General features: G+C 38.8%; 1 protein-coding gene across 2 annotated transcripts; it reads right to left on the bottom strand.

The window, feature by feature from the left end:
* Positions 1 to 34265: 34265 nt before the first annotated feature.
* Positions 34266 to 142371, bottom strand: syt11a (synaptotagmin XIa). 2 transcript variants are annotated; one of them, XM_039767748.1, is made up of 4 exons: positions 142088 to 142371; positions 110257 to 111161; positions 40897 to 41014; positions 34266 to 37804 (listed from the first exon to the last, which is right to left on the bottom strand). In XM_039767748.1, exons 1-4 carry the CDS (start codon positions 142119 to 142121, stop codon positions 37494 to 37496), a joined length of 1368 nt encoding a protein of 455 aa, XP_039623682.1. In that variant the 5' UTR covers positions 142122 to 142371; the 3' UTR covers positions 34266 to 37493. The 2 variants fall into 2 exon arrangements, with proteins under 2 accessions (XP_039623682.1, XP_039623675.1); XM_039767741.1 differs by having other exon boundaries at positions 40894 to 41014; positions 142088 to 142370.
* Between the last annotated feature and the right edge of the window lie 236 nt (positions 142372 to 142607).

Here is a 142607-nt window from a genome sequence, read left to right as displayed (position 1 = left end):
CTAATCAGAAGTGTTGGGCTTTCAGCACCAACATATTCACATATTTAAGATTGCCACTTAATATGTCTCTCTGGGCATTACAAAGACCATAAAAAATAAAAACTTAACATGTAGACATCTTTTGGAATCCTTCAGTATAAAGTTAACCTTGCTTCCTTACATTTGTGATGAATGATAAAACTGATAATAATAGCAATGCAGACTTTCCAGGCTGCATCTTTAGCTATTAAAATACAGGCTTTGATTGCTTTCCGTCCCCTGGGAACAATAATGCAAGCCTTTAACACTAAATGCGTTAAGGATTAAAACACAAGCAGCATCCGATGTATAGTGGATTCAAAAAACATTCAGACCCAATTAACAATCTGCATGCTTTATTGTGTTGTATAGATTTAATTTTAAATGGATAAATCTGATGTTTGTTCTATACTCAGTAACATATAATGGAAGAGTGATGCATGTTTTCAGAAAGGTTTACAATTTTATTAAAAATCAAAAACTGAAATCTCTCATTTATATAATTTCAGACACATGCACATGGGAGACAGTTTAATTCCTTGAATGATTATGTTTCTTCACCAGACCAGGGGCTGGCACTGTGCTCTAAATCTTTTTCCTCTTTCCCACTGTAGACTAACAGAAAAGCTTCCAGTCCCGGTGAACTCGCCACTTCCTGTCACCTGACTGTATGATGGCCACATTTTCATTATATACCTCTGTTCTGTTTTAGACTCCCCTCCCTAAAGATCTATTGTGATTTGATTGCTCAGTTTTGCCTGTACTGACAAGTATATGGGGTGGCTACCCCAAACCTTTTTCTGTTGTTACTCTGTTTATTTTACAATAAGTATTTGGTCCTTTTGCTGTGGTACTTCAGATTGTGGTCAGTCGCATCCTGTTTGATTAAATTATTTTTGAGATGTGTCTAGGACTTGAGTGGAGTCCACCTGTGGCAAATTGAATTGATTGGATGTCATTTAGAGAGGCACACACCTATGTATATAAGGTCCCACAATTCACACTGCATGTCAAAAACCATGCCATGAAATCCAAGAAAATCTTTGCAGACCTCCATGAAAAAAATGTGGTGAGGATTAGATCAGGGTAAGAGGATTAAATCATTTCTAAAGCTTTAGGGGTTCCCAGGAGCACATTGGTCTCGATAATTGTGAAATGGAAGACCTCTGGAACCACCAAGACTCTTCTTAGTGTTGGTTGTCTAGACAAACTAAATAACTGGGCAAGAAGGGCCTTAATCAGGGATGTTGCGGAGAACCCAATGATCACTCTAACAGTGCTTCAAAAGTCCTCAGCTAAGATGAGAGAACCCGTTGGAAGAACTACCATCTCAGCAGCACTCCTTCAATCAAGCTTGTATAGTGGAGTGGTTAACTCTCTCTTGGATTTTTCCAAACAACATTTAAATGACTCTGAGAGCAAGAGGAAAAAAGATTATCTGGTCTGATGAACCCAATTGTAAATATATTAAAAATCAAAAACTGATACCTCTCATTCATTTAAGTGTTCGGGACCCTTAATTCAGTACTTTGAAGAAGCCTCTTTGGCAATGATTACTGCTTCAAGTCTTCTTGGGTAAGTCTCTACAAGCTTTGCAGATTGGGCAGTTTATCCCAAACTTCCCCCTCAAGATCCCCCTCAAGCTCCATTAGATTGGGTGGGAAGTGCCTGTAAACTGCCATGTTCAGTTCTGACGACAGGTGTTCTACAGGGTTTAAGTCTGGGCTTTGGTTGGGCCACTCAAGGACAGTCAGAGACTTGTCTTGAAGCCACTGTAGTGTTGTCTTGTATTTATGCTTCGGATCATTTTCATGTTGAAAGCCCTAGTCTGAGGTAACATGCACTCTGGAGCAGTCTTTCTTCAAGGACCCCTCAGTATTTGGCTGCATTAATTCTCCCCTCAATTCTGACCAGTCTCCCTGTCCCTGCTTCTGAGTACATCCCTCATAGCATGATGTTGTCATCACTAGGTGTTAAGGAAGTGATAAGCAGTGCCTGGACTTTGCCAGACTTAGTGCTTGGAGCTCTGCTTACAGTGTTCAATTTTTGTCTTGTCAGACCAGAGACTCTTTTTCCTTATGCTTTCAAAGTCTTTTAAATGCTGTTAAGTAAATTCCAAGAGTACATTAGACACTTTCCCACAAAAACCTGAGTGATGGAGTGCTGCTGAGATGGCTGTCCTTCTGACAGGTTCCATCTCAGTAGAGGACTTTTGAAACTCTGTTAGAATGACCATTGCCTTCTTGGTCACCTCCCTGACTGAGATCTTTCTTGCCAGGTTACTCAATTTGACCAGATGGCCACCTCTAGAAAGAGTGCCCATGGTTCCAAACATCTTCCATTTCACAATTATTGAGGCTACTGTGCTCCTGGGATCATTTAAAGTTTTAGAAATTATCTATCTATCTATCTATCTATCTATCTATCTATCTATCTATCTATCTATCTATCTATCTATCTATCTATCTATCTATCTATCTATCGTCTTGCTCTGATCAAAGCCTCAATGCAGTTTTATCATTAAGATCTAAAAATTGTCTAAACGATTTCCAATCAATTCAGTTTGTCACATGTGAAATCCAATCAAGTTCTAATCACATCTCAAGGATAATTAAAGCAAACAAGATCACAATTTGGAGTCCTGCCTCAAAAGGTCTGAAAACTAATTTAAATGAGAGAGTTTAGTTTTTGATTTTTAATACATTTACAAACCTTTCGGAAAACATGTTTTGACTTTGTCATTATAGAATATTAAGTGTAGATTGATGGGAAAATAAGCAAAATTTTTCATTAAAAAAATCTAAGACTTAGTAAAGTGTGCGGAAAGTCTTAATACTTTATGAATCCACTGTAAGCCACCTTCTTGGAGCTTCTGCTAACATCTCATTCTATCTGCTCACGGATTTGCTCTGGATATTTTTTGGTAGGCTTTCTCTATGATATTTTCCTTCTTACATCCACTTGGAGGTTCACTGCCTCTACCTTGAGATTAAAATATGTTAGTATCTGTTTTGAAGATTATGTTTTAAATTGCAGGCATTGACTAAAACGTAATAATGAAATACTGTACCTACATTCCTGTGTGGAATACAATTTACTGTTAAGAAGCATAACGTAAAAATTGCTGTTAGTCTTTAAAGGAGTTTACAAGAGGGGGCATGTCTTTAAACCCACGTCCTCCCCAGAGATGTTAACTGTTGTCGTGTGATTTTCTGTGTCGCAAACCTAAAAGACAGTACCTTTTACCTGTGACATTCATTTTCTTTTCATGAAGAAAGATTACAGTTAAATGCTTATTTAATATAATGGTACATGATGCATATTTTATAGAAAACCTAATTATAACTGATAAAATGTAGCTATGTTACTGAATGCAGGGAATCAGTAAAGTAATATGCATTTTCAATATAAAGTGATGTCATGAAGGCCCTGCCTCTTGGGGTTCCAGCCATAAAACATAAGGAGTATATTTAGACAACTTATATATTCAACACATAATATTGAAAAAAAGAGTTCAAAAATTACAAAAATAATGATAAAATAAAAACTTTAAGCCAGGGAACCAACAATTTTACAATGACGTTCTGCAACTTTTCTCTTAGGTGACAGTGCAGTGCTTTGCAGTTGGGCAGCTTACTTGATTTGCATTAGATTCATGGCTGACGGTGTGATCTCAAGAATATAATTAAGCTAGCATAGCGAAACACCCATTTTTTAAAACAGACACAGTGGTACAATGGTAAATCTGTCTGCTTCGATCACGTAGGAATTCATGTTCACTGGATATGCTAGCCCTTATGTCCCTTTTTCTTTGTGCTTCTTGTTGCTTTTATTCATCAGACATTGCGGCCCTCTTGTGGACACTAGATGACATTTTGCCCAGGCATGGATGTCAGACATTTTGCCGTTTTATATAGGTAAATTTTCTACGACTGACCACTTTTCCTTATCTCTCCTTAGTTCATGAAGCATACTCCTTGATCTTGACTGGAATAATGCACACAAAATATTTACATTTTCTGCTTTAAAAGACTCTGCCTCTCCTAAACAATCTCCCTGTTTGTTATACACTTTGTTTCTAGACTCTGTATCTTATTAGGCATTCATTCTTTTCTTTCTGGTATAAAAGGTAACCTGCCTGAATTCAGTTATGTTTCAGTTGTTTTAGGTTTTAAATTAATTGTATTTTCAATTTTGGATATTTGTACCCTCACTTGTTTTTTTTTAACTCTGTTTTGCATATTATTTATTTAAATATATATTATTTGCAATTTGTTTATTTCCTAGTCACAACCTACTATTGAATCTCATTAAGATCATAATAAATTGCATTAATTTTTACTCGCCAATTGCCTGAATACACTTATTGTGTGGGCTGCTTCAGTTGTTATCTGTCAGTTTATGTTGTGCCTATACTAAATTTCTCAGAAATATACATTGCTTTGTTTTGACTTCACTTAGGCAGAGATTTACTGATCATTTATTCACGTTTCAATCATGCTGTCAAAACTTTAGAATTTTTAATAAAACATTGCTAGATTCATGCTTTATTAGAAAATGTAATGCAGGAATGGCACATTTACTTCAGTTCATGAGCACAAGAATAACCGGAGGTACGTTGCTATGGAAGCTAAGAAACTAGAACATGTTCAAATACAGACTGATACACAGTAGAATAACTAAGCAAATATGACTAGCATTAATGCCAGAGTGTTATAAAAATAACATGCAGCATGCTTTCTTTTTTGATTTTTTTTAATTCAGGTTTGTTTCCTAAACTAAAATCATATTGTTATACACATTCCTTACAAATCACAATGTTAAAAATTTTATACATTATATATGTAGAATTTTAAATAAGCGGGTTGCACAGTGGTAACGCTGCTACCGCACAGTAAGGGGACCAGGGTTCACGTCCCTGCATGGAATTTGAATGTTCTCCCCATGTCTGTGAGGGTTTATTTCCACTGTCCAAGGAAATGCAGGTTAAGTGAATTGTCAATGCTAAACTGGCCCTAGTGTGTATTTGGTGTGTGGGTGTGTGTGTTCACCCTGCGATGGACTAGCATTCTACCCAAGATTTGTTTCTGTCTTGTTCCCTTATGCTAGTTGGGATAGGCTCCATGTGGTCTGATCTGGATTAGCTGGTTAGAAAATGACTTCACATGTTAAATGTCTCATTTACACTACCACTCTGATGTGACCTGATTCAGTTTTTTCATATTAAACGAAGATAGAGCTATAAGAAAAAGATATTTGCACAGATATTTAAATGTTATTTGTCTAATTTGAAAGTTCTCTAAACACTGGGTGTCATCAAAGTAACTAAGAGTACAGTCCCACCACTCTGCACTCCTGTGTGTACCTGGATTCTTCAAAGAATGGAGGTGGAGGAAGTCCCAGTAGAAAAAGTAAAGACATGTAATGATTTAGACCTTCTGCATGATATTTAGACAATGAGTTCTTCTTTTAAAATGTAGAAAATTGAAGAGCCTCCGCAGAACAAAGCATACTGAGATCCATGTTTTCACCTTACCACAATCACTAGGTGACAGTACATACTTGATACATGCATTCTGCATAAGCTAAATATTTATGTAAATTCTCAGGCCACATCTAGACTCTGCAATATATACAGGACAGGAATTGAATCAGATTTCTTCACCATTTCTAATTCAGGCACCGAGACAGTGTAAAACACATCCTTGTTAAGTGCTTGGTGGTGATTGAATGTGTTCTGCTGTACTGTGATGTACTGTGATGGACCGTTAAGCTGGGCTGACATTCTAGCCAGAATAAATCCTGTACCTTTACCTGGCAGGGCGGTCAGTGTACTGGATGGATGAGGGGGGTAGGGCCTCCCAAGACTACATGCTCCCCAGACACAGTGGGTAGCAACAGTCATGGGCCAGTATGCCCATTCATATGCCTGCAAGGAATGCTGGAAGTTACAGTCCCTTGGAGTAGTCCTGCTGGGATCTGTGGGTGCTAGCAGGGGGTCTGCTGCGGAGAGCCGCTGTTCCTAGAATGCCTACTCCTTGACACAGGAAGTACTCCAGGGTCCATCAAAAAAGGGGCCGCCTCCGTCAGTATGGTCAGAATCGGGAGAGGAGTTAGACCAAGTTAACCTGGGAGAAGTGGAGGGAAAGTGACATTTGTTATAGTTGTGTACTGGAGAAAAACAGACCTGTGCAAGGTATTGTAAAATGAAATTGTTTGTTTGCACCAAAACTGTGTTTGTACGATTTTGTCAAGGCTTTGGAGGCTGTGGGACAATGAACTTGACATGACTTTAATGGTAGGATTGTCATTAATGGTTTACAGTTCAGTGGTTTGACCACTGTGCCTATTTCCATTATAAATATAACCAATAAATGTTTTAAACATTTGTAGCCAAAGTTGGTGAAGAATAATCAATAATTAATATGTTGCTGGGGTTACATAGGAAGTTGATGTAAGTACACACCATTTTTATTTGTCTTAATACTTCCAACATGAGCACTAGGGAAGTAGTTTTATTAGACCTTCAGTTTTTAAATAACACATTCTCCAGGAGCATACGCCCCTTGAGTTACAATGTGAAAAGCCTCTACTATAGCCATTGCTGTATGTCTGTCTGTCCATCTGTCTGCATGAAACAATTCAGCTCCCAGTGGACTCATTTTGTTGAAACCAGGCACACTTATTCTTCTAGAGAATGTGTCACATTAATTTGTGTTGACATAACTTCAATGCAGTGTGCTGTGCACATTTTTGAAATTTCAGAATCTCCATTTGAGAGGCATTGGTGAATTTGTGAACTTGTATATCTTAAATCAGAGAAACATTCTATGCAGCTTCAAATGTGAATTACTACAGTTTACAGTTTCAGTTTTACCTTGAGAGTGGTTACTTCAACTTGTATTTATTTTTTATATATTTTTTTATTTCTTTTTAATTTGTTTAACAGCTGTTCCTGATGGCAAACAGTGAAACAACTGCAATTGAAGCGAATACACCTGGGGCCAGGTGGGGTAAGATTTAAACAGGGTAGGATGGTCAAATATTACAATATAAGGAAGCTATGATCTGTATTTATTTAATCAATTTACTAATAATGATATTCTTTAATTATTCAGTATGGGAATAACGATATTGTTTATTAAAGAGCCTTAGAAGATGCAGTGGATGGTTGACAGTACATCACTGCAGGCCAGAGTTACCAACATATCATCTGTGTTTATCCTGCTAGATATCTCCTCTGCCTTTGGCAGGTTAACCACAAGATCCTCCTTGCCCCCTTGCTTTGCGTTCTACCAGATCCTACCATGTGTCCTGGTATGGAAAGATGTCAAGGGTGCATAAGGTGAGCACAGAGGGGCCCCAAGGATTGATGCTGAGCCCTCTCGTCTTCTCCCTATACACCTCTTCACTAGGCCCTATCATCCTGTCCCATGGTTTCTTTTATCAGTGCTATGCTGTTGAAACACCATTACACCTGCTGTTCCCATCAGATGACTACATAATCTTAGCTAGAATCTCTGCATGTCTCACTGGTATTTACAATCTGGATGAAGGAACTCCATCTAAAGCTCAACCTGTTAAGGCAGACCTTCTTGTTATCACAGATCATCCATCTATTCAGCACCCTATCTCTATTCAACTTGGTTCTTTACCACTAACACCTGCCATTTTGGTATGCTACCTTGGGGTGGTGATTAAAGACTAGATCTTCTTCAAGGACCATGTTGCTACTGTCTCTCAGTCTTGCAGATTAAGTCTATACAATATCCCCAAGATTATACCACATGTGACAGAGTATGCAACACAACCTCTGGTCCAGGCTCTGGTCTTGTCACCGCCGGACTACTGTAACTTTCTCTGCTGGCAGGAGCACCAGCATGTGTCTCTATGCAGATGGTTTAAAATGCAGCATCATGCCTGATGTTCAACCAGCCAAGGCAGGCACATGTCACTTCTCTCTTCAGATCACTACACTGGTCTCCTCTAACAGCACACATTAATTCAAATCCTTGGTGCTTACCTACAGAATAGTCAGTAGGTCTGAGCCTATATATATATATATATATATATATATATATATATATATATATATATATATATATATATATATATATATATATATATATGTATATATATATATATGACCCGCCGGGACACCGTGAGGGACCAGATGTGGGTCTGCCCGGCCGGGACCCTGGATCACATGGGGCCCACCCTGCCACATGGGGGCCCCCCTGGTTGTTTTGGGGGCCACAGGTTGAGGGTATGGAAGCCCCGCACTGCAGGGGCCGATGGTCACCACCAGGAGGCGCCCCAATGCCTTGAGGACCTGTTACCAAAGCACTTCCGCCGCACCTGGAAAATAAACGTGTGGTGGTGGAAATCAACATGTCTGCCTGTCTGTGTCCGGGCCGGGTTCACAATATATATCTATATATATCTATATAAATATATCTATATAAATATATATATATATATATATATATATATATATATATATATATATATATATATATATATATATATATATATATATATATATATATATATATATATATATATATATATATATATACTGTATATATATATATATATAGGCACTTCTGATGTCCTGTGCTCCTACTCGACCACTCAGGTCTGCTGTTGAACAGCGTCTGGTGATACCACCACTGCATAGTGTTAAACTTCAGTCCAGACTATTTTCCTGTGTAGCTCCTAGCTGATGGAATGAGCAGCCCACCTATATTTGAAATGATGACTCCCTAAATGTGTTTAAGACATGTTGGAATACTCTCTCATTTGGTGAGTTTCTGTCAACCTAATATTAGATGTTAGCTTTTGTAATCTAAGAATTGTAACTCACTTTTATTTTGTTTTGAGCTGTCAACTTGTGGAAATCAATTTTGTACCCTTGTTTCCCAAGCAGTCCCCAAACTGATGTCTACTCAATTTTGTTGACTTCCTATTTTTTTAAAAAAGTGTCTGCTAAACAAATAAATGTAAATGTTTCTGGCCTTGAGCACATTACTGCTGGGATGCTATGTCCACACAGTCTTATACTGGAAAAAAAATCGGACAGAGCTAAAGCAAAACAACATTTATGAGGTGGCTCAAATTGCTTTACAGTACTCAGTTTAAAAACAGCTCTTTAAATGTCAGAAAGATAACAATCAGGAAGTGCATTGTCCTAGAGCCATCCAATGATATTCCTCTATGGTGAATGATGACACTTGTTTATCGCAAATAAATGATTTAGGAAAGAAAACCAAGTGGCTGAAGAGAGAATTTTATAGAAAGTAAAGAAACAATTGCTGCAATTCTGTGCCTACACACGGGCAGATGTGATAGATGGTAGAGCATAAACTGGAAAGACCTGTTGCAGTTTTGCTTGCTCTTATTATTGACATTTTTCAGTTGTTATAATAATATTAGTGCATTTAATTTAAGAGCACCTTTCCCATGCTCAAAGCTGTTTACAATGTGTTTTTGAAACCTGGAGCATAGAAAGCTTAAATGACTTTCTCAGGGTCACATAGTGAGTCACGGATGGGGACTGATCCAGCAACATCGTGGTTCAAAGTCCAATGCCACGGTTGTGTTATATAGTAATGAAGTAGAAATACTTTGTTAATGTATATGAGTATGTGTTGAGAATATTTCTGCTTTACTGGAATATAAAGCTTTCTGTCTACTTTTACTTCACTGCATTCAAACAACATTTACTCCGGTATACTTTGCTGGACATTACCATATTTAACCAGAAAACCAAACCAAATGCATGTGCAAATGCACACAAAAGTTTTACTCAGCCAATTGCCTAAGATACGGGCTCCTTCTACTCTAAGGAAATTATGCAAAGAATCTGGGATGATTTTCAAATGTGTGCTGCTGGTATTAACACTCGGTCATCTCCAGAGTCAATCCAAATATACCTTGCCGCAGCCTGCAGTGCAGTTTGGAGCTAGATGTTGGTGATGCGCAGTCCCAGTCTCAGTCTCAGTCATTCTCGGATCTGATACCGTTGTGTTCGGTCACAGTCATCATTCCAAGATGTGCATTCACGTGCTGTAATTGACTCACCTTGTCAAATGTGCTGTTCACATGTCATCTCACAATATCCTGGGCATCATGGCTCTTAAACAAATTGTGAACTAGTTGGAAAAGTTCACAGAAAACTGAAAAGGGCATTCGTATGAATGCAAAAGTGGAAGTGATAAAGCACAGCAGAGTGTCATTGCAGACCGCAGTATCTACGAGTTCTTCACGTAATGCCCCAACATAATGAAACACTCTCAATATCAGTCACAAAAGGCCCATTGCATTACACTATGATTAAGATTTGAGCTGTGTGAGGATTTTCTGACTCAAAGGGTGTTTTATGACTGACGTGGTGGGCATTACCCGATCTATGTCATAGGTATTGCAGGCTGCAGTTAAACCCATCTCATAAAGCCTAGTAAAACACTTCATCAAACATTACTAGGGTTTGTTTTGATGACTAATATTGAAGTAATTCTGTCAATTTTAATGGGGCTATTTTTGGGACAACGGAACAGTTAAAAATACTTTCTGTTCAAATTAAGTGTAATAATTTTGCAATGCAATAGTTTGTGTTAACAAAAATTCACTCTACGAAGAGGTTCAAAGGAATTGATTGGCATTTTCTTATAGCGGGGAAGCTCGTTTGCCTCTCCTATTAGCACTCTGCCCAATGAATTTGTACACAATCATTAAAATGTCCACTTACGCTGAAAGTCACTGCTTCAAGTTATGGTTAGTTGGCTCATACATCAATGATTGCAATTTGACTCACATGTAAAAGGAAGGTAGTTTGAATAACTTTTTTTTTTTTACTATATGTATAACAGGGGGGCACCATTCTGGATGCTTCCTGTGTGAATTTTGCTTGTTCTCCTCATGTGCATGTGTGCAAAGACATGTGTGTCAGGTGGACTGCCCATGGTAAATTGGGCTGTCTGTTTGCTCACGTTGTCTGGGGACTTTTCATGCATTCCACCATGTACTTGCTGGGTTAGGCTTCCATGGCCCAGTTATGATTATTCAACTTTGGAAAATGTATGTATGCATGGACAGATATAAAACAAGTGGTGATCCTACATTCTCATGTACTTACTGTAAGTACAGTTAATATCAAATAACTGATATAAAACGTCTACTTCAGTAGTTTGCTCATGGGCAAATTTTGCATTTACTTGAATAACATGCCAGTGAGGTATCTTTGTTTTTATTCAACTATAGTTGTTGAGTGTTTGGTACAACACTGTGCCTTGACCACTTCATCCCAGTGCTTTCTACCCATATTTCAAGCTTTCACTTCTGTTTTGAATGAGTCTGCGTCGCTCTCACAAATGGAGCCTAAAAAATTTGGATCCCAGTGCCGCTGTTGATGAGTTCTTCCCAGACATAATTACCCTCTTCCTTATCCTGCTGGCTTTTCCTTTCCTCACTGATTGGTTGCCCTCAGGACTGCAACTCTGCCTTCTTTCCCTATTCACTGTTAATATCTCTTTTCAGTTTAGAATTTGCATTTCTGCCTCAAATTCAAAAATTAGATTAGTGTGAAGGCTGTACAGAAGGAAGCAACAATAATTGTAAAGCTGCAAAAAGAACTTTGCACAAGCTTAAAGTAGTCTGTTATTTAGTGTCATATTTTAATTATACATAAGAGTGAGTGTGAGTATGTGCTTGAGCGTGCCCTGCAATGGCCTGGCATCTTGTCCTGCCTTGCCCCTGATGCCACAGAGATAAGCTGTCATTCCCTAATCTGAATGGATATGGATGGTTTATATTTTAATCATATATAAATGAGTTTGGATGAGTTTTTTTCTTGTTTTTATTTTTTATGAGATTGGTTTGCTTTTTATTTCCTCCCAGCTATCTTACCTTATCATCAGACTTTTCTTTTAATGGCTTAGAATACGATTAAATATATTAGATGCTACATTTGTACTAATTATATATCTATGTTATGTAACCTTGTATTGACTTTTTATTTATTCATTATTATTATTGCCTAATTTAACTTGTTTTTTCTTTTCTTGTAACTATTTCTTTAACATTTTGAAAATCAAGCTACATTCTGTGTATGAAAATGTGTTTAGAAATTGATATTATTGTTGTGTGTGGATGGAGTGGCATCCTGGCCAGAGCTGGCTCCTGCCTTGTGCCTAATGCTACCAGATAGGCACCAACCCCCCAAAAGAATTAGACTGGTGCGAAGGCTGCATTGAAAGAATCACAGATAACTGAAAAGTAGCAAAAAAATTTAAACCATGTTAAAAAATTAAAGCTTTGTGTCAGATTTTCATTGCATAAATGAGTGGGGCTGCATGCCTGAATGTGTACTGCATTGGACTGGCAAGACTGTTCCCTGCCTTATGCCCAGTCCTGTCCAAATGTTTCTAACCTAACTAGATTAAGCATATTAAATACTGGGTGGATGAACAGATGGATACATTCTTCATTAGTGTATAGCGTGCTGGGTTTATACTTTAAGTGGATGTGCATGTCATAAAATTAACTGAATTTATTATAAATGATTCACCCTCAAGCAAAGCTGAATAACCACAGTCCTATGCAATAGTAAATGCATTTATAATAAATTGCATAACTATAATAATGTTATTTTTTGACTTTGTTTTTCTAGGTACTTATAATTTACACATTTTGAGATTAGCAGGGACATGGTGGCACAGTGGTCAGGAAATGCTGCCTCACAGTTTCAGGGACTCATGTGTGAATTCTGGTCTGGGTCAATGCCTATGAGGAGCAGGGTTACACAGCATACCAGTAGTGGAAAACCCAACTTTTAAAATTATACAGTGCAACATTTCAATATTTTAGTTTTCTATCTAAGTGTTCAATCCCACCTTCGATGTGCAGTATACTGTATAGATGAAAAACATGCTTTGATGCACTGCACCCTTACCACCCCCCTCCCCCGCCAGCTTCGATGAGCTGAAGACGTCAAGGTGGATTCTTCCTTGCCTTGACACGACGGAGATTTCACAGGAGACCCCTCATGCTCCTCATGTTGGTAGCTCCAAGTGGGAAGCTGGAGTTGTTTCGGCATTATCAGCTATTTGCTTCAGAACAATTTTAGTACTGCTACTGTAGTCTGAAAGCTGGTATCAATACTGAAGTCAAGATTTTGGTACCGGTCCAACACTAGTGCGGAGTTTGCGTGGCCTCCTCCATCTTGATGAGTGCTTTCTCTGTTTACTTCTATTTGATGCCATATCTCTAAAATGTGTGAATTAATCTACAACTCCTTCTGTCCAAATTGGTTTTTCCCTGGATGCTTAAGTTTTATCCCAAAGACTTGAATGTTAGTTGTTCTCATTACTCCAAGTTGGCTTAGCATGGCTCTGTGTGGGAATGTGACCTGTAAAGAACTGACATCCTGTCTCGAATCCAGCCTTGTAGTCAATGTCATTGAGATGGCATCAGTTTCCCTGAGACTTTGTAATGGAGGTGGAGTTGGAAAGTTATTATTGCTACAAATACCACAGTTACATCATTTTTTAGGTAAACAAAGTAAATGTGAAAAGCATGGCAATCTCACGGGTTACTGAATAAGAGCATGAAAGATGCCCACAGTTCTTTTATGACATACAGAATTAGACATACTGTATGCTTTTTTTGCTAATAAATTTAGTTTTCCTTTCATTGCTTTGTTTACATGGATCCATTCCTTTCTCTTGAGTGGCTGGGTTGCTCTGAGGCTCCACCAGAGGTGGTGCCCAGGGCCATTTCTGAATCATCACCTGAATAGTGTACTCTGCTCACTGGGTGTGGTGGTTATGTGACATAGAGGCACATGCTAGCTTTGCAGTCATTGTTTGGGTCATCAGTGAGAAGGGTGCACACCCTGGTGTGCTAGCCACCAACGGCTCTTAGCATCTGTGAGAAAATAAAAATGCTGTCATTCTTCTGTTTCAGTAGCACCTCCAAGGGTACCCCAACTCTTCCTAATAATATATGTTGATCAGCATGCTCGAGACCCCGATTCGAACTTTGAATATACAGTAATATACAAATAACAGCACATTCAAAACGCAGAGAGGGAACAATTAAGAATGACTAAGCCAACCGTTTTCCTGGGTACAGCAGATTTGATTGTTGGGCGACATTTTATATAATTGCATGGGGTCCCCATCACCCGTTTGCTGACTGGATTGAAATTATGCTCCCTATAATGTCATCCCTGGGCACAATTTTAAACAACATAGGAATTCTACTATAACTGATGAAATCATTTGATTCTAAAAGCTGCAGCATCAATAGATGCATAAATGTGTAGACCAAGCTTGAAAGGAGTCAGTCTAGGTCACAGGTTCCCAATAATACAGTATGTCCAGGGATTTATCTTATAGCCTGCAGTAATCTACAATTTTATATAAATCCAGATGTCTTTCAACAAGCTGCTACTGAAAGGGACCATTCATTCCCAAAGATCCAAAGGGGCCACTCTATCAAGCAGCTGAAAAATGGCTCAGCCACCAGGAAGTGCCAGCAAAGAGAATGAAGGCCTGTCATCTGTCTTATGATGAAGGCTGATCTCAAATAGTAGCACTCAAACTTGGATCTCCTTTTTTAACACTCAAACAACCTAAGGTGCTACCTTATAGTACTTATTAAACCAAATTAACAACTTCTTTATCAGGTTTGACCACCCTAACCCACTCTCACCTTGGAGTACTGCACCCTCCTCCCATCCTTCTACTGATACCAGCATAGGAGAGACTTCCCCATCCACAATTACAACAGCCCAGGTGAGCAGAGAGCTGAGGAGACTTCATGCCAGCAAAGCAGCGGGTCCAGATGGAGTATCACTGGGGAGTCCTCTACAGCGCATCTTAAACCTGAGCCTGGAACAGGGGAGAGTCCCAAGGCTTTGGAAAACATCTTGCAGCACCCCAGTCCCAAAGGTATCACGTCCTGGTGAGCTAAATGACTTCTGAGCCTGTTGCTCTGACGTCACATGTGATGAAGACCATGGAGCGTCTGCTGCTTCACCACCTTAGGCCACAGCTCCGCCAAGCCCTCAGCCCTTTGCAGTTTGCATACCAGGAGAAGGTGGGAGCGGAGGATGCCATCATCTATATGCTACACTGATCCCTCTCCTACTTGGACAGAGGCAGTGGTGCTGTAAGAATTATGTTTCTGGACTTCTCTAGCGCCTTCATCACCATCCAACCTCTGCTCCTTAGGGACAAGCTGACAGAGATGGGAGTAGATTCAAACCTGGTGGCATCTTACAGACAGACCTCAGTAGATGCGTCTTGGGAACTGCAGGTCTGACATTGTGGTCAGCAACACAGGAGCGCCGCATGGGTCTGTACTTTCTCTGGTCCTGTTCAGCTTATATACATCGGACTTCCAATACAATTTGGAGTCCTGCCATGTGCAACAGTTCGCTGACGACACTGCTATCATGGGCTGCATCAGGAGTGGGCAGGAGGAAGAGTATAGGAACTTAATCAAGGACTTTGTTAAATGGTGCGACTCAAACCACTTACACCTGAACACCAGCAAAACCAAGGAGCTGGTGGTGGATTTTAGGAGGCCCAGGCCCCTCATGGACCCTGTGATCATCAGAGGTGACTGTGTGCAGAGGGTGCAGACCTATAAATACCTGGGAGTGCAGCTGAATGATAAATTGGACTGGACTGCCAATACTGATGCTCTGTGCAAGAGAGGACAGAGCCGACTATACTTTCTTAGAAGACTGGCATCCTTCAACATCTGCAATAAGATGTTGCAGATGTTCTATCAGATGGTTGTGGCGAGTGCCCTCTTCTACGTGGTGGTGTGCTGGGGAGGCAGCATAAAGAAGAGGGACGCCTCATGCCTGGACAAACTGGTGAGGAAGGCAGGCTTTATTGTAGGCATGGAGCTGGACAGTTTGACATCCGTGCCAGAGCAACAGGCGCTGAGCAGGCTCCTGTCAATCATGGAGAATCCACTGCACAGTATCATCTCCAGACAGAGGAGCAGCTTCAGCGACAGACTGCTGTCACTGTCCTGCTCCACGGACAGACTGAGGAGATCGTCCCTACCCCCACACTATGCAACTCTTCAGTTCCACCCGGGGGGGTATGGGGGGGGGTAAATGTTAACATTATACAAAGTTATTGTCTGTTTTTATTTTTATCTGCATTTTTATCACTCTTTAATTTAATATTGTTTCTTTGTATCAGTATTCTGCTGCTGGAGTATGTGAATTTCCCCTTGGGATTAATAAAGTATCTATCTATCTATCTATCTATCTATCTATCTATCTATCTATCTATCTATCTATCTATCTTATTTATGGTCCATCCACTTTGCCCTGCTAAATCCAGTTGAAATTTGTCTCGAATAAGAGCCTATTTTGCACTTTGGTGGGGGGTTCACTCAACAGCACTTCCCACAACCTTAGCAATTGCAAGAGAACCTAAAAGTTTCCACAACAAAAAGGACTTTAGAAGCAAAACAATGGAGCAACTACAGGCAGGACAAAAGGTGTTCTTATAAGAAGACTATATCATCAGTGCCCAGCTGAACAAAGAAGGTCCCTGACTGCCCATTGGGATGACTGGTGCACTTACCCAATACCGTAACCTTCCTGCCATCTCACCTCTGAGTTGCCTTCCTGGCTTAACTGCTACTTCCAACTCCAACTTCACTGGACCAAAGAAAGGAAGGCCTTTTAATTTGTAGCCCATACTACACTACTTTCGGCGTCCCAGGCGATACCAGCCAAGGAGTCATATAGACAGAACTTGCCCCCTTGTGGCACCAAGTGTTCCTTCGGTTCTCTCAACCACAAAAATGTACTGGAAAAGACAGATTGTCTGCCCTCCCAGTATACTTGTGAGGCTAAAACATAATGCCATTTAGCAGCTTAGGGAACCTCAAACACACAAAAAGGATTTCTCCTATTGGAAGGGTCCTGTTGTGGAGGGGGTCACTCTGGACTCTGGTTTCAATTGAATAAATTCTCTTAGTGTGTTTGGCAGTGTGAAATAATGGTATCACTATCTAGATTAGCTTTGCACTATTACAAGCATCAATGGGCATAACACAGAAACCAACACTGGATGGAATCCCACAGAACACACTGACTCATAAAAACTAATTTAGAGTTGTAATACAGACATCTTTGGCAGGTGAGAGGAGCACCCATGAAGAAAAAGGCAACCTGATCACAGATATTAACCCACAGGTGCTGGTAGCCACCTGGTCTTTTATTCAGTGCCTGCACTGATCTAGTTGTCACTTTTCAGACAGACATGTCTGACGTGTCACTCAGCTTAGTCACAGGTTACACCCATATTCACACAGGAATTAAGACGTGCATGACTATGAAGTGTACAGACACACTCATTATCATTTTTGATTGCTATGGTGAGCATTCAGGTCTATCTAGACAAGAAAAGGTTATGGAAATGTACCTACCTCATTATTGTGTTGTCTGTCAAAAGTGTTGGACTTTTCAATATTGTTTAAATGTATTGTCTAGTTAGAATATTTGGCACTGCTACTTCACAGCTTCAGATGCATGGGGTCGAGAAGGAGTGGAGAGGTTGGCCCAATTCCAAAAGAGACACCAGTTTCTGAGACCACCTCGGTTTCATAGTTACCTGACTGGAAGGGATAGAGTCAGTTGCCCTCATTGGGTGACTTCTCTGTGCTGTGAATGGAGAAAGAGATGATACTGTTAGTGACAGTGCTCCTTTGTGTCCCAGAGTATTGGTCTATTAAATAGGGTGAGTTTAGATATCTAGATGTCTAGATAGATGGATAGATAAGTGCCTTTATTGTCATTGCATTATGGTGCATCCCTTGAAATGATTGTAAAGTGTGTCTGTGTGTTTGTGTGTAAAGTGTTCAAGTTTATCAGTTCCTTTCCTATAATTCTACTTATTTCTCAAGATTTTTTTGTATACTCAATGATGTTGCTTGAGATTTTTCTGTTGTTAAGGTTCTCCTTTTAGCTCTCTTTGTGCCTATGTATCCTCTGAGCGGCTCCCTTTTACATGCCACAGTGCCATTGGTTGACCTTTTTAATAATTCACATCTATCTTAATCTTTACTTGTGCCCCAAGGCCTCAGAGCTGCTGTTAACCACCTTCCCTGCTGCACCGGCTGACCATATCCTGGAATGCTGACATGCCTGATTGTTAGAGTGCCAAACGTTTTAGTCCCTGCCCACTGTAAAAGTGAACACATATGGATGATAATGTAAACAGTATAATCAGCAAATATTAATTGATGTCTGGTTGATGTGACACAGCACTTCAGAAGCAGGTCATCTTCTATCTTTAACTTGGAAAACAGAAGCAGCCCATGTGCCATGGATAAGAAATTGTAGGGAAAATGTAGGACCTAAAACAAGGGAAGAGATTTACATTTCTCAGATGTCAATGATGGTGGTACAGTGGTTTCGTGGTTCACAGCTCTGGAGACTTGGGTTCAATTTCTATTTCTATCACATTCACTTTCTTTTTCTCCATTTGTGAAAAATATGTAGAGAAACAACTATATTATATTTTGATCTTCTACACCCTTTTTGGGTGGTTTTCATTATAGAAAGACACTTCCTAAATTAAAACGGGTCTATATGTTTGTGTGTTCCATCTAGAGTTGGTTCCTTCCATGCTTCCAATACTATAAGGATAGGCTTCAACTCCCTAAAGTGTGGTCATAAATAAGTGTGTTCAGAACATGGCAAATAACTGGCCATATGGTAGCTAGCACTGCCACTTGACATGCATATGCAGCATGTGCGGACTGAGTGTTCTTTCCATATTTTTGTAGCTTGTCTTTTTTCACCTTAAAAACATTCACTCTGAATTCAAGATGTTGCCATTTTAGATTAGGTAGTTCTTACTCAATGTATTTTCTTGAGCAGTGGTTGGCAGCAGGTCTCTTGCTTAGCATTTATAGGCTGTATTTTGTCAGGTGATGACAATGTCCGAGGGGATCTCAGTGATCTGATACTAATTGACACAAACCAGGCACCAGTATCTCATTGTTTGGTTGATTTTTTTGTGACAAGAACAGTGCATGAACTTGTTAGTCATTAGCAAAAAAAGGAACAGATATTATTAATTAGGTAACTTCATATTCACATTAGAGAAGTCTACACACATAAAGGAAAATTGTGGTGTGGCCTCACTGGAATTTTCTTGCCATAAATACCACTGCTTCCTGTTGCTTATTTTTATATGGTTTTGGTAAATTCTGGGGTTTTGCTTTCCGGATACTTCAACTCTTTTATAAAATGTTACTTTTGGTTTCATTTTCACTGTTATTTTTTTCATGTGTTGTTTTCTGAGGTCATTTGTATATGTTTACTAGCCAGGTTGCTATTCTGAGACAAAGTATGCGGCACATGACATCGTCACCTTGACGGTATTAAAATGCTCTAAAGAACAGACAGTTTAATAAGGAAAGTTCAGGAGAAGACTGAAGATCTGGCACCAAATTCCAATCACTAGACAAACTTCCATCCATCCATCCATTATCCAATCCGCTATATCCTAACTACAGGGTTACGGGGGTCTGCTGGAGCCAATCCCAGCCAACACTGGGCGCAAGGCAGGAAACAAACCCTGGGCAGAGCGCCAGCCCACCGCAGACTAGACAAACTTGTAATTTGTTAACTGTTGCAAACATTGAAGTCCTAGTATATGTGACAATAATGACATTATCTATACTAATAAAAGGCAAAGCCCTCACTCACTCTCTCACTCACTCACTCACTGACTCATCACTAATTCTCCAACTTCCCGTGTAGGTAGAAGGCTGAAATTTGGCAGGCTCATTCCTTACAGCTTACTTACAAAAGTTGGACAGGTTTCATTTCGAAATTCTACGCCTAATGGTCATAACTGGAAGGTATTTTTCTCCATTAACTGTAATGGAGTTGAGCTGGAATGACGTGGGGGGGCGGAGTTTCGTGTGACATAATCACGTGAACTGACTGTCAACGCAGTGTGTAGAAAACCAGGAAGACCTCCAAAAAGCGCTTAAGAAAACATGCATTATATAATTGAGAAGGCAGAGAAACAATAAGAAGCGAGCGAGTGACATATACTACCATATTCATGAGTGCTTCTGCCTCGGAAAGAAAGCAAGGTGTAAACCTAAACTTTAAATTAAGTTCATAGACAGGCTACCGCTGGCGTTTCACATGCCCACAGGTAATGCGGGATACAAGTTTAATGAGAGGACGCAGGATATAAACGAGAGTTTTGATCACTTTGTAACTAAGTTAAAATTGTAGGTGAAGGGGTGTGCTTATGCAAATTCCGAGAGACTGTGTTTGTGGGGATTGACAGTTAAGGCGGTGGGGGAGTCACGCCATCATCTCCCTCCCACCTCATTTCGCTCTGAGCTGAGCTCCGCAGCTAACGCCGTCTTCCGAAGCAACTTCATCAGACTGCCACCAAATACTCACAGAAAAATCCACAAGTTAATACACACGCTGTCTCTAGAGTTTCTCCACACTGAATCCTCCAGGCACTACTTACAAAAGGTTACATTGACAATCGTGTTACGTTATTTTTAAAATCTTTCCTTTTCTTAGCACAAGCACAACTGAGAAGCTTCGATGCATGTGCTCCATAAAGCGTTAAAAAATAATGCATTTAATCACACTTTGCATTACAAGCAAAGGGGAGCTTTGTCAATGCATGATTTCCTGGTACACCGATTACATTGATCAGCGATCCCGATTCATTTTACCCTCGCACCACCTTAGTTTGAGAAGAAGTATGAAAAATATGAGGTTAACACAGAAAAACAGATCACCAATTCAAGCTTTATGAATAATCGATTTGCCATCAATAATTGTTTTGGTAAAGCCATCCTCCTTCCATTTTATAATTTTTCCGCCATTAGCCATGATTAAACGAACGGTAAATAAAGTAAGAGCAAAGCGAGGGTGACTTATTTAGGCAATGTCAATCATGTTACGTTATTATTAAAATGTTTCCTTTTCTTTTTCATTACTTCTTTAACACACTACTTCTCCGCTGCGAGGCGCGGGTATTTTGATATATATACTGTATATATCATATAATATATGAATGACCTCCAAAGAGCGCTGAGACTTTTGATATCATGAACGTGTCTGCAAAAACTGTGGTCTCCTGCCCTGCAAAAGTCGAGCAGCCAGCGTGCGTGCATAGCTGTGCCGGCCTTTGAGACGCTGACTGCGCTTCTGCCTTAAGTCAAAGTGAGCACTTTTAATTTTTTTCATCCTCCCACTGCGCTATAGCCCAGACAAGTACAAACACGGGACCCCTTTTCTACACCACGGCAAAATAATATTAAGGCGATTCACACTTTCTTTTGCACGTATACGATTATGAGGTCCTCACCTCGGATTATGAAGACACGCACACGAGTGGAGGACTGACAGTGCCATCACAGCCGATTAATGGCGGGGCCGTCTCACCAGTCTACACAAGACTCACCGCGACTGTCCCCAAAAGGCGATCATAACGTCGGCGAACACATCTCTCTATACTATATAAAAGAAAAAGGCAACTTTCCTTTCTTTACACCTTTTTTCCCAAACCAAAGCCTTTCTCTCTTAACACTGCAGAGGACACAAAACTAATTTTCTTTAAATGCCGGTAAGGCACATTACCAGAGGCACAAATTTGAACGTTCACATAGAAAATGTAATTTCTATACCACAGCCGTCGTGTAGCGCCTTTCAAAAGGGATCTACTACCGAGAGATGATCCATATACATTTTAGCTGCTATTAGTTCTACTTACCTGTTGTGTTACACAGTCTTTAAAATGTAGTTTACCCACAACCACTCCAGTAGTGCTCAATGTACCTGTAGTTCTTAAAACGTTAATGTTTTACTGTTTAATAACTTATAGACTATATTTTATTATTTTCCCCTTGCACTCAGTGACCAAAGCTATACACACACATATAGACACATACAAACATACACACAAGTATATGTATGTGTATATATATGTATGTATATATATATATATATATATATATATATACACACACACACCCCTATCTACATTATATATATAAATATATATACACACACACACATACATACATACATACATATAATTTGTGTGTGTGTATGTATGTGTGTGTATATATAATGTAGATAGGTATGTATACACATATATATGTGTATATGTAGATATGTATATAGATTATAGATATGTAGATATATATGTATGTATGTATGTATGTATGTATGTATGTGTGTGTGTGTGTGTGTGTGTATATATGACAGCAGCAATCCAAGCTGTGAGAAAACACTAAAAAGGAGGCGTGTCAGACGTTGTGGTACATTTTCTGATGCAGCTAGACGAAAAAAACTTTGTGACGCTGCCGCCAAATACACAAAACAATTACTTTGACAATCATGTTACATTATTTTTAAAATGTTTCCTTTTCTTTTCATAACTTCTTTAACACATGACATCGCTATGGCTGGTATTTTGCTATATATATATATATATATATATATATATATATCACAGCGACACTCATAACAGTGACAAAACAATTACATTGACAATCATGTTACGTTATTTTCAAAATGTTTCCTTTTCTTTCTCTTTCCTTCTTTAACACACTACTTCTCCGCTGCCAAGCGGTATATATATATATATATAGATATATATATATATATATATATATAGATAGATATGAGAACAACACTCATATCAATGACAAAACAATTACATTAACTATCATGTTACGTTATTTTTAAAATTTTTCCTTTTCTTTTTCGTACCTTCTTTAACACACTACTTCTCCGCTGCGAAGCGCGGGTATTCTGCTAGTAAACATATAAACCAATGATGACTCCTATATCTTTCACTAAACCATAATATGTAGGCCTAATCTTAAATTCAAGATCTGAAAAACCTTCCAGAATTTCAAGCCTTAAAAGTCCAAAACTAGAGAAAGCACATGCTGCTCCTTTTGGATTTTATCCACAATCTTGGACAATGTGAGGGTTGTGAACACTGACCTACAAGATACACTTGTGCTTGTGACATCAGTGAGACCATGCTCTGTAACAGCAGGTCACTACAATAACACAGCAAAATGGCAATATCTGTGAGGAACACAATGAAGTATTGGGTAAAGCAAAAATGTAACTCTATTAACCAGGCTGTTTTTTCTGAATTTTTTATTATTTCTCCTTAACCTCTGAAAATTATTTAGAACTATTTTTAGAGGCATTAGAGGTCAAATAATCTTGTGATCACATCTTTTATGGTTCTTGATACATTTTAAACAATTTTGAAAATAAGTAGCGTTCTCCCGCGATGTCATTGCTTTTTTCTTTTTTTTTTATGGGCACTGCCATTTTGAGCAATGTGTTTGTTAACAGTTGCTATGCTGTTGCTAGGCAAAGTCAATCAGAAGTGATCCGACACATAACCTATCCAGGTCAAGAGTAAAATGGTCACATCATGCACTTTTTTTTAATTGGATTCAACCCATACCTTAAAACTTAGATTCATTTGTTATTTTCTGGTTAACAAATTCTGGCTGTACTTTTTGACTGTGATTTAAGATTACAGTTTAAGATGGCTCTGGTCATGTTTTTGTATATTGCTTTTTTACTCCTCCCCACTGTGTTTGACTGTGATTTTTATCACATTCATTGAGCTTTCAGTATTTGTTTTTTGACTTCTCATTTATGAGCCACCTCTTGAAAGTAAAAAGAAATACATATTTAGATTCAGCATGTTTCAAAATTCACAGAAAAAGCCAAGAAAAATACAGAACTGTAAAATAAACCCCTTGTAAAATTGTAACAAAAGATATGTCTGGTGCACTTGGATACCAGTTATAACTTATTCCCATCAGTGCACTTCTTTCTAGTTTTTGGTGTAATAAAATGTTGTGGAGCCAGACATGATTCTCAAACACAAGAAGACACATCAGGGGACAACTCGTTTAAAAACATTTGTAGTAAATAGCAGCAAAATCTGCCACTGAAAAGGCTCCACCTACAGAGTTTCTTCCAAAAACCTGCCACCAGTCCCTCCAGTCCGTGCACCTTAAACGGTTAGGGTTTCAGGAACAGAGAAAAAGAAACACAACTAAGGATTTGAAAATAAAAAGCTAAAATTGTTAAGGAGCTCAATAGCACAAGGTAACGGGAACTTAATGATTAATTTGTACATTGTAAAGAGGGTGGTGACAAAAGACACAGACACCACTGCAGCTGCTTCTGCTTGCTGCAGTTTCTGTCATTTTGACTATTGCATCACTGTATGGCTCAAAAACAGAAAGTAGAGTTTAGATAAGAATTGTGATATGTACTGTACATACAGTAAATCCTCAGCATTGATGTGTTTAAATTTTGTGACTACAAGCTGTTCTATGGTTTTATTAGTAACCTTATTTTTACTTACACGTTGACAATGGCACACATTTGCTGGCTTCGTGACCATGCAAGTGTATTTTGAACAATCTTTAGCAAAAGCTTGATTTCCCAGAGGTTCAAAGTATTAATACGAGCCTCTTTGATTTTCACGCGCTGCGAAGGTTTAACAACGTGGCTATATTCTGTCATGGAATGTTTGAATTTCCAATTAGACAGCAATGTTAACTTAATTTAGTTATTTGTTTAGACGTGCTGTTAGAAAGTGATAGATGTCCATGGTTCTACTTGGGTGATTTCTGTAGCAAACCTGCATCTTTTGTGGCTGTTTATTATCTACTCTCTTAACAGTAGTCCTCTTCAACTCCTTTTGGCAGAGTGTAACACACAGTTTACTTCGAATACATATTTTGCAATCTTTCAACCTTACGTCAACTCCGACACTGTCATCATAACCGTAAAAAAGTGAGCAGACACATCGCCTGCAACTATGTATCATTCACGTATACCACAAATTAATTGATGTCTTTGAATGCCAATGTATAATCTGATTTTACAGCAAGGTTTTTCCCTTGTATTAGCGTATGTTTATTTTTAACACATGCAATGTACTCTCCACACATGTGACACATTTATATATATTTATAGGGGTCTTTTTCTGAGATTCGTTGGCTGCAGACTGTTTATCGTAATCAGAAGCTTGTTCTCTGTCCGACCAGATTAACAAGAGCACCGCTGCTCTTTCCATTTCAAAATCACCGCCTCTACTTTGAGCACCGCCTTCATGAGACATGGATTGGTTCAGAAATGTGATACTCAATAAACTGTCTAATTGTTACCATCCACTTTAAGCAAATGTGGAATAAAGTTCAAGCGAAGTAATAATCTTAAAATAATAAAACCAACATCTACAGTTTTTTTTAACAGTATAAAGCACATTTTCACACAAAAGTGTAGTTCAAAGTGATTTACAGATGATTACAGGAAAATATCAATAGAATAAAATCTCCTGTCAAACACGTGATTTAAGTTTGTGTGGTGCTGGTTTTTAAGGGGAAGGATGATTGGTTATAAATTTTTCTCTTTCAACCTTAGAAGTGAAGGGTGCAACCTGGCAACCTCAGTTCAAGCCCTGCATCATGTGGTGCTCTTCTTGAAATACTGCAAGAAATAGAAAGTCATTGTCATTTTCAAGACTGGCAGAGTATGATGTATGTCTTAATTGAACAACACTCTGACACTTTTATTTATTAGGTTTTTGTCTTTTCCATGTCTTTATTCACAGTTTGTTCTGCCTTGGAGGGACTTTAAAAGCAAAACCAGGACCTGGGAATGAAACCCAAAAATCAAATCTAAATGTGTAGGAGTCAAAAGCCAGAGATCACAATAAACCAAAATAACAAAACAAAATTATTAAGCAAAATTTGTAAGTCAATGCACAGGCATGAACTTCAAAGATTGTTTGTTATCCAGGAACATTAAGAATGCGTTATGATTTTCTTTTGCCCTGGTGTATACTAAATTTTAATTATTTTACTCAAACGAACCAGGATCAATTGAATTTAATTAAAGGCTCCTCTGTACTACTGAAACGTTGCCTAATCTGAAAGTGCTTCCTGGAGGCAATATTGTGGCACTGGAAGTACTTCCAGATCTGTGATCAAAAGTGTGACCGAGGTGAGAAATCAAGACAGGTGAGTCAGAGCTTGGGGAGAAGGAGGAGGACAAAGCTCATCTGCAAGGAGTGGAGGAGAAAGAAATTGTGCTGATACATAAAGGACAGAACCTGCTTATAAAAAAACAAAAGATAATCAAAACCAGTCGTTTGAACTCAGGATTGTTGTTTGCGTGGATGTGTCTGAGCACTGGGGCTCTGCCACCTTGTGCTCCTAATTCAGACATTATGATCATGTAATGTGAGAAAGCAGTTTTTATCAGCACTAATGCTGCAAGACTTAACAGTTACCTAGTACAAATATTAAGAGCTTTAAAATCAGACAGACTAACACAGATTGGCAAACTAGCAGCTTGAGAAGATTTTTCTTTGCAGTCTACATGTGTCAAACCCCAGCATGTACACTGACCCCTAGAATCAATCAAGCATCTCTCACTGTCCGAGTTGGTCGAAAAGTGCTGTCTGGAGTGGACGTGTTCGAGTAGTGGAGAGCCAGCTGGTGGAGTGGAAGTGACTTTGTAAGTTTGTTATTTTCTTTATTTACTTTTTAAAGTCTTTCTTTCTTATAGATTTGCTACATAGTTATTATTGTTCGTGTTTTATTAAGATGCGGCTTTGCCAGTTTCCACCATGACTGCGTAAAGGTGAGTTGCCTGTCTTGTTGCGTAAGGGGTTTGAAATCCGTCCGCACTGTCTAGGTGCCAAGGTCCTGGTAGACCCTCAGGTTCCAGCTGAAGCATGTGTAGTAACAGTAGGAAAAGTGATCAGTTACAAAAATGTCCTGCCTGCATCGAGAATGGACAAGTCAATGGTAGTTTTTGTAAATGGTGAATTTCTCATAAGTAAACATGTAGGCAAGAGGGGTTGTTGTTAATGGCACATTCGTTTCTGTACTGCCGTTATCAGCACATGCAAAGAAGGTAATAATTTAAAGTGTTTCAGCTTTTTTAAAGAATGATATTTTGCTGAAAGAATAGCAATGTTAAGGGCAGATTATGTCTGATTTAGTTATGATTCCAATCGACTGTAAAATGCAGGAATTAAACCGTGCTGTTTCATTTAGGATTTAAGTATTTATGATTTAAAATGATATGAACAAAGACATCATAGGCCTCAGATTTAAGGTAGATGGTGACGACTATATAGTATTTGTCACATCTGATTCTATGAACTGCTTTAGCTGTGGCAGAGCCGGACACAAAGTAGCACAGTGCAAAAATGAGTCCATATGGGTGGAGTGTGGCTCTGCTACACTCAAGGAGAACCCTGATGGGATTAACTGGTTTATGTGAATTTCCCCTTGGGATTAATAAAGTATCTATCTATCTATCTATCTATCTATCTATCTATCTATCTATCTATCTATCTATCTATCTATCTATCTATCTATCTATCTATCTATCTAATGATGGGAACAGTGAGACTGAGTATGAAAGCAAGGTGGACAATGTAGATGATGATAAATTCAAAGAGAGTTTGGATAGAGTGGGCGCTGTGCATGATCTGCCCTCTAGTGTGTTGTCTAAAATTGCTCCAGAGGAGAGCGAGATACTTGTTGATGAAGATGTGACCACTGAAGCCAATAATAGTAAGTCTGTAGAAAGTGCAACAAATAAAGCAAGCAGAGAGCCCAAGATCAGTAACTGTGAGTAGATGACATTGAATACCCATTCCGAGGAAGCTGCACCAGTCAATTCCACTGCAAATGAGTCTCAGTCGACCAATGAAACTGCAGGTTGTTGCAGATGCACTCCTAGAGGAACAGGTCTCAGCGCATGCTGTGCGCACAGATGGTGTGCGGTGTGAGGACTGGAAGTGCACTGGTCAGTGAGTGTGATGAGACTTTCCTAGTCATAAACAAAAGAGCAAATTAGAAAGTACAAAGTCAGCAAAGAAAAGCTTTGTCTCCACACAATGACTGTGGCGCAGGTGACAGGGACAATGAGGGCAGTGACACTGACACCTCAGTGAGAATTGAATCTTCATCACCGTATATACTCAGAAGTGGATACGGCACTGCTAGTATATGGAGTTATTTAGAACTTCTTGAGAGCAGGAGAGTGTCATAGCGGAGCAACATTTTCTAGATGTTAATTTTCATTTCTAATGTCAGCTCAAAGGATCATGTGCAAAGCCATGCAGCTGGGTATGGACCAAAACCGATTCTGTCAGGTTAAGAATCTTATCAGTAAGATTTGTAAATTTCTGAATCAATCACAATATGGATTTATTTTTTCCTTCCTTCATGTTAGGTAACTTATTGGTTGCTCCCTTGTGGTTTTTATTTAATGGAATCTTTACATATTGGAGATTAAATGGTTGTGGGGGGTAGTTAGGGTGCAAAGAGAGCTGCAGTTTTTGACTATTTAGAGCGAAAACCCTTCATATTGCAGTTCTTCCAGAGACGCACACTGCAGCAGCCGGAATGGCTATGAGAATGGAGTGGTCAAGTTGTGCTTAGTCATGGCTCACATTTTAGTGCTGGGGTAGCTGTACATTTTTTCTATAACTGTTAATTTACAAATCACAAATATTAGTGAGGTGGTGGCTGGGTGCCAACTGATTGTTAAGAATAAAGATGGAGATCAGGACCTTGTGATGAATAATGCTTATGCCTCTGCAAATGGCAGAGAGAGAATTTGTTTCTTTGATTACTTGAGGAAGGTGGTGGAATCTTTTATTAATGCTGGACATTCTGTTAGTGAGAGGTGATTTTAATTGTATGTGAAATGCCCTACTAGACTGCAATGGTGCTGAGCCACATCCAGCATCTGTCAGGGTGTTACATATTTTATTAAAACTGTCATATATAGTGGATAAGTGGCAAAATAATTTTCCAGATAAACAGTACATTTGGGTAAAAGGGAAGGTTGGGCATATTTAAATGGCACAGTTAGACCGTTTTTACTGTTCAAGTCATCATTTGAATATGATCATTACAACTTACATCTGTCCTTTTGGTCTCTCTGTACCCTCTGTTTGGTCCTTGTCTGGTGTGATTAAAGCTTACAATTCTTAAAAAACATTTCTGTATGTCTTTCTGACATTTCAGTATTTCCTCCACATTCCTTCAGTGCTTCAGGTTTTTCCAAATCCAAATTCACCTTACTCAAGCAATGGTGGGTTTCCAAGGTACAGATTAAAGCATTCTGCCGACAGTGCACCTAGCAAGTGTTGTGCAAGGGGAGGTGTGTGGATTGTAAGAAAAGTCTGGATGAGGCTATCGCTAAACTGCACAGTGCTTTATAAGATGGTTTTGATAAGGACACCTTTGAGATGTAAAAAAAAACATTCTTTTGTCAGCTCCTGAAGTTACAGGCTCAAGGGGCTTTATTGAGTTCTCGTTTCCAGAATTTAAATCACCTGGATGCACCCACAAGATTATTCTTTAGTCAAACAGATCAAGACGATCCATATGTTTCATGATGATGATGGTCGAGAACTGTGCACCATGAAGGAGATCAGAGACAGTTTCTTTTTATAAGTATTTATTTAAAGACAAGTGCATTGATGAGTCTGTAATGTCTGAGTTTCTGGATGGACTTCCAAAAATCTCAGAAAAATTGAAGCTACATCTGGAAACTGATATTAATCTGCAGGAAATTGTTGTCTGATTTAAATATTGGAGAGACTCCAGGAACTGATGGTATTCCAATAGAATTTCATAAGCAGTTCTGGCATCTGCTAGGGGCTGGAGGTGCTTACAGTATTTCTAGAGAGTATAAATAACAGGGAATTGTCAATGAGCTGTAGAGGAGCAGTCATTACTCTGCTGACTGAAAAAGGTTCATGTGTCAAATAAAGAACAGCCATTCTGTGTGCCTCCTGTGCACGGATTACAAGATCTTTTCAAGGGCTTTGGCAAACCACAGGAGGACTGTGAGAATTCTGTCCATAGACTAGGAAAAGACATTTGATTGAGTAGATTACAGATATTTGTTTACCACTCTGAAAGCTTTGGCTTTGGTGAACATAAATATGATCAGGCTCTTATACAGTATTTTAGTGTTTTAAATGTAACCGGCACTTTGAGCACCCTGACAGGGCTGTGCCGTGTCTGGCATGCTGTACACTTTTTCCATCGACCCTTTTCTATGATGGGTAAGTTGCAGATTGCAGGATGTGGGTTTTCCATTTTTTAAATGTCTGATCTATACTGATGACATTGTCTTTTTTGTTACATTTAATGCTGACACTGAAGTATAAGTCTTGTGTCAACGAGTATTTGTAAAAACTTCTTCAGCAAAAATCAACTGGGCCAAGAGTAATGTGTTCTTGAATCCTGGACAGCATGTCCACTGCTAGATCTGTCTGCTGAGCTTAAGTGGAACAGAAAGTGCCTCTGATATCTCGGGGTGGTGATGGGGGCTGAGGGGATGAATGAAACTAATTGGGAGGGAGTTTTAGATAAGGTAGCCACATAACTGAACAAATGGAAGTGGATTGTGACTAAACTGTAACTATCACTGTCAAGGGATCAATGATTGTGATTAACAATTTCAGAGCCTCAATGCTCTCACAGTTTCTTGTGAGTGGGGACCCTCCACCTGGGCTTTTACCTGAGATTCAGAAATTACTGGTGAGCTTCTTTTAGGATGACCTACACTGGATAAAGCAAAATGTGCTCTTCTTATATTTGGAAGAAGGTGGTCAGGGTCTCACTGATGTTGTTTCAAAAGTCTTGTAATTTAGGCTTCAGGTGTTGAAGAAACTGTTTTGTGTTTCTTATTGTCTGAGTTGGAGAGAGCTAACAGTGGGCTTCTTTCACTGTGTGGGAGGCTTTGATTTTGATGGGCAACTTCTAGTAATGAACACTGCACAAAATGGACCCATCCAGCTTACTGATGTTTTACGGTTCTTATTAACGTGGCATTTTATTTTAAAGAGAAGCTTTGTTATATCTGGTTGGTTAGTTAATGAGCGTTTAATTTTTTATTCAATTTTTTTCCATGTCTTTTTTTTTTGTTTTTCAGAGTTTTGTTAACATACTCATTAAATACCAAATACTAAAAGTGTTCCAAATTTATGATGACAGCAGAAAGTCTTTCATTGACCCTGCAGTGTTAGCTTCAGTTTTGGGGGTCAAGTCAATCAGCATGATTCATGGCTTTTTATCATTCTTGGCCAAAGACCACCATAGGCTGTTGACTCTCTCAGGGAAGCAAATGCAGAGATTGATGTTTGCCCTGCTGTTGATCTTTTCCTCACTCACAGAAAATACAAATAAGATACTGTATTTCATAAAGGGGCAGTGGTGAGCTTTAAGTCTCTGTAGAAGGTGGACCTTTATAAATATTGCGTAACAATTTTACACTTTTCTGCACTAAAACTGGTTATTGATACACCTTGGACAGAAAACCTTGGGGTGGGAGGTGAGAGGGCACCTGCTTGTTGGAAGCTAAATAAATCCCCAAATAAAAACAGAATGGCCGACCTGCAGTGAAGAAGTCTGTATGGAATCATCACTACCGATTCATTTTTAATTAAGCAGAAAGTTGAGGATAAATGTTTTTCTGTGGGCAAAAAGAAACAATATTCCATTTATTCTTGCAGTGTATTAGACTTGGATTTTTTTCACTATTTTTTGTGATTTATGTAGTAATTTAATAAACAAATTTAACAATGTCACATTCATCTATGGAACTAGCTATAATAAGAAAACTCAGTACTAAATTATTTAACTTTGTATCAGGTGAGGCATAATTATCCATCCATCCATTTTCCAACCCGCTATATCCTAACACAGGGTCACCGGGGTCTGCTGGAGCCAATCCCAGCCAACACAGAGTGCAAGGCAGGAACAAATCCTGGGCAGGGAGCCAGCCCACTGCAGGACACACACACACACGAAGCACACACTGGGGACAATTTAGGATCGCCAGAGCACCTAACCTGCATGTCTTTGGACTGTGGGAAGAAACCCACGCAGACATGGGGAGTACATGCAAACTCCACGCAGGGAGGACCGGGTAAGCGAACCCAGATCTCCTTACTGCAAGGCAGCAGCACTACCACTGCACCACCCCTGAGGCAAAATTAGCCATTCTAAAAAGTCAAAGTAATAAACAACATAAAACAGGGCCTCTGATGTTGTTTTAATTTTTAAGATGATTATATGATCCAGAATAATGATGAATGTTACTTATTATAAATTAATGAATACATTAGATGTTTTTAAAAACGTAATGAAGAACAATTGAAAATTAATGTAGGAGTCATTGTTAAAATTCTTTTTTTGAAATATTTTGGCTAAAAGAACAGTGAAAGCATCATAATGATTTTGTCAAAAGTTATGATTTGGGACATTCTTGTGTTTGTTTGATTAAGGGGTTCTGAATTGTTGAATAGAAGAATAGAGGGAGTGCAGGTGTCACTTAAAATTGATATAAATAATAGAAGTCATATACTGACTAACATGAAAACATCTTGTTTAATAAAAGTTTGTGAATATAGTACTTGTTTTACATGTTAAGTATTGCATATTATTTTTATGTATTGCTATTTGATTAATAAAAATCATTACTAAAATCTAACCTGTCTGTCTATCTATCTGTCTTTCCAGGCTATTAGGTTTTCATTCCTGTTTGTCAGGTTTATTCCCTTGCTTATGTAGATTTTTTATTTTTGTTTGGCTAATTTTGAGTTGTTATTTTTTGCATTTTTATGTTATTTCTGTTATGTTTATTATGTGGTATTTATGTCTTTTGGTTATATATGTTCCTTGTGTTCTCTGGGTACAACCCTAAGAGGTGGGGCCACCATGACATCACACCCCAAGGGGCCGCCCTCCACCATTCTATTCTGGTGAATGAATAAGCTTCACTTAGATTGTCATTTAAATGTTAAAGAGATTTTTCAAATTTTGCTTTCTTTTGATTTTTCTGTTTTTCTTTTATATTTTTACTTCCATTTTTTGGGATTGTAGATACTGGATTACATTTAGGGTCTCGTTCACCTTGGATGGCCTTTTTAGACAAATCCTAATTGCTCTTGTTCTGCCTTGGCAACTTTTTTCACTTTTATTTAAATAAATTCTTGATTTAGCATAATATTGATAAACCAAAAATTTAGCAATAAAAAAAATATGTAGACTAATTTTCTTTTTTCAGTAATGTCACCAGATTTCAATCATCCATCCATCCATCCATCCATCCATCTTCCAACCCGCTATATCCTAACTACAGGGTCACGGGGGTCTGCTGGAGCCAATCCCAGCCAACACAGGGCACAAGGCAGGAATTCAATCAAATCAGTCAAAATGTTTTTTGAGATTTTGGGGCTGTTTCATTTTTCTGTTGCAGTGGTAGCTTACCCCTAAACACTGATATATCAAAATGTTCTAGCAATTCCACCCCAAGTCAGTGGTGCTGCTGCTTCCTAATGCCTTTCCTCTCCTTCCCTCTGCTGATCTAGAGAATTACAGTACGCTGGTGCATGACATCACTTTTGGTTTTGTGAGCCTGAACCCACTCCTTCCACCTCATCAACCTCATACACAACACCACTGTCAACTTTCCCCAGTCTGGTTGTAGACACCCATCTGAAAAGACACATTTTTGTGAACTGCTTTGTTTTTTGCACAGCAATATACGGGGAGCGCCATTCAGAGCCCCAAACTTACAATATATGTATCTTTATAGAATTTTGCCTAATTTTGTCTTTAACACCATCTCTAAATGGTAGAACATTCTCTCAGCTAGTAAAGCACTACTTTTGGTTGCCTTCTCACACCTTTTCGATCAAGGACTGAGGAGCTCCACACTGGCAGTTAAACTCTTAGAAAAGTGAGGTAAGTAAGGCAAAACATGCTTACGTGTTAAGGAATGCCGTTAAATGTGGAGCTAGTCTGTACATATTGTGTGAATCATTTATGTTCTTTTCAGCATTGAATATTACAAGATTTGCAACTCCCAGAGATGTTTTTCAGCCCTGCATTACAGCTCTATGCACTCTGTTGTTGAGAAGAAAGGGAGCAGCTCAGGACCCTCTGGCCCTACTGGAGCAGGTGAAGCAGAGCCAGTGGCCCAGGACTCGAAATGGCAGCCTTCACTATAAGTGTCGACAAATTTGGAGAGGGCATTTAAACATTTTCAGTATTCTTCAGGCAATACACCTTAAAAAATGAATGTGTCAGAATAAGAAAGACCCCCAGTCATGTGTTGTGTACCAGTCTTTATTTGCACGTTCAATGTGTTTTAACAAATTCAACATACAACTTAGCATTAGTGTAATATGTTAGCATAGCGTGTAGGTCATTATGCGGTTCAAACACAGCTCAATTGTTTTTCCACATAAAGATTTTTTTTTTACTTATTATCTTTTATATGACTGTTATTATTATTCAGTATTATTATTCTTACATTATTAATAATACAACGTTCCCCTTATTCCTTTGTACAAGAGACCAGACAAGAAGGACGAGTGAAGACAGACTTCAAATGATCTGCTCTAACCCACTCTCCAACACTTACAAATTTACACAGCATTTCAGTTTGGTTGAAAAAAAAAAAATCAATAAAATCAAAACTTTACAAAATACATACTGTACACGTTTGATCTCAAGGGCTGGATTTCTAATGGGTCCTCCGAATGAAGTTTTTTTCTTTTTTTTTGCTTTTTATTTCAGCACAAACAGATGAACAGCTCCCATGCTGCCCTATTTTTTTGAATTACTGGACCTATCACTCTTGAATATGTCTGCTGTCTGTTTCGTACGGGACCCTAAACACCGGCACCTCAGTCAGTAGCAGGTGAGGATTCCATGTACCTGCGGGGCAAGAAGATGGTGTCGTTGAATTTGTACATTTTGGTTTTTGTCACTTGCTTTGATCTCCAGGTGGTTTTTATGCTGTTGCCCTCAAGATGGATGAATTGTTGGTCAATCGAAAGAATACTGATGTTAACATTGATTTTAGCTTTTACCTTAAAGAGAACATTTACAGAGTAATCCAGCCAGCTTGAATTCAATGAAAAATGGCCAATGGTTTTGTTTGTTTGTCAATTTGAAGAGGTTTCATCTCCTATCCTCATGCAGACCCCTGGCCAGTCCTTCTGTTTGTCCTGCTATATCAAGATATGTCTTAAAAGTGTGCAGCTATTTATTCTTTCCACATGGTTTCACTGCCTTGATGTGACTTCACATTCTCGCAAATTACAAAAAAAGACTTCTGTTAAGTTGACGGAGATGGGCCAAGCCTTTACCCAGGACAATCATTGTGTGACACTTGCTTTGAAATATTTCACCATCTTCTTTGTATTTGTGCACAATAATTCCCCTTTGATAGTATTTATATATTATGTCTGTTAACTCGGGGAACGATTCTGAAATTCAAAATAATTTTAAAAGGTGGTTGCAGATCATTCATGGTGGCATTGATGCTTTCATACATGCAAAATACTCACCAACTGCAGGAGGTATTAACAATAAAAACACACTAGTCAAATGGACACACATGGAGCAGCCAGAACCCTCGGCCAAAATTATTATTATCATTATTGTCTAACTAACAGATGTGAAAGATCAGGGTATATTACACTTGGTTACGTACACATCTTTCCCACAGATGGAGTCCAGATGGATTAGGGACTTGCCCGGGTTCATATGATGAGAAGGAAACTGAACCCACAAATGTGTTCTGAAGTATGTTACAATGTCTAATGTATGCCCCCTCAACACCCTCTTGAGACTGGATTATCTGAATGCAGAAGCACTCAATCTTGAGCTCTGCCCAACTAGGAGTGGGGATACAGTGTCGCTACCGTATCAGCATTTCCTTCAGTTGAGGGAAATTACAAAAGACTAGAGGGGTGATCTGAGAGTTCCCATTCAGTATAATACAAGTAAGATGGAGGTGGACAGCTGCAGGTATGACTGGATACAGTCAGCAAAGGAAAGCTCTTGGAATGACAGGCAGTCAAAGAACTTGATGGCAAAATCATCAAGTTCTGATCACCCAGTAATCCAAAGATCCGTAGAGTTTAAAAAGAGGTTTGCATTCGACAAAATAATCCAAATTTTGTAAATCACAATCTGTGTCTCATGGAAGTCCGCATTTTGTTTCATTTGAATTTGCATACTTTTTTAGATGTGGTGCTTCTGAGCTTGTGTGAACATTTAAAAAAAGGCAACTGGGAAAGTGGAGAGACAGTGAAAGGTTTAGCAAGTTACACTGAAATAATGCTCCTTATAGTGCTGAGGCTTGGGGCTTACAAACTGGACACTAGGAGTTACAGTCTTGAACTCCCGAGACAGTCAAGTAAATGTGGTTTAGGTGGTCAGAAGCTAGCAAAATGAAATCCCACGAGTTGCCGTGCACAGTTTGAATCCTCGCATGCACTGCGGGGTGCAAATTGACTGTTTGCAGCACCTCGATGGCAATGTACCTCAAGCTGGGGGTCAGTTAAGACCCTTGTACACTGTCCACTTGTCCAGTGCATTCTCATTTATCAGTCCACTTTGCGCAATTCCCTACTGTGTGCCTGTGAAAGGAGGGTTGAGTGGGTGGTGGGGTGGATCCTCAGGATATTTGAGAGTGGTCGATACTAACAGACATGGAGCTTCTGTACATCCAGTTTCATTGAAAGAATCTCTTGTTCTCATTTTAAAAGCAGCACAAGAAGTGTGGTTTGCCTGCCATTGCCTTGTGTGATTTGTATTTCGTTCTTCAGCTTGGGAAACAGTAAAAGAGAATGAGTACTAAACAGTTCTACAAGAGAGTTTAAATGCACTTTTTCTTTTGCCAAGCATGCAAGGAGCTGATTATTTTACCCAAAATACAGGGTGATCTACAAGCCAATAGGCTGTTTCACATGCGCGCATGGGGTTATTGCCCATGCTGTGGGCAGTGAAAAAAGGGCTGCTGGCCCCCATTAACCACAGGGCCCAAACATAACCTCCCATATGGGAGCTGCTTCACTGGGAAGCACCGTTCCACTGTGGAAGCAAATGAAACACCTACACATGAAAACAGGAGCAGTGCCCTAAAAGTGGACACCTAGTGGTCAGGATCTCAGCCCACATCCCTATATGGATTATCACCATTTAATGACCTCATCCTGATTTTTGTGAGCCAGCCAAGCACCATTTCAAAACAACCTGTAAGTCTGGGTCAGTCTTGTCATTAGTATTTAAATGTCTGCCTGTTTGGTTTTTGGTGCTCCATAAAATTACATTAATAAAGAGCTGATCTTATTTATAATATAAAGTCTTTTTTTGATTTTTTTTTTAGTTATGTCTTTTTCACTATCACTAAAACAAGTCCATTTTGCTTTTGCTCTGCAGTAATTAACAATTGTTCTGTACAAGGTTCTCCAGCTCACTCTCACACCTGGAGTTTGAAAAGCGGCCTGTCTTTCTGTCATTCCTTCTGTCCATCTGATGAGTTGCTAATATTCTCCCAGGCTGTGCCACTTGGCGATTTGCCGTCGAGGGTTTTCGCACACCTCGCGCCAGTGGGCAGCACCAGATGGGGTTGCACTGTGAGCTCCTAGCACCAGCCGCCCAATAACTTCATTTTTGGTAGTGCGGTCGAAATCAATGACAAGGAACTCCACGGAGATGTCAGGCAGCAGCTCAGCAGGAATGTCGTAAATAAAAGATTCGTTGAAAACAGGATTTAGGGTGCACTTCTTCACATGAGTCTTCTTCTTGGCAATGCGTTTGCGCCCATAGTAAACGTTCACTTTGACATAAGGATCTTTAAGGAAGAAGAAAGGAGACAAAAATAGTATTAATAAAAAAAATACATATATACTGTATAAATAAATAAATATATATATATATATATATATATATATATATATATATATATATATATATATATATATATATATATATATATATATATATACTGTTCACACATATGCGCATGGGAGGCAGTCTAAGGGCTTAAATTAGGGTAAAATGCAGAGTCAAGGGTTGATGAATGGTACTAATGCCTTTTCTCCTTCTTCCACAGACCACCAAAGGAAAGTCCAACTAGAACTCCACCAACTTCCGCTTCTAAGCCATGCCCTCCTGCAGACTTCACTTCTGTCGAAGAACCCACCTCTTCCTGGCCTGCACCTGTAAAACCCGAGCACTCCTCTCTCCAAATCAATCACTGTTTGACTCAGTCTTTGATGACTACTATATTTCGCTCAGTCAATTTATTGTTTTGTTGCAATATATGGGGTGGATTTCCCAAACCTTTATATTTGTTTCTGTCTTCTTCACAATATACAAAACTGAAATTGGATTAAGTGACTTTGAAAATGGTGGGAATGAATATAAATATGTACAGTATTTCTCACGGTTTCCCTTCTTCTTTTAAACGTGCACCATTTGAACCCAACAATGCCTTCTACCTTCTTTACCCTAACAAAGCCAGGCCTTGTGGCACAGGAGAGTCGTAACATGTTGCATGTTGATTAGCACATGCAAGTTCAACTTTCTGTGTACACATGACAATAATGATCCTATAAATCTATAATGTGTAGATTGAGATCTCTGAAAGACTACTATCTAAATGGATGAAGGCTTGTCTATGCATCTGTTTTCTTTATTCTGAGCAGGGTCTCTGGGAAGCTGAAATCCATCCCAGTAAGCAAACGGTGCAAGCAGGAACAATTTCTGAACAAGGCACCAGTCCAATAGAGTGTGAACACACACACGTACACGGGCTAATTTAGCAGTGTTTATCCACCTAACCTGCATGTTTTTGGATTGTGGAAAGAAACCAGGGCATGCAGAGGATAACCACATGACCAGGTTGATCCAGTTTTTTGAATCCATTTTCCTTTCTGGCATATTTCAATAGAGGCTTACCAGAAAGTGGAACTTTTTCTTGGGAGCAGCACTCCATCACAAGGCACACCTCCACATCATTCATTTTAAGAAGTGTAAAGTTGTCAGTCAGCATGAAATATGTCTATTATTTTACATGTTATTTATATTTCTTATTTGTATTATGTTTTTCATATTAACTTTGCCTATCAATTATTTGGTTTCTCTGTGGGTAATTTTGTTCTCTGATGCTCCTTGTGTTTTTTGGGTGGAACCCCAAGAGACAGGGACACTGATACCTCACTGCTAAGGATCCACCCCCATCCCAGGCTGGGAAGGTGGGCTCTTTGTGGGTCATTCAAATGTGCTTTGGTGAAGTTTTGTATGTGTTGCCCTTCTTTTGATGTCTTGGTTTTCTAGAATTTTGTCTTTGGATTTTGTTTTCGGGAGAATTATATTATGAATTTAGATTGCCTTTTGAGCAAATCTTTTTACCTTTTTGATATTTTTGATTATTTGTTACTTTTCTTCATTTTTTGTTAATAAAATACTTCTTAATTAAAATTCTTGTGGTTGCCCTTTATTGCAACAGCCAATGGCTGATAGTAGTCCCTTCATTTGTGGCGCATTTTGAATATTTTTTGCACCTTCCTATTATTTTTGCACTTTTGAAGCCATAGCCCCATGTTGTTATGTTTCTGATAATGTATGTCTTTGCTTTCTGTTCAAGTTCTTTTTTCATGTCTTTGTTGTTTAATTTCTAATAAGTTTTTTTTATATGTTTATTTATGTTTTATTTATGATATTTAATTGTTATACAGTTTAGTTTCTATGTATTGTCATGTGTTCTTTTATGTCCCTTGTACTTTGTGGGTGGTTCCCAAAGAGGCAGGACCACCTGTCTATCTCCTTGTGGAAGCACTTTCAGACCTATAAAGGCTGGGGAGAGCTACTGGTCAAATGCAGTTCATTTTGTTTCTACTTGGTATTGGTGAGTTCTCTTGTGTTTTTGGAATATTATTGTTGTTATTGAATTACTAGATTTCTGACCTCTGCACATGTTTTTAACTATGACTTCTGGATTTTGTTTTGGGACTTTACTTGCTATCAGATTGTTCTTTGGGGAAAATCCACTTCTGTTTTTTTTTTGTTTGTTTTTTTTTGCACCATGGTGTTACAGATACAGATCCTTTTGTAAATAAATCTTCTATTTTCATAAAGATTCTTTGACTACACTTTATTATACAGCCAGAGGTATACAGTAATCCTCTCCCCATCTGGGCATTTCCTAAACTACTTTGAGACATTTAGTTTTGACTCCAGTTTCCCATTTTGTGGTCCTGCTCCCCCTGAAGCAATCAGGTAAAATCTGGGACTTGACAGAGTCAAGTGTGCCTCTACTGGGTGCACCAGTGAGATTCTTGACTTGCTCCCCAGCCAGTGTGGAGGCCTTTGTAGATTTAGAGAAGAGGAATTCCCTGCGTCATAATGCATGTGGCCTGATGTATGCTGAAGCCAGCCAGCGATGTAGGCACTCAGGCTACTTTGCAGTGTACCTTATCTGGACAAGCTGGTTAGGATTCTGGTCTGCTTTGCAGCTCAGTTTTTGGAGGTCTCACACCTTTTCCATTTTTCTGTTCTGTAAATCACAACAAAATGTAGAAAACTAATGCATTCTGAATGCTGAGGCCTACATTTATCAGCTCCTTTTTATGTACTTTATTGACTTGACTATAAACAAGTATTTACCAAATAATAAATTGAACAATAAATGACTCTATTCTTGGACACCACTTCACTGAGGCTAGTTAGGAGTTCAGGTTTGAAAGCTGGAGGAGAGTACTGTATTCTCCTAGGATTATCTAAAATACAGTCATATTGACATTTCATTCCTTTATCACTTCAGACCTCTTGTACACCTTCTGATTTCTATACTGATGTTGTGACAAAGGCGACCCTTGACTTTCTGGGATGTGAAGCAAACAATAGGATCACACAATAAAAAACAGAATAAATACTCGCTACCTGAGAGTCCAGTGATGTCCATCTTAGGTAGGTGCTTGGCTTTCAGTACCACCACACTGAGTCTGTGTGTGGCAGGTTGGGAGGACAGAGATACAAGAAGCTCCCCTCGGCTCACGCACTGAAATAAAAAACAAATGAAAATATCTCACTGACAAATTCCTAAAACATACAGTACATGTAATAGTTTTCACTTGGAGCCACAAAGGGACATTAGTCAGTTAGGGCGCACACTCATAAACATACCCATGTTCCCTAATACCCCACCTATTCAGAGTTACATGCAGTGTAATGCAGTGGTAAAGACACTGGACTGGACCCCAAGTCTGCTGGTTTATTCCTATATGTGACTCACTGTGCGACTCTGAAGAAGTCATTTAATGTGCCTGTACTCCAACTGTAAAAAAAAATACACTGATCAAGGCCAACACCGCCTCTAGGTCCACCTTGTGCTACCAAAACAGCTCTGATCCATTGAGGCATGGGTTCCACAAAACCTCTGAAGGTATCCTGTGGTATTTGGCACCAAGATGTTAGCAGATCCTTTAAGTTCTCTAAGTTGCCAGGTGAGGTCTCCATAGATTGGACTTGTTTTTCCAGCATATCTCACGGATGCTTGATTGGATTGAGGTCTGGGGAATCTGGAGGCCAAACCAACACCTTGAACTCTTTGTCATGTTCCTCAAACCATTCCTGAACATTTTTTGCAGTGTGGCAGGGTGCATCATCCTGCTGAAAGAGGCCACTGCCATCTGAGGATACCATTGCCATGAAGGGGTGTATGTGGTCTGCAACAGTGTTCAAGTACATGGTATGTGCTACAGTAACATCCACGTGAGTACCACAACTAAATGTTTCTCAGGAAAACATTATTCAGAGCATCACACACTGCCTCTGTCGGCATGCCTGCTTCCCATAGTGCATCCAGCTGCCATCTCTTTCCTAGACAAATGATGCGCCATCCACTTGATCTAAAAAAATGTGATTCAACAGACTAGGCCACCTTCTTTAATTGCTTCATGGTCTAATTTTGCTGCTCCCGTGCCCAATATGCTATAGTTAAAATGTGATACTGAGCTCTTCAATTGACAACAACAATTTTACTTTTCTATTTTCTCTTAGTGTCAAGTCTTTTATTCAGTTTTTTTTCTCTCTCCATGTCTTTCCATAGTTATATTACATATTTGTTTAATATATGAGGAGAAATGGGATACTGCATTCCCAGCCATTTAAAGTGCATGGACCGGAGAAAACTGGGGGCAGGTTTTTAGAAACAAACCTATGTAGCCTTTTCTGTTATGGATTTCTCTACTATTCACTACAACATCTTCAGCAGCTTGCCCCCAGACATGTGTCACATCTGACCCTGCGAGAATAGCCAATATGCAATAAAAATGTCTTTATAGAGTGTGAGAAGAAGCCAAAGCACATGCACTACAAACACTATAAGAGCAAAAAACAACCAATAATTGAACCCAGGGCACTGAGGCATGAGCACTAACCTCAACACCACTCTGCCACCTGAAAAATATGTAAAATGTGTGAGAACTTTTAAATTCTTATGTTGTCACACAATTACATTCATTCATTTCTCTTCTCACACAGCAGTCTTCTGTGCTTAATACAATTCACGGAGTCACGGTGAGCCAGAGGCTAATTCTTCAAGCCCTGGGAGCAAAGCCCGATTCTGCCGTAGATGGGGAACTCAGTTTACTGCAGGAAAAACACACACTCATAGCCAATGTGACTTACTGCCATTAAGAAATGGTCTTGAGTGATCTGATGACATCATTTATGTACAACAGAAGACAAGCAATTAACCTAGAGGAGCTGAATTTGAACATCATCAATAATGCAAACAGAAGAGAATCTATTAGTGGATTTACATGAAAGGACACAAAATATAAAGAAATGAAGATGTGAGCCTATTAGTTGTATTATGTTAGTGATGCCTTCTGCAGCTTATTTGCATCACATCCTGGTGCAGCACCTGTTCAGCTCAAGATCACAAAGCTCTGCAGAGGGTGGTGAAAGGATGGCAGCACAGAAAACTACCAGCATGGAGCTGCCTTCTGTTCAGGATATGCATAACACACTCAAACAGTGTTATTAAACACCTCGGCCATGAGGTACAGCAACTTTCTCACTCCTACCCTCTGGTAAATGACCATTTGCACTTGTACTGGTATATTCAGAATGTAATTGTGTTTTTGTTCTTTAAATATGGAAGCCTAAATAGGAGTACATTGTGAGTTTTTAGAGTTCAATATATCTCTAGGTACTACCTCTGTATATTTTTACACTCAGTTTTGTAGATGGGGTGTGTATATGTTTGTATAGATCATCAAGTAATATCAGTATACCAGTAACGGCGAACTGCACTACAATTGACTTGAGCATTCATATTTCTCATCCTCTTTCTCTGTACGTTTAACATTCATTTGCTTAGAGGTTGATGTGCTTGCTGCTTCAAGAGCAGTTCTTCTTTTCTCCACCCTAGCAGCCCGCTTCTTCTCTTCTTTTGGCAGCATCTTTTCACGTTAAAACTGATTAAGTCAGTGTTTGTGTTGCAATTATTTAGTACATTTTCTTTAATTGTTCTTGAAGTCACCATCTTAAATAAGAAAAATGATTTCAAGTAGCAAAACAATAATGCATTTAAGAGCAGCTTTGCAAACATATCATTCGGTTAAGACACCTTAGAACCTTTTAATGTCTAAATTATTATGGTCTAATGTATAAAATATGATATGGTAAAAATAAAGTAAAGCAAGGCCTCTTATTGTGACCTGAGATCAGGGCTGTGTAGTCGTTGCACAAAACCTTCATCTCTGACTGCTCCATTTATGGTACCACCAACTCTGACTGCGACTCTCACTCCTCCATTTGTAATCATCCATCCATCCATAATCCAACCCACTATAACCTAACTACAGGGTCACAGAGGTCTGCTGGAGCCAATCCCAGCCAACACAGGGCGCAAGGCAGGAAACAAACCCTGGGCAGAGCGCCAGCCCACCGCAGGGCACACACACAGGCACACACACACACACCAAGGACAATTTAGGATTGCCAATGCACCTAACCTGCATGTGTTTGGACTATGGGAGGAAACCGGAGTACCCAGATGAAACCCACACAGACATGGGAAGAACATGCAAACTCCATGCAGGGAGGACCTGGGAAGCAAACCCAGGTCTACTTACTGCAAGGAAGCAGCGCCACCGTGCCACCCCTCCATTTGTAATCAGACTGTTATATTTAGCATGTTGACGGAAAGCACACAATATACAAGACGCAAGGCACTTCATCATCGTCAGTGTGAATTATCAGGCTACTCTTAGCACTCTAACCTGATAAAGTTTGGGGTTAAAGGCTGTAGCAATGTTGCTATCAAACACTGAGTAACATTAAACATAAGACTAAACTTACAAAATTAAAAAACAAGCTGGATTTTTATCAAAAGTATACAAGAAAAAAATATATTAATCAAATCACTATATGCGAAACTGCAACATTTAACACATTATATTACAATTTATATTTATTCTGACTCCAGTAACGCAATAATTGCTTCAGACTCCATGACTCGGGCTCTACAGCCCTGCCTGGGATACAAAGAAACATTACAGACTTCTGTATGTTACATTACACACACAACATTTGCCCATGAATGAATCTGCCATTGCACTCACAGCTCTGTATAAAGCAAAAATATTTTTTGCCTACAGAACTTTCCACTAACTGACCTCATGTGAGTACATTGTTAGTTTGACTGATGTATGCAGTATTAGTTCATAGCAGACTACATTATTATTGCGGAAACTTATACTTCCCTATGCTTGTTAATCTAGTGACTCTTTCAGACACATTCAGTTTTAAAATTAATAAATATATTGATAAAACACATGCCTGCAATCACACTAACTGCATTGCAATGCTCCCTCTCTCAAACACTAAATACATGAAATATGCTAATCATATTTAGCCAAGTGTTAACCAAGTGTTTAGATAGATAGATAGATAGATAGATAGATAGATAGATAGATAGATAGATAGATAGATAGATAGATAGATAGATAGATAGATAGATAGATAGTCTTTAAAGTCCAATTGGAAGACAGTTTACAAACTCAAATAAATGCATTTACCCATTAAAACCAGTGGTTGGCACTGCCCTCTAACTCTTTCTTCTCTTTCCCTGCAGAACAACTGACAAATCCACAACTTAATCAGCACTTCCAGTCCTTTAACAATAACATCACTTCTGGTTCCAGTCCTCAAGACCCTCCTCCTGCTGATGTCACTTCCTATTCCAGAATGTCATTCACCCTTGACATCATTTCCTTCTGCTGACAATTTTACAACCTCCATTTTTGTCACTGTCAGTTCGGTTTTGAACTCCAGTGTGTACATACGTCATTTCCTTTTTTTGACTGCTCTACAGTATATAGGGTGGATCCGCAAACCCTTGACGATGTTTGTGTACTTATTTTACAATAACTAAACACACTATGATCCAAACACACACCAGAATGACAAAGAGGGAAGAAAAATTTTGAAAGAAAGAAAAGAAAACTTACTTGGCACTCACAGTCACAGTGAGGCACTATGCAGGTGTATTGCTTTTGTATAAAGGAGCCCTGGTAGTGTTTCTTGACACAATTCTGCTGAATAATTTGTTGGCTGAAATTCCTCAGGATTAGTGTGTCAGAGAGAGGATGTGCAGCACTGTTCATATAGGACTCAGTTTTGCTTTAATTCTCTCCTTCGCTGTTACCTCCAGGAGGTCCAGAGTGCATCCCATGACTCATCTTTCCCTTTTAATTAGCCTGTTGATTTGGTGAGCCTCTCTTGAAGTGATGTTACCAGCTCTGCACACCACAGTGTGGAAAATTACACTGGCCATCACAAGAGTTATAGAGGATGTGAAGGATGTCACCAGCCACATTAAATACCACAGCCTCCTAAGGAAGAAGAGCCTGCTCTGCCCTTTCTAATACAGTTCCTCTGTGTTTCGAGACCAGTCCAACTGTCATTACTCTCGAGCCCTGAGTACTTGTAGGGGCTCAATATCAACATCCACTCCCTAAACAGTGACCGGACATTAACGCTTTTTGGTGCCGCAAAATTCAGTAACCAGTTCCTTGGTTTTGCTGATATTAAGGTGCATACAATTCTCTTTGCACCAAGAAACAAAGTTCTCCACCTGACTCCTATACTCTGTCTCACCTTCCCCTTATCAATACACCCCATAAAAGCAGAATCATCTGCGAATTTCTGAAAGTGACATGACCTGGTGTTATATTTATGGTCTTAAGTGTGGAGAATGAAGAGAAAAGGAGACATTACTATTTCTTGTGGTGCTCCAGTATTGTCCACATCGGTGTCGGAGACACAGTGCAATAAGAAATGTTACATATATGGCACCGCTACAATACAGAAGACTTGACAACACAAGAGAAAACACAGCCTTTCCCCTGTTCTTTTCTCCCCCATTTTCATTATTTTAATACTTTCAAAAGTGAGGTGACAATCTGAGCTCTTGGTGGCTTTTTATGACAGGTCTATATTTACTATCAGTCACTTGTGTTTTCTCATTCTGAAAGTTCTCCAAACAAAGTTACTATCACGGTGGAAGACTCGCCTTAGGTGTGCCTTTCCTATCCTATCATCTATTACACAGGCAGTTTCTTTTCTTCTCAGCCAGACAATGTGGCATAACCTTAATGACTTTATTGCATTCAAAAGTTCAGATGAATTCCTTGTGATGCCTGGTTTACCAGCCTTCCATCAAGGTAGGATGAATGTATTCTTTTGCCGATTATAACACATCACTGACTACTTTATGCTGTTCTGACACATTTCTTATTTCCCAAGGGTGTTTGTTAGCACATGGCTGACCTGACCTCACCAAGCTAGAAAGAAGCTTTTAAGGTGCCTGTCGTGCGGTTCCAACATAGGCCTCTGCATGTGACAAAGACTCTGTTGATCTTTAGTTCATATAACCGACAGCCCAAAGCTTATGCTCAGATGGACCAGGATAAAGAAACCATTGGGAAAAAGGCTAAATGCAGAGATGAATGCTTGGATTTTTTTCTGCTATGGACAGATGAGAGACTAGCTTGTAAGCTGAAAATCTGCACCTCTCCATGCATTTCGCTGGGTTAGAAGCATCAGGCCCAGATGCCATTCAGTGATGTACAAGCTGAAAGAGGAGTCAATATCATTGCACCAGACAGCGATGGAGACAGTGCTGCTAATCAAAAGCTCAAACTGCCCCTCTCCCCCAGGCCTTTGTACAACAGCAAACTCTAAGTAACTGCTTAGTTCTCCTATTCCTAGCACCAGTCTGGAGGGAGTGTTTTAAATGTGTGCATCTCAACCATGGAGAACTTGTTTAATGAAGTCATTGGAGGATAAATCATATGCACATCTTTGCTTTTTATCTCATTCTGAGGCTACTCTGTAAAAGCGTTCGACTCAGTTCTAGAGTGACTCCTCAACTCTAACTACTGCTAATAAAATGAGATCTAATTGGGATGGCAATAATCTGTGGCTTTCACACTGTATACATTAAATGGAATAAAAATGGCCTTGTGTCACAAAATATTAGGGGAATGTGAACCAGTGAGTCTGGATGCCAGTTGAAGTTTTTTTTTCTTCCGTCACTAAAAATGTGTCTGTGCTGTACTGTATGACAGTTTAAATTTAATGTATGGAATACATTCTGTCATCTGCTATTTTATATACGGCCTTGGTGTCCGTGTTGCACTTCCCCTTGGCCATTGCGTCTATCATCGAGAAAGCTTAGCCTTATTAAAGCTCGGCAAATACTCCGAAAAAATCATTAAAACCACAATGCATATTATTCCCTAAACCTAGATGGTGTTTGGTTGCTGAGTCCAAATCCAGTTTGGATTAAATTTATCTAAAGATGATGCCCTTCAAGTAAGCCTTTATAAATATGGGCACCTTTAACTTTATCTGCTGTAACAATTCTGGTTACTAACTGGAAGGGTGGATGGAACTGGGATGACTGTCTAAGAAGGTGCACTTTAAATGATGCCATGCAAGCAGTGACATGCCAACATGGGTCGGGTCTGTGAGTCACATGGCACAGCTGGCAGTAGGCCAAGCACAACAAGGTTGGATCCTTATTGTAACCTTTCTTCTCAACACAAAGTTTGCTTACTATCTGTTCACCTATCTTGATCAAACTTGCTTTTTATATTTATTTAAATTTTAGTATTGAATATTTTTTTCCAAAAAACACAGTATTCTGAAAAGCACACAAAGCAATGGTTTCACACATAAATCAACATAAACGTATGTTGCTTCGTGCTGTGGCTGCAAGCTTGCCAGGAATGCACAGCAGCTGCCAAGCTGTCTTCACATGGCAGTGGTGGTAGCGGTGGTCACAGTGCATCGTAATCTTGTTTGTACCTCTTGTCATTGTAAGTGGCAGTCCTGTTCAGCACTACAATCAGCTGATGCCGACACCTCACGTTCATTTCTGATCACTTATATCAAAATTGGAGTCTGACAAGTCAAGAGTTCAATTTGGTGATAATATACAAAACGTCGTCCACAGAGTATTTTGCTTTACGCATTTGTTTCAATCTGTCACCAAATGTCGATGGAATTTTTGTCATTGTTTTGCTCCAAGCTACTCACGCAAGTGCAGGGAATTTCAGTCAAACCAATGAAGCTAACTTTTCTTCTAGCAGAGAGTTCAACTAAAACATAATGACGGGTTTTGTCGCTGTTTACACTTGATTACCATTGTCAACCCCTCAAGTTGACAACCACCCTGAAAGAGTTAAATATAACAAATAAATGTGTCACCATCACTCATAACCTAATGCTTACTTCTCAAGATGTTTGCAGAAAGCCTGGATGTCTCCATCTTCACTCACCACTTTCCATGTGTACAGTGGAGTCTGCTTCTCCTGCTCATATGAGGACTGCAAAGAACTATTAGGGAGGCAGAGTCAGCACGGACTTTTACTGGCACGAAGCTTCCTTCTGCCCAGGACACCTTGAAAAAGCAAACATTAAGACCTCACTCATCCTGCACAGGAACTGCAGGGCTGTTTGAACTTGCATCACTACAGTCTCAACATTTTTAATCCTCAGATGGTATGAATACTCTGAAGATGCTTGCACTGTCTACCGAACAAGCTTCTTTCAGCTGTAGCTTTAATACATATTCAGTACTATGCAAAAGTCTTAGGACACCCAAGAAAATATTTTCAAGTGTATAATAGTTAACTGGGCATCACATTACAAAAAAAGAACAGACAGTGGCCAATATCAAAAAGAAGAGTTATGGGAAATTTTTAAAGAAGCTTGGAAAAGTACACCAGAGGACTACTTGGGGAAAAAAATATATATAGCATTTACCGAAGTGAATTGCTCCAGTTTAGATTCTGTGGGAGGCCACAAAAGCTGTTTAAAAACATAAGACATTCTAGTTTCCAGTGAGAGTTGGACTCTGCCAGGGCTGCCCTTTGTCACCGATTCTGTTCATAACTTTTATGGATAGAATTTCTAGGCGCAGCCAGGGTGTTGAAGGGGTCCGGTTTGGTGGACTCAGGATTGGGTCACTGCTTTTTGCAGATGATGTTGTCCTGTTTGCTTCATCAGGCCGTGATCTTCAGCTCTCTCTGGATCGGTTCGCAGCTGAGTGTGAAGCGGCTGAGATGAGAATCAGCACCTCCAAATCCGAGAGCTTGGTCCTCAGCCGGAAAAGGGTGGAGTGCCCTCTCAGGGTTGGGGGAGAGATCCTGCCCCAAGTGGAGGAGTTCAAGTATCTCGGGGTCTTGTTCACGAGTGAGGGAAGAATGGAGCGTGAGATCGACAGGCGGATCGGTGCGGCATCCGCAGTGATGCGGGCTCTGCATCGGTCTGTCGTGGTGAAAAAGGAGCTGAGCCGTAAGGCAAAGCTCTCAATTTACCAGTCGATCAACGTTCCTACCCTCACCTATGGTCATGAGCTATGGGTAGTGACCGAAAGAACGAGATCGCGAATACAAGCGGCTGAAATGAGTTTCCTCCGCAGGATGTGTGGGCTTTCCCTTAAAGATAGGGTGAGGAGCTCAGTCATCCGGGAGGGGCTCAGAGTAGAGCCGGTGCTCCTCCGCATCGAGAGGAGTCAGATGAGGGGGCTCGGGCATCTGATCAGGATGCCTCCTGGACGCCTCCCTGGTGAGGTGTTCCGGGCACGTCCAACCGGGAGGAGGCCCCGGGGAAGACCCAGGACACGCTGGAGGGACTATGTCTCCCGGCTGGCCTGGAAACGCTTGGGATTCTCCGGAAGAGCTGGAAGAAGTGGCGGGAGAGGGAAGTCTGGGCCTCTCTGCTTAAGCTGCTGCCCCCGCGACCCGACCTCGGATAAGCGGAAGAGGATGGATGGATGGATGGATGGACATTCTAGTTACTTTTTCTCATAGTAAAGTTTATTTGATGTAATCTTAATTGTGTTTTGATGAGCAAATAAACACTGCACGGGAAACTAGCTGTAAAATAATTCTCTAGGATTATTTAAGACTTTTGCTCATAACTGTTTATATCATCTGGTGTAGTATTTATGTCATTTTATTTGTATTAAGTAACTGTAACTAGGCTAACTGCGCTGTTTACATATGACAATAAACTTCAATGTGAACTTGTGAATGTGAAAGCTTACATCTGACATATGGACTATGTCTGCTGATTTTAGGGCTACATTTATGTACTTTCGGCAAATCAAACTGCTCTTAACTGCTCTATTGAGTCTGTTACTTGAGAAATGCTGTGCAATTATTTGTAAAAAAATGTTGAAATGGTTTGCATACTATGGCCATTAAAAGTGGGCACACCAGTCTAACGAACTGGGAATCATTATGCTCCATGCCTGTTTATTCTTCAGTCTCAGTCACTTGTTATATAGCCTTAATTAAATTGTTCTCTGCATGCAGGTCTACAAAAGCTATTAACAAAAAACCTGGATTGTGTACCAGCTATTGGTATCATTGCAGCTTTTACTTTTGCCACCTGCATTTTTAAAAACAATTTCAAGGCAATTTAAACCAGAATTTTGTATTTTTCCAATAAAAGCTATGCTATACTTGTGTATACAGATGTGTTCATAACAAATTTTCCCTAGGGTATTCAATCCATTATTTAAAATGAACCACTAAAAGGCTACTGTATATACTGTTTTAAGAATCCACCTTAATAAAAGGACAAGTGTCTTTGTATCTGTGCAAACATGTCCGTCTGCATGCTATGTATGTCTCTGCTATCCAAAAGATGGCACTTTTATGAATCCCATACCAAATGGCACATAACAGAGACATAGCAATAGGATGCACACACTGCACTGCAAATGTTAACGCTGAATAAATCTAATGGAGAGTAACTACCAGATAGCCAGAAATCAGCTTATTCACCTTAATTTTCGTCCATCTTGTTGCTATGTCCCTATTACGTGACATTTGGTATGAGATTCGTAAAATCAGTGCTAATGCTGGTGATGTGCCATCTGATCAATGAAAAATGTAATGCATTTTACTATCTTCTTCTACTGTATAATATGCTACTGTGGCTGTCTGTTTGTCTGTCCAGGATTTTAAATCACCTGTCGCTCATAAACCGTTTGACCTATTGACCTGAAATATGGTACACATATACTACGTGATCTCTACTGTCTGCTTTCAGGGTGATGATTTTTATTACTCTTTTTATTTTTGTTTTATTGTACAATCAATTCTAGGCAGCAGTGCCGCCACATGCATACGGGTGCCGTTCTCATCCCTACCACCTTCGCTGTCACTTCCCCTACTTCTTCATATCTTAAATCATTCTTGAGGCAGATTGAAGACTTAATCACCAACTCATGTGAAAAATTAAAGAAAACGTACTAAGTGCTAATCAGTTTTAACGTGAAAAGATGACGACAAAAGAAGAGAAGAAGCGGCCCGCTAGAGTGGAGAAAAGAAGAGCTGCTCATGAAACAGCAAGCGCATCAACCTCTGAGCAAGCAAACGCTAAACATACAGAGAAAGAGGATGAAAACTATAAGTCAAGTGGTAGCAAATATTTGGGATGCACCATCTGTTGGAATAACATATGCAATGCATTTTATTACTACAAATGTTTCTGATATGCCATCTGTTGGAATGACAATGTAATTAATTTTATTACTACAAGCATTACAAAATACATTCCAATAGATGGTGCAAACATAATTGGAGAATATGCTGAAGTCTACATTGTTTACTTAGATTTCAAACCATCTTAGATAGGTAGCACAGCTAGTAAATATATAAAAGTAAACTTGTCTGTTAAGTGCATCTTGTGTTTTTGATTTGTTTGCCTGCATCTCTTTTTCCCTAAAGCAGAGTAATTAGATTATTGTAATTCTAGCCTTTTGCCAGATCTTGCTGACCATGTATCGCTTCATATCTGCAGTATGTAGGTTCAAAGTTAGAACTGAACAAAACCTGACCATGCTTGTGGCTATTATTTTGTAGCAGAATTTTAAATCTGTAGTGAATCAGAAAACGGACATTCATTGATTATATATTTACATAAATATTATTTGCATAATGCACATGTCCTTATGCAGTAACTGTAACTGTAAGAGACTCTAACCGTCATGATGTGGCTACTACTGACCACAGAGTGGCAGGAGATATGCCTTGTTGTTTAAAAATCAAAACTCTAAATCACCTCAGTGTGAGGGAATGTGTACAAACTGGCATCTCGTCTGATCCCCATCTTGCATGTCATGCTGTTGGAATAGTGCATCCCAGCACCCAGCACCCAGCAATCAAATAAATGGAAAAACAGGATTAGAGATGGATGGGTGGATACTCATTAGCTTTATATAGTGTTACATGTTTCAGAATATCACTCAAACCAACTAGTGCAGTATGGTGGCACAGTGATTAGCACTATTGCCTCATAGTTCCCAGCCACTCACTGTCTATGTGGAGTTTGCACATTCTCATTTTGCTGTTGTGTCTCTACTTTTCATTCCAAAGATGTAGCAGTTTTATTGACTGGTGACTGTAAATTGGTCCTGTACAAATGATTGTAGCCATGTATTAAGCATATCCAAGGATGCACTATCGTCCCATTCAGGGCTGGTTCCTGCCTTGAACTCAGTGCTGCTAGGATAGGCTATGCCCCATTGTGACCACCCTGAATTGGATTAAACGGGTTTAAAAAATAAAGTAAAGGATGAAAAAATGGACTAATACCTAATACAATGGTGTGGCCGTCAGTCTGACTTATATTATATAGGTTTAGGTAATACGTCAATAATAAAAAAAAATCTACATTTTCAGAATTGTATCATTACATTAGACTGATGAGCTGAATTGCATTTAAAATAAATTATTGATATTTCTCAAACATCAACTCTGAGCAAATTTGCTTGTTCCTGTATAATTTATGAAGTAAGTGAATGAGTCCTTCAAGCCACTATATGGCACCCCAGTATGTTTGCTACTAAAGGATAATGGGGAAAACATTCTGCCCAGTTTATTTCAAAGCACCTCCAAATCGCCATTCAAATTAGGGTTGGGAAAAAAGTATTTGGCATTGGCTTAACTGACAAGAGGACAAGAGGTCAGGGGCCTGAGTGTGGAATAGGAACCTATTTATGGAAGGTGAGATGAGGTACTCTCCGCGAATTGCCCCTTTTAAGTATCTTGGGGTCTTGTTCACGAGTGAGAGAAGAAGGGAGATCAACAGGAGGTTTGGAGCAGCTTCAGAAGTCATTAAAGACTTTGTACTGGTCAAGTGTGGCAATGAGGGAACTGAGCTGATAGGCAAAGTTCTCGATTGACCTGTCGATCTTTGTTCCTACCCTTATCTATGGTCATGAATTATGAGTAGTGAATGAAATAACTAGAAACAAAAACGGGGAAATGATATGGCAGCCATATGGGGCCGATACTCAGAGACTTGGTCACTGCATCACAGAATATATAAATTTCTGTGTCCACACTATTGTAACCGCAAAATCAGTTCACAGCTTTCCAAACAACAGACCCTGGACTACTAAGGAGCTAAAAAGTCTCCCGATTGAGAGGAAGACAGCATTCAAATCTGGTGACAAAGAGGCTCTAAAGGATATACAGTAAGTACTGAAGAAAAACTCACTCAGAATAACATAAAAGACATTTAGAATGGACTGGGCTTAATAACTGGACCCGGGTAAATGAGGACTTGGGTAGCTAGAGGAGAATACGGACAAAGCTAATACCTTGAACCATTTTCGTCACTCCTCCCATCCCCAACTTCTTCCAATGACCAGTATTCCCCACGATCCCTACTACATCAACAACTCCCACCATTTCAGCTAGTAGTCCACCTCTGAAGATATGGGCTGCCCTTAACTGATGACCAATTGAGGAGACAACTGAGGAGACTACACATAAGAAAAGACACAGAACAGGAAGAAGCCAGTCCTTGATTTCTTAAGGCCTGTGCTGATCAACTTTGTGGTGTTTATTGTCACCTGTTCAGTCTGTCACTAAGGCTCCAGAAAGTGCAGCTGCTGTGGAAAACATCTTACATTGTTTCAGTTCCAAAGAAAGCAGGTGCTCCTTCACTTAATGACTACAGACCAGTGGCCCTTATGTCCCACATCGTGAAGACCTTCGAAAGGCTGGTCCTCGATTACACGAGTTCTCTTCTGAAATACCTTTTGGACTAATTTAGCTTGCCAAGTGAACAACTGCCTTATAACCATCTGGACAAAGCCAGCAGCACTGTGACGGTTATTACCAATGCCATCAGTACCTTCCATTAGTTTGGGGGTATGTAGGTGGATGAGCCTTTGGTGTCCTTGATAATGGTTTATCTAGGCAGTGTGTCTGATGTGACAGTGAGGAGCACTAGAGCACCACAAGGAACAGTCTTGTCTCTTCTTCTCTTTACTCTGTACGTCTTGGACTATAAATATAACACCAGGTCTTGTCACTTGCAGAAATTCTCAGATGATTCTGCACTAATTAGGTGTACCGATATAGGGGATGAGAAAGAGTATAGGAGTCAAGTGGAAAAATGTATTTATTGGTACACAGGTAACTTGTCAGCAATTTAATATTAGAGTAGACTCTTTCTTCTTAGGAGCTTGTGCTCCTTCAATGTGGGTAGTGATATCCTTCACATCTCCTACAACTCTTGTGATGGCCACTGGAATTTTCTAACAGTAACATCACTTCAAGAGAGGCCTAAAGAAAGCAGGATCAGTTATGGGATGCATTCTGGACCCCCGCGGAGTCAGTGGAGAAGGAGAGAATTAAAACAAAACTGACTGCCTTTAGGAACAATGCTGCATATCATCTCGCTGACACACTAGCACTGAGGACTTTCAGCTAAAAAAATTACACAACAGAATAATCAATATATTAAACTGTAAAAGCTCCTGAAGTCCATTTTAAGACAAAAAAGAAATCCCTTAATGCCATTACGTAAACTGATAAGGACAGCAAGAACCTGAGAAAGTATCCTCGTCTTGGACATGGCTAGGGTAGAAGACCATTGATGAATGAAGCAGGGCATTGTGCGAGTGACAGATGTTGTTTTGCCTGCTTTCATTAGACACTCGATCCAGATATAATCCTAGAGTAAACATTTTGCTGCAGATCAAAGGTTCCTTCATAATATTTGCTACGGATCTGACTCAGAAATGGCACCACTCATATTTGCATCAGATTCACGGAGACGTGAAATCATGAACAGGTGCAAGCAAGCAGACATGGAGGAAAGTCACAAGACATAATGGGAGATGTAAATGTCAAAATGCCACAGAACTTGGCGTCAATAAACTGTACGGTGCTTAAAAAGACATGGAAGCCACAAGAAGAGTCAAGCCCATAGGTTTATATGGTGGGGTGGGTAAGTGTACCTAGTGATGGACTTTGTCCAGGATTCTTTTCTGTCTTACCGTATGTTATAATAGGCTCCATCCTTCATTACTGTCAGTTGGATAAAAGAGTGAGCAAAACAGAAAAAAAGTAAAAAAAATCAAACATTTATTTTTTATGTTTTATCATACAGTAAACACCAACCACAGGGTGCTTTACAAGTACACAGATAAAGCTTGTAGTGCAGCGAGGTAAAGAAAGTCACTTTGGGTCAGACTGTGATTGAGTGGTGGAAATTGAACTTTAAACTTCTTGCCTAAAGCACCATTGCTTAATATACTAAACAGGCACGGAGCTGCTGCAATTGGTACTTACAGGGGAGAAACGCAATTAATCAGATTGGGATTTCTTACCTCATGAATGAAACAGTGGTTCTTCGGAATGTAATTCTTCTTGATTTCTGGTCAGCCGGATGACACTAATAAATTTTGTCTGTTTCTTTTTACTATTGTGGTCAGAGATGTTTATTTTAATCCGTCATTAATTTATTTTGTATAAAGAGTATGCAAAATTATCACAGTATGCCAATATATGTCTCATGTTACTCTGACAAAAGTTGACGGGGATATGAATGATTAACTTTTATTCCATTAATGTTCATTAAGAGTTCAAATCATACACTCACTTTGATTATATAACTATAAATTTGCATTGGGAAATTGAATTACTCTTCTGCACTGCAGCCCCTGACTAAGACTTTTTTGGGACGTGTTGTTCATTTAAATAGGCAGATAACAGTGCATATAAACTATATGTCAGATCATTTTACATCCAGAAGCAGAGAAGAAACATTAAATGTGCTAAAGATAGCTCGGATTTGGCTGCATTTTGAGTGAAAAGAGTGCCAGATTACATTGCAAACTGTGTCTGCGTGGGTTTCCTCCGGGTGCTTTGGTCTCCTCCCACAGTCCAAAGACATGCAGGTTAGGTGCATTGGCGATCCTAAATTATTCCTAGTGTGAGCTTGGTGTGTGGGTGTGTGTGACCTGTGGTGGGCTGGCACCCTGCCCGGGGTTTGTTCCTGCCTTGCGCCCTGTGTTGGCTGGGATTGGCTCCAGCAAACCCCCATGACCCTGTAGTTGGGATATAGTGGTTTGGATAATAGATGGATGGATGTATTGGAGATCCTAAATTGTCCCTAGTGTGTGTATGTGCGTGTGTGTGTGTGTATGCCCTGCGGTGGGCTGGCACCCTGCCCAGAGTTTGTTTCCTGCCTTGCGTCCTATGTTGGCTATGATTGGCTCCAGCAGACCCCCGTGACCCTGTGGAGAATGACTGACTGACTTGGAACAGAGGAGATCTAGTAATGGATTACTGAGTTGTATTTACAGTATTATAAGTATTGTTTTTCTTGTGGATTTGCTGTTTTTTTTTTAACTTTCTGCTCTTGTTTGACTGTGTTTTTTGGGACGTGTTCATTTAGGATTTTCTTTCAGGCAACTTTTTTGCTCTTTTGAGCATTTTTCTATATTTTTGATTTTGTTAAGTAAATATTAATTTTAAAAGATTGTGCAGATTTTTGTTTTATTTTGAGACTTTTCTAGTTCTTCTACCAACCATCCTTGCTTGGTACCTGCTAGGCTGGCAGCAAACAGTTAGCATGGACAAGTGCCTGGATTGGTGTGAGCCTCTTTTCACATAGACAGTGAAGGTCCTCCTCTGCTGTGTGACTATACTTTAAAGGCCTCACACCTACTGGATTTTGTTACATTTGAAACTTCACACCACAACACCTTTTAAATTCTACCTTGTATCAGAACAAAATGGCTGGAGGCAGTTCTGCCATAAAGGAAAGGGGAGAGAAAAAAATAACAGTGAAAGGATCAGAGGCCCCATGTAAAAAAGGGCTTAAACTTAGAAATTAGTGTAAACATTTTCTTATGCAAAAGTCAAGATTTATAAAACAAGATGTTGCTGTGGAAATTGGCTTAAAGTTATAGTAAGTTTAGACCATCCATAACAAACTTTTCCAGTGTTGCCATTTTGGTGATTCCAGGCAGCAGCACAATGAAGTGAACAGAAAATCTTGTTAAGTTACATTCTGATGTTCTTAAACTGATTTTACCATAGGTAATTGACATGTTCTCTCTGTACTGCTGTCTTCAGTGATGGATATAATGCCTAATCCATACACTTAATGTTAATTTCCATAGTGCGTAGCCTGTTTATTTTGTCTATAAAAAGGATGTGCTGTGTGTTGTATGACATGTAATGGCAGCATTAGCTCTTTTGGAGGATATTGCCAGTGACAGGCTTGAGCAAGTTTTTAGGGATCACAATGATTTTTTTGCTCATGATGGTGACTGGCTTATTAGATTTCCTAGTGCTGTCTTTTGAGTTATGTGCTTAATAGGAGCCTACATTACCGGGACCACCACACAGAAATCATGCAATCCCTTGTTAGATTTCTGGTTTTAACAGCTGTTGGGTATTCAGTGTGACTTGACTGACCAGTCAGGAATCTCTAAGTCATCCTTGAGTTGTGTCACACCATCTGCATGCGATAGTATACTTTAGATCACGGGTGTCGAACTCCGGTCCTCGAGGGCTGCAGTAGCTGCATGTTTTCATTAGTGAGCCATTTTTACTGCTAATTAACTTCTTTTGCCTTCATTTTAATTAACTTGACTCAGGCCCCTTAGTTGTCTCTTTTTCCTTAATTAGCACCCAAACAATAATGAGACATCAAACAAGCCACCATATGACCAGCTCACCTGTGCCCATCACACAATATCTGAAAATAAAGAAAGGTGAAGGTCTCAGTTAGGCTGATCTCTCAGGTCACCAAAACATTTTGACTTTGTTCTCAGAAAAAAACAGATTTGGAAATGTCTGCTGTGGCAGAATGAGAGCAGCAACAAGCCACTGAATTAAATAACAGGCTTAATTAACAGCAAGAATCAGCTTCTCATTAAGAAACTGGTTGGAGTTTGAAATCCCAGTTTAGCTGGTCATCTGTTGGCTCGTTTCACATCTCATTTCTGCTTGGCTGTCATTTAATGAAAAAATAAATCAATTCAGAGGACTGAATCCTTAAAAACAGGGCTATTGAAATGAAGGGAAAAGGAGTTAATTAGCAGTGAAAACTACTCACTGATTAGGAAAAGGGTCAGAATGAAAACCTATAGCCACTGCGGCCCTCCAGGCCTGGAGTTTGACACCCCTGCAGATGCAACCCAGATACATGCAGCATCCTTACTATTGGCGTGAGCAATTTGCAGGAACTGCTGATTTTCCTAATGTAATCAGCAAAATGGATTGTGACATTTTGCGATAAAGGCACCATCGCAGAATGAATCTGCTTTTGCACACTGAAAATACTTTCATTCAATTAATATATAACTAATACGTGATGCTCAAATGCATTTGATTAACACTGTTGCATGGCTCAACCAAAGATTCCTTATTTTATCAAGTTAAGAGTATGGAAAGTACACACATGGTGTGTGTGATGGCTGGCCTCTTCGTAAATGAGCCTAATTGACGGGATTGTAATTAAGTGTAGTACATCACTGACGACTTCTATAATGTTTCTTTCAGGTGACAGGGGGTACACCATAAGAGAGGAGATATAATGAAAGGCATTCCCACACACAATCAGTGATAGAACAAACTATTGGATCATTAAATGGTAGATGGCGGTGTTTGGACTGGTCAGGCAGCACTCAGCAGCTCTACAGTCCCAAGAAAGGTTTGCCATATTGTGATGGCTTGTGCAGTATCACACAGCATAGCTCAGAAACACGGACAGCCTCAGGACATCAATGCAATGACAATTCAAATATGTTTCGTTTTGTACAGTACGTTGAGTGTAAAGAGACTTGTATGTATTGCAACACTGACATTTACTTGCCAAAATTATTTTATTTTTCAGCAAGCTCAATCAGAATGTTCTTAATATCTTGCAGTTCTACACATACTGACTGCGTCAATTCACACTGTGTATTGGTGGCAGTCTGGGCACTGTATGATGGCACATTTCTACTGCTCTCTGCACTCAGCTGCATCCCACTCTTGTTGTTTTTATTTGTGATTCCCACAGAGAGACCTGCAAAAAGAATGTTTTTATGATTCTCCCCTTCAGTCAGTAATACCTCGAGTTCACATTCACTGTTTTCTGAATTTATTTCTTCTGTTCTTCTATGGTGGAGGTCACTCAGGAATGTGGGCAAATTTATATGGTGATTAGGTCATTTTTACACCATATATGGTTACTGACATGCAGTGAAAGAGAGTGTTTAAAAGCACATGCACACGTGCATAGTTTTAAGTTGATCTGAGATTTTCTGTGGCATATGGGGTATGTACGATTTTCTAAATCTGATTGTTTTTTTTGTGTGTGTACACCGTTTTTGGCTTTTGAGACTAAGTCAGATTTTAGCATGGAATATAAGCATTGTTTTATACATGAGGCCCTAGGAGAAACAAAAGTCATAAAAAGCCAGAAAGACAAAAAAGAACCTAAATGCCAATGTCTAATATGTAAACCCAGATCAATTTTAAAATAAACATGGGAAAAGTCCAGTCTCCCTAAAAGATGTTCAAATAAGTGAAACATGAGAATTTGTTTCTGATTATCTAGGAAATTGGAGATTAACAGTAGAATGCTGCCATTTTATATGCTATCCGAGTAGTGATGTCATACAACTTCTTGATGTCAGTCGGTAGCAACAACAACACTAACAACAAAATGGCCACTGCTGTTAAAATCTCTCAAAATGGAGGTGTCCATTATCAAAAGCTACAAATAAGATGGCAGCACAGTAAATTAGTAAACATAACAATACATATTAATGTAGTCAAAATGGACATATGAACACAACACAAGTGCAGAATTTCATGGAGGGTGCATAAAAGCCATAAACTGCAAGTCGTAGTCGATGACAGATGTAACAAGTATCTTAGCCGAGACGAGATGCTATCTGAACATAACCTGCACATTGGTTCCATTGGTGTGGGTGCTCCCAGTAATAGCTGTGCACATCGATTGACTCCTGAGAACGTGAATACTCTTATTATTCCTGAATAAAAATGCACAAAATGTTTTTCAGTAATGTAATCTTTTTCATACATTCATAATACTTAACTAAAACCTTTTTAAGAAGTCTCTCATTGTGTTATTTTCTGTGTTATTAAGGAGGATGGCTTTTTCCGTGATTAATGGTTATTATTCAATCAAAGAGGATGATTATCATTTATACAATGTGATCAAATTTTGCTTTGCTGGTTTGTTTGACTGAAAAGGCAAATCCTTGAAGAGTACTTATCTACAAAAATGTTGCCAGAAAATGTGGGCATGTTTTGAAAGCCATTATCTTTCCCTTGCTAATCAGCACAACAGAGGGCAAGAGTCATAGTGGCTGCTGCAATTTACCTGCACAAAAGTTGGAATATTAATGTTTGGATCCACTGCAGTGATAGTGTTCAGAGGATATGTCTGGAGGGGCTTAAAATCACAAAGCAGCAAGTTAAAATTTGACTTTCGTTGCATCCTGTCACCATGAGAAATTAATTGCATTCATCCTCACATTGAAAGTTCCCAGGAACAAATGTCCTTGTGGGAGGATGTAAACACAGACATCATCCATCAAAAATTGATTGTTTGTAAGCTAGGGAGTTATTAATATATATACAAAAAAGTCCTGATACTTAGTAACCAAAGTATGCTTAGTGAGGAGTGCATGGCTGGCATGAGCACCACCAATATGGCAAAAGGCAGGTGACAACTACAAACAGAACCTCTCAGACAGACAAAGATATTGGTCATAAGAGAGCACAGACTTCTGTGGCATGACAGGGGCACTAAATGGGAAAAACCCCATTCCAGGATTAATGTGGTCCCGAAAGCTAAACATTCAAAGAAACAGAAAGATGAGAAAGAATTCTGGGTGGCTGGGTATGAACTGTAAAGATTTCCCTAAAATAAGAGAACTACTGGCCCAGTTCACGATAAATCTGGCCAATCTGGTGCGACTCAAACCACCTACAACTGAACACCAGCAAAACCAAGGAGCTGGTGGTGGATTTTAGAAGGCCTCATGGACCCCGTGATCATCAGAGGTGACTGTGTGCAGAGGGTGCAGACCTATTAATACCTGGGAGTGGAGCTGGATGATAAACTGGACTGGACTGCCAATACTGATGCTCTGTGCAAGAGAGGACAGAGCTGACTATACTTCCTTAGAAGGCTGGCGTCCTTCAACATCTGCAATAAGATGCTGCAGATGTTCTATCAGATGGTTGTGGTGAGTGCCCTCTTCTACGTGGTGGTGTGCTGGGGAGGCAGCATAAAGAAGAGGGACGCCTCACGCCTGGAAAAACTGGTGAGAAAGGCAGGCTTTTTTGTAGGTATGGAGCTGGACAGTTTGACATCCATGGCAGAGCGACGGGTGCTGAGCAGGCTCCTGTCAATCATGGAGAATCCACTGCATCCACTGAACAGTATCATCTCCGGACAGAGGAGCAGCTTCAGCGACAGACTGTTGTGAGTGTCCTGCTCCACTGACAGACTCAGGAGATTGTTCCTCTCCCACACTATGCAACTCTTCAGTTCCACCCGGGGGTGTGGGGTAATCGTTAACATTATACAAAGTTCTATTGTCTGTTATACCTGCATTTTTATCACTCTTTAATTTAATATTGTTTTTTATCAGTATGCTGCTGCTGGAGTATGTGAAATTTCCCTTGGGATTAATAAAGTATCTATCTATCTATCTATCTATCTATCTATCTATCTATCTATCTATCTATCTATCTATCTGTCTATCTATCTATCTATCCATTATCCAACCCGCTATATCCTAACTACAGGGTCATGAGGGTCTGCTCGAGCCAATCACAGCCAATACAGGGCGCAAGGCAGGAAACAAACCCTGGGCAGGGCGCCAGCCCACCGCAGCTATCTATCTATCTATCTATCTATCTATCTATCTATCTATCTATCTATCTATCTATCTATCTATCTATCTATCTATCTATCTATCTATCTATCTATCTATCTATCTATCAAATCTCAGATGAGTGGTCTAGTGCTAAAGTCTACGTGCAAAAACCTCATCTCATCGAAATTAATTCAATAGAGCAAACCTGTTTCCGTAATATCTACATCCGTCATTCTTGACATGCCCATTCCAAGACGTTTATCACATTTACTGATAATATATATTGTGTATATATGTGTGTTTCCTCACTTCAAAAGATGGTGTATACAACAGAAACTATAATGTAATAAAGGAAATTTGAGATAGAAAAAAATAATAGGAAATAAAAAGACTGATTGAGAAAGTACCTGTACTAATCCCATTGGAGCCCACTGTGTGTCACAGAGGAAAGTAGCTGATGGTCTAACTGCAGAGGTCTCAAACACACATCCAGGGAGGCCAGCATGTCCTCTTTATAGCTATTTAATGGTGTTTGTTATTTATTTACATACTTTACTCCTGCTCTGATTTTGCTATATTAATTAAGGTAGAATACAAGAATATTCAATTTTCATGAATTGGATTAGTACTACCTTTATAATTCTTTATTCCTATATCTGGTCTATTTACTCTTTTTTTATTAAATTATAGTGTTAGTTTCACCTCAATTACATGGCATTTGGTATTGGATTCTCAGCAGCATTATAGAATATATTCCAACTGATGAAACATCACAACAACATTTATTTCTATAGCATTTCATGCAAATGATATAGCTCAAAGTGCTTTACAACATGTCAAAGAGGCAAAAGTTAACAAATGTTAACACTGAGAACATCCAGCAGTGTGTAGCTGCTTTGACAGACAGAAATTGGCTTATATTTTATTAATCAGTGGTTCCCAAACTCGGTCCTGGGGTCCCACTGTAGCTACAGGTTTTTGCTCCAACCAATGTTCGTTTTGCATTGGACTCGCAGCCTAATTAAGTGAATCATTAATTCCTTGTTTCTGTGTTTTGGAGTCAATGAAGAAATTACAAACTAAGTTTGGTAGATTTTTATTAAAATGTAATAAGTAGTTATATGGGGAATGTGTTGTTTTTTTTAATTGTTAACAGTATTTTCAACCTATTTTTCATTCTGCTTTTCTTGGTGTTTGGGTTATTTAATTGTTTATTTACTAATTAGCAGGTCTGAAGTCGTTGCAACTTTTATCATCCTGGGTGTCTGCTATGCTAGTTGTTAATTGTCACTATTAGGATTAAATAAAGGGAGCAAACTACACAGGAAAAGGGGAAAATAATAGGACAAAAACAAAAGAGAGTTAAGCATTTATAGCTTTGGAAAAAAATAGAAATATTTCTAAATGTCTTATAAATGTAAAAATCATATTGTTGTGTTTTTCAGAATGCAAAATAAAAGAAGAGTAAAAAAGACCAGCTAATTAAATTAGATCAGTTTTTGTTGATTATTATCACTGATTGTGAATCTCATTGGAACAAAAACCTGCAGCCACAGTGGATCCCAAGGACCGAGTTTGGGGACCACTGATATAAATGGTAAGGCAGCTTGGACAGGGCTGACAGTAGTGGCCTAGCATATAACTAAGGATTCATGACTCTGTAACCGTGAGAAAGATTGAGACCCCAGAAGAATGGAAGGAGGCCCACACTGCTTCTCCAGGATGGTAATCATCAGCAGGTTGCACACTCCTGGCTGTCCATCCAAGATGGAGTTTAAAAGCAGTCTTTAACCTCCTTGGCGTTTACCCTGAGTTTGAACTGGATTTAGAATTCTATGTCATTACTCAGGGTGACATGTAATGATCTGCTTTATAGTGTAAAGCAGGGGTTCTCAACGTCAGTCCTGGAGACCCCCTGTCACTACAGGTTTTTGTTCCAACCAGCTTCTGTTTTTAATTGAACTCCTGGGCTAATTAAGTGAACTGATATTTCCCAAGTTCTGTGTTTAAGGAACAATATATTAATTAGAAAACTAAGTTTGCTAAAATATATATATATACCTGTATATATATATGAAAATGTACCAAGCAGTTATATAGGAATAATGTATTTTTTTTCTTTTTAACAGTATTTTCATCTTGATTTTCATTCTACTTTTCTAGGTGTTCTAATTGTTTAATTAATCCAATATTTACTAATTAGTGGGTCTGACTCTAAAGTAGCTGCAGCCTTTGATTATTCAGTGTTGTTTGCCTGAGTGTCTGCTCTGCTCTTTTTAAGTTGTCATTATTAAGATACAATGAAGGGGGAAAAACTGCACAGAGAAAGGGTAAAGTAAAATGAAATCAACAAAAGAGAGTTAAACATTTAAATCTAGAACAAAAGCAGAAATATTTGTAAATGTCTTATAAATGTAAAAATCATGCTGCTATGCGTTTCTGAATCTCGAATAAAAGAAAAAAAAACAGCTGATTAAATGAGATCAGTGCTATCAGGTGTTGTCACTGATTAGGAATCTGGTTGGAACAAAAACCTGCAGCCACAGGGGGTCCCGACATTGAGAACCCCTGGTGTAAAGCCTTTTGGGAAAGTATTATTCTGCCATCTAGTGGATGAAATCACATGATGCTGCAAATAATCACAAAAATTTCGATGCGTTTTGCCATTCTAAGGAACCTCAATAGTAATGAGTGGGGTGGAACCTTCAAGCAAAACACAACAGTATGTAAACAAGAAGTTGTGAAGCCGGTTTTAGAACAAACTGAAATTGAACCATTAGTTGAATCAAACAATAGTGACGACAATGAGAATTAGTCATCAGACATTGACATGGATACTGAAAATGATTATTCAGCACTGTACAATTGAACCACCGTGATTTCCATGGTGAATTCAGTCCCGTAAAGCTTCACCATGGCACAAGTACCTTTATGGCATAAAAGGCAAAATGACTGCGATCAAGTGGAAGGACAATCAAGAGGTTAGCTCCCTAAGCACTGCTCACAATGCAGTAACTTAATTTCAGGAAAAATCTGGAAGTCACTAATACTAGCACTGTGATAGCCTACAATAACGCAAGGGACATGTTGATCGTGAAATTCAGGCACTGAAAGTTTACCTTCTCATGCATAAGCAACAGAAAAAATATTATAAGAAAACTGTACAAAGAAATACACTTCTGCTGTCCTGATTTTGACATTGGGCTGTGTGCTGGCTACTGTTTCAAAACTTGATCATACAAAGAATGTATATTAAACTTCTTAAACCCTGAGCAGCCCAGTACTGGGCCAAGCAATCATTTAAACATTTTTTGCTACATCATACAGGTGAACTATGCCATACACCAACGCAAACAATACCTCATTTGCAAGTGACGGGTGTCAACTTCACACTCCTAGTAATCAAATTGTTATATATATATATATATAATAAATATAGTAAATATATAGTATATTTAGAGCTGACTTTTAATCTGGTATTAAATCATACATGTTTTGTTTCATTAATTATCACAAAAATATATTTTTAAATTATTCTGTATAAGGAATACACAAGTGTTATGCATCAATCAAAAAGTTCCTGACCAATAGATTTCAACCAATGTGATGAACCCCTCCCATTGACAGAGCAAACACGAGCTATAGGCTGAAAACTGGAAACAGTGTTATACCACTCTTCTGATTTTTCATGTGTTCTCGCATATTACTTCACAAAACAATAGCAAATACTACGTAACATTTCTTTTTACATGAGATATACTGTATCAGACAATACAATTTTGAAAATATTACTGTGAGCTCCTGTTTTTGTTTTCTATTTTGGCAGTACTTTCTATCACACATTCTATCAGATTTAAGAAGTTATCTGTCAGGTTTTAGTGGTAAATTGACTGTCTTACCCCTAGTTTTTGAATAATAAGGCTTTATTTTGGGGTATCCCCCCACCTCAGATGGAGATTGCTGAAAAATGCTCTCAGATTGTAAGAACCTGCAATAGTACAGCAGTGGACACTAGACATAGCCTTCCAACTGTATTTATTAGATGTGATGATCTTTTAGTATTTATATTGTTTCCGTTACACATAATAACATTTACTTATTGAAAAATTAAACATTTTGGCTCATTTTTCCAGGGTTTAACATAATGCTAAAGAGGTAATGCAGAGAAAGACTGAAACTAGAGTCAGTTGAGAACTGCTGAGGTGAAGGGATACTGGAATGAAATCAAAGAGTCTGCTGAGTGAATTAGACAGATATGACAAGGAAATAATGGAGGACTATTTTGGAAACAGGCAAGTGAGTGACAGAATAGGATAATGCAGGATGAAAACATGTAAAGGAAGGCCAGCTGGGACAGTAGGCTTCTCTTTGTTTTTATTTTCCTTAGTAACTTGTGTTCTCCCTGTGTTTATTTGTTCCCTTTCTATTTCAGTATATTATCACTGTTTGTAAGCATTTGGACTCACTGCTCATCACTCATCACTATCCTGGGTATGGTCAGATGCCAGGAGGATGTTTTTCTTGTTAAAGTATATTAAGCAAAATGTGACAATCTAATGGATAACAAACAATTTTGAATGATGTACTTGTTGGTAGGTGAATAGCCAGCTAAAAAAAGTCTGGAACCCAAATGGTAAGGATTTAGATGATAATGAGAGAAAATGGAGGAACTCTAAAATTTTAGTCATTCTTTTGGTAGCAAGAGATTCTTGCCAATAGACACCAAAATGTTGGAAAAGGACACTGCTTCTGTTTTTTAATGAATTAACACGTCAAGGGTTCAAAGACTTTTGGTGCTTCAAATATAAAAGCCTACAATGACCACAAGACGTTAATAAAAGTCTCTTGGCAAAGAACTTATTACTATTTATTTCATGCATGATATACAGATGACCACCTTCTGCTTATATACTGGGAGACAACTGAAGACAGGCAGAGGACTTCTGGTAAGTGGAAGTGTCAATAAAACCTTGTGGCTCAATGGGGTGGCCAGGCAGAGAAGTGGCTATGATGTAATCTGACCCACAAATCAAGTGTTTAACACTGTATATTGTATATGTGTGATAATAATATGCCACGCTTCGCTATGTCTTGTGATGTCTGAGCTGGATGGAAAAGAAAGCCCAAGGGAAACAAATAAAGATGTTATGATGCCTAAGAGTCTGTCCTTTTCTTTTGCCTGGCTGGCAACAGTCAGTCACGCAGTAATGTCACTGGAAAGGGGGAACCCAAGAACAGCCAGCTCACCCAGGACATTGACATGGAAGATGGACCAGTCCACTTTTGGTGAAGTGAACCAACCAGGGTTGATAAAAAGGAAGACTAAAACCAAACAGGTTAGTTCATTTTCTTCTGTTAAAGAAGAAGTAATTCCAACCCGTGAAGTATGTACATTTTCTATTATAGAGGCTATAAGTCAGTGTCACTAAAGGATCTGACTGGACAAAAAAGCCCTGCTGTAGTCTCTCTAAACGGGCAGGACCAGTGGGTTTAGCAAAAGAGCTGAGCTAAGGTCACACTGAAGGACATACTGAGTATAATCTATTCTCACTAAAAGGCTTTGGTGTTCTGATAACTATTAAAATCAAAGCTTCTTTATAAAGCATGGAGTGGGTGAAATGTGAGTTCTCTCTTTCTGGGGTGGGGTTTGGGGTGGAAGGTATAGAAAACATGATCATGAAGTGTCTGAAGTTTAAATAGATGCAAGTGGCAATGCAATGAAAATGGAATATTTTTTGATTCTGAGCAGGACTCTTATTTGTATCTTTACAATAATTCATTAGCAAACCCATAATACTGAACACAATGTAATATCAATTCATTTGTTTGGTTATTCATTCTTTAACCCACTTACACCATGACAGAACATAACTAAGAGGTAACCTCTAAATATTAGGTGCAGGGCAGGAACCAACTCTAATTAAGATTTCAGATTATAGAAATACATAGTTGCCAGTTAACCTAAAACCTGCATCTTTGGGATGTGGGAGGAAACTTGTCCTGGGAGCAATGGGAGACTGCACACTGACCATGACTGGGCTAAAATTTGAAACAGGACTTCTTAACTGAAAGTCAGCTACACACCATTCCATCACAATTATCATATCCTACAATGAAAACCAAAGCTCCACAGCTGACACCTTTCCAGCATGACTATTCAATTGCTATTTCAGCCCAACCAGCTGCATTAATGTGGAATTCCAAATATTGTATCACCCTGGCATGCAGAATGAATGCCACCTAAAGTAGACTGATTGAAATTCAAGGTCTGCTCAGTGCCAGGTACTTTTAGCACTTCATGCCAGATGAGAAATGTTTATTGCCAGACCATGCTGCAATGTCTTTGCTTGTCCTGTGCTACCAGATGACAGTAAAAAGTTTTGAGAGCACAACTGGATACTGATATTGGCTTCAGATTGAACATGGCATTTTAATCAGCACTCCCATGAATATTTAAACTTTGTCTCTATTGGACATTCTGAGCAACAAGCCTTTACTGTTCATTTTGAGACTTGATGCCAGTTTCATTTCAGATTCAGCAGCGCCTGTTTCATCTAAACACAAGTCAGGCCTGAAGTGACTTGAACAAGTGACAGGGCATCCTCAAGTTGATCAAACTACACTGCCGCAGGGGAAGCACATCAAAAGCTGTATGGAGGTTATTTGAACATGCTTTTTGCACCATTGCAAGAGGCAAATTCTATGCCACCCCTATGTATGTGACATAGAACATCACATCATCAACTACACACATCCACACATTTATTTTAAATAGTTAAAGAGAATGATAGATAGCCCTTGAGGCAAAAGGAACCATATTATCAACAGATAGATAGATAGATAGATAGATAGATAGATAGATAGATAGATAGATAGATAGATAGATAGATAGATAGATAGATAGATAGATAGATAGATAGATAGATAGACAGATAGATAGATAGATAGATTTAAATTAAATTTTAAATAGACCTTTATTAACAATTAGAACAATTGCAGTCATATTAACAGACAACATTCAACAACATTTCAAAAAACGTTTTTTTTTCTACTTATACTTTAGTACCAGACATTAATTTTCTGTGGATCATAAAACATCACTTACAGCCCAGAGCTCTCTAAATATACCTAATTGATTGGTTTAAAATAAGCAAATTCAATCTTCAATCTCCTTTGAAGGAGGACCTTAAACATTAATAGGGCACTAGTGGTTTTCACATCTTTATCTCTGTTTCTTCTTGTTTTTAAAATTTTCATCTTGGCTTGCCCTAACAAAAAATTGCAAAGTAAACATTCCCTTTTACATATTCTTGACACAGACATTCCAAAAATATAAATGAGTTTGCTAAATATAATTTCCAATACCAAGAACAATAAAGCAAGGAAATGCAGCAGTAGTTGTAATCAGGTACAATACAGAAATAAGTGATAAATTGTTTCTTTCTAAAGACAAAATGGGCACTGATCCATTGTGCTAGCTATGGCTATTGCTACAGATAGATAGATAGATAGATAGATAGATAGATAGATAGATAGATAGATAGATAGATAGATAGATAGATAGATAGATAGATAGATAGATAGATAGTAATTTAAATAAACATTCAAACTGAATAAAAACCATACTCTAGGCATAGACTGTGCGGTAGAAAATGGCTCCCATTTACTCAAACCAAGCAATCATGTCATCTGACCCACTATCACTTTAAACTAGCAGGACACTAGCACTCCCATGGCTTGATTTTTTTCCAACTGTAATTCCCACAGTAAAACTCATGTCACAAATGTGAACCAGAGGAAATTTACAGGGCAGGTACAATAGCTGTCTATTGTAATATGTGTTTAAGGGGAAACATTTGAGAAAAACATTTTTGGACATACTGTGTTTTAGATGGCATGCTGGCACAGTGCTTAGCACCTCTAAAGCCATTACCTCAAATCCTAGCCTTAGTGACCATAGTTTTGGAGGCTACATGTTCCCCTCATGTTTATGTGGACCTTTCCAGGACTTCCAGTTTTCCTCCCACATCACTAAAATATATTTTAGGTTAACTACCAAATGTGAGTGTGTCCATAATAAACTGAAACTCCTTTCAAGGCTGCTTCCTGGCCTTTGCCCATTACTGCTGTCACCCATGACCTCAAACTGGATGTGACACAATGAATGGATAAATAATAAGTTCATAACATCTTTACTCCAGTATTTACTAGACAAATGTGTAAAGTGATTTGGATTTTGCTCCTATTCACCCACATCAGCAATATTTGAAAGTTAAGTTAGTTAGTGTCCTGTGTTGGCTCTTGTCTAGGACCCACTACTACTGGATTAGGTTTCAGTCCTCCATTGCCCAGTGGAATAATCTCCCTCCACATCCCAAAGACATTTGGTATAGATTATTCATTAATTGTAAATTGACTTGGTGTGGGCATTGTGGTAGCTGGCCTGGACACAGACAGGCAGACATGTTCATGTCACCCACAACACGTTTATTTACAGTAATATATACAAAGTGCACCACAAAACCCCAAAAGTCCTGGCCACGACAATGCCTTTCTTCCACTTCAGGCAGCCTCCTTGCCTCCTCCAGCAAGCTCAGTCCTCTCCGCTCCCGACTCTCGCCCTGAATGAACGGCCCCTTTTACTATCACCTGGATGTGTTCCAGGTGGGTTCCGGCAATCACCCGCTGACACGCCCCTATGTGGCGGAAGTGCCGGCTGCATCCCCGGAAGCACTCTGGGTGGCCCTGCTCTTCTTCCCCCCAGCACTTCCTGGTGTGGCAGAAGTGCAGAGGTCCAGGGCTCCCAAGGCACGGGAACGCCCCCTGGCGGTGACCACGGGCCCCTACAGGGTGGAGCTTCAAAGCTCTGTGCCTGTGGCCCCCGGGTCGTTGCCCCTGGCATCCCTGACAGCATATTCATAAATACACTCAGTGATGGACTAATATTCTATTCAATTGTGGTTTGTCTTTCACATAGTATTATTTGGATAAACTCTGATTCCCTATGACACTGAAATGAAAAAGGGGATACAGCAACTGTTCAAATTTCAACAAAAAATGTAGTCTGCCTTTATTAGTACATCATTCTCTCCATTTCCACTCTTAGAAGCCATAATGGGGCTGAAGAAGTATTTAACTTTAGTGTGTCAACTATCCACTTACTCTTAGACATAGAAGTGTGGACAAACATAGGGGCTGGACACACCTCAAAGGTAATGTGATCAGTGCAGGGCTGGTGAGCCACAAAGACCCTGTGACACACAGAGAAATCCTGGCAGCATGCCACACCCTTACCTTGGCAGCACCCAGTGTCCAGCCATGATAATTGAGGAAAAGAGCTGAGTCAGTCGCCTTCATGGAAATTAAGTTAGCATTGATTGGCACGGCTTTTTATTATGGCCTCAGAGTGCTATTAAGAGAACAGCCGAGCCTTGCAGTCCAGCACATCCACTTCATCAGCAGGCTTCTTTGTCTGCCGCTGCACCTCTGCATCTGGTATTCAGTGGCAACAGGATCTTGAATATGGTTCCCAAAATTGTAACATTCTTGACAGCATGTAGTCCAAAAGATTGCAAGCCTCTGAAGGGCAACAACAATTTCACAATTGTATATGTTGAAGTAAGCTATTTGTAAATATGGTTATTTCTTTGAACATCTGTTCATCAGGATATAAAAGTAACTTAACTTTCTTATTACCTCATGTGCTATTGCTTTATTTGTTTATATATTTTACAGCTCAGAGACATTTGCTGGGATCTGTGTAGATTTTCTCCAGGTATTTGGGTTTCCTTGCATGTCCCCAGAACATGACGATTAAGTTACCACATGTGAACTGATCTGTGGTGGGTATTTGAATGAGTGTTTTAGCCAATAGACTGGTCTGTGTTGGTTCCTGCCTCTTGGGTGTCGTACTGGGAGAGGTTCAGGTTCTCTGCAATGCTATAATGGAATAATTAGGCTCAGAAAATGGGTGGATGTATATAACAGGAATAATACAGTTTTATATAGGTTAGACTTTGCATTTATACTAAAAAGCATGTACAAAAAAGATAAACATAAAGATAATTAACTTTTTGCATTTCTCTTAATGGACCGTTATATACTAATGTGAAAAATGTGAAGAATTGTACTATACATCAACCACACTAGGAAGAAGCATGTTAAAAACAATTTTCTAGTTCTCTGCATGAAAAAGTAGTTTTAAACATTTGACTAAAATATACTCTTAACCAAAGTGCATCTGTCCTACGATGTTCAAGTTGAAGAATACATTTTAAATTACCACTTCTTGTAAATGATTTTTCTGCCATTAGGAATCACTTGTATCTAGATATGTTTACACATAATTTATAATTCTTTTTGTTATTATATTTAATAATTTCTTCTCTGACATCATCACAGTGCCATTTTGTTTGTGAAGAAAGACACCCGTTGCTGATAGCGTTTGCACACTGGTGCTATATTTGATATAAATATTAATTAAGATGGCAGGGCATCAAAACAGATGTCCAAGCTTTGAATTGTAAAATTTAAAAAAATTGCTTGTACATATATACAGTATATATGACATACTATATATGAAAAAAATAAAAAGGTAGCTAGGAAGTTTGCTCTCTTTTGCTCAAATTTTGTCCAGCATTTTGAACTGTGGTATCACTTATTTCCTGGTTTTGTCTCTCTAGACAATTCCTTTGCTTTTGCCTCCTAAGTTACACTTCACTTTTCAATCCACTCTCAAAAAGTTTTCCTTCTGGACAAAGAATTCTACCCTGCTCATAACACCTCATACTTTTAAACTCTTCTCCTATGTCTCCTATTTAATCTCCAGTTGTTTAAATTGAAAAGAGTCAACTCCTTTAGTCTTTTCGTTTAGCTCATTTTCAGCAGTTTAGGAATGAGGCTGGTAGTACTTCTCTGGATTATTTAATCTTTCTTGTAAAATGAGATCAAGATTATAGACAGTTTTTCAGATGCAGAGTCCCATGTGCACTGTACATATTTTAAATCACACCCTTTGGCTTGTACCTCTTACAGGAAGGATGCTATATAGCCCAGCATCCCGTTTGTATTTTAACCACATGTGCACAGTGGTCATATTTGTGGCTGAAGTGGTACCAAGACACACAGAAGATGCAGAAGAAAATAAAATGATAAGTTAGTAACTGGTAATAGATATGACAGCCACACCAACAGACTAGTCATGCTATAAAACTCCTATGGTATTATTTATTTGTCTCTCTATTATAAAACACAAAAATCTTGGAAGGAGACGAGACGTGATTGTCTCAGAGAGACACTTTCACGTCCCACATGATGAGTCTTCATGCCAAGTGGTGTAACCACATCTGGGGCTGGAAGTCCCGCGAGACAAGAGCTTATTCAAAGAGATTTGAAAAAGTCCAACCCACATAACCACATACACAGTTCAATCATTTCTCAGTTGTGTGAATGCTATTGTCAGACACATTTCTTGTAGAGAGAAAGAAAAAATATTCACTCACGGGCAGTTACACGTTGTGTTGTCACAATGTAATTCCAAACACGGAATCAAATTTCAATGCGATATTGATGAAAAGGTAAAAGCAAAAAGAGATCGAATATATGGACATGATGATATGACAGAAGCTGCAGTGGGTTGGCACCCTGCCCGGGATTGGTTCCTGCCTTGTGCCCTGTGTTGGCTGGGATTGGCTCCAGCAGACCCCCGTGACCCTGTGTTCGGATTCAGCGGGTTAGAAAATGGATGGATGGATGGATATGACAGAAGTGCGCTGTGCGAGATGCAGATCATGTGGCACGGCAGGAGCAGCAAGCCAGCAGCTGATTGAGGAAAGAGGAGGTAAAGAAGAAACTGTATGTGTTTCCCATTGTATGACCGTTTAAAAGGGGGTGTTGGAGGGGTAACCGCATCTCCTTGGGATGCGTTCAGCCCCCCTCTTTACAACGTGAGCGGCAGAGATATGAAGTGGCTGGCGTGTAGCACAGGCCGGGGTGGGGGGGGCCTTGGCGAGCAAAGCCCCCTAGTAGTATCTAAAATATAGACCCCTCAGGATAGATCCAGGCAGTCAAAATGTGTTGGACTTTCTAACTTTGACTTCAGTATTTCTAAGGGTCTCAAAGATTCCAGAAGTTTATTCATTCACGAATTGACTAAAGCGCCTTCTACCAGGTCAGACAGAGCTCCTTTCCAAGTATCTTGGAAAGTGTCTATGACTCCTCTGAAAAGCGTCCATGCTTGCAACTGAGCTGAGCTCCAGAATACACTTCAATTACATTCAGCATGACAGTGCTTTCAAGCTTAGGCCATTTACCTGAAAAAGCTCTCCCCATACAGCGAGGTAGAGACAATCCCAGCAGCATCATGTGCCAGTCATTCACTGAGTATACTTACAATCAAGCTCATTTATACTACTCCAAGGTGGAAACCAAAAATACACATCTCTGTAGTCTAAGAGGAAATTATAGTAGACGGAGAAAAGTAGGAGATTTCAAAAATTCACAGAGCAGGAGCTGGGAATTAACTAACCAACCACTCACAACGTTAATTGTGCCAAAAGTTTTTACTTTCCTTGCCACTAGTGCATTATTTTAGGTATTTGTAAACAGATGAGTCTTGGGTTATGAAAATTCCACAGACATGGACAAGGACATAAATCCCCAAAATTTATTTTTCATCTAAATTTATTTTGATCTAGCAACTTACATTCTTTTACTTAGTAAAGAAGCAAGCTAGTTTTGACATGCATACATATGTACTGTAGCAGCCATTACTAACAATAAGGAATAGCACGGCACATATTTTTAATAATTTTGCACACACATTTTGCCAAATGTAACTGGCAACAGGCAAAGCTGTATAGTAAGCTCTGTTGCAAGTAAGCAGCTTAATCGGTGGCTGTCTGTTTACCTGGAGCAGTAGACTCCCCAGTGCAGTTAATTCCCAGGATCTAAGTGTATATCCCAACTGTGCCGTCTCAGGGAGAGAGAGATGACACTCAGCAATACTTCAGCAACGACAGCACATGCAGCTGTGCAATAAGGTCTCACACGGCTTACGTTTTAGCCAAGGAGAGGTACAACCTGCTGTTGTAATTCCCAGTGTAGAACGAGACTTGCATCCCAACTGAGCCATCTTCACTAGTATAGCTGCAGGGAAAGGTAAGTGGCACTGAGGAATCAATAGTTAGTTAGGTGTGGGTTTTTGTGCTGTCATTATGAATTTTTCAACTCCATTAGGTGCTGCGCCATTATCCAAAACTTGAGGATATTTAAGCATAAAGTGAACATACTATACATACCTGTGGTTCATTTTAATTTAAACTGTGTTATTGGGCTTTGCCTTGGGAATTTCTAAGACAATGGGTCTTATGTTATAGTATCAAGAGTTAATCGGATGTACCAGAAGTAACTGAGTACTTTTCTTTATGCAGTATTTTTTTGACTCCAGAGGATGATATTATTAGTTTACTGGACTATCCTTACACTTTAACATGCTACATACAATTGCATATTGTGATAGACGGCTGGCAGCTATACCCAGTCAGGACACCCCGAGAATGACAGAATGGGGGAAGGCAACAACTTTTGGACAATGCCTCCCCCAAGATACTAGATGGCAGCTTCTCTGGAATATAGTAGTGCCCCGGATTCCCGTAGGGACTTGGAGTTCGGTTTCTTATCCCTGTTGGGTGCCATGGGTACCACCAGGGGTTGCTGTCGAAGGACCTGGGGAGTCATACTTTCCCTATAGTCTGGAAGTACTAATGGATCATGCAGACAGGAGCTCCGAAGTACTTCTGGGCTGACTAAAGAACTTGAGTTCTCCATCTGACCCAGAAGTGCTGGCAAGTCATGTGGGAGGAAGAACAGACGCAGAAGGTCAGACACTATTTAAAGGATGGCTGAAGACCAAGCATGCAAGCCGGAGTTGGGAGGAGGTGGACAATGCTTACTGGGAGGTATGGAGGAGAAGACAAAAGAGAGTATTTCTGTTTATTGTGTTCATTGCCTGTGATATTGTGACTGTGGTGCTTTGTGCACGATTAGTGATAAGAAAATAATTAAAACGCTTCTTATTGTTTTTACTTTGTGTTCTGAGTGTCAGTCTGTTGGGGTTAAAGGGGAAACAGCGACCATTATCATCATACAATAGGATTAAAATATTCCTGCTTTAGATCAATTCTTGCTTTTCCTTGTAACTTGGCTTTTGTTGATGACATTCATGAAACAAATTTTTACAGGAAACTGTATTCTTTTGAATTCAAACAATAGGAATAATGGGAATTTTCGGCATACATATAATTTCACCTTGTAGCAGATTCTGTAAAAATGGTAGATTTAGTCTGCTTTGAGCTATAATCTTTTACTGTTACAAAGTTTTGAAAGTTTTAGATCAAAATCAACTTTCTTTTTACTTACTTGTATTACATATAGAACTGACATTTATCAGCTGAACATTTAAATAGCACATTTAATGAACTCAACGTTTTAATCACTATACAGGAAAAAACTGGTGAAAAGAAATAATATTGTACAATATATGTACAATGTCCATCTCTTCTATATTCTGTTTGTGGGGGACCCCTTTAGTGAGCTGTGCAAAGTGACCAAGGTATGCCATCGCTCCTAGCTTGTGTAGTACCCTGGGCAAGAAGTGGGCTGGTATACTGTACTGGCAGTTCTCTGTTTCTGTCTGAGCATTGTGACACATCATAGGCCGACTTCCAAATGTTCCAACCTGGTGTATATAATAGTGCTCGACAATCTAAACCAGCCTGAATATGTATATATTTTATACCTTGTGAGGAATAAGAAGAAGCCGACGGAACAGGGAGATCTGCAGGCACCCAAAAGTCCACTTGCAAACCACCTTTTTTTTTGTCCATTTCACATCTCATTTTCTATGCAGCTCACCACCTTGTCTTTTTTTCCTGTGCCAGGCAGCTGCCCTTCGTCACTTGCTGACAGCTCCACTTCTCTACACAATTACAGCCTAAGCTTGTACAGTGGCACTGTTATGCTTTTGCCACACATTTGCTTGAAATGCATGCCCCATTTCTTCACGCATTTACAGCTTAGGCAAAAAAAAAAAGTGCTACCTAAGAATACTCCACTCGCTACTGCTTTATAACCAACAAATTTCGAGAAACATAAAGCACAATTCGACTAATTTCCTTTATGCTGTAACGTCACCAAATTTCAATCAAATCCGTCAAGGCATGTTTGAGATTTTGTGGTATTTCGTTTATCTATATTATGGGTTTTACCCCTAAATATTTATATATCGAAATGTCTTTTCTTAACAGATACCTACTGGCCTAGATGTACCATCCTGTCAAATTTCAGCTTGTTAACTAAACAGAAAATAGTGCTTTGGTTGATGAGTGAGTCAATCAGTGGACTTTGAATTATATATATATATATATACTAGCAAAATACCCGCGCTTCGCAGCGGCAAAGTACTGCCTTAAAATTTTTATTAAGAAAAAAATTAAACCTTTTTAAACTGAGGGAAAATATGCCAATAATTATTTGTTATGGATCTCTTTGTATACCACATTGTGAGTTCGGCCCTCTGGTTGTAATATGACCAAGCTGTGCGCTGAGCTTACTCTTGAGCATGCAACGTACAGTTGGCCATGTGAACCGTAATCTTGTTTCAAATCTCACAGGTTGGATTGCTGCTGTCATAATCGGCTTGAGTTTCATGGTTTGTTTCAATTACGACAGTATTTGTAGGACTTGTGTTGAAGAGACATTCGGCATCAGTCAAGCGTTGTAAGTATACAACTGGTTTCATTGATAACTTCACATCCAGCTTTTGAGAGTTTAAACATTCATAAACATCAAAGTGTCCACTACTGAAATCGTCACCTGTCAATCTAAGATGTTTAAGAGGCATAGGCGGTTGTCGAAAGGTGTAAAATACTTGGTCATTTCGGTACACTTGAAGCGACAACCGAACAATTCAGCGGCAGCCATCAACTCGCATGCAGATCCATAGGTGAAGGGCTTAAGCATTTCACTCTTATAGTGCTCCTGTGTAGTATAATTAGCTCCTGTGCCGTCATCAATCCACACCTTGAACCTGTCACAGTCATTCAACACATAAGACACAATGTTCCTCCGGATATCAAGAGTGAGCCTGATATGGCCGTGCAATATGTCACAAAGAGAATGGAAAAGGTAGGTGCCATCTCCGGGCATGGAAACCACTCGGTAAGTGACAGTTCTTTGATCGATGGTGATCACCTCGATAGACATGTTAATGGGGGTACGGTTGGAATGATAAAGGAAATGGGTACCTGAACAATGTAAAGTAAGTCTAAAATACCTACACAATAACTATAATCCTAATAAACAAACAATAAAACAGCGGAATAGCCATGGATTAAATAAAAAGGCTGTAGTTATCAGCAGGGAGACGTGAATCCCGTGGCAAAGCAAGGAAGGGAATGCAGAGACTGGAGCGACGGACGGCCTTATATAGGCAGGCAGCCAACAATGTGGGAGGCGTTGGGATGGGGGACCCAACGCCGCCTCACACGGTGACCGAGCTGCAGGCTATGGACGTATATATGTACGTAAGTAGGATTCAGTTAGCGTTGGGAACCCGCGTACCAAATTTCTTGAAGCTGGGCCCATAAGTAACAAAGACCGTTGAAAGGTTCAATAGTGCGACAGTGGCATCATACCACCGAAATAAGTACGTACATCGGTTTTGGTTAGAGCAGGGAAGCCACCTATCAAATTTTGTGAAGATGGGGCTATAAATAAGAAAGTTCAATATGGCAAACGTTGTCAACCGTTATGACCGTTACGCGTAGAATTTCGAAATGAAACCTGCTTAACTTTTGTAAGTAAGCTGTAAGGAATGAGCCTGCCAAATTTCAGCCTTCTACCTACACGGGAAGTTGGAGAAATAGTGACGTTGGAAAGTTCAATATGGTGGCTGACAGTGGCGTCATACCACCGAAATAAGTACGTACTTTGGTTTCGGTTAGCGCAGGAAAGCCGCCTACCAAATTTCGTGAAGATGGGGCCATAAATAAGAAAGTTCAACATGGCGGACATTGTTGACCGTTACGCGTACAATTTCGAAATGAAACCTGCTTAACTTTTGTAAGTAAGCTGTAAGGAATGGGCCTGCCAAATTTCAGCCTTCTACCTACACGGGAAGTTGGAGAATTAGTGACGTTTGGAAAATTCAATATGGCGGCCGACAGTAGCGTCATACCACCGAAATAAGTACGTAAATCGGTTTTGGTTAGCGCAGGGAAGCCACCTACCAAATTTAGTGAAGATGGGGCCATGAATAAGAAAGTTCAATATGGCGGACGTTGTTGACCGTTATGACCGTTATGACCGTTACATGTAGAATTTCGAAATGAAACCTGCTTAACTTTTGTAAGTAAGCTGTAAGGAATTTCAGCTTTCTACTACATGGGAAGTTGGAGAATTAGTGATGAGTCAGTGAGTGAGTGAGAGAGTCAGTGAGTCAGTCAGTCAGTCATTGAGGGCTTTGCCTTTTATTAGTATAGATATATATATATATATATAAATATTATATATATATATATAAATATTAGGGCAGTCAAATTAGCTAAAAAATAAGGCTTGAATATTCTAATTAAAAAAAGAAAATATTCAAATATATTCACACTTAGGTAAACAATTCTGGGTGTTACATGTATGGTAGTACTTGCTTTTTTAATGCTTATTATTATGGTAATAGGTGTATCAGTGTCCACAGTAAGAACATACACCAACAGCAAAAATTCAGTGGATGCTATTGTTGAGAGTGCGCCATTCAGAATGCAAAGCCAGTCGGCAGCCAGTAGACTCACCCTGAAAAGTGGCACTGTCACAGGATCAGGTCAAGGTCTGCAAAATCTTTATACTTTTTCACCTTTACAGAAACACAATATTTTTCCGAAGATGGCCTGGTTATTTTTTAACACCTTTTTGTTTTAGACATTATCTGCCAAACCAGCAGCTACGTAAGACAAAGATTTTGTGTGGGACACGGCGTGTTGGGCAATTAAAGTGGGGAATCTAAAGTGTCGCAATAAAAGGAAAATCATAAATGGATGGTTATTTTCCATTTGCTTTAATGAGAAGTTGTTAACATTAAACAACAGGGATCTCAGAGTTAAGATAGGGATAGAATCAGATGCAAAATGGTACTTTTATTGCACTGCAATTTAGAGAAACTGCTCCAAGTACACTTGTAGATCAAAGTGTAGAAAAGTGGGACATAAAAAAACACATTGTAAAGGAATCTGGCTGCAAGTTTTATTAATGAAGAGAACAAGCTAACCATTTAAAATGGCTGACCAAGAAAGTGTAGTGTAAAAACAGATCAGCAAAACACTGCAGCTTTGCATAGCACATCTGGAGTATCATAATGCCAAAGTTAGTGCGAGTAAAATTAATATTCTTTTACAATCGAATGTCAGCTTTTGTCTTTGCATAAGACATATTTAAAATAAATATATATAGATTTTTTGTGATTTAGGATGGCGGCACGGTGGTGCAGTGGTAGCGCTGCTGCCTTGCAGTTAGGAGACCTGAGTTTGCTTCCCGGGTCCTCCCTGTGTGGAGTTTGCATGTTCTCCCCGCGTCTGCGTGGGTTTCCTCCCACAGTCCAAAGACATGCAGGTTAGGTGCATTTGCGATTCTAAATTGTCCCTAGTATGCTCTTGGTGTGAGTATGTGTGCCCTGCCTGGGGTTTGTTTCCTGCCTTGCACCCTGTGTTGGCTGGGATTGGCTCCAGCAGACCCCCGTGACCCTGTGTTAGGATATAGCAGGTTGGATGATTTAAGGTCCAGTAATATTGTTTTATTGTCATTTTATTAACCCTTTGTTTTTTTCCTGTGAAATTAGTAATAAAGCATTATTAATTTTTGTCAATACAGTATTTCCATTAAAGAACATTTTCAGTGCTAGTTTGGAATTACATATAAAATCAGGGTGCAAAAACTGGCAGGAATGAAACTCATTTGATTGTCTTTAATTTGACATTAGGATATTCCACATTTCTTACCTTCCATTTTCTTCCCTACTATTATTTTTATTATTTTAATCTGTTCTTATCTCTTTATGCTTTATGTAATGTTCCTAATTTTTTCAGTTGACTACTATGTAGCACACTATACAAGAACATTAATTTCATTGACTTTATTTAAAAATCATTTACACCTGCTAATGTTACTCCTTTATTAAAACAGCCTGTGCTGGAATGGCATATCCCTATTGCTTTTGCCATGTTAAATGTACTCTCTTCCAATCTTAATTCTGTCAAAACGAAAGGAAAGAGAAGTTGGACAGTTTTCAAGAAACAAAATGTGATAGACTGTCATTTGTAATAACAATTTTCTTATATTTAACAGCAATCTCCAGATTATTTGATTATTGCAGGTCTACATTAAACACTCCACAGTTCCAGTGCTTGTCAGCATTCTTACCGGTAAGTGACATTTCCTTGAAGTGTAAACATTCATCGGACAAATAAGTACTGTATATATTCAAATTTATTCAGATTTAGGTTAAAATTCTAGGTGGTACACTTGTATATTACATGCTATTTTATATTTATACTAATATTATTAATATTTTTTCCTTTTCAGACTCTATGCATTTGTAAGCATGAACGGCTTATGACTCTTGCAGTGTTGCATAAAAGACACATGTGAATAATCAAACAAATGTGACACATAATAACACCAAAATGGGATTCAAAGGGAAAATGGAGTTACAAATACCTCACAACTGCCTTGAATACATGTAAGAAAAGCCAGACAGAATCCTTCAAACAAGTCAAATGAAGCTATTAGTATTTTTTGTCTAGCTATGCTTCTTTTGCTCCTTAAGGTCAGAAGACACAGCATGACTTCTCATCTTTCTTTTATATAAATTGAAGCACCGTGAGTCTATACATGTTTGAGAAATGAAATGATTGAAGTGTTGTGCTTTCAAAAATCTTTAAGCATTTCCTCTATGTTTAGTAAATGTTTTTATTCAAAGTAACTTACAAATCCTCTGTAAAAATGAGTTTTGAGTGTTTGTCAGGCAAATACTACATTCAAAAACAGAGATAAAAACTTTAAAACAAAGTATAAGGCGTGTAAGTTGTAGACTGGGCATGCAGCACCTGACCTCAAACCTTACAATATGAGATGGTATTTGAATGCTGTAAGGCACAAACAGTTTATTCACAAAACCCATACCAGACTAAACTAAACTGAGCATCTCCATTTTACGTTACAATTACACAGAAAATGTAAAATGGGTGACCTGAATATTTTTTTAATTACATCCTCACTGTTTTAGGCAATGGCCAGCAGACCACTTATATGCAGACTGCACGTGAAACTCTGTGATGGCTGAGATAGCTTAATGAGCATTATTGATGCTTAAAATCTATTCTATATACAGTATATAAAATCCTAAGCCTAAAAGTGCAACAGTTTTGTGCAACAATTTTATGTGGCATTTCTATGTCACTTTTTTGTTATGCTTTAAATAGGGCTTATTTTAAAACCTACATGTATAATATTTGGTATCGTTCTTTTCAGAATTTATCGAACTTTAATGTGATGTTGTTAGATTTTCAGATTCTTATTCCAGTTTTAAATACTAAACTAAAATATCAAGAACTCACATTCCCGCGAGACAAGTCTTTGTGACATGAGATTTAACCACACCTGGGACCGGAAATAAAAGACAAAGAGTAGGACAGTTGCTGTACAGGCTTTTAAATGTTTGAAGTGCCGCCCAAGATGCTGATCATGTGGCACGGCAGCAGCAAGCCAGCAGATGATCGAGCAAAGAGGAGGTAAAAAAAACTGTATTTGTTTCCCATTGTATCACCATTTAAGAGGGGGTTTTGGAGGAGCGACCCCATCTCCTTGGGGTGCGTTCAGCCCCCCTCTTCACAACGCGAGTGGCAGAGACATGAAGTGGCTGGCGTGTAGCGCAGGCCGGGGTGTGGGGGACCTTGGTGAGCAAAGCAAAAGGAAACCACATTTTGCTTGCTGCAGTGGGTGCTTAGCAGTAGGTCAGAAATCTCAGGTTCAAAAGTGAACAGGAATGGGGTGAGGAGCCAAACAGGTTCAGCGTGCTGGACAAATGTTTAAATATCTGTTCTTAGTACAACTGTAGATTCTAAGGGAAGGGAATAAAATCTGTCCTAAAATGTGTTGTGAAGAGGACTGTTTAAGAAATAGAAGGCTGTCTGCTTTACTGATGAAGATATGAGATAACCACTCAAAGATTATAAAAAGGCTGACCATGGAAGTAATATGCAAAAACCTATACTGCAGAGCATGTCTGGAGTAACTTGACACTGAAATTAGTATGAGTAAATCAACTGTTTTGTTACATTTGAATGACAGTTTTTGCCTTCAAGTAGGACTTTGTGAAACAAATTCGAATAACTATTCAGATAGAGACATTCAATCTGACAGCACTGCTTTTTGTCTTGTTGCTTTTTATGAAAGACGTTGCTGTGCAATATTGACTGAGACACAAAAACCTGCATGGTGAAACAAGCAGAAGTCGGAAACATTTGCCTAGAAAGGTTGCAGGAAAACTGCAAGACAGAAAAATGGTAGGTTATTAAAAATACATTATACTGTATATAACTATTACACCATATTAAATTATTTAACAAAAGTGTCTCTTCTCAGTCACTGTATAACAACCAATCAGGACATACTGTATGTATTGTAGATCACATAGCTTTTAGTAGGCACATTTTAGAGTTGTAGAGCATCTTGCTCCTTTTGAAAACCCACTTTGTGAGAAGTACTAATCAGACATGACATTTATAAAAGACAAATCAGTACTTCATGTTTTAGTTTTATCCAAGGCACACAGCAAGCAGTTGTATGCAGTTAGAGAGACGGCCAACAGCTCAGCCCAGAGGTGGAAGGATGGGGGAAGGCAGCTATTTTTGGACACTGCCCCCCTAAAACACTAGATGGCAGCTCCCCTGGAATGCAGCGGTGCCCCAGATTCCGGCAGGGCATCCTGGGTCTTGAAGTTCAGTTTCTCAGCCCTGTTGGGTGCCGTGGGTGCCGCCAGGGGGTGCTGAGAAAGGACCTGGGGAGTCATGCTTCCCTTGTAGCCCAGAAGTACTAATGGATTACGACAATAGAAGTCCCAAAGTACTTCCGGTCTGATTAAAACCTGAATTCTCCATCAGACCACCCGACTCTGGCTCCCTTGCTGGGTCTTCAGCCATCATTTATAAAGTCCTTGACCCAGAAGTGCTTCAGGGAACCAGAGTCGGGTGGAGGAGGATAAAGTTTGCTGGGAGGTGTGGAGGAGAGAATTGAGAGCATTGTGGTGACTAGTGAATTACTTGCCTGTGCTATTGTAGATGTAGTGCTTTAAGGACACTATTATTGAAAAGAAAATAATTAAAATCTTCTTAGTGCTTTTACTTTGTGTCCTGAGTATCTCTCTGTTGGGGCAACAGCGACCACTAGCGTCTTACAGCAGTTTACTGCTAATAGCCTTTTTGTATGTGTTGGTGAAAAGTAGATTGATCAACTAAGTTATCTTTATTAGAAACTAGCTATGTTGCCTTATTTTGCACACCATACATTTCATAAGACAATGGGCATCAATTATACTGCAGTCAGCTAATCAGGTGTAACAGAAATATACTGCTCAAAAGAATTAAAGGAACACTTTTTAATCAGAGTATAGCATAAAGTCAATGAAACTTATGGGATATTAATCTGGTCAGTTAAGTAGCAGAGGGGGTTGTTAATCAGTTTCAGCTGCTGTGGTGTTAATGAAATTAACAACAGATGCACTAGAGGGGCAACAATGAGATGACCCCCAAAACAGGAATGGTTTAACAGGTGGAGGCCACTGACATTTTTCCCTCCTCATCTTTTCTGACTGTTTCTTCACTAGTTTTGCATTTGGCTACAGTCAGTGTCACTACTGGTAGCATGAGGCGATACCTGGACCCTACAGAGGTTGCACAGGTAGTCCAACTTCTCCAGGATGGCACATCAATACGTGTCATTGCCAGAAGGTTTGCTGTGTCTCCCTGCACAGTCTCAAGGGCATGGAGGAGATTCTAGGAGACAAGCAGTTACTCTAGGAGAGCTGGAGAGGGCCATAGAAGGTCCATAACCCATCAGCAGGACCAGTATCTGCTCCTTTGGGCAAGGAGGAACAGGATGAGCACTGCCAGAGCCCTACAAAATGACCTCCAGCAGGCCACTGGTGTGAATGTCTCTGACCAAACAACCAGAAAGACTTCATGAGGGTGACCCAAGGGCCCCATGTCCTCTAATGGGCCCTGAGCTCACTGCCCAGCAGCATGCAGCTCGATTGGCATTCGCCATAGAATACCAGAATTGGCAGATGCACCACTGGTGCCCTGTGCTTTTACAGATGAGAGCAGGTTCACCCTGAGCACGTGACAGAAGTGAAAGGGTCTGGAGAAGCCATGGAGAACATTATGCTGCCTGTAACATCATTCAGCATGAGCAGTTTGGTGGTGGGTTAATGATTGTCTGGGGAGGAATATCCATGGAGGGTCACACAGACCGCTACAGGCTTGAAAAAGGCACCTTGGCTGCCATTAGGTATCAGGATGAAATCCTTGGACCCATTGTCAGACCCTATGCTGGTACAGTGGCTCCTGGTGCACGACAATTCCTGGCCTCATGTGGTGAGAGTATGCAGGCAGTTCCTGGAGGATGAAGGAATTGATACCATTGACTGGCCACCACACTTTCCTGACCTAAATCCAATAGAACACCTCTGGGACATTATGTTTTGCTCCATCCAATGCCACCAGGTTGCACCTCAGACTGTCCAGGAGCTCAGAGATGCCCTGGTCCAGATCTGGGAGGAGATCCCCCACAACACCATCTGTCATCTCATTAGAAGCATGCACCGATGTTGTCAGGCATGTATACAAGAACACAGGGGCCATACAAAGTGCTGCGTACAATTTTGAGTTGCTGCAATTACATTTTGGCAAAATGGACTAGCCTGCCACATAATTTTTTCACTCTGATTTTCGGGGCGTCTTTGAATTCAGGGCTCTGTAGGTTGATCATTTTCATTTCCATCAAACGATGTGGCATCCTTTCGTTCCTACCACATTACCCAGTCTATATCAGTATAGATATCCAGGAGGATTTCTTTTTCCCATTGAGATCTGATGTGTTTTCAAAGTGTTCCTTTAATTTTTTTGAGCAGTTTATTATGTAAATAAGTACTTTTTTCTATGCAATATGTGTACTTTTCTTTTTTTTTTTTTTACCAAAGGCTAATATTATTGGCAGGCAATATGGTATAGTGCTTACTATGGTTTTGGATTCAAACCTTGAGGTTGTGTGCTTAAATCCTACTAAAGAAACTGTGTATTTCTTCAGTCAGTCAGTCAGTCAGTCAGTCATTTTCCAACCTGCTCTATCCTAACACAGGGTCACAGGAGTCCGCTGGAGCCAATCCCAGCCAGCACAGTGCATAAGGCAGGAACAAATCCCTGGGCAGGGCACCAGCTCACTGCAGTATCCCTTCACTTCCTATACTCAAAACTGGAAAAGCAAAAGAAATGTAACCAATTGTATGTCAAATGTTTTAAGTCAGGTTGGACAAAAGTGTCAGTCAAATAATAAGTAATATTAATATTAGGCCACTGGCGCTTCTTACTCTTCAACAAGCTATACATACTGTAATTGCCAATGAGTAAAACATTCCTGCTGTAGATCAATTCTTGCTTTTTATATTGACTTGGCTTTTGTTGATGGTCATTAAAAAGCACAGTTTTACAATAAACTTTTTTATTTCAAACAGGTAAGTAGTAGGAAGAATGGTAATTTTCTGTATACAGTTAGGTCCATAAATATTTGGCTCAAAAGTAATTGGACAAATTAAATAACTGGAAATAAAATGTTCATTTCTAATACTTGGTTGAAAACCCTTTGCTAGCAATGACAGCCTGAAGTCTTGAACTCATGGACATCACCAGATGCTGGGTTTCCTCCTTGCTGAGGCGTTGCTGAGTTCACCAGTGCTTGCTTTCTTTCTCAGGATGTACCAAACTGTAGATTTTGCCACTCGTAATATTGTAGCAATTTCTTGGATGGGTTTTTTCTGTTTTCGCAGCTTAAGGATGGCTTCTTTCATCTGCATGGAGAGCTCCTTTGCCCGTATGTTGTCTGTTCACAGCAAAATCTTCCACATGCAAGCACCACACCTCAAATCAACTCCAGGCCTTTTATCTGCTTAATTAATAATGACATAATGACGGACTTGCCCACACCTGCCCATGAAATAGCCTTTGAGTCAATTGTCCAATTACTTTTGAGACCCTGAAATGAAGGGATTGTGTTAAAAAATGCTTTAGTTGCCTCACATTTTTATGCAATCTTTTTGTTCAACCCACTGAATTAAAGCTGAAAGTCTGCACTTCAACTGCATCTGAGTTGTTTCATTTAAAATTCATTGTGGTAATGTACAGAACCAAAATTAGAAAAAAGTTGTCTCTGTCCAAATATTTATGGACCTAACTGTGTATTATTGCCATTATTAGATATTTATGATAATAATTTTTTACGTCATTTACACAAGTTATTTCCTTTTGTGTTTTTCATCAGTTGTATGTGGTCCTACTTTAAAGACTGCAGATATAAATGTATATAGCAGAGTATTGGGGAATCCCCATTCAGAGTAAGCAGAAACGCATGTAAATGTAATTCATTTCAGAGGTCTGGGGTAGGGGGCCCCTTTCAAATCCATAGATGTGCATGTAAATTACAAAGGAATAGATTTTGGGGGACCCGTTGAGTTTAAACTGACACCATCGGTTCGAGCTTGTCTTCGATCCAAGGACACCACTTCCACCTCTACTTCTATCTCCCTCCCTTTTTGCTTTTAGAGAAGCAACACCTATGCTCACAGCTACAGCACCTGGCACTATCACTGGAAGTTTATAGTGTGTTTGCTAACCATTTAGCTTTGCATCTTCCTTGAGCTTCACCAACTGTACACGCCAAATGTGATCACATCTACTTTTTCTTGTCTAGGACACTGTCCCTTTATTGCTATGCACTTACCTATTATTTATTTTTAATTATTTATCTATCATAGTATATAGCAGTATATTCCTTTACTTGTCTTGCATTTGTCCTGAATTTATGTATATTTTGCTCAGTGGTCCTGGGGAATGTTATTTCATGCCACTCTGGGCTGCAATACTGTGCATGATTGGTATGACAATAAATCCACTTGAATTGACTTGACTGCAGTCGTCCATCAACCTGTTCTGTGGCTGCTGGGTCTTCACTTACATAAAACCCTCTCTCAGTGCAGGGTAGAGCATGTACATTTGAATAATGTTAATAAATGTTGCTACATAAAAAATATCAACAAATAAAACATGGGTTGGCTAATTTTATTTTTTTTATTCACTCACCAAATTTCAATCAAAGTAGTCAAAGCATTTTTGAGATTCTGTGGTGGTTATTTTTTTATTGTGGGATAGGGTTTACCCCTAAATATTCATCCATTATCCATCCATCCATCCATTTTCCAACCTGCTATATCCTAACTACAGGGTCACGGGGGTCTGCTGGAGCCACTCTCAGCCAACACAGGGCCCAAGGCAGGAACAAACCCCGGGCAGGGCGCCAGTCAACCGCAGGGCACACACACACACACACACACACACACACCATGCACACACCAGGGACAATTTAGGATCGCCAATGCACCTAAACTGCATGTCTTTGGACTGTGTGAGAAAACGAGCACCTGGAGGAAACCCAAGCAGACACGGGGAGAACATGCAAACTCCACGCAGCGGAGGACCTGGGAAGCAAACCCAGGTCTCCTTACTGTGAGGCAGCAGCGCTACCACTGCACCACTGAGCCGCCCTCCCCTAAATATTGATATATCAAAATCTTTCTTAGTGGATACCAACTGCCCTAGATATACAATCTATATATATAGATATTTTTTTCATTTAATTTTCTATCCTGCTTAGTCCTGAACAAACCGTGGAGAGGGCACTAGTCCATCACAGGATGAACGCACAAACAATCACACCTCAGTCATACACTAATACCAATTAAGTATTGCAAAGTCACCTAACCAGCATGCCTTTAGGCTGTGGGAGGAAACCAGAGTACCCGGAAGAAACCCATGTAGACTACGGGAGAACATTCAAACTTCACATAGGGAGATTCCAGGATGTGATCAATTGTCTCCTTATAGAAGCCAGAAGCGCTATCACTGTGCTTCCCCATATATATATCTATACTAATAAAAGGCAAAGCCCTCACTGACTGACTGACTGACTCACTGACTCATCACTAATTCTCCAACTTCCCGTGTGGGTAGAAGGCTGAAATTTGGCAGGCTCATTCCTTACAGCTTACTTACAAAAGTTGGGCAGGTTTAATTTCGAAATTCTACGTGTAATGGTCATAACTGGAAGCTATTTTTCTCCATATAATGTAATGGAGTTGAGCTGGATGGCCGTGGGGCGGAGTTTCATGTGACATCATCACGCCTCCTACGTAAGTACGTAGAGAACAAGGAAGACCTCCAAACAGCACTGAACAAAAAACGGCATTTCACAATTGAGAAGGCAGAAAAAGATTATGAAGCAAGTGATGCATACAAGCGTATTCATAAATACAAGCATATTCAAAAGTACATCTACTGCGGAAACAAAGCACGGCGTGAACCGTAAGTTTATATTAAGTTTATAGACACACTCCCGCTGCCGTTTGTCATGCCTACGGCAAATGACGGTATTCGCCAGATTACTGAGAAGACACGAGGTATAAACGAGACTTTGGATCACTTTGTAACGGAGTTAAAATTGCTGTAGCAAGAAACTGAACAAAACGTTAATGTTTTACTTTTAATAACTTATAGACTACATTTTATTTTTTTCCCTTGCACTCAGTGAGCGAGGCCAATGCATATTCATAAGTGCAGCTACTGCGGAAACAAAGCACGGCGTGAACCGTAAGTTTACATTAAGTTTATAGACACACTCCCGCTGCCGTTTGTCATGCCTACGACGAATGACGGTATTCGCGACATACAAGTTTACTGAGAAGACACGAGGTATAAACGAGACTTTGAATCACTTTGTAACGGAGTTAAAATTGCTGTAGCAAGAAACTTTTAAGTACTGGGTCTTAGCTAACATTAAATAAACACATCCTCCAAATATGAACCTGATTGCAAGAAATAATGATGATCAAATCCTTGATGACAGCAACACTCACAAAACAATTACTGTATATTGACAATCATGTTACGTTATTTTTAAAATATTTCCTTTTCTTAGCAAAAGCACAGCTGAGAAGCTTCGATGCATGTAATTCATAACGCGTTAAAAAAAATAACGCATTTAATCACACTTTCAATTCCAAGCAAAGGGGAACTTTTGTCAATGCATAATTTCCAGGTACATCGACAGTACCGCCGTTCCCTATACACAGAGTACGCAGTCTGAGTAGGACACCAACTCCCAGGGGGGCACCATCCCAGCTGTTTAAAAAATCGTTTTTATATATTATAATAATAAATTAATGTTAATAATATACATATACAAATAAACAAAAATATAAACGTATATATTGCATTTTACGGTGAACGCAGTGTAGGCTAAGCACACGTGATGACGCGTGCGCCCTCACCTCTGTTACGGCTGCCTATTTGGCCAAAAATTATAATAATTGAACAATATGCCTGCTCCTGGAAAGAGACATCAACAGTCCGGCGCCAAGAAACGAAAGAAAAAAAAAGCCCAAGATGAAGCTCATGCATGTACCCAAATCTCTGGATTGCTCTGTGCATGGCAGTGACACTCCCTGTAACTATTGCCTCTGCTGAGCGAAGTTTTTCTAAAATGAAGCTCATCAAAACGTACTTGCGCTCATCTATGGCACAAGAGCGCATGAGTGGTCTGGCAATTGTCAGCATCAACTCTGAATTAGCAAAGGCTTTATCATATGAAGAGCTCATTTACGACTTTGCTTCAAGAAAAAGCAGAAGTGTGCCTTTGTACATTTTGAACTTTGGAAAGCTCCAGCAGATGACAGTGTTGATTTTATTTCAGTTTATTATTGTTTATTTTATTTATTATAAATGTTTTATTTAAAGTGTAATTTTAGTTTGTATTTTTTGCTGTAGAGCTACAATTGTAATTTATAAATGATAGAATTTATTTATGTATTTACTTTTATTTGAATAAAGTTCTATTTTGGCCCCTATAGTAGGTGTTTTTTTTTATTATTTTATTTTTACTTCCGTAATATTTGGAGGAGGGGGCACAAAAGTAAATTTCTGCTTAGGGCACCCATTTGGCCAGCAGCGGCCCTGTGTGTATACATATATGTATATATGTATGTATATACAGTGGTGTGAAAAACTATTTGCCCCCTTCCTGATTTCTTATTCTTTTGCATGTTTGTCACACAAAATGTTTCTGATCATCAAACACATTTAACCATTAGTCAAATATAACACAAGTAAACACAAAATGCAGTTTTTAAATGATGGTTTTTATTATTTAGGGAGAAAAAAAAAATCAAAACCTACATAGTCCTGTGTGAAAAAGTAATTGCCCCCTGAACCTAATAACTGGTTGGGCCACCCTTAGCAGCAATAACTGCAATCAAGCGTTTGCGATAACTTGCAATGAGTCTTTTACAACGCTCTGGAGGAATTTTGGCCCACTCGTCTTTGCAGAATTGTTGTAATTCAGCTTTATTTGAGGGTTTTCTAGCATGAACCGCCTTTTTCAGGTCATGCCATAGCATCTCAATTGGATTCAGGTGAGGACTTTGACTAGGCCACTCCAAAGTCTTCATTTTGTTTTTCTTCAGCCATTCAGAGGTGGATTTGCTGGTGTGTTTTGGGTCATTGTCCTGTTGCAGCACCCAAGATCGCTTCAGCTTGAGTTGACGAACAGATGGCCGGACATTCTCCTTCAGGATTTTTTGGTAGACAGTAAAATTCATGGTTCCATCTATCACAGCAAGCCTTCCAGGTCCTGAAGCAGCAAAACAACCCCAGACCATCACACTACCACCACCATATTTTACTGTTGGTATGATGTTCTTTTTCTGAAATGCTGTGTTCCTTTTACGTCAGATGTAATGGGACATTTGCCTTCCAAAAAGTTCAACTTTTGTCCCTTCAGTCCACAAGGTATTTTCCCAAAAGTCTTGGCAATCATTGAGATGTTTCTTAGCAAAATTGAGACGAGCCCTAATGCTCTTTTTGCTTAACAGTGGTTTGCGTCTTGAAAATCCGGCCTGGAGGTATTGGCCGGGGTACATGGCCGGCCATATCTTATATATATATATATATATATATATATATATATATATATAGATATGTGTATGTGTAGATATGTGTATATGTAGATATGTTTATATGTGTGTGTGTGTATATATATATATTATTATATATATATAATATATATATTATATATATAAATATATATATGACAGCAACACTCATAACAGTGACAAAACAATTACATTGACAATCATGTTACGTTATTTTTAAAATGTTTCCTTTTCTTTTTCATAACTTTTTTAACACACTACTTCTCCGCTGCGAAGCTTGGGTATTTTGCTATATAGTAATAACAGCGGCAACCACTCATGTGCTCTGTTTTTCCTCCCGAATAGTGCTGCCAGCAGCATACTTTTGCACTCTTAACTGCGAGCTGTCTCTCTGTTAAACAGTAAACCTATGGCAAAGAAACACTGCTACCCTTCAAAAACACCATCTTAAACTCTTACCTGTTAATGAGAAACAAAAACACGCTTACTCGTTCCCTTTGCTGGATCAGCTGCAGGCTTACCGCACAACATGCTTCTCGCACGAGGTTTGGAACATTTACAAGACCGAGCACCAGGAAACCTAATGGCTCACTCTCCTGTCCTCTCTCCCTTAGATTGCATCTGCTCCAGTTGCTGCTTCCGAGCCACTGAACCCCTTTTATCCCATTAGGGGTAAACCCCTGGGGGTCAGTTGATGTAGCATGCACAACTTCCAACTCCTTCTGATGATTTTGGCTGAAGACATCTATTAGTTTACTCTTTATCATAAGGGTGCAATTTCCTGCACAGAATATAGCCCAAAAATGGCCAACAAATAAGAGTTTTTCAGGTCAAGAGGGCCAAAATTAGAGGGGAACCACAAAAAGCATCATATCTTGCATAACTAGACATCAATATGCATCAAATGATATATCACACATAAGGGTTTTCTCATACCTGTGAGTCAGGAAGCGGCAGCCGAAAAAACAAATGTGATTTCAAAATTTATGAGTAGCATAATGTTCTTTCTGTTATTATTATTACACTTCCTGCTGCTAAACTATAACAGATGAAGTTAACTTGTAACGAACTTTTGTCAAAATAAAAAAAAAACTATTAATTAATTCAAGCCTTGGCTGATTTCCATCTTTCTTTGCTGTCTTAACTTAATTATGTTTCAATAAAACTATTGAGTTTAACTTCTGCATATAGGTAAATAAATCTTTACCACATTCACAACCATGTTCATAAAGCAGGGATAAAGTTGATAAATGCCTTTAGTTAGAACTGTCCATCCATACATTTTATAACGTATTAATTAGAGGGGTCTTTCAATCTTAATTTTTTTATATATGCTGCAATTGTAACAGAGCTGTCTGGTAGAGCTATTAAGGCATTAACAGTTGCAATACCCTGTAATTTATTTTTAGATGGAATGGGTAAAACTGCCAAAATACCTTGTTCACACAATAATTTAATCTTTTTTCCACAACGCAAAGAAAAAAATATCCAATAATAATACTATAATTGCAAAAAACAAGAAACAGAGGATCTGAATAAACCAGTAAGGATTAAACAATAAAGAAAAACAGAAATACCTTAATAAAACTAAACAAAAGAAGAAAGAACAACATTAGTATCCAAAACAGTGAGAAAATAAAACTCAGATAGACCAAAAATACCAGAATGCAAAAATCCAGTGTCTTTAAATAGCCCTTTAGGTAACTGTTATCCTAATGATCACAGCACCTGACAGCTGTAAATTAATTACAATGCCAACCCCTTTAATCCAGGAACACAACAAAGGGAAATGAATCTGCTGGAAAGAAAAAGAAATCAAAACATAAAGGGAACAAAGACAAGGGAGAGGGAGAAAACGAAAAACAAAAAAGTAGGGTGAGGCACTGCAGCAATCCTAACAGAGTAGCTTTGAGATCTGATGGTGTTGCACATTTACAAAATCTGTACTAGTGCTATGGAAAATAAAAAATACAGGCATAGTACTGCAAACAGTGGTTCATATATGAATGGTTTACAAAAATCCAAACAAATAAAACACACAGCTTTCTATTTTTTCTCACTATTATATATTCATTAATTTTTATTTTTTTCAGGAACAGTGCAGCGTGAAACAGAACTATCGTGTGTACTCATGTATAAGTCGGGTCTTGAAACCTGAAAAATCGATCATAAAATCGAACCCCGACTTATACATGACACTTAAAATTTTTTTTTTTTACATCTTCTTGCTTCCTCCAATCTCACACCAGTTTGCACATTTTGTTGCAGCAACGCTGTTACCAATTTCTTTAAAGACTTTTAAATTAAAACCAGATTCATATTTTCTTCTGATCGAATGCTCTATCGTAGATAAGGGATGCTCTTATGAAGGTATATGAGGTGTATGAGGATGTGAAATACAAAAAAACAATAAACAGTGCAAACATCGCTTCGGAATAGTTTGGGTATTACTGTGTGGTCACATAGGCACAATACATATAAAAAAAAGGCAGTGTGCTCCGTGGTTACTCTCTCAGGTTGGCGTTAGCATATTATAATCTCTTGGGTCAATAGCGTGAGTTTGCTGCATTCGACTTATACGACCGAAATTATGAAATACTGGAAATTACACGGTAAAATCAAGCCCCAACTTATACACGGCAGAACTTAAAAACGAGTATATACGGTAAATGTAGGTTCATAATAAAATATAAACACATCATGAGCAACTTGGCATCATACGTTTGCATTCTCTAAGTAATATGTGTTATGGCTTATCCAGGATCTCATCCCTGGCTCAAGTATATTTTCTTCTATTTTACAGCTCTTACAAAATCATTTGATTTTGATTGTGATTATTAGGTTTATGGTCTCCTAGTATGTTATGTTTTAAATAATTTGTGCATTAGTTGTTTGGAATATATGTTTTAATATTTACATTTTAATACATTTAGTAATTGTCCAAGTTTGCTTTATGCAGAGGCTCTGGGGGCAGGGGCACTATTAGGTAGACATTTGAGAATTGCCCTTTGTTGACCGGTTCTCCAGGCTGGCATTACTAGTTGTACTGTGGTCTTGTTTTTTATTTTGTGAGTATTTTAATTCATTGGTTTTTTATCTTGTTTCTGGCTCAGAGATTTTGATATATGGATTTCAGACTGGGTTTTGTTGCCTTTTTAGGCATTCCCTTTGTCTTTTTTTAGATTTTCTAAGTTGAAAACATGTCTTTTTTTTGTTAATAAAGACTTCAATATTAAGCAAACTGCATCATTAGAATGCTTAATTACTTTAAGAATACTAAGGGTTGTGTTAAACTGGGGCTTCCCCTTTTTTGAGCCAAAGCCCATTTACAAATAAAGGCCACAATCAACGCTTCATTTTGACCTGTTTTGAGTTTGCAGTTTGCAAGCAGGAAAGCATGAGGCTCCATTTAAACGATTCCATATTTTTGTACATTTTTTGTGTTTTGTGAGCCAGAGAAATCACAACAATCCATAATGATACTTATACTGTATTTCCAATAGTGAGCAAATGAGAAACCACAAAGGCAAAATTAACAGGGATTGATCAGGAAATAAAAGAGAAAAGCATGATCAAAAAGACAAAGGGGTCTAAGACAGGAAATGAAAAATAAACCATGATAGACCAAAATACTAAACCAAAAGTCGTAATTGGAATAACTTGAAAGATCATGACTCCCTAAAAAGAAAAACACTAACTAAGCATATGGCAGTTTTGTTTTTAATTCAAGCACACAAAATGGTGGGATCCATAAAATACAATCAATTCCCAGTATCTATTGGGGTTATGTCCTTGAAAAACCTCAGATATAGAAACTCAAGCATTGATTTCATGGGAAAAATAGAGATGCCGTGTTAGGGGGAGACAGGGTCAGGTGGACATGCCCACCCTCCACTCTTGCTCTATTGGGTTAGTAATAATCCTTCCACTCCTTCACCTACAAAAACCTTGTTACTTTTACTTTCTCTATTGCCTACTTCGATTGTCTTCTAGATGCTCTGCCAGAGGCCACAACAATGCTGAAATAAGAACCTAACTAACCCATCCAATCAGTACTAGAGCTGGGCGGAGTGGAAGCTTATGACCCACACTCACTGAGAATTCCATCAGAAATGGGGTTCAATGGCTTACCCACGCCTCTTGGCACCCAGTGAACACATTTAGATGCATTCAGTGTGGCGGACATTCAAACCAGGGCATCCAAGGGCTTTACAGGCCAGTTATGCTGAAACTCACATGTCACTCATTTATGATTGGCTTCACTGAATTTTTTTTTCTGCTGAGCACAGCCACAAATACAAACCTATTGATGCACGCCCTTGCCCCATCCTGAGGTACGCAGTAAGGACCTTATCCATGGATAGGCGCAATTAGAACAAAGGTTTCGTTATACTATTACAGTAGGGGATAATCAATTCCATAGGAACAGAATCCATGGATAGTGGGGATTTACTGTAAGCTAGGGCTGGGCGATATATCAAAAATTTATCGTTACCGAAATTTATGACTCTCATCGACGTCATTTTGCCCATGTCGGTAAATTCGTATTTTAAAAAAAGAAAAGGCATGTGCAGGTTGGCGATGTTCATGTCCCTTTAAGACGCTGTGCTACGTTACAGACTTGACGGGGTGGAGTCACATGACTCTACTACCTGTAACAAGACGAGACACGGGTGAACAAATGGAGGACGATTTAAATGTTGAAGCAGCAGCGACGAAGGTAGAGCTGGTGGAGGAGGAAGAGGAGACGCTTGTTAACAAAAAAAATGCATCATCAATCGTTTGGCAACATTTTGGATTCAACAAGGATGATATTGATCAAAAAATTGTTAAATGTAAACTCTGCAAAAAGACTGTTGCGTCAAGTCAAGGTAACACAACCAACCTCTTCCACCACCTGCAGCACAACCATGTGATTCAATTCGAAGACATAAAAAAAGCTCAAAGCGAGAAGAACATAGGAGGACCAGCAAAAACGTGTTCCTCCACCAGGCAGCGGTCAATAACCGAAGCATTTGCTAGTACTCAACTATATGAGCGAACTTCAAAAAGATGGCAAGAAATCACAAATGCTATAGGCTACCACATAGCAAAAGACATGGCTCCTATTGCTACAGTGGAACGCAACGGGTTCAGACACTTCATGAAAATAATTGACAAGAGATACGAACTCCCATCACGAAAATATTTTTCAAAACTATCATTCCCAGCATGTACAGCACAGAGAGGAAAAAGGTTGCTGCTGAATTGAGATACGTTAAGCACGTTGCAGCCACATCCGATCTCTGGTCCAGCCGCACAATGGAGCCGTATATTAGTCTCACAGTTCATTACATCGACAACAAATGGGAGCTGCGTACCAGAGTGCTCGAGACGGCCTATTTTCCATCTGATCACACGGGGGAGATGGTTGGACAGGGGTTGAGAGCGATGCTGTCTGCATGGGACATCAGTGAAGAGGACCTTGTTGCTATAACAACTGACAACGGCCCAAATATTGTGAAAGCTGTCAAGCTCAATAAATGGACACGGGTGCAATGTTTTGGGCACAGGCTGCACCTGGCAGTCGGTAAGTGTGTACATCTTAATATATTTGGGTGGTGACATCTGGTGTGTTTTAAAGTGACTTTAATTCTGTGTGTCATATTCAAAATTGAAAGTATTAATGTTTGAATAATGTTTATATAGGCATAAAAATACTTAAGACTGCTGAGCAGCAGTGTATCCAGAAAGTTTTTACAGAAGACTTATTGTGAGCCAGTGTTGATCATGTTGTGCTGTGAAATGTAGCAAAATACATGATTTTTAAAATGTTTTATTACTGTGCCAACCCTTTTTAATTTTGTAAATATGGTCTGAGAGGTCTTATTTAATTCTTACTTTATTTTGCTTGCTTTATTTGAGAATTAGACCATGAATTGGGGTGATGTTGGGTGTGAAGATTTGGATAGATATGCTACCTCAAGGCCTTAGCAGAGATAGGCCTTTGTCCATGATGGCATTACATTTGCACAATCATTGTTTACTTTGTGAATAGCCAATGTGAAACATATTTATTATTAAACTATTTTGTTTACAAGGGATACACATTTTTTAGAGAGCATGGTTACATATTGTATCCTACACTTTTTATTTTGTTCAGTTAATAAATCTTAACCACTAAAAGTACTTACTACTATTGTCTTCATTTATTTTCAGTGACATTTTACAGTCCTTTAAAGTGGTAATAATATAATTGCAATGAATAGGTCTAGGGGGAATAATATTATCAAAATAACTGGAGGAACTATGCTGCCTGCCACAGCCCCATCAAATGGAAAAAAAAAAAGTTTGTTTTTTTGGCACTTGGGGTGGTTATCGTCCATTTATCGTTATCGAGGTTAACTGCTCAATTTATCGTGATATTGATTTTAGGCCATATCGCCCATGTTTACTGTAAGCCTACTAATAAAAATGATAGAAAATCATAAAATATATACAAATTAAAATGCAGTATGTATAAACACCTCAGAAGCATAACATAGCTTAGCATGGCATAAGCTGTTTTATTAATGCCAGGGTTTAAAAACTTGCAAACACATGACAGAAGTTCACTATAAAGTTCACATGTTGTTTTAAATGACTAAACATTTTCCTGTTTCCAACAGCCATTAGATTTAACCGATTATGTGTGACATGAATGGATAATTTGTAATACTGGCAAATGTGCAGTCAGAAAAGTCTTCTTGAAACTTCTCCAGTCTTCCATTAGATTTAACCGATTATGTGTGACATGAATGGATAATTTGTAATACTGGCAAATGTGCAGTCAGAAAAGTCTTCTTGAAACTTCTCCAGTCTTAACATTGAAGAGTAATTACTGTAGGATTTTAAAATGATAATGAAAAATGTTTTCCTGATTTGTATATTTTGGTATGTACTTTATTTAATTTCTTTTTATTTTACTGGAAAATTATTGATTCTGTAAAGTTATAATTGTTGTAATTCTAGTACAGAAATTTGTTTTAAAGTGTCTTTTATTTGTTTTTATTTTTGTATAGCATACAAATGTGTGCATGCACGAAACTAATGTTTACAGAATTTAAATGTACAGTGGAACCTCGGTTCATGACCATAATTCATTCCAAAACTCTGGTCGTAACCCGATTTGGTCGTGACCCGAAGTAATTTCCCCCATAGGATTGTATGTAAATGCAATTAATCCGTTCCAGACCGTACAAACTATATGTAAATATATATTTTTTTAAAGATTTTTAAACACAAATATAGTTAACTATACCATAGAATGCACAGCATAATAGTAAACTAAATGTAAAAACATTTAATAACACTGAGAAAACTTTGAACAACTGAGAAAACTAACATTGCAAGAGTTCGCGCTATAGCCTTATGAACCACTTGCTGTAAACACTTTTTTTTAATGAGTTTAAAGCACAGGGAAAAAACAAACATTTGAAAAATTCGTAATTTAGTAAACCACCAAGAAAGTAACATTGCAACAAATCATGCTACGAACCGCTCGCTAAAAACACTTTTTTTAATGAGTTTTAATTAAGCACAGGGAAAAAATTAACATTTGAAAAATCCGTAATTTAATAAACCACCAAGAAAAGTAACATTGCAAGAAATCACGCTACGAACCGAAAAATGAACATTTGAAAAATCCGTAATACAAAAACTAACCGTAAACCACCAAGAAAACTAACCTTGCATGAGTCGAGTTCTGGCATGAAGGAAGTGAGGAGGAACTGGGTGGAGAGGAGGCTACAGTTTTGAGGGAGAGTCTGGCTCCGCGAAGGAGAAATGTTCTCCTTCAGGTGTTTTCTCTGTTGTGATTTCTTGGATTTCTGGTGTGTTTAGCTGTTTAGCTGGTGGATCAGACTTCATGGTCTAATGTGACTTGCCATTTCCTACGCATTAGAAATGCGAGATGACATTGTCGTTCATCATGTTTATCACTCTGTTCATAACCACTTTGTCCGGGTCATTCTTCTCGAAAAAATCCTGCGACTCGTTCCATTTTTCCATGATGGCTTTTACCGCATCATTTTTATTAACCGCCCTTTCCTCTTCTTCCCCGGAGGACTGCTCCTCGGTGAGCAAACTAAGCTGCTCCTGCTGGAGTTCAGCGAGTTCCTCTATCGTCAGCTCCTTCTTGTGATCCAGGACCAGCTCCTTGATGTCCTCATTGTCCACTTCAAGACCCATGCTCTTGCCCATGGACACAATCTCATCCGCAACATTAGGATCACTTAGAAGGCATGGTTAACTGCAAAAGCACACGAAATACTGTAGAGCACAAAGGGTTCACCGTGAAAGCACGTACGTCTGACTGAGAACAATGCACAGGGAGAGGCTGAATACGTGCTTAAAGACAGTAATCGGTGCGTACGAACCGGAAGGGAAACAAAATACAGCACAAAGAGTTCACAGCACAGGCATGCACACACGTGCAAGCACACACATCTGACTGAGAACAATGCATCACGTGCAGAAATCATCGGTGCGCACAAACCGAAAGGGAAACTGTCTTGTTCCTATACCGAGTGTGTGGTCCTGAATAGATGCAAAAGTTTGGCGAACTTTTTGGTTGTAAACCGATTTGTACGTGTGCGGAGACGTTCGTGAACCGAGGTTCCACTGTACTGTGTAACAGATATGGCATTCTGTCTGACACCTTATGTGACCCAAACTCAAATTTGTGTCTGGACAGTGTTTGTGTGGGGTCTGCCTGTTTTCTCTGTGTTAACTAATCATGGTGGATGGGATAGAGGAGTTTAACACAACGGAGTACTGCAATATTTTATTTGGGGGTAATGCATCATTAATGCAATTTTTCATTTGTTGCACCCCCTAAGAGACAATAGAAGCAATGCATTTAGTTCATCCCATAGATGCTACAACTAACATTACCACTGCTACCAGGATATATTTATTTATTTTCTAACCCATTTCGCATGTGTCCTGCAAGCACTCTGATTGCCAAAGCTGCTTTTCTGCATGAAGTGTAAATTTGTCCTGAACTGCAACGAAGTTCCATAAGAAAAAGGAAAAGAAAAAATGGGTTAAAGGCCTTTAAATAAAAAAAACTTACTGAACATCACAGGATGTTTCATCCTCATGATTAATTAATATGGAACTTTCATTAGTATTCAAAAAACAAGCAGCATTTTTGCTTGTGCATGAAATTTTAATAAATAATGTACTGTGAAAAGAGCACATTAATACAGTTTTGTGATGTAAGTATATCCCTGAATTTAAAACACAAAGTTATATATATTCAAGCAACATATTTTTAACATAGACCATCTTATTCTGTGTTAATGTTTGATAGGCCTAAATAACATACTAGCAGCAGGAATATTTTTAAGCTGTGTGGCTCAGTCAACTCTGGTGCTTCACTCACTGTAGCCACCAGATGGCAATGTCCTTAAGGCGCATTGTAGTGATAAAGAAAAAATGAAAATAAAATTTTGGGTTCCAACATAGTCTACGGTTTCTTCCTGACAAAGTGGAATGTTTGCAAAATTTTGTATAGATTGGACCAAGGGTGACACACACACACATACATGCACACTGAGCTTTATATATTAGGTGGACTTATTTCACAAGAAATCACCCAGGGCTGTGCTTTTATTGATGTTAACATAATTGAGTATCCCCAATTTCACAGAAGAGATGCTTGAAATCTATTTCTAAAATTAAAAAAACAGCTTAAGTGGAATGAATTGTCTCAACAGTGCTTTTTATTACTAGGTGGAATAGGGCTCAGAGTGATATGACAACAGCATTAATTTCAATTAAATAAAAAAAAGAAAATTAAATTGCAGTATATTGCAGAACAGTATTGCAACACTTATGCTGTGAACATAAAAAAATCACAATATTAAAGTATTATGACCCAAGAATCATGAACATTAGAACATTTTTGACGTAAAAGGCTATTCATCCCTTCAAGGCTCCTCACTACTATCCACTTAATAACTCCAAAATAACATCAAGTTGAGTGTTGAAGGTCCCTACTCTTTTTGGTAATTTATTTCATGTGTCTATGGTTTTCTACATGAAGAAAACGTTTCTGCTTATGCAAAATTTTCCGTTAACCAGTTTTTATTTGTGTCCCTGTCTTATTGGTAAAAACCGTATTTTAAATATAACAGTATCCACAATATTCATTTCTTTTATAAATCTAAATGCTTCGATCACATCGCCTTTAATTTCTGTTTGCTTCAACTTCTTCAGTCTTTCCTCATAACTCATAGCTTGCAGTCCTGGAATCTCCTAGTTGCTCTTCTCTGTACTATTTTAGCACGTCTGTGTCTTTTTGTTGTTGCCTGGAGACCAAAATTGTACACAGTCCTCTAGGAGACGCCATACCAGAGTGTTATACATTATATATTGAGTTATCTTAACAATTCGTACTTACAGATGGGTTGTACACCAAGCCGAAATTTGTAAATCTTTTGTGTATTGTTTCTACCACAGTGGAACACAACCCAGAAGCTCAATTCTTACATGCCCTTCAACTGTGGAGATGAAAGTCTAAATAGGCTGCAACTTGCTATAGTTACATTTGAATGTTCTCATGCAATTAAGAAGTGTATAGCCTAAATGCCCTAAAACCGGTAGTGTGTTTGTTCCAGAAAATCTATATATATAAGCCAAATACCACTGAATCACTCATCACAAAATCTCCCTAACCATGAGGACTTGGGACTTGAAACTTGGAATATACTGTAGGTTACCCTTGGCCCATAGGTAGTTGCTAAGAAACGGTTTTAAAAAGCTCATGGTCTAAGCATGAAATTCTTTATAGTTTTTTAGACCCGTTTGTATGTCTGTTCACTTTTCACAAGATAACTACTTAACGGAGTTTATTCCGTTGATTTTGTGAGTTTCTTATCGCACTAAATATTATAGTTCACTTGATTATAGTACGCCGATTTACTAGCTCGAATCCGAGAGAGACTCATCAGGCTACAGGGAGGGGGCCAGGGCCTTCCTCACTTACGTGTCTGTCTCGGGGCGTAACCTTAACTCCACTTAGTTAGCAAACGAAAGAAATACTAAACGGATTTAGAACTCTTTTTTTCTATAATTTGCTTGAACATTCCGGTTGATTTTGCGACTTCTCTCATAGTTCACTTGCAGGAGGGATATATTTGCGCTAATCTGAGACAGAGGCTGCGTTCAGAGGGGAAGGGCAAGACTGATGTCAGGAGTAGAGAGCTGGACAGGGGCCCCCCTCACTGTCTTGTTTCACTAATACGCGGGCGAAGCCACTGGGGATGGCTAGTTAATTTATATAAACATGTGAGTATTGCAGTAAATGCATGCTATAGTAATAGCCATGGACAGCAGAATCAGATGGTAGTAGAGCTCTACTTACTTTGTTAAAATTTGTAGTTTCTATGAGGGAAGGGGCAGGCGAATCTGTGCAGGGAGATGGCAAAGCTGTGCACACTGAAGGAGCTTAAAAGGAGGTGCAATAAACAGACAGGCAAGTTGAACTGTCTGACTCGGACTCAGCAAAATAAAGAAGGCGTCTAGTGCAGCCCAAAGGCTTTTGAGGACAGCAACTCCTCTTGAAGAGTGGTGTTGATCAGGGTCCTTTCAATGACTACTGGAGTTAATAATGTCTTTGTGTCAGTTGTTCGTCTGACGTACCTCAGATTGTTACGTTATATTTCATAAGCTGTATGATGTGATAAAACAACATTCCATGTTTTTTCTTGTCAAGACTTGAAACTATCGACTATTTTGAAGAAGTCGTTTCAAACTTGTGTGGTTATCACACTATTAAAACACCTTCTGTAGAATGCTCACCTATGCATTTTATGTTACACGACTGAGCAGCAACAAATAATGCAGAGACAAGAAAAATTAGTAAATAAAGTCCTGCAAAACCATTGACAGTTATTTTAGGCTGCCAACAGAAAATAAATTTGTAATGTGATTTAATGATTGCATGTAGATATTTTCAACAGTCTATCATAATAATAATAAGGTAGCCCCTACATTAACCATTAAGCAAAAAAAAAAAAAACATGCTTAGGGCAGCACATAAGTTTTACAAAAATAGGTAATATCTTTTTAAGTATAAATCTGTATATACTGTATATAAAATTCAAAGCTGGCTAAGTGACTCACTCGGTCAGTCAACTCACTCATCAATAAAAACTTTATTTCTTGTTTAGTTAAAAAAGTGGGCGGCATGGTGGTGTAGTGGTAGCACTGCTGCCTCACAGTTAGGAGACCCAGGTTCGCTTCCCAGGTCATCCCTGTGTGGAATTTGCATGTTCTCCCCATGTCTGCATGGGTTTCCTCCCACAGTCCAAAGACATGCAGGTTAGGTGGATTGGCAGCTCTAAATTGTCCCTAGTGGGTGTGTGTGTCCTGCAGTGGGTTGGTGCCCTGCCCAGGATTGGTCCCTGCCTTGCGCCCTGGGATTGGCTCCAGCAGACCTCTGTGACCCTGTGTTCAGATTCAACAGGTTGGAAAATGGATGTATAGTTAAAAAGCTGAAATTTGGCAGGATGGTACATTTAGGTCAGTACTTATCCACTAAGAAAGGACATGTATCAATATTTAAGGGTAAAAATCCCCCTACAATAGAAAAACTAAACACCCAAAAACTCTCAAAAATATCTTGATATATTTGAGTGAAATCTGGTGACGTAATAGGAAAAAGAAACCTAGCTACATGTTTTTTTTATTTTTCAATAGCTTTTTTATTTGTAGATATTTATTAATATTATGTTAACTTCTATTCGATGTCCAGTGCTGACAGATCTTTATACAAATGAAGGATGCAGCCTAAATGACTGATAGCAGCATTAGCCAATAGTACAGATAGATGACTAAAGAAAAGGCACTGTCCTGATCAGGAAAAAACAAATGTATTTGTGTATTCTTTATACCGTGGGGTATGAAATAAAAAGAGAAAGTTTGTCGAAACTTAATGAAGACACGAAGCAAAAACTCTAAACCTCCAGTGCCGGTGCCAGACACTGTAGCTGTGAGCACTGGTGTGGCTTCGGCAAAAACAAAAAAGAAGGGAGAGAGAAGTAGAGGCGGAAGTGGTGTCCACTGATCCAAAACAAGGGGGACAGATGGCATAAGATTAAACTTAACGGATCCCCGGCAAGCTATTCCATTATAATATACAGTCTCATCTACAGACTTGAAAAGGGGATCCCCTTCCGCTCCCTGTCCTCCAAAACTGGTTACAGTTACATGCTTGTCTGAATTCGTGAACAAGGGATGCCCCACCCCAGCCCCGTCTCTAACATTCTTTACATATTCATTTGCATTTGGCTTGTTTTTATATAATTTTTCACCATGTTCACAAAGATATTTTGAAATGCAATATTAAAGTCTAGTTTGGCTTGCTTATTGCTTTCAATGAAAAACCAGAGGAACTGGGAAAAATAGCTCTTTGAATACGAATTTCTATTGTTAATCTTGCTTCATTTTTTTACAGTTAAGTCTAAACCATGAAAATATTTACCAAGATTCTTTGCCTTAACAGGTAAGTGAAATACAGGTTAATTTATTTCTTGTTAGAACATTAGAACACTCTAGACGAGAACAGGCCATTCAGCCCAACAAAGCTCGCCAGTCCTATCCACTTGTTTCCTCCAAGAAAACATCAAGTCGAGTTTTGAAAGTCCCTAACGTCTTACTGTCTACCACACTACTTGGTAGCTTATTCCAAGTGTCTATCGTTCTTTGTGTAAAGAAAAACTTCCTAATGTTTGTGAGAAATTTACCCTTAACAAGTTTCCAACCGTGTCCCAGTGTTCTTGATGAACTCATTTTAAAATAACAGTCTCGATCCACTGTACTAATTCCCTTCATAATTTTAAACACTTCAATCATGTCACCTTTTAATCTTCTTTTGCTTAAACTGTAAAGGCTCAGCTCTTTTAATCTTTTCTTATAATTCAACCCCTGTAGCCCTGGAATCAGCCTAGTCACTCTTCTCTGGACCTTTTCTAGTGCTGTTATGTCCTTTTTGTAGCCTGGAGACCAAAACTGCACACAGTACTCAAGATGAGGCCTCACCAGTACATTATAAAGGTTGAGCAGAACCTCCTTGGACTTGTACTCCACACATTGTGCTATATATCCTAACATTCTGTTAGCCTTCTTAATGGCTTATGAACACTGTTGGCAAGTTGATAGCTTTGAGTCCACTATGACTCCTAAATCCTTCTCATAAGGTGTACTCTCGATTTTCCGACCGCCCATTGGGTATTCAAACCTAACATTTTTACTTCCTATGTGTAATACTTTACATTTACTAACATTACTAACATTAAATTTCATCTGCAACAAATCTGCCCAAGCCTGTATGCTGTCCAAGTCCTTCTGTAATGATATAACGGATTCCAAATTATCTGCTAATCCACCTATCTTGGTATCATCTGCAAACTTAACCAGCTTGTTACTTATATTCCTATCTAAATCATTTATATATATTAATGATGTTAAGTTCTTCTTATTTCACTATTTTTCCACAGTACAGATATTTTGCAATTACTTCAGTTGATTAAAATGAAATATCAAAGTAGATCTACCCACTGTTAACCTATGAAACTGAGCCAACAGAAATCCTAAACTGGATTTAATCTGAAAAGTATATGATCACAGATTATACTCTGATATATACTATAACTGTAATAATTTTGAATTATATCCAGAGATAAATTTTTGGCCATACTACCCACCCCCAATTCAGGTTTGTGTGACTGCGGACTCAAATGTGAGCATGCATGAGTGAGTGTGGATGACTGGTATCCTATTTAGAGTTGGTTTGTGCTACCTGTGGTTATCAGAATAAGAAACCCTTTATTGGAACATGTGGGTTTAGAAAATGAATGGATATTGATCTTGCTTGAACTGATTTTAGTATCTTTTTGTAATGATTTTAGTATCTTTTTCTTTGAATTTAGAGCATTATTTTTACTGCTGCTTACTTTTTATGATCACATAAAGACCATTGTATATTTAACCCAAAGACCAAGTGTCAGGACGTCTGTCCCATGGGGCTCTTCCAGAAATCACAACAAAAATCTATAATTCAAATTAAAATTGATTGTAAGTGCACATTTCCCTACCTTTTATTTCTTCTTGTGAATCCAAACAAGCCCGAAACTCTGAACTGCTAATCAGCGCAGCTCAAACAGGATGCACAAAGTAAGCACATTTTTTTATTAGTATTCATTCTTAATCATGCACAGGCCAAGCTCATTCTCAGGTAAAGATTACACATTTAATGAGGGTTAAATGATCAACGAACCTTCTAATCTCTCTCCATCTTCTGCAGTGGCTATTTTTTACACATATTCTTATGTTTGACTCCTTTCACCTCTCTTTTCCCCCATCCTTTCTAATAAACTATTTTATACACAAGAAGACTCTCAATTCTTTTTCCAAAGACTTGGATGACTGTAGTGTGAGTGTAACCTGGGACTTTTTTTTTTTGTAATTCACTGCTGCCAACTTTTCTAAAGATTCTGTGCTGCTTTTCCGTAACTCCAGGGGATCCTGTGACCTGACTATACCACACTTGCTTTGAAATCCTGATGCCAAGTGGTTCTATTGGGTGAAACATTAAAACAGTACTCATCTTTCTCTGTCAGCTTTACTTTGCCACTGCAGGACAGAGAGGCCATACTGCTCCATCGAGGCTGAGGTGTCAGAGCCTGGGGTGAAGTGTTCTGCAGATGGTTACAGGGGTGTCTCACCTTGGGTGCACTAACCAAATGCAGGGGCTTGATCTCTTTCAATGAAGGCAGGTCATTAGATCTTGCCGGCTTAGTGCCAACCCATCAACCTCTCTCACCAGAAAAAGCACATGCATAACAACCTGAAAGCTGTCCATTCAGCAGGCTGCCAGGTGAAATTTCTACTGACCATGTTTTAAAACAGACATGGCTCCACAAAACAAAGAAATATTTTAAAAACCTTGTAGAAATTCTTACAAATGCATCTTTAAAACATTATGAATGAGATACTGAGGTGTTGTAGCACTCAAACAGAAAATCTCATCTGCCAACAACAAGCACAACCATGGTATTTCATACAAAAGCACAGAAGTCTGAACAAATGGATCAGAAAACAAGATTTGAAACTATCTGTGTATCTGCCCCCCAAAATTTACAGAAATCATGTCACTGGCAGTTCACACTAATGTCCACTGTTGTCATTCATCATTGGTAGAACTGGGTAAAAGGATTGGTGTTTAGAAATGGAGAGTTTTCTGCAGTCAAGATAACCCACCAGAAACAAAAGTAAGCTTGAGGAAGGGAAAGGCACAAGACAAAAGTGAAAGAAGAAGTCCTGAAATGTCTGGAAATTAGCTGTCCATCTGAGGCATACGACCACCATTTGTTGTTTATATGGCAAACAGTGTAAAAACAATTACAAAGCACTGAAAAAACATTATTAATGAAAACATTTTTATATTTCCAAATAGACTAACCACCCAACTAAGCAATTATTTCACCAACTTTTTATTTATTAATATTCCATATGATGATGAACCTGCTTCATCTAACACTCAAATGCTTACTTATGCACTCAGTTATTCTCTTCTTTATTCTCTCTCATATTTGCTCATTGTTTCACTCACTCAATCGTGGACTAGCACTCAATTGCCCACTCACTTATTACACAAAACCATTTACTTTTTTGTAACTCATTTTCACTTTTTTGTCCATACCGTTATTACTCTCACTCACTTACTGACATTTTTGATCAGTCATAAGCTTACTCACTTATACACTGTTTCAATCTTTTACTCGCTTACTTGCTTGACTCAGGCTCTGATTAGCTCACTGATACTTTCACATGATCTCTCTTTCACTCACTCTATCAATCAATCCCTTACTATCACTCTCATTTGCTCGCACACTTATTCACTCACCCACTGACTAAACTCACTTATGTGCTTATGTTACCCTAATTAGATTTGTGTCTTGCAGATTATGAGGTAAGGACACTTCTTGTCTCTTGGTTTTGACCTTGGCCTGTTTTATTTGAATAGCCTTTGCTCTTTAGCGTCTTATCTCATGATTACATTTCAAATCCGTATCCTTTTAGACATGCCCTTTCCACCCCAGCACAATATTCACATACTTACTCACTCTTTCACTTGCTCACTTACTTGCTTTATGCACTCACTCACCTGGATATTCCTCTTAACAATGTCATGTCGGAGCTGCACACGTCCTGTGCTGGGGTCCACCCCGGACAAAGGCACCACCACTTCACCGATGACATCATCACGGGAAAAGCGGTCAAAGCTGAGCACCAGGAAGTGTAATACCAGCTCTTGCAGCCCACTGAAGGGCACACCATAGAAGGTGAATGTCTCATCAAACACAGGATCCAGGGTCTTGCGCAGCACACGTGTCTTCACGCGGTGCTTCTTTTCTGGTAGAATGGTCATCTTGATGTATGGGTCTGAGCTGCTTGCTTGTTCATCTACTGCAGGGAGGCCATGAGCTTCCTGAATAGTTACTACTAGTGCTTTCTTGGGGAAGTTGTAATCTACTGAGAAGCTGAGAGTGCCCAATTTTGCCTCTTCTGTGCCATCCGAAGGTGTGAAAGGAGAGGGTGTCTTGCTGCCGGTGGTGCTGCTGCTCAGACTGGGATCGGGGCTCAATCCTTGGCTGTAATCTGCCCTGAGAGGGAGCTGCTGCTCAAGGCGCTGTTGACTGGGACACACAAGTGGACGGGAGCCTTGAGTGGGTGATGGGCTGAGCAAACCATTTTCCGCTGCATCAACCAGCACTGTATTGTTATGAGCCCAGTCACTCCGGTAGTTGCCACTAGCTGCTCGCAGTTCACCTGCCCTGCGGGCAACACGTACAATTTTTTTGCTGTTGCTCAGGGTTTCTGGGTAAATACTGATACCCTTGAGCATGTGAATGAATTTGTATGGGGGGTCAGAACCCGGGTCACCACCATGCCCACTGCTCAGGCTCTTCTGGTACCGCCGATGGCAGCAGGTCCAAACAAAGACAGCCAGTGATACAGAAACAACCAAAACCCCGGCGCCAATGAAGCCGGCCAAAACAGGAGACACATCTGGAAGAGAAAAAAAAACAGAGACAACTTTTAAAATAACAAACCACTCAAGAATGTGATGCAAAGAGACAGAGCAGAAAAGCAGAAATGTTTGTATGAAGGGAGCAGTGTCTCCACCTGTTTAAAAAGAAACTGTGTGAAATACATAACACTTTAAACACTGAAAAAAAATAATAAAGAAACAAAACTAAAGGGCCAAGTGGCAATTTTAGCATTAACAGTCAGGGTTTGGCTGAGTGAAATGGGTGAAAAATGTTGTGTCAATAAATTTAAATTTTGTACACTGCCTTTCAGTGAAGCCATTTTACAGCAAAATAATATTAGCAGAATACAATTAGAAGTAAACAACACCAAGTTCCTTAGCAATTATAAAATATTCCAGAAGCTACAAGTTACAGTTTTTAACCAGGGTAATCTATTCCAGTCATCACCCTTAAATGACAGCTTTTAGACAGAGGAACACACAAGGAGATGCCAAGTGTTGGCCTAATTCAGTGACCTGCATTTTTATTCAGTAGCTTTCAAGAAATCGGTTGTGACTGCAGGCTCCGACTAGGGCAGCCAGGGTTGGCATCTCATGTTCTTCTTTGTGATCAAGCAGTCTGAATAAACATAGACCCCACACCCTAACAGTGCATTAGAGAATGAGGAGTGACAGCAGTACCTCCCACTAGCCAGAGATGGCACAGGAGATCAATCAGCATGGAAACAAGCAGCTGATAAGATACGTCCAACAAAACAGGACAACCTGAGCACCAAGGAATGTTCATAAGACAGGCATTACCCCTGGAGGGCACCAATACAGAGAGACAAAGAGTACAAAACTGGGCAGACAACAGACCCTGTTTCACAGAACTGACCTCATTTCCTACATTCCAGCACTGGCTGGCAGAATGGGGACTGGTGTTTATACAAATGGAATCAGTGAACCATAGAAAAGAGACGAAGAAATGAGCCAGCTAACAGGAATGGCACTGATGATTATCAAAATCTCTGCACAGTGAATGCTAACTGCTGTATTACTGGGGAGCAGAAAGCTGGATGAAACCAGCACTCTCTATATTGTCACTTTTGGCGTTCAATATGGAGAAAAACCAAACATTTTTACACAATATGGATTACCAAAGGATGAAGCAAGTTTTACTAAGTACTTATTCCAATAAATATAACAATACAAAAGCAGGCTGGGTTCTTTAATTTGCCTGTATTTTTAATTCTGTTTGGTAGCACGGAATACATTCATTCACAGGTATAAACCATCACATACAGGTAACATTTTTAGGCTTTGAAATGTAAGGCAGCATATCAGCTCTCTACCACGTAATACTAAGGCAGTTGCTTCACCTGCTTATACGTTCTCATTTGTAAAATGGGTTAGATAGATAGATAGATAGATAGATAATACTTTGGGGCAAATTAAAACTTTACAGAAGCTCAAAAATTATTTTATTATTAAAAGCATTTTATTTTATTTATATATATTCATGTAATTCGTAGTCTGAATCACAATCTGATTGTATGGATGGTTACCTACCAGGTAACGCCTGTGGTTGGTCTGCAAGTCGGCAAACATCTGCTACAGCGCCCTCTTGCAGTTGTGAGAAGCAGGGGGGGTGCAGTGAGTGTGTACGCCTGATAAGCCCAGAATTAGGGCGAAACATATTTCGCGTACACTTTGCATTATTTGACAGTAAACTATTCAACCATATATATATATACATATATATACTGTATATTATTTTTATATAGTAAAATATACATAATAAATACTGTCAACCAAACACACATAAGAACTGGCTTGGATAATAGAGAGCTGCTGCTGTCGCTGTCAATAACCAGGTTCTAGGTAGCATTAACATGTGGTCAAGATAGATTTGATAGATTAGAATATCATGACAAAGTTTATTTATTTCAGTAATTCCATTCAAAAAGTGAAACTTGTATATTAGATTCATTCATTACACACAGATTGATGTATTTCAAATGTTTATTTCTTTTAATTTTGATTATAACTGACAACTAAGACCCAAATTCAGTTCCTCGGAAAATTAGAATATTGTGAAAAAGTTCAATATTGAAGACACCTGGTGCCACACTCTAATCAGCTAATTAACTAAAAACACCTGCAAAAGCCTTTAAATGGTCTCTCAGTCTAGTTCTGTAGGCTACACAATCATGTGGAAGACTACGGACTTGACAGTTGTCCAAAGGACGACCATTGACACCTTGCACAAGGAGGGCAAGACACAAAAGGTCATTGCTAAAGAGGCTGGCTGTTCAAAGAGCTCTGTGTCCAAGCACATTAATAGAGAGGCGAAGGGAAGGACAAGATGTGGTAGAAAAAAGTGTACAAGCAATAGGGATAACCGCACCCTGGAGAGGATTGTGAAACAAAACCCATTCAAAACTGTGGAGGAGATTCACAAAGAGTGGACTGCAGCTGGAGTCAGTGCTTCAAGAACCACCACGCACAGACGTATGCAAGACATGGGTTTCAGCTGTCGCATTCCTTGTGTCAAGCCACTCTTGAACAAGAGACAGCTTCAGAAGCATCTCGTCTGGGCTAAAGACAAACTGCTGCTGAGTAGTCCAAAGTTATGTTCTCTGATGGAAGTAAATTTTGCATTTCCTTTGGAAATTAAGGTCCCAGAATCTGGAGGATGAGAGGATAGGCACAGAATCCACGTTGCTTGAGGTCCAGTGTAAAGTTTCCACAGACAGTGATGGTTTGAGGTGCAATGTCATCTGCTGGTGTTGGTCCATTGTGTTTTCTGAGGTCCAAGGTCAATGCAGCCATCTACCAGGAAGTTTTAGAGCACTTCATGTTTCCTGCTGCTAACGAACTTTATGGAAATGCAGATTTCATTTTCCAACAGGGCCTGGCACCTGGACACAGTGCCAAAACTACCAGTACCTAGTTTAAGGACCATGGTATCCCTGTTCTTGATTGGCCAGCAAACTCGCCTGACCTTAACCCCATAGAAAATCTATGGGGTATTGTGAAGAGGAAGATGCAATACGCCAGACCCAACAATTCAGAAGAGCTGAAGGCCACTATCGGAGCAACATGGGCTCTCATAACACCTGATCAGTGCCACAGACTGATCGACTCCATGTCACGCCGCATTGCTGCAGTAATCCAGGCCAAAGGAGCCCCAAGTAAATACTGAGTGCTGTACATGCTCATACTTTTCATTTTCATACCTTTCAGTTGGCCAACATTTTTAAAAATCCTTTTTTTGCACTGGTCATAATTGATATTCTAATTTTCCAAGATACTGAATTTGGGACTCTCATTAGTTGTCAGTTAAAATCATCAAAATGAAAATAAATAAACATTTGAAATACATCAGTCTGTGTGTAATGAATGAATCTAATATACAAGTTTCACTTTTTGAATGGAATTATTGAAATAAATCAGCTTTGTCATGATATTCTAATTTTATGACCGGCACCTGTATACAGTAGGTACTATTGCTACCTCGAAGTAAGGATACCAGGATTCATGTCCAGAGTTTTACCCGCATGGAGTTTGTAAGCTCTCTGTGGCTCCTTGTGGGTTTCTTCTGGGTGCTCCAATTTAAAGTCCAACAGGTTCGATGAAATGGTGTAGCCAAATTGGCCCTTGTGTGTATGTGTATGCATGTGCGTGTTTTCCCTGTTATGGACTGATGCCCTGTGCAGGTATTGTTCCTCTTTGTGCCCTATGATTTCTGGGATATGCCCTCTGTGATTCTGCCCTGTTTAAGCAGGTTAAGAAGATGGATGACTATGTTTCAGATACATACGGTATGTCATATCACATTCTGCAACCCATTACCAATACTTACTTCCAATCTGCTGTGTGAAAATATCTCATCAACTTCCTCTTAATGTTGAAAAATGTCCCTTTACTTTGCAGTCAATGTGCTATTGTGGGAAGCTATCTGCATGTACAACAATCATTGATTAGCTGCTGTGAATCAGTACATTCTCAATTCTAATTAATGTGGAGTTGGCTCCTTGTTGTCACTCAGGCATTTGCTTCTCTGTACATTCAGTTACTAAAGTGATATATGTGCCTACTAGCAATATGATAAGAAGGCTGGTGAGCGTGAATGAGGGTAAGTACATTCAATGGCTTATAAAATATATGGAGATATGAAATAAGAAAAACAGAAGAGGATATGCAAACTTTCACTTCTAGGCATGAAGTGTACCAAAAAATGGCTAACCAGGTTTGAATCTGCTATTTGTTTCTTGCAGTTAGTAATATTACTAGCTGTGTTATCCATCTAAGACATGTTAAAATCTAAGTAATCAACATAGACCTCAGCAGTAACATTTCCAGTGGTCCATCTATTGGAATGTTTTTCGAAATACATGTAGTAATAGAAGGCATTGCATTTGTCATTTCAACAGATGACACATCACAAACATTTCTGCAGGTCATATCCTGGTATAGCTAATACTGAAGTAACAAAATTTTCTGAAAAACAAATACTTTTTGTTGGCCCAGACAAATGTTCACACAACACCATGCTTAATGGATTTTGTTTTAATGAAATGTAAATTTCAGTATAACATTTTGTCAACCAAAAATGGCAACTGAAGATAATAATGCATGCAAAAAATGCTGTGCCAATACTTACGCTGAGTCTCAGGAATCCTGCAACAGGCTGTTTCTTTTGTGTTAGACCAAAACAAAATGACAGTCTGTTATGAAATGTATAGTCACAGGCAGAAGAGAGTGTAGGTGCAACATCATACAGGTATAGCTGAATTCTGGGTCGGTGCTCCACAGAGTGTCCACGTGGGTAGTTATGCCATATGCAGATACTGTGCTGTTCACGTATCATATCGCTTCTCAAAGTTTTCTTTATGATTTTCTTCACAAGAAACGGCATTAGTTTATACTGAAAAAAAGTTTAATTTAATGTCTCATTTCCTTCTGTATTCACATCTGTATTTCTATGAAACAAGTTACATCTAACATCAAAAAAAATATTTTTTTGCAGTTTAAGAAGTGCTGTTTTTTTATACAGGTATTGTCAAGCTTGGGTCACAGAGTTGTATGAGAGACAGAAAGGTGAGTCCAGGTTTCCAAAGAAAATACAGGTACTTTATTACTGTATAGAGAAAGCAGGCACAGTCTCAAGACTTCATTCAAAATAGGAACTGTTATTTCAGTATTCAAGCACATGAGATAGGAGCCAGCAACATAGTAATCATCTTGCTTTAGCTCCCATCTTCAAAGGAGAAGAACACCAGCAGTTCGGAATTACCGCTGAGGCAAACCAGGAGAGTACGAGGAAGTATGACAAGCATGTTACATAGTAAGCCTGATCTTGCAGAGGACAAATACTTACTTTGCCCTTTGTTTACTGTCAACCAAAAGCAGCAGAGCAGTTATGGACCTGTTCTTGTACCACTGCTTTTAGAGATGGTCAATCGCTAGTGACCTCTATCACAATAGTATATGTATTTTCCCCATATTTGTTCCATTATAACAAAATATTTTTATGGTCCCATGAATTTTGTTACTTTGTAGTAATAATAAAATGCATCGTTGTAATTAAATCATTTGGAATGATAAATGCAATGCATGTGTGCATGCGCTTTAGTATGGGATTCGTAAGAGTAGTGTTAATGCTTATGATGCGCTATCTGTTGGAATGACTAATGCATTTTATTACAAAAATGTTTGCGATGCACCATCTTTTGGAATTACAGAGGCATAGCAACTACACAGACACACAGAAACGTATCCTTGGACGTAAGATGGATTATTAGTAGTAGAATTGTTAATATAAATTTACTGTATATGCTCATGTATAAGTCGGATCTTGAAACCCGAAAAATCAATCATAAAATCAGACTCCGACTTATATGCCCATTCAAAAAAATGCCACAATTTTTTTTTTGCATCTTCTTGCCTCCTCCAATCTAGCATAAGTTTCTCAGACACATCGAATTTTGTTGCAGCAGCGCAGTTACCAATTTATTTCGCTACTTCAACAACATTTAATTTAAAACCAGCTTCATATTTTCTTCTGATTGAACGCTCCATCGTAGATAAGGGATGCTCTTACGATAAAAGTGTATGAGGGTTTGAGATACAAAAACCACAAATCAGTGCAAATGTCCGAATAGTGTGGTCACGTAGGCACAATAGAGATCGAGAGCGCGATCAAGAGAGAGAGAGGTTAGGAGCACACGCTGATACAGCGCATTGCCACACCCACATAGAAAAAAAGGCAGTGTGCTCCGTGGTGACTCTCTCAGGTGGGCGTTAGCATATCATAATCTCTTGTACCAATAGCGTGAGTTCTCCACATTTCGACTTATACGACTGACATTATAAAATACCAGAAATTATACTTTAAAATCAAGTCTCGACTTATCCATGGGAGAACTTATCCGCAAGTATATACGGTAACCCTGAATATGAATACTTAGGGCATACTTTGCCATTTGCACTTCCAAGTTTAATATAAAAGAATAAGAATAAGTAGAAAAGAAATATGCTTATTAAAACCCAATGCTCCACATAACATATGGTACAAAAAAATGAAGCAACATATAAACTAAAGTGTTTCATGTAGCTCTTTCTGAAGACAATTTTGGTGCACCTTCATGTCCATGAAGGATGCTCATAGATCTAAAACCAAAGAAATGAAAAAGCAGTCAAATGTATCCATCAAGGCTAATTAACTCTTTACAGAGGTTCACAATAAATTCCTGTTTCACAACTACACTCAGTGAAAGGCTGTTATCACAGGGGAATATGGGAATGGACTCTCTATGAAATTACAAAGCATCCACCTCCACCTTTTTCTACATTTCTCAATTTCACAGTTGTCTGAGGGATGCTGAGAAATAGCAGCTGATAACCACAAAGGCAGGACCTCAGAAGCAGACTGCTCTTTGGACAGAATCACACTGTGTTCCAGTTGGAAAACAAAGTCCTACATTCACTTGCTCACTGTAACTTTGGTCAAAGCTCTGGGTCTGAGATTCAGAAATGCTCTGAGATCATAGTTTAAAAAAAATGAGTGAATATGAGTGTTAAGTGTGGCATTTTAGTCATTTCACGTACTGTAAGACAAAACACTCAGAACTAAACAAAACAAGAAAGACAATTGAGTGCATACAATGAAAGACAATGCCATGTGAATAATAATGCATGTCTGATATTTGAAAAGGCAAAATGCTGAAAGATTTTGTTCAAATATTAAATGCATTTTAATTTAAATGTGTGTATATTGTAATAACTTTATTGTTTTATAATTATTTCTTCAGGCTGTGTCACATTAGTTACTCTCTCATTTATTGTCCTTACATATAGTCAGTTAAGTCTGCTACACTAATAATGGTTGCCTAACCTAGGCTATATACAATTAATACATACAATAACGTAATATACTGTACATAATAATCTTTTCTCTTAACATATAAATGACAAAATCAAGAAGGCACCTGCTTTGTACATTACTTGCAACACCATGTATGTTACACAGTAAAAAGTTGTCAAGGTTTTTAGGATTATACATTCCATTTAATGTTACCTGTAGAATATCACCTGATTGGAGCAGTCAAAAAAATTAAATCTAGTGGGTATTTATGTTGTGGGTGTCAAATCTAAATTAGATAGTGAGCTCATTAAGATGGTGAAATATTATCTTGGGAAGAAGGTAAGTGACTGTGAAAACCGCATACATTTCAAACATAAAATGACAAGGGGGTAGCCACACCTCAATGCTTATAAGCAAAGCACCAAGTGGCTGACTGTGAAAACCATGACCATTTTTGTGGAAAATGGAATTAAACCGTGAGAAGCAAATAATGAAGAAAAGTGTGCCAGGAGTGTGACCATTTAGGTGTGTAAATAAGGCCTAACAAAATGGAAAAGGGAGGGAGTTGGTGCCAGAGATAGGACTGTTGTTGTTATTGTCTGTTTTCTCAGTAGTTTAACCCACAAAAAGACCCTCATCTAGGTCTAGCCACTGACATGCCTTTTAAATAGGACCCACAATTCACATTTCTTTTGTCTGAGGGTGTTATGGTATAGCCAGGTTTGTTACTGGAGCCAGTATGTATGAAAGGGGTAAAATGTTTTATGTAACTGCAAAACATTGAACGAGAAATCTGCTATGAGTTTACAAGCTCTGTGGTACAGTTTTTCTAGCATATCTAATACTTTGTAGTTCCCTTCTGGCTCCTAAAACAGCCTCCACAGAGAGAAACACAGGCTTCTTACAGTTTTTCTACCTCATCACATTTATACACTAGTAAATTTATCAAGTCACTGTAAAAGAGTGACCCCTCAAGTTCCTGAAATTATTAATAGACAGTCTCAAAACTGCAATGTATGCTGTTTGCCATATGGAAATAACTTCTACCATATTAGCCCCTGATAGCCAATACCTTTTCAGCAATTACACTGTTGTGTGCTACATATTTGGGAAATGTGTCCACTCATGTCAAGGAACCTTGTGTGTCAGAACCACACTACCATCAGCAGCCTATTGTGTTCCTACACTCTTTCTGTAACATATCTATTGCTTTGCTATAACAAATGTCACCACAGCTTGGTCCTCCCATTAGTGAAGACCACATGGAACTAAAATTTGTAAGATCAGGTAAGTATATTAATTCTCAGCTGTTTAGGTTTAGTGGTGTCATACCTACTGTGGGAATGCCAGAATATGCTGCATTTATACACTAGACAAGTGAAAACCCAGGTGGGTTGGCCATATCCAAGATGTTTCCACTGGCACATCTGCCTATTACTATTATTCAGTGTTTAGATTCCTTCATGTGATACCATTTGACTAATCTCTGGTTGAAATTTAAAGCAAGCCTGGCTACCTATTGAGATTTCCCACACTTGAAGAGGATATCCCAGAAAATATGGTCTGTTTCATTGATTCAATTGGTGTATCTAATAAATTGGCTGCTCAGTGTCAAGGACAGTACTGAAAATGAAATACATTGCAATGTTTAGCTGTCTGAGGATATTTGATTTCTATATTCAGGTTGTTTTGACTGAAACCAGAATACTTTCCCATTTTTAACAGAGATCCAAAATGGCCAGTACAACTTGTCACCATAGTGACTGTTGTCATGTGCATCATGGAGGCTATGTTACCATGAAAATGGAGACCTTGGATAGGGATAATACCAGCTTCTGTTTTTGAAGCAATTTTTCAATTTGTGCCTATACATTTACAACTTGTTTTTGTCTTTTTAGTTGTTTGATTGCATGTATTTTTATGCCCATGTTTACACAGTTTTACTGTGATTTACCTTATGCATTTTTTCAATTCAGTCCTTCTGTGTTTTTATTTGCTTGTCAAGAGCTATCTTTAGTAGAATGGCACTTATGCTGACCATAATGAATGATAGTAAGTGATGAAGACCCAAATGGGTTCAAATATAAGGCTATAAATATATTTATGCTAGTTTTTGTCAGCCAAGAACTAAGGGTTTTGAAGAGATTTTACACTCCAAACCATTGATAACCTGTACTTTGTAAAACAAATTTTAATTTTTTTTGTGCTTTGCCATCTTACTGTCTCTTGTTGAAGCTCAAAATCAAGTCTTTTGTTTTCTTCTAGAACCATTTATCTCCCCATCTGTTATCAATTTCTAATAGTTATTTTTCTGTCTCTCAATAGGATTCCACCCTAGCATACAACACATTTATTCCCATCAGGCCAATTTACTGTCGATTGAAGGATAGCATAGTTTGTAAAGTAAACACAGGAGGACACAAATTGAACATACAAACACCATACAGACAGCAGAATCACAAGACCTGTGGACATTAAATGAAGTAATTATTCAGAAATCCCTACACTTAAACCATTTTTGATAAAAAAAAGTTTTGTTTACCTCTCTCTGGATTAAACATTTATTCCAATGCCTTAACAGCACTATTACCAGAGGAGTTTAAAGTGCGTGGTGGAAAACTGGTTGTTATATTCTACACCGCCCTACCCACAGTACGTGTGAATTTTTTTGGCTCAACTGGAAGAATCCTAATCCACCATTAACAACTCAACAACTTTGTATATCTCGAACTGGAGAAAATAAAATTCTCTTTATGAGGATCTGTTCAAACCTCTTTAAGAACTTGGCGAGAATTCATTGATATAATTCTAAAGTAAACAGCTTATGCTTAGTGCTTTCATTCTACTGGCTCGTCCATCCTATACAAAGAAATGTTTTAGATGAGACTCACTGTTTACACTGTTCTCTGTTGTCTGGTGGGGATTGAATGCCGAGTTCTTTCTGATTGTTTACCTTACTCTCATTTTTCTGATGAAATTGTGTTTTGTTATAACTATACAAATTGTTTTGAAAAAGTAATTATTCCTACCAGACAGCAGCCTAACCCTGCCACTGGGGATGCACAAACCAATATGTTTCTTCATACAGGTCCCAAGCCCAGATAAATGGGAGGGTTACATCAGGAAGGGCATCGGTGTAAAATTTTGCCAGATCAAAATGTGGACAACAATACAGATTTCCATACCACATCGGTCGAGCCCCGGGTTACCACCAGCTGCCACCAGTACTGTTAGCCAATAGGGTGCTGGGAGAAGAAGGCAGGAGGAGAAGAGGTAGGGTAGGAGAGTGGAAGTAAAGGTAGGATCTTTGAATGATGGCAGTATGACTGGAAAAGGGAGAAAGTTAATCTATTATGATGGAGAGAAGGAAGGTTGATATATTGGGCATGCAAGAGACATACAGATACCAGCAAGAGTGAAAGGGAGGGTCAACAAGACAGTAGTGAGAACAGTTATGTTGTATAGGTTGGAGACGGTGGCACTAAAGAAAAGACAGGAGAGAGAGCTGGAGGTAGAGAATTAAAGATGTTAAGATTTGCACTGGGTGTGATGAGGATGGACAGGATTAAAAAGGAGTACATCAGAGGGTCAGCTCAGGTTGGACAGTTTGGAGACAAAGCCAGAGAGGCGAGATTGCATTGATATGGACATGTGCAGAGGAGAGATGCTGAGTATATTGGGAGAAGAATGCTAAGGATAGAGCTTTCAGGGAAGATGAAATGAGGAAGGCCTAAGAGGAGGTTTATGGATGTGGTGAGAGAGGACATGCAGGTGGTAAGTGTGACAAAGAAAGATGCAGAGGACAGAAAGATATGGAAACAGATGATCTGTTGTGATGACCCCTAACGGAAGCAACCAAAAAGATGACAAAGAAGAAGGCAGTAGCATGCCAGCTCAAAGCATTTTGATTCATGTTTGACTATTGTCTACCTTCAGTAAGAAGTATGTATACTGTAGGCTTTTATTCCTGGGCACTCTTGTTGCCTGTCACAGTCATAACACAAAATGTCATATTGGTTACTGATTAAGTTGCACAAGAAAGTTGGGCTAGTGACATGGCCAAGACATGTTCCTGCTTTACACCCATCAGACTTTGGCTCCTGCCACACTGTCTTGTCTCTTTAAACAACCATGGTGTGCATCTCATTATAAAAATCAGAATGAATATACTTTATGAATCATTGAATAAATGTATCACATCACAGCTGGGCCTCAAGACTGCAAGTGTAAAATAATTTATCCAATAAAATGTTTCTTTAAGTCATTTTTGAAAACCATGCTCTTTTGCAAAAAAAAGCTGCTTTGCTCTGGGAGTAAACAATTCTGCACAGCAGTAATGGGTTCTTAGCATGAAGATTAGAAGCTGTAAATCCTCTAATCACTGAATAAAGTACCACAGTTTTTCTTTAGAGTCCTCCGCCCTCCTCAGCACAGCTTCAAAGACATCTGCATTTCCTAAGCCTGCCTTCTGTGACCAGGCCTAGCTTGAACATTGCTAATACTCCTTTAATGATAGGACAGAGGCAGGCTAATGGAACCAACTTCCAGGCCCTCATGGGCTTCAGCCAAAGGATGTGTTATGAAACTAGACACCTGGTGGCCACTCACAAGCTGGTCTGTTATGTTTGACCTAGCATTGGAGAAGACAACTGAAGTAGTCTACAATATATATCATCTCCTGAAAATGTTAAAACAAGTGGTATCCTAAGATCAGTATAATGGGACAGTTATAATAAAAATGAGTCTAATATAAAAGTTGGAGATGAGACATTGGAGGAGGAACTAAATGTGAGGGATGAAAAGGAAGAAAGACACTTTGAAATTCAGAATTTAGAATCAGTATTTAATCTAGTATAAACCCGGACAAAACCCCTCACACATAGGGAGAACAGTCAAACTCCACAAGTAGAGTAAATGGAACCAGCATTAAAAATGACGACTTTGGAGCCTAGAGGCACTGGCATCAATAACTACACCATTTACATGTTTGAGTGTTTTTTTTCATACACACCTAATCCTCAATTGTATGTCTGTAGTATATCCTATGGAATAATCTGCACATAGGTCTTATATGTCCATCCATTATCCAACCCGCTATATCCTAACTACAGGGTCACGGGGATCTGCTGGAGCCAATCCCAACCAACACAGGGCACAAGGCAGGGAACAAACCCCAGGCAGGGCGGCGGCCCACCGCAGGGTCTTATATTTGTTTTTACTAATAATTATCATTTTATATTTATTCAGATGTGTGTGTAGGGCGGTGCAGTGGGTAGTGCTGCTTCCTCGCAGTTAGGAGAACTGGGTTCATTTCCCGGGTTCTCCATGTGTGGAGTTTGCATGTGTCTGCGTGGGTTTCCTCCAGGTGCTCCGGTTTCCTCCCACAGTCCAAAGACATGCAGATTAGGTGCATTGGCGATTCTAAATTTTCCCTAGTGTGGGTGTGTGTCTGTGTGTGCGCATCCTGCAGTTGGCTGGCACCCTGCCCGGGGTTTGTTTCCTGTCTTGCGCCCTGTGTTGGCTGGGATTGGCTCCAGCAGACCCCCGTGACCCTGTAGTTGGGATATAGCGGGTTGGATAATGGATGGATGGATGGATATGTGTTTGTGTGTGTGTGTGGCTCACTGAAATTTCCATATTTACCAAATATAAATTAATGTGGCATCACATCCATGGTCAGTTTTCAACTTCTGCCTGGCACTGAAACTGCATTAAGAATGTTTAAATCCGAATGGATTAATAGTCACAATATTTTTCAATGTGCTTACAATATTACATAAAAATAAATTAAACTAGCTGTGCTACCTGTCCAAGACAGCTTGAAATCTAAGTAATGAACACAGACCTCATGTTTTTTATTTGGTACATGGGTTGTCCATTTGGTCTGGTATAATAACATGCACCTGATTTCTCTCCCTTGCAGTAAGAATTTCCTTTTTCAGTTGAGCCACCTGTCTTCACCTTTCTTCTCAGCATCACTCGTCGTACAGTTCACCCTTTTAGTTGGAGTGTTTTGCTACCGCACTGGCCTGGTTTAGTGACTTTGGCCTAGTCATGTCAGGGCTTTGGTTTCCACACATGTGCATGGATTTGGTGTTATTTTTACGTTTCCAGTGCCCACCACCTAAAGTTATCAAACATTAACAATAAAGTTGTACAAATTGTTCATGTGGCTTGAGTTTGTGCAAGACAGTCACTACCATGCTGCTGTTGCTGTTGTATAGTGTTGGACAACAGAATAGGGCAATTATTTTTAGACCCTCATTTGGTATTTTTATTAACATTTGTTTATTCTTTTGACCCTTCTTCTACATGTTTTGTCTATTTTTAAAATTTTTCTTATTAACCCTAGCGACCAGGCAGACACACAGATATAGAGACAAAGACACACAGACACTTGTTCTTTTATGATGATAAGCTATAAGGCAACTGTACAGACACACAGATACACAGACACTAGTCCTTTTTTTAAGGTGGATTTAAGTGGTAGAGCAAAGAGAGCTCCTTCTTTTGGAAGTCTGGCTGTTTTTACATTGGATTTTCTTCAGGAAGCAGAGTTCCTAAGTGGTTTAGCAAACTGTAATTGAGCAAGTCAAAGGTCATTTTTCTTTTTTTACATATTAAAACACTGAGGCCAGTACTGTAATACCACAGGACAAGTAATTTCCTTGTTGTTATTACAGTTGTTGTAGTAATGTGCTCAGAGGATACCAGACTCTTAGTTCACATGATAATGTATTTCTTACATTTGGATCAAACACATTGGAAAACCTTACTGAATCATCCGATATAACATATAAGAACACAAAAGTACTAATAGAACACGAACATTAAAAAAAAACAGTTTTCAAGACATTTCAGTGAGGCATGTCATTCAATTGCAGACCTCATATATACTGTACCAGAGGTAGTAAATTTACAGACCCAATGCTGTGGCTTCAAAAATCTCCTCCTCAGGCAAGAAGAATACTTGATTTACAAACTGAACTCTACATATCAATTGGTTCAAATGAATCACATTATTTTTTTTCCACTTCTTTTGAATTCACCTTCTTGACATCCTTTGTGCAAATCCTCTGAGAAATACAGTTTACAGGTCTCTCATCTACACTGACTCATTTTGGAAACATGTTAGCTATTTTCATTTTCGTCCTGTTGCAACATGCTATTACATCAGTATTGTTTTAATCTGTTAGTTACACTTTAGTGTTTTGCATTACAGAATTCTCTTTTGGTTATTTAGAATTAAGATTGAAACACATATTACTTCCTTTCAGTTACTAAGCAACTCTAGTCTAAACTATTGTTTTTATCCTTTACCTTATTTTGTACTTTTGAACTTTTTCATTCATCAGCACATAAACTGTATTACTCTGGCTATGATACTGATTCCTTACAGACTTTTTCCATCTCTTTTGTTCTTGTATCCCACTATAGTATATGCAGATTCTAAAAAACTGTGTGAATTGCCAAGAAAAAGCGGTGTCCTTGGATCATGTCTGTCATGTTTTGGGCGTTTGAAGTCTTTTGAATTTAGAAAAAATGTTTACACAGCCATTACAAATATACAGTAAGTCAGTGAAACCCTCTATTTCATTTGACTTACATAACATCAGATGTTCCACAGCAAACACTGGACTTCTTCTGGGAGTGTACAGTATACAGTATATTTTTTTATCAATTATTTTCCTCTACTAGGCTGACCCGCCTTTTAAGGCGACCGACTTTTAAGTTGACCACTTCTTAAGGCAATTCAATATGTAGATCAATTTGATATTTTATACAAACTCATTAATTTGGTTATATTGCATTTGAGCGGTATTACTTTAATACTCGTAGTTTCTGTTATTTTTGATGCTGCAGATGTTCTACCAGACGGTTGTGGCGAGTGCCCTACTTCTACGCGGTGGTGTGCTGGGGTGGCAGCATAAAGATGAAAGACGCTTCACGCCTGGACAAACTTGTTAAGAAGGCAGGCTCCATTGTAGGATTAAAGTTGGACAGTTTAACATCTGTGGCAGAGCGACGGGCACTAAGCAAACTCCTGTTAATCATGGAGAATCCACTGCATCCACTTAACAGTGTCATCTCCAGGCAGAGAAGTAGCTTCAGTGACAGACTTTTGTCACTGTCCTGCTCCACTGACAGACTGAGGAGATCGTTCCTCCCCCACACTATGCGACTCTTCAATTCCACCCGGGGGAGTAAATGCTAACATTAATTTTATTTTAATTTTTTTCATTTTTATTACTATTTAATTTAATATTGTTTCTTTGTATCAGTATACTGCTGCTGGATTATGTGAATTTCCCCTTGGGATTAATAAAGTATTCTAAAGTCTATCTATCTATCTATCTATCTGAAATTTAAACTTTTTTTCTATATTGAGGTCGCCCTTTTGAACCCCCCTGATATTTACTACGCGGTGAGGCATTTGTACTCCATCAACATTAATTATTTCCAGAGACATCATTTTGTCTATTTTTCCAGCACATAGCACACAAAAGCAAGGGAATGATGGGAGCACCAGAACTCTGCTCACATCATGTCGCTTCGTACCGCAAGCTGCAAGTAGTAAGTCTGTGATAAGCGGAATACCGCTACGCTTTCCACTCACGGGATGGAAGGACAATCCCGACCGCTTTTATATAGTAAGAGAGAAGAAGAAGATATCGCACAGTCTGGAGTAGAAAATCATCTTTTACCTGGAAAAACGAAACTACAAATCCCATCGTGCATTGCAAAATGGACGGGGCGTGTGTGAAACTCCGCGCCTGCGTAGTACTCATGGGACGGAAGGACAATCCCGACCACTTTTATATAGAAGGATGGACGCTTTTTGTTTTATGTTATTTCTCAAACCTTTCTTTGCCTTGTTTTTCATATTTATGTTTTTTTTTTCTTCTTTCATTGATACAATATAGTAATTTCTTAACAATTTATACTGTTCTGTCTCAATTGTTGTGTTATCATTTTTTGTTTGTTTACATAACTCAATTATTATTTCTTTACATTTTTGATTATGCATTATTTTTTCTACTGCTTTTATTTGTGTTTATATATATTTACAACTTTGATTTCTTCATCATTGTATTGATGGTATTGTTTCTATTTTTATTTATATGTATTGATTACTTACACTATTTTGATCATTACTCTTTCTTCACTTTATATATATCCATCCATCCATCTATTTTCTAACCCGCTGAATCCGAATACAGGGTCACAGGGGGTCTGCTGGAGCCAATCCCAGGCAGGGTGCCAACCCACCGTAGGACACACACAAACACACCCACACACCAAGCACACACTAGGGCCAATTTAGAATCGCCAATCCACCTAACCTGCATGTCTTTGGATCATGGGAGGAAACTGGAGCGCCCGGAGGAAACCCCGCAGACACGGGGAGAACATGCAAACTCCACGCAGGGAGGACCTGGGAAGCGAACCCGGGTCTCCTAACTGCGAGGCAGCAGCGCTACCACTGCGCCACCGTGCCGCCCCTTTATATATATATGTCTTCTTATTCTTATTTGTATTATATATTTTTTAGTTTTTTATTTGGCTTTACTTAGATATATATTATTTTCATGAACAACATTAATTCCTGCTTATACTTAGCTTCGTATTGATAGCTCAATCAGTCTCACGGAGGTAAAAAGCCTGCTTGTCCAGTTCTTAGACAAGAAGAATCTCTATAGTCAAAGTTGTTCTACATAATGTGAGAAAGAATGTTATACATTATATAAGAAAATAAATAAATGCTTCTATACAAGCTAAAGATTCTGTGACTGTATGACAAGTGTGAAAGTGCTTGTGAGAATCTCTTAGGGTTAAGCTTGCATTTCATATTGTAAATAAGTTCTCTAGAGACATAAGTAAGCCCACCCAGCCAAAGCCCTAGGGCATCAGGCTCATCCGCTTTACAGAATAAATTACACAGTAGCCTTTGGAGAAAGATAATGGAGAGTCCTTCAGAGGAAGCAGCTCACTCCCTTTACGAGATGCATTAAAAGAAGAAACTCATCTCACTCTCTGGCAGTCGCTAACTCTCTACAAGCCTTTTACCAGATACCAATCACTCGGTCTTCTCACACAGAAGAGCACTGATTAGTATGCTCTTTTAAATTATAGATCTCCTAAAGGTGAGTGACGAGAACAGGATGATTCAGTATTAATGGGCATCAAGCAGTACAAAGAAGTGCCCCAGCTGGCTGGTGACGTGAGGCTGCTAACCCCACGGGGACCCCAGAGAGGATGATGTAAGATTATGTAAAGCATCCCACATCCCGCTGTTTTAACCTCTTTCACTCTCTCTCTCTCTCTCTCTCTCCCTCTCTCTGTCTTGCTCTTTGCTTTGCATTTACTCTTTATTTTATTGTTCACACGATCCATCAGTTTTCCTCAACCTGGCCTATTGCCTTGTTATCCATAACTCCCCTTCTTTGTCCCACTCTTGGCAGCAGTTCATCTGTTCAACAGAGCACAGTCTCTACACCATATCAACAGTCTGTCACGCCCTATAGGTTTGCAGGATAGGCGAACTGCCGCGGTGATTTCATCTGAAAACAGAGCCGTAGGGTGGTTGGCTGCTGCTGCCATGCTGAGATGTAAGATAAATAAGGTACACAAACAGCTGGAACAAAGACACTGACAACCAGGCATCCAAGAGCTCAGTCACCCTAAAGCTATTAATCAGTGTAAGGAAGAATAAAACGAAGGGGCCTGAAGGCAGACAGAGAATACTCACAAGTGCCAGGAGACAAAACTCAGAAGCAGGGATTACTGTACTTGTAAAAATGTAACAATTACAGGTAACAAAATATCTGGCCCCTCTACCAAATGTAACAGCCATATTCTTTACCTACTTATCCATTTCACAATTGAAATGTACTGCTCATTACAGGCTATACTCAGGTGCACAGCAGGAACCAACTCTGTAAGTGATGCCAGCCCATCCACAGAACACACATACTCATTCATGAATGTCAGCCAATTTTAGAGTTGCAAGTTAATCTACAGTTCCATGCATATCCCTAGGATGTACGAATAAGTGGAGTACCCAAAAAAAGAAAAACATGAAAGCTCTAGAGAATGACTGAGTGGGGGGAACTTGCACACTTATATGACATCTGCAAAGCAGCAGCCAAGCACTACACTAACATGCTGCGACTCCATACACACATATAAAACAATGATAGGTACACCGTACCCTAGACACATTGCACCAAAACACCCTACCATATCCATATTATTCAAACCAAAATGTGAAATGCTAAGTTCCAAGTAAATACAAGCTCACTTTAGAGAAAACACACACTACAGACCATTCATTGTCATGCCTGTAACAAACGTCCAAAGCGCCGATTGTGTATGGCTGCAGTTGATGGCAGAGTTCCAATGCTGAAGTAAGCTGGATGGTGTCCCAGTACAGATTTGCTGTAACCACGTTTAATGGGGCAACGCAAAGGTCTTTTCCAACATGTATCAAAGTAAGGGTTGAGGCAAGCCTGCATTTAAAACCCCATCAGTCCACCCAAAGCATTTGATTGTATCTTATGGGTTCCCAGAACTTCAGCAGAATTTCAGTCTTTTGTTAATTATGTTTTTTACTCTCCCAGTTAAAAAAAAAATCTTCCATATATTAAGCTGGAGAAAATATATGTTCCAACAGCCAAAAGCATTATATCTTGGTAATAAGATGTACCAGCAAGGACACTGTTAAGGTTCAAGCAAATAAGTACTGGTAAGTTACATTGCTCCATTAAACTGGTTTAGTATTTTGTTAACTACTATCAAATATTTACTTAAACATTTAGCACCATAATTACTTCAAAAATGTCACAGACAAATGTATATAGAGTCCACACTAGAAAAAGATACTAAGGATTATATCAAGGCATTTGTCAAATGCAAATCAGGGAAAATCTGGTAATCATTATCTTCTTCAACCTTTCCACAGACACAGACCACGGGAGAAAATCTCATCGATTTTATTTCTAATCTACATGTCCTTCTTAAGGTTATAGCGTCTTCTTCTGTCTTGTCTTTGCTCAAAGTGGGGAGTAAAAATTAACTTAACTTCTTGTTATCATTTTGTGAATAAATAATAGATGGGGAGGGTAAGATTTGTAAGATTTATCTAGGAAATTATCTAAGATTATATATAGTGATTTTTAATCACATTGGAAGGCATTTTTCATATAGCAGAATTCTCCAGAAACATACATTAATCTAGGTCCGCTGGTGACTCCCCTTTAGAAATTGTTGGTGATTATAAACGATTTTCTAAATTACTGACTCCCGTTGACTGGACTTCTGCAACCAGTATTTAGCACATTGCCAAGGTGCTGGTCTAGAAGAACATTCTTTGTTTCCTATCAGAGATGTTCATGCTTCCAAGCTATTATGGTATTTTCATTTTAGACACCCGCCTAAATCTGAGAAAGTTTGGTGCTTATTCCTCAGGAGGAAGGCTCTGTCAGGAGTACATCAATAATGCAGTGTTTTATTTATTTATTTATTATTTTCACCATTCTTTCAGTGAAGTAATTTATTCACCTTTTAGAACGTTTATTTTTCATGGGTGTTGACTATTTTGTGTGTCAGGTTTCCATGATCCTATGTAGTTGCTAGACAGGCTATTTAATGTGAACTGTGATACCATGGTAGTTATGTTATAAAAGATGGCTGCCCCCAATAAACAGTGTTCAAAACTTTGTTACGAAACAAACCAACAACTTGACATAGTTGTTTGAGAGCTCTTCCAGAACATTTTAGTTACAATTCTGATTTTGTCAGCAATCTCTCTCTAAATTTGAAGAATAATTTATTGATCTTAAGTGTTTTGACTTTGGTTATGCCCAAATTCCTTTAGTAATTTTACTAAAAATGTCTGCTGCTCAATTTAAAATTCAGTCTGTCTGAATTTTAATGAAAGCTTCTGGGGTTTGTGACAAAGTGGAAATAACTTTCACCATTTTAAGACTCCCATAATGACATGCCTTTATTGGAATAAATTCACAAACCAGGGATTGGTTTTTAAAGGTCCTCTCATTTTCAATATTTTAGCCATCAACCAGCCTACTATAGCTGCATCCCTGGAAGGTAGTTTTGAAAATGAAGCGTATTGTTCATTATTCAGCAAAAAACCATAAAGATGTAGCAGAATTAAGCTAGAAGAATTAAGTCTTCATTTGATTATACAGGAATGCTATGTGTTCAAATATAAGTTTAGTCAACTTTGATAAAAATGATTTGTCTTGGACCAATAATTAGCATATATAACATACCATCCTGCTTCATCAGTAATACACAGGCTTCAATTATTGTAAAATATGGAAGTTTCTTACACATGCATAACACTAATAATTTAAATACTACAGATTTTTACAACAAAGTGGCAACTTTTGGAACCCTTTCACTGCTAAACTATATGTTCCTACATTAGGCATGTGACCAATAAATAGCAAAATTGTCCAGGACACAGCACAAATCTTGTATATGATAGACTATTCCATAGCACTAATAATGCCCACATTACAGCTATCATGATCACCACTAACGATAGAGTAGTTTGCTTTTTTTTAAATTTTCAACTTACAATTCTTTTTTTGTTTTGGTTGAGGTTTAAATGAAGTCTTCAAATGCTGTGTTGCACTGGTCACTGTGGACACTTTATAGTGATGTTGGGGTGTAAGCACATGCTATCTGGTTTTGGATTAAAATTGACCTATTTTCACCACAAAACATTTGACAGGTTATTGGTAAATTGGCTGATCACAAAAATAAAATTTTTATAGCTTCTACTTTTCTAACGTTTATCGTAATTTAGTTGTTGTGCTCCTTTACGTGAAGTAGCTAGCGCTCTTATTTTTTTTTATTTATTTGTTTATTTATTTATTTCCTATAAACTTCTTATAACAGAGAGCAGCAAGGCAGGATTTACAGAAGATTGGAATATTAGCATTTACATTAAAGAAAGGTGCGTAATAAACTGAGAAAAAGGAGTCGGAGGAACAATTGGACATATGGCAAGAAAAGATAATTAATTCAGACATTTTAATTTTGTCCTTTAATTAAAATGAACACTGCTTGTCTGAGTTATAACAGTGAGTGAGCTTGTTTAAGTACAACAGCTCAAAGTTCCAATAGAAAAAGAAGAGATAAAGAAGAATTTGAAATTGCCAGTTAGTAAACAATAGACTTGTTAGCTTAACAGCAAAATTTGTCTATTTCGCTTGTAAACTAGCTTTGTGTATTCTTGATAAATATCTTATGAACATTTGATAGATTTGCGGCTTTTTTAAAGGGTTCTACTGTGCTTATCATTTGTTTGTGTGTGTCATACAGTATAAGTTTTGGTAAGAAACAAGTACTGTAAAATTAAAATGATAATATATTTACAATTACACATCAAGATTTAGGAGTGTCTAGCTGGTACACTGGAAAAAACACCTGCCAATATCAATGAATTCAATCAATGTGTGAGAATACATATATTTTTTTGTTAGACTAATGGTGAAAACTACGTTTTTAAAATTAACATTTGTTTCAGATAAGTACATTACAGAAGAAATTAAACAATATGACAGCTTATAATTGTAAGTAGCATTTTATTTTATTTAATACCATATGCATTACAGACAGATATTCTCTCTACATATTGCATTAATTTAAAAGTATGTATTTTATGGAAATGTTTTAAGAAGACTTTATTTATTTCAGTATTTTTATGGCCACTGAACAATAAGTCTACTAAATTTGATTTTGTTATTAAAAAAAGAACTAGTAACATCTGTGGTCTGTAATTTCATTACAAAAATGCCAAACTTCACACTTTAATATAGAACATAAGGCTTCTCCGTGTCTGGTTATGAAGGAGCTTAGTATAGAATTTCTTTAAAGAGATAAAAGAAAAAAATAAATCAAATTTCATTTATTGACTGATTCAAGAACATGATATCGGTGATCAGTAAAGTCCCTAAAAAAACCTGATCGGAACATCCATAGTTTTGGTGAAAAACTGGACAGACTTTAGGTTGCAGAAATTAGCCTTGGCTCACATTAAAGTTTTATCTGATTGTTGCGACTCTTTTTCTCTCCTTGTCTCTTTGCTTACATTATACTAATGAGTTCCTTAATTAATGTCAGGTTATTTAAAGGTGAAGGTCTGAACAGCCTCCTTTGTCTGTTTTTACCTTAAAAATAAAGAAAAGATGACTTTGCAAATAAAAACAATAAGCTTTATTTTTTAAGGACTTCAGGTTTCTAATTTAAGCACTCTCTTGACTATCTTGACTTTCATTATTGTCTTCCCTTTTCACAATTTTCACATGATCAACTGATGATTATTCTTTTGGTTTGGATTTCCAGTTTATATCTTCAACCACAGTCACAGCAACAATATTTAAAATAATTGTCACAAAACATGTCTGTGGTCACAGAGGCTTCTTACAGCCTTTCAATACAGAAACTCTTAAAAATGTCAACTTTTTTAACAAGACTTTTTTCAATGTGATACTGCCTTATACCTAAAATCACTTATAAAGCCAGAATCTCCTCTTCCTTTTATATCTTTTATATTGTTTCTTTATGTTGTGTTTTTGTAGACAATGAAAATACTGCTAGGTGATAAGTGTTCAGCTAATGGCACCATCAGCCATATTATAAACATCTACTACACATTTTATGACATATGTTTTCTGTGGTGCTATCACCTGAAAATTTGGGGGATTTCTTGCATTATAAAAGTATAAGGCAGTAACCCTTTATATAAAATATGTTTTCTGTAACACTGTTAACTCTTTTCCAAGCTTCCTTACTATTATTGAAGCACTCTTTTATATGATATACATTTCCTCTAACACATTCACTTTGTACCAGAGGGTCATCTTCTTCCTGTAGCTCCCTACTGGGCTATAGCTTCTTCTGCTTGTGACATTACTAACACTTACCAGGACATGATAATAACCATATATATGGTTTTGCTACTTAGATCTCCAATGCCTCATGTTGTATTTTATAACTGACTCTAACATTAACCTCCTCTAGCATTAATAATGCACCATATCTTTTGAAGCTTCTCATAAAACGACAGGAACATTTCATTTGAAATAAGCTTTCTGTTACACCTACAGAATTGCCAATACACTGTAACATCCAACAATAAGGCAGCGACTTTGTATATAATGTACATGTCATACACTACTTATCTTTTTACAGTGTATTCCATTAAGACTGTGGCAAAAAAAATCTTCCTGTAACACATACTCCATATCTGGTGGACTATATTGAAGCTTACCACCATACAGCAGTGACCCAAATATAATAAATGAAATTATATAATTTTAGTTTAGAACAAATACTTTATAAGAATGGATAACATATGATATAAAAATATACAATAGTAACAGGGGCAGCATGGTGGCACAGAAATGATCTAATTCCCTGTCAGTCACTGTCCCAATGGAATTTACATGCTTTCCTCACGTTTTAATTTTCTTTCAATACACTAAAAGCATGATTGCTGGGTTCATGAGTAAACCTAATTGGCCTTGTATGAATGAGTATGGATATGTGTGCAGATATGAGTAACTTTATATGTTCAGCACTTGTTCCTGCCTAGTGCCTAATGTTGAATAAAGGCAGGCTTTGATCCACCCTGTGATTAAATAGGTTCACTAAATGAACAGATAGACCATAATAGCTCTAATACACGTTTAATCTTTAAAAATAGTACTAACAAAATAAATGACTTAACCGTTCGACAAAAAAGAGTGCCACCTAACGTAGTCTATGCCTATCCTTCTGATGTGATATTACTAACTTTACACTTCAGTAAACCCTCCTTTAGCTACATCTCCTGTAACATCTTTCATTCAATAATCTTCAGTCCATCTTAAACTATTTCTGGGTTACGAGGGGCCAGACCTATTCCAACAGAAGACATTAACAAGCTGTGGACAGAACAACAGTTCATTTGCCAAGCATGCCTTTGTGCACATTTGCATTCAGTCATAAGGGGTTGATTAAAATTGCTAATTACATGTCATATGACTTTTGAATGACCTGAAAACTGGAGAACTGAGAGAGATGTCCACGCAGACACAATGACAGTTCCACAAATAAGCTTTCCTTTACTCAATGTAACTGCTGCACCACCATCACGCCCTCCCTTAATAACTCTTAGAACTTTCAAGTTGTCTGCCACTGACTGGCTTTTCACACCTGAAGCTGTTGCCAATACCATTAAACAGAAAGTCACGAAACAGCTCTTACTTAAAGTGGTACCTCTGAAAGGTGAACACCATCCCAAAGAAAACCTACAGTACAATTTACAGTTGGATCACAGACAGTTTAAGTGTCATGAATAGGGTAACATAGTGAGTAAATCAGAAGCTGGAAATGAGCCAGTAGATCACAGTGCTGTAAATTTATAAACACCAAAACCATACTATTACATCCCATCTCATCATTGCCAGACTCACTGATACGACTCATTTAAAATAAAACTAGAAACACTAACTGAACACAATGAATGAGTTCACCACAGTATGGTTAAAAATACCAAATTTTTAAATTAAAGAAAAAACATTTCCTGTGATCAGCTGGGGCATACATTAATGCCAAACCAGCAGGGTCTCATAAAAAGCAAGCTCAGCTCTGTTAGATAAGGGATTAAGCAGCCTTTGTGGAGCTGAATGGCTTGTTCCCTTTCTCAAGAAATGTCCCAGCCTTCTGTGAGATCTGTCTCTCTGCCAGCTCTGCCTGCAATGCTGTACAGCTAAAGCACAAGAAACAAAAAGTATTGCAACCAGCTGGTACCGTCATGCCAACCTAATGAGCCCATTTCTTTCTGAGGGGCTCTGTTCCACTGGCTCTTAAATGTTATCCCAAAAAATTCTAACACCTGAAGAAGTAGTAAATTGGAGACTTGGACATTCAGAACTCATACCAGTAATTCTGTTTTAAATTGCATCTTCTATTCTTCTAAAAAACTGTTCTGAGTGAACATCCATTTGTACTTTACCCAGCAACAACAGTGTGAACGAATAAGCTATATTATGCTTGCGCTAGCTGCATCAACGACCTCACCAGTTTTTACCAGAGCTGCTCTTTCTGACTGATGCTGTTCAATGGGTTTTTTATTTGTTTGGCCTCAAAATACTTTAAAGACATGTGGTGGGGGAGGGAATTAGAAACAACATAAAAACACCTCATCTGGCAGGAAGAGACACAACAGCCCTAATTTGCTCTATGAGGCGTGGACTCTCAGGCAGCTCTTGTCACTTAGCCATCTGCATTCTCTCCCGATGATGTAACCTTTAGTCCTTAAATCTCTCTCAGAATATTTTATTTTAATTTTTGCTGTAAAATGCTTACAGGTAACTGGTACAGGAGCAGATGAAAGCAGAACCACTCATAATGTTTATTTATTCAGCTGCTTGAAAGGTGGTTGGCATGGATGCATTTCATAACGAAACAAACTACTTTAATTGATGAAATACTAGAGCAAGGATATCTACCAAAAAAAGAATGAAGCACTGATTAATGCCAAGATGAAATAAATCATTGCCACTGTCAATCAGATCAAACCTTTTGTGTGCAAGACAGCATCAAGACCAATGACACTTGATCAAAAATTGTGTGTAAATAACTAATTAAAGGCACGACTTCCCAAATATTCATAGCAAGGTCCAAGCAGAACACAACTCTGGATTGGGATGCCATTCCACTGCTGGGCAAATTTCCAAAAGGATAATCTAAAGTCCATCCGTCCTTCCGTTTTCCAACCCGCTGAATCCGAACACAGGGTCACGGGGGTCTGCTGGAGCCAATCCCAGCTAACACAGGGCACAAGGCAGGAACCAATCCTGGGCAGGGTGCCAACCCACCGCAGTAATCTAAAGTCCCAATTAATCTAATGTGCATATTGTGTCGGAATAACCTGAAGTAACACAACAAACATAACACAAGGAAACTCCATAATAGCCTCTGTGATACCATGTTGCCCGGAATAACTTGCTCTATTTTCTGCTTTTCAAAACTAGTTTCCTACTGTAACTGACGGCACACAAATTCACAGAAAGTGGTAGGTTATCCCCATATCCTACCTACTCTGCACATATGCCATTCATCTTTGCTAAATGTATCACTATATCCACCCATTTAATTTGTTTACCTCCTTCCTCTAATTGACAGGTTGTGTCAAACTGCAACTTGCCATAGCAGCATCAGGTGCAAGGTGGGAACAATCCTGATTAGGGCACCCATCCAATACATGGCAGACTAACCCATACCTATAGTGGGCCAATTTAGAGTTACAAAAAAAAACTTAACCTGACCATCTTTGGGATGTAGGAGGAAAACCAAGGAATCAGGAGAAAAAAAACACACAGACACAGTAAGGAACAGTGAACTCACTGTCATGGAACTGTGGCATTAGTGGGACTAACCACTATCACCAAATACTATCTATCTATCTATCTATCTATCTATCTATCTATCTATCTATCTATCTATCTGTCTGTCTGTCTGTCTGTCTGTCTGTCTGTCTGTCTATCTAAGGAAGGAACAGTGAACTCACTGTCATGGAACTGTGGCATTAGTGGGACTAACCACTATCTATCTATCTATCTATCTATCTATCTATCTATCTATCTATCTATCTATCTATCTATCTATCTATCTATCTATCTATCTATCTATCTATTAGTGGCTCCATATCTACTGTATCTATAATAAAGCATGTTTCAAATCTATTCATCCTTCTATCTTCCTATAATATAGCACCTTTCATAAGTATCTATAATAAAGCACCTTTCACATCTATCTATGTATTATTGCTATAAAAGCTTGTTAGAGATAAGTATGGGTATTTATCACTGTCACTCTTTTCTCTGCTATCTATCTATCTATCTATCTATCTATCTATCTATCTATCTATCTATCTGTCTGTCTGTCTGTCTGTCTGTCTGTCTGTGTCAATTCATCTTATAAATTGCACTCAGAATGCTATGCCCTATTACATATAGTGAAGAGTGAAAATAACAACAGAAAATAACATGTAATAAAATTAGAAAACAACATACTGTAATAACCACATTTTCTGAAACTACTTAATTCATAAAACTGAATACAAAAAAACACAATGCCAAAATATTGACAGAAATTCTAATCCAAATACTTGAAAAACACAATGAAAAGTATTGGACAGATATTTTATTCCAAATACATGGAAAAGTTCCGTAAATTACCATGATTGTAAAAAAATTAAAATTCATAATCATCAGGTATCGAGCGCACTTAGAAAGTCTGAATATATATCAGAGTTGAGAAAAATGCACAATAACATGTACAACATATACAAACAAAAAAGTGCTGCTGAATTATGCCAACCTGGTAAATAAAAACATTTCATCAATTTCACTGCCTATACACTTTCTTTTTAATGACGTTTAGCTGATGAGTTCAATGTGCCTCCAATAAAATGCAAAACAAGAAAAGGAATGGGTGGGCACTGCAAGGGAGTTACCAAACTGGCCAGACAAACAATTCCTTATAATTGAAAGTAGCCTCTTCTGTTTACTTTTTAATTTGGGCAAGAAAAGAGAAATTCCTAAACCCTGTAAAATTCATAAAACATATTATTAAGGTAAATATTTAAAATGATGCCCTCAGTCCCTAGGATGTCATAAAATTCATCAACAGGTCAACTTTAAACTTCTTCAAGGAGACGGCTTATAAATCAAATCCGATATCCAATCCTTCCTATGTAAATATGTCTACACACTTTTCTTTGGAAGAGTTGTTATTGTTTTTGGGAAAAAAAAGGTTTTACCCCAAATAGCAAGTTGTCCTGGAAGCAGCTTTCAGAATGTTTGTTCCAAGGGAGCCAGTTAAGCATTTATGTTTATGCTATTTAGGTCTAAGAATGATTAACTTGTTTTGATAAAGATGTTATTTCTGACATTTGGTTGTCACATTTAGTTATTTTGTGTTATGTAAGGTCACAAAAATATTATTTTAGATTGTGGTGTTGTTCTGAAGTATCTGAAATATAGTAGAGACACAATGTCTGTTTTTGGCAAACTGCAGGCCCATTCTACAGAGACAGGTTTTTTCTCCATAAACATTCTATGGATGCACAAATACAACTTTCTCATCAAAACCATAACAGCCTTTTTCCTTTAATTTGTGCTGCAAGCAGTAGGGTAGCTGTCATAGCTCCAGTGTTCTGGGTTCAAATCCTAGCCAGTTCACTGTCTAGGCATGGTTGGCATATACTTCCCATTTCTATATGCAGGGTAAGCTGAATGATGCGCCCAAACTAACCCACTATGAATAAGTGTTCTGTGACAGACTGGTATCCAGAGATTTTCTCTTGCCTTGCACTGGCTGCCCCCAGGACATCCTCTGCCGCATGACCCTGAATTGAAATAATTAGGTTGGAAAAATCAGAGAATACTGGTATATCTGTATTTTGAAAATATGCTTCAATATATTCTAGTGCTACAGAATACAAGATGGCAGAGTGCTTTCAAGGCAGGAGTGTCCAGGTGGCGGACACACAGTTTCTGGAATAAGCACAAAGGGGAGTATATTATAATTAAACAAGCAATATCCACAGGCTAAATATTACTGGAACTCTGCCAAAAAGCAGGATATTGCAATTTTATAAGATGAAATGGGCAACAACATGAATAATAATGTGGAAAAGATGATCTTCAGTGAAGATAGTTGTACCTGTCTCCGCACTGCAGATGGTAAAGTAAAAGAACAGCAGGCTATATAAAAAAGAGAGGGGTAAAACTATAGGAAATAGGACAGCAATCTGTTTCTGGCCCTAAGTATATTGTAGGAAAGTATGGCAACACTTTATTGTACCAGAAATTTTATAGTCCTCTGTAAATGTGACAATAAATCCTACTAATATTACTACTAATTACACTGTAACTGCCAGAGTAAGCAAAAAATAATTACGTTTTATACTTATATTCATGCTGTGTAACAGGAGTTTCAATAAATGAAACTCTACATAAAACATCAGTATGCCTTGTCAAATTGCATTAATTACTTGCTAAAAAACACAATTATGTATCCACCTCCTGGGATGTAATAATAATAGGAAATGTCAGATTTTGTAAAGCTTATAAGAATGACATAAAGGTGACTTCTTCATCTTCATCATAAAGTATGGTGCAAATCTGAAAAGTGGAGGAGTTACTACCAACCATACACCCACTATTGTACTGTCTTAACTGAGAACTAATGGAGGGGTTGCTATGTTAAAATCGCTTCAGCAGTTTAGTAGCATCTTTGTCGGAAACACTAACACTCTACATATCCAAAAGTAGTTCCTTTTTCTAATCATTTTGAGTGTGAAGTTTGCACATTATTCATATACTTGATGATTTTCAACTGACATTCTAGTTTTCTTCCACCTTCCAAAAGGGTGTATGTTAGGACATCTGATCACTCTAAATTGGTTTGCTATGAGTAAGTGTTTTATTATGCCCTGTGATGAACTGACATCACAAGGCCAAGCTGGTTAACAGGCAAAGTGGGCTCTGAAAATAGATTATCATTTCTCTAATGGTCTATTTGCATTAACTTCCATGGATGCCAGGGTATCAGCGTCACTTTAGTCAGAGATAACACATAAACTATTGTTTCCAAGGGCTGGGGCATAAGGTACACACCCATCATCCTAAATCCTTTAAGTTAAATAACCTTAAAAATTTTGATTTACTTCTGCATGCTTCCTCGGAGTACACTTATTAAAATCGCAAGAATACTAAGGAGTTATTTTGCTTTGCAATATATTCAGTGATGTAAACTGTTGTAAACTGACGGATCCGATCCATGTCGCGCACTGGTCTCTACGTACATGATCTTCCAATCTCAACTGGGTAGGGTTCGCCTTTTTTATACATGTACTGTATATAAAACAATAGATAAGCGGAGACAGGCGATGCCTGCCCCTGGAACAGACATCACGTCATCCGGTCCTGAGCGCAAGCTACGCCATTACAGCTGGAGAGTGGAGCGGAGCAGGCCACTCCGCGACATAGTCGAGTCGTGCGGAGCCGAGCCGAGCTGAACCCGAGCAGCCCAGGCGTTAGACACCCAGTGTCTTCTCACGTCTAAATACTGCGGCCCAGGACACACACAAATATACCCTTCCCATCAAACTCAACTGAAGGCTTCAATTTGATATCATTCGACTATTTTCTGCTTTTGGAGATGTCCAGATGAGTTTAAACGGCGCTTAATAATAATAAAGAATAATTCACTTTAAATTGTAACATCAGCGATTGTTAAGGAAAGTATGCGTATGGGAGCACACTCATCATCCAGTGACTGAGCAGTTGTGTAGCATCCGTGTGTGTGCGTGAGTGCATTAGACAAACAGAAAACACACACTTAAACCCGGGTGTCGGAAACTGGGCGCTACAGCCCGCTTCTCAAAACGTACACAGATGTGACTTCACTGAAATGACGCACCCCTTAACGCACACAGGCGTCTTTAAAAAGCTCACAGTGGCGCATTTGGAAAAAGCTTAGGAAAATTCAAGGTTTCAGACTCACCAAAAGCTGGTCTAATGTTGGTAATCTCAGCCATTTTGCGAAGGAGCGCTATCCTCCCTAGAACTGTAGTTTTCAAAATAAAAAAAAATAAATAAATAAAAAAGACGGCCCTATTTTATGTCCATGAAGACTAAGTATCACCCTGTTATTGCTTGTGGCAGGCGATGGGTTTTGGCTTTTTAAGATGCTGGAACGTGCGGAGATCCTGGCGTGCAGTGATGCTCTCCTCTCTGTCTATCAGGGATGCGGCTGCAGCGCCAGACTGGTCCTCTCAGCCACACGCCCATATAACATGTCAATCACAATTTAACCACGCCCAACTCGGAGGAGGCGGCCTCTTTCGCAGCGCCGAAATCACGTCCCAGAATTCCGACTTTGACCGAGTCCACCCGAAATCTCCTGGTTACTTGGCAGCACGGGGGAAATCGTACACAACGTATTATTTGCACAGTACTTCCGATCATTTTGCTTTAATCTTAGTCCTCTTTTATAAAGTGTGATGCATTTTGCAGGATCGGGA

This window comes from Polypterus senegalus, chromosome 1 (assembly GCF_016835505.1).
Source record: "Polypterus senegalus isolate Bchr_013 chromosome 1, ASM1683550v1, whole genome shotgun sequence".
In the NCBI taxonomy this organism is placed as follows: Eukaryota; Metazoa; Chordata; class Cladistia; order Polypteriformes; family Polypteridae; genus Polypterus; species Polypterus senegalus.
The sequence above is the reverse complement of the archived record's forward strand: the minus strand, read 5'-3'. Positions and strand labels throughout refer to the sequence as shown.

Bases quoted from the DNA above. Each gene is read 5' to 3' on its own strand.
- syt11a (XM_039767741.1), bottom strand. From the start codon at position 142,121: ATGGCTGAGATTACCAACATTAGACCAGCTTTTG. The intron at 111,162-142,087 runs GTGAGTCTGAAA...TTTCTCTTCCAG, and splicing joins CAACATTAGACCAGCTTTTG to ATGTGTCTCCTGTTTTGGCC. The intron at 37,805-40,893 runs GCGAGTATTTAT...TCTTCCTTAAAG, and splicing joins CATCACTGGACTCTCAGGTA to ATCCTTATGTCAAAGTGAAC.